This window comes from Xenopus laevis, chromosome 2L, assembly GCF_017654675.1.
Source record: "Xenopus laevis strain J_2021 chromosome 2L, Xenopus_laevis_v10.1, whole genome shotgun sequence".
NCBI lineage: Eukaryota > Metazoa > Chordata > Amphibia > Anura > Pipidae > Xenopus > Xenopus laevis.
The window spans coordinates 153,077,948-153,222,126 of NC_054373.1; the positions used below are offsets into that span (position 1 = coordinate 153,077,948).

At 40.3% G+C, this 144,179-nt stretch overlaps 1 protein-coding gene, 1 long non-coding RNA gene and 1 pseudogene across 2 annotated transcripts; 1 reads left to right on the forward strand and 2 right to left on the reverse strand.

The window, feature by feature from the left end:
- Positions 1-16,216: 16,216 nt before the first annotated feature.
- LOC121400134 lies at positions 16,217-16,318 on the reverse strand (annotated as a pseudogene).
- A 28,473-nt stretch (positions 16,319-44,791) lies between these two features.
- On the reverse strand, positions 44,792-48,910 carry LOC121400053. Its single transcript, XR_005965511.1, has 2 exons — positions 45,637-48,910; positions 44,792-45,369 (listed from the first exon to the last, which is right to left on the reverse strand). It is a non-coding gene; the product is annotated as an uncharacterized LOC121400053 (long non-coding RNA).
- On the forward strand, positions 45,052-107,149 carry itga5.L (integrin subunit alpha 5 L homeolog). The gene is given in 30 exon segments (NM_001087603.1): positions 45,052-45,286; positions 72,552-72,682; positions 80,996-81,102; positions 81,366-81,489; positions 81,583-81,644; positions 82,364-82,409; positions 82,591-82,716; positions 82,884-82,928; positions 84,161-84,204; positions 84,793-84,849; positions 85,656-85,708; positions 87,782-87,987; positions 88,230-88,421; positions 89,049-89,094; positions 89,201-89,308; positions 90,335-90,390; positions 91,718-91,872; positions 93,289-93,426; positions 93,984-94,051; positions 97,408-97,555; positions 98,421-98,513; positions 98,869-98,948; positions 99,201-99,281; positions 99,551-99,656; positions 99,874-100,032; positions 100,203-100,304; positions 101,247-101,366; positions 102,976-103,077; positions 103,604-103,726; positions 105,106-107,149. Coding segments are annotated over 30 exon segments (3,153 nt in total). The 5' UTR covers positions 45,052-45,095; the 3' UTR covers positions 105,190-107,149.
- The last annotated feature ends 37,030 nt before the right edge of the window (positions 107,150-144,179 follow it).

Genomic DNA, 144,179 nt, shown 5'->3' on the forward strand with positions numbered 1-144,179 from the left:
TTCTATGTATTTTATTTACTGGTTTTTAGTAGTTAGAACAGAAATAACTTGGAACATTATGTTTTCTGTATTATATATTTTTTGATCAGAACCTATACAACCCATTTAATGAACATGGTCTTCAGCATGACAATTATCTAGTCTCTGAATAAGTTTTCAGTGTCTCTCTGGAAAACGAATTCTTCTGATTTCACCCTGTCAATTGTTGACAGAGTGAAAGGTAAAACAGCAGTTATTGACACCATCCTCCTAGAGGCATAATAATGAGCCTAGCCAAAATAATTGCACTAATCATGACAGGTGTCCTTAAATATACACAGCCACATTTGTTCCCTATACAAACTCGAAACACTTTAATCCTACTCTTTGGAACAGAGAGGTTCTGTTTCGTTTTTTCCCTACATATATAACGTTTCAATGAGCAAAAAAATCATTGTAAGTATGTTTCTTCTAAGGAGAATCACTGAAAAACATTTTTCTTTGAATTATTAGATTCAGTGAACTCATACTCAAGGGTACTACAGGGAATAAATGAAGGTATTTGTTGTATTATAAATTCCAGGATATTAACAGTCACAAAGAGTTCAATGACTATAATTTTTGGTTGCAGGCCAAGTGCTTTTCTAAAGGTCTTGCAACTCCATTGTGTCCTAGTGTACTGGATAAAAATCAAGGTAACCCTTCCTGTACATGTCCATTCCTGGCTGTCACTTTTGAATAAACACAACAGTGCCAGGGTGAACTAAACCATTTCCATACAATGTATGAATACTGAATAACAATTGCACTGTACTCACTGTACTTGCAAACATAAATTAGCCCTAAGGCTAGCAGATAAACGCAGTGCAAGATTTCACACCCGGGACCGAGAGCTAGAACTAGGGGTAGACAGAAGAGGCACGTGCCTAGGGTGCAACTGTGGGGGGTTGCAAGGTGTTAACCTCTTCTGTTACCTATCTCTAGTCTGGGCCCTTGTCCCCTACTGGGTACTGGTTGTTAAACACTCCCCATACTCAGCACGCGAGCACACACAGGGTTGTGGTGGCTGGGTTGCCTAGGCATTGCCTTTCATTGGCCTGGGTGAAGGCACACGGAGCAGATTTCTGCGCAAAAATGCATATTCAAGCATTTCTATACCAAAATCTGCTCTGTGCCCTTCACTCGGATCATGTATTGGACAGACTACCCACAGTTAGTATGTAACCTGAAAAGGTATTTAGTTGTAAGTTCAAGATTCTCTGTTTAAAGGGATACTGTTGCGGGAAAACATGTTTTTTTCAAAATGCACCAGTTAATAGTGTTGCTCCAGCAGAATTCTGCACTCAAATTCATTTTTTAAAAGATCAAACAGATTTTTTTAAATTTAATTTTGAATGGGGCTAGACATGATGTCCATTTCCCAGGTGCCACCAACCATGTGGCTAATCAACTTCAGTCATTCTTTACTGCTCCACTGCAAGTTGGAGTGATATCACCCCTCCCTTCCCTCTCCTTTCCTCCCCAGCAGCCTATCAAAAGAACAATGGCCAGCTAACCAGATAGCAGCTATCTGAAAACCTCTGTTGAAGATTTTGTTTGCATTGCTAAAAATTGAGATTATATTATAAACCCCCTGCTTTTTCCTGCTTGGGTGCTATTCTCATGTCTAACAGTAGGTGGTATGATGGAGCATGGTGCATGTCATGGTATAATACAATGGAAAGTGGAGAAACAATAGCTGTCTCAAAGCAGTTTCATTCTGAAGTGCTGGCTCCTTCTCAAAGCTCAGAATCAGGCACAATGCACTGAGTTGGCTCCCTCCACACCAATATTACAGCTAAAAAAAATACATTTGTTGGTTCAAAAATAAAATTTTAAATTGTAGAGTGGATTATTTGCAATGTAAACAGTGTAATGTAGAAATAAAAAGTAAACCATAAAAATCATGACAGAATCCCTATAAGAAGGACACAGAGCAGGACATCAGTTGTCTGTAGAAGGAATCCCACCCCAGTGTGTCTGGGTTATCACTACAATATACCACCCAATTTTTGAAAATCAGAAAGAGATTTTTTGGCCATGCCCATTTTGTGGCCACAACCCCTAAATACAATGGTAAGTTATTATTCTGAGCAAACCACTTAGACTGTAAGCTCTATGGGGCAAGGACATAGCACTTAAGCTCTTTGTCCTGATATGAATTCTGTGTATATTTATTGTGCGATTTGTCTTCCTCGTTTATACTTATATATATATATATATATATATATATATATATATATATATATATATATATATATATATATATATATATATATATTGTATTTTTATGCATTGTACATTGATGTGGCTCCTTAACAGCACTTTACAAATAAAGTTATACATAGATACATACAAGTTATGGAAACTTTGAACACGTTTCTGGGGGTTTTAGGGTCAAGTTTTATGTGTAAGAGTAAAATTCCCCTTTAAGTTGTAAGTCTCAGTTCTCCCAAGAGACTTGCTTATCTTAAATAGTTACAATTATATCTTTGTTCATCATAAATTGTTACAAATGTATCTAAAGGCAGGTGCTGAGTATTCTGGGCTCTCTGCCAAAAAGTCTCTTATTTAATTAAGTTTTAGAAACTTTGTATCTTTTTCTGGCATCAGTGCAGGAGATCACAGAGAAACTTGAGGCATTTCAGTAACTCTCCGGGACTGCGGTTTGAACTTTCAAAATCGGGACCGTCCCGCAAAAAACAGTTGGGAGGTATGCTACAAGATGCAGAGGGAGCAATTGACAGTGAAGCCTGGAGGCTGAGTCATTTTAAGAACCAGTAACTGGAATAAGTAAAGAAGTGACCCAAACATTTTTTATCTGTTTTTCTGGTAATTCACAAGGGGCCCATGTGTAGTGAGGGAACACACCAAGAGTGCGAATATCTCTTAGTGGCCAACAGTAATTTCTATAATTTATGTTTTGTTTGTGTACTGAGGCTGGCACCCAGTGTTTCAATAAACTGCATTAAAACTGAATAAAGTAACTGTTTTGTAAAAAATGTGTAATAGAGAGCTGCCAGGCTATTTTACAGTTGGAATCATGCAATATACCAGCTCATTTATAATATGTAAAGTGGGCAAATCAACTCCCAAACCTACTGATTTTTCAAACATGGCCATACACGGGCCGATAAAAGCTGGCGAGAGACCGAGTCAACAGCTTATTGGCCCGTGTATGGGATCCTCCGACGAGCTTCCCGATCGATATCTGGCCGAAAGTTGGCCAGATGATGATGGGGCAGGTTAAAAGCCGACCATCTGTTTGTTGATGCAGTCCCGTGATCCGACCGCCTATAGTCCTGCATTATGATCCAATCATTGGGCCCATGATCGGATCAGTCCAATGTCATCCACCTCAAGGTGGGCATATCGTGGAGAGATCTGCACATTTGGCGACATTGCCAAAGAGCGAATCTCTCTGTGTATGGACACCTTTACACAGAGGACTAATAAATGGCCTTCCAAAGAAAAAAGTCCTTGCGATTCAGGTACTTCCAAAGCAGATTCATGGCTGACAAAAGTGTTATGTATATAAAATAATCGCAGTGCGCACAGAGAGAGTTGCCTGCTGACTCAAGGACTAATGGTCTCCAGTCCCTGTTATACCCTGTAGCAGGACAGCCCAGCAGCCACAACAGAAAAGATCAGTAATCGTATTCTGGTGCAGATCTGTCAACCAGCAACTAGGGATGGTCAAACAAAACCCTAATCCACAGATCTAAATTAGCCCTGACTTTAATTGAAAAATGGACTATCCAAAGCAGAGTTAAAGCAAAAACATTCCTTTACCATTTTAGGGAGTTTCCTTAACCCCCTGACTCAATAGAAATCTGGCACAAAGTTGACTTGGCAAACCTGCCAGAAGAACGGCTTATCTGAAAAAAACAGGAGATGAGGAAATAGCCTTATAGCTGGCTGGGTTCTACTTGTGCGCCAGCATCAAACATTCCTGTCAGATATATGGAAGCAACATTGCTGTGTCTTGAAATTTCTAATCTACTTAAAGGAGTCATCTGGGGGAATGTGTCAGTGCAAATCAACTGCTGATAAAAGAGAAAAAGACGAGGGACTATATTGTGCAATTTTTCATACATTTTGAGTTTGCCAGCAGGATATACTGTACTTAATCTCATAGTGACCTGCCCCCCATGGCATCCAAAGGTGTTTCCCTTGGCCAATAAATAAATCATCATAGAACACTTTCAAAATGTCTCCTATAATAGCCCAGCAATTCACTATCCATTCACTTTCCTCCTTTCTTATATTTACTAAGTGTTGGATACTTATACTCTCGATGGTACTATGTTAGATAAGCCAAATAAACTAGCAATACATGACTGTAGGATAAGGAAATTGGAATTTAAAACAAGGTTGCAAAGTCTCTCTTGGGGTGACTAAATTGGAGCTTTATTACACAACATGTTTTGAGCTACAAGCTCTTGCTCTTGACTCATGTCCTCCCTTCCCAGAACATGTTGGTTTCTGCTTGCACCATCACGCCTGTCTCTGGGGGTTTTCCTGAGAAGATCCATGTGTATTTAATTTCCCTAATGTTCAGTCATTGTGGGTTTTGTTTTTCAGTATAGTAAAACCCCCATTTTACGTTTTTCAGGGGACCAGAAAATATGGTGTAAAATGTAAAATCAGGGAAATGTATTATGTATAATATATAGGTGAGACCACAAAACAACAATGTAAAATTAGGGGAAACTTAAAATCAGGGGATGTAAAATGGAGGTTCTTCTGTATTTTACTCCACCGAGCACCAATGCAAACAGAAATAGTAAATTCATTTTCTAATGCATTATTACCACTGTAATATCCAACCCCACTCAGTTCAATATAAATTTTGTAAATACTAGGGATGCACTAAATACCTATTTTTGGGATTCGCTAAACCCTGAATATTTCAGGAAGGATTTGGCCAAATCCAGAACTGAATCAAATTCCAAAATTAGCACAGGGGACAGGGCTGGATCTTAAAATGATGTGCCCATAGCCAGTAAAGAAAGGCACCCCCCGACCCCAAATCATGACCCTTTCCACTTGCAGACATCACTCAGCTCGCTTCTCCAGAAACCCATCCCCACTGTTCTGCCCATAGCAAAAGGAAAATGGAGTTGCGCTGTGGACAGGAATGGGTTGAAGTTTCCAATACCCGTGGTTCCATTCTCCATTATTTCACAATTAATGGGTAGAGGAGGGTCATGCCATCCCTACAACTTTGCCATCCTAGGCCCGGGCCTTTGTGGCTATCCCAAAAATATGAGCCTGGTAGTGGGGAAAGAAAGTCTGTGCACTAATATGTGCAGAAGAAAAATTGACCCCCCATTTTATTTGGAATTGGCCAATCTCTCAGATTCAGCTGAATCCTGCAGAAAAATTTTCGGATTCAGCTGAATCTTAAGGAAAAAGGCTCAGATTCAGCTGAATCCTTATGAAAAAGTCTCGAATTCAATTGAATCCTAAAGAAAAAGGCTCGGATTCAGTCAAATTGTGAACCGAATCTAGGATTTGGTGCATACCTAATAAATACAATGATATTATTATGCACAATACTGTGAATGAGTTTGGGATTTTTTTTGGTCCGTGTTTTGTGCAATAATTGCTAAATATGATGCATAGAAAATACACTTAAAACTGCTGTGCCCACAGTATTTTACAGCATTCTAGTGATGAGGGAATCATAGTTCAGGGCTTTATGGGATTTTTTGGGGGTATTTCTTTTGGCCTGTGTTTTGTGCAATAATTACTAAATATTATGTATAGAAAATACACATAAAACTGCTGTGCCCACAGTATTTTACAGAATTCTGGTGACAAGGGAATCATAGTTCAGGTCTTTATTTGTTCCTTAAACTAGAGTGGAGGCCTGAAGTGTCACTAGCAACATTATTGACATCTGGAAGACAGTGGTCAGGGAGTGCTGCAAAATAAAGATATGAAATACATTTTTAGTTTTTGGTCAAACTCAGTGTTGAACTGGGCTTCCTTGGACCCACCAGAGAACATGAGGGCCCGTTCTCTTTCGATGTTGACAGTGCTAAATGTAATAGTTGTCAAATAGGCCTGTGGTGGGAAATAGAAAGGGTTGATGGAAATTGTCCTTGGCTGGGGCCCAACAGTTTTGTAGAAGGTTTAGTGTATACAATATATCATAACAAACAGCACTGCAGTGAGTGAAAGCAGCAGAGTAACTGACTAGCTAGTTATGCTTGATAAATGTTACCTTTAAAAGGTTATAGTGAAAAATAAGTGACACCGGATCAAGTTACAAATTGCGTTGGAGTATAAGATCTCTTGTTGACCAGACTTGTGGTCTCAGACAGATCATATGTAAGAACAGGGCAAGGGTCATTATGCCCCTTTTAGCACCAGGTGCTAATTATTTAAAGACTTCTATTTTCTTGTCGTTTAAAGGGTAAGCTTACAATATACCCTTGGTAATGACATTGTTTCTTTCTTGCACTGCCTGAAACAGTCTGTATGGTCTCTCCATGCCTGTGTGGATTTATAATAGTTTCCTCCCACACAGGCAAGTTACTTGACTCCATCACACCCAAAAACAACCAACACCCAACAAGGCTAAAGCTGGCCATAGACGCAAAGATCCGATCGTACAAATCCTCGACTCGTACGATTTTTGGATCGTTTGTGAAGTGTCCCGACATCTGTTGTGTCAGGCCGATCGGTCGTTTAGTTGATTGGACAGGTTAGAAAGTTTCTGTCGGCTGCCGATAAAATCTCTGCATGTATTACCGATCTGACGATCTTCAGTGGGAGACTGTCACTAGCTTTGTCAGACACAACTTTCGTACGATTGCTGTCAGGGGCAGAACATCAGCTAATCTGTTCTTTAACTACTTTATTTGATCTGAAAGGTTAGTGGCAGGTCGGGAGATGGGGAAGTCCGATATCCTTGAACAATCGGATCTTTGCATCTATGGCCAGCTTAAGAGATAAGAAAAGCATATATGGTGAATTTAATAGCTCCTGAGCTCCTGAGGAAGTGACGGGCTGTCACGAAACGCGTTGAGCACATGACCCAGGGGATTACAAGGGCATGCTGTTTGTTGATTGTTTTAACATGACGAAATAAAAATCAAAGTTTTTAAATCGATTTTCGGCCGTCTTGGTGCTCCATCTATGCATGAAGTGAATTTAATAGGATCCTTATAGGCTTGGGCCAGACAGGACCAGAGACAGACTGAAGATCTGTGTTTGATTTAAAATTAAAGAATGTTAAAGATGTTGCAGTGGGCTTTATAGAACAAAATCATATTTCTTTGCTTGTAAACAAATGTTATGTTTACTGCCTGAGGAAATGTTGCAACCAGATCTCATTTTAAACAGCATATTGTAATAATCATGTTTAAGAGAAAACTATGTATTTAATGCCTTGCCAAACTTGCAGGCTTTAGCCAATGGGGAGGGTGGATACTCTGGACAGGGGAGACAAGTAGTGGAAAGAATATTATATATATCTTTGGTTTTATCACATCAATGTCAATTCTGCCTGCAGCCAGGGGTAGATGACTAGCTCTGATGAATGGAGGCCATTGGTAATAAGTTACAAGTGACTCTTCCTTCTAAGTGCATCCTATCATTAGTGTGCGAATGGCTAAATGTACTGAACAACAACAGAAGGGACATGATATGACCACAGTATGGAAAATACCTTTATTGTGGAACAATTCGAAGATTATGGAACCTATATTTGACCTTACTTATATATCAATGTTACATCCCCAAATCCCAAACTTTACTCATCCTTTTAGGACAAAATCATATACAGTATGAGACAAATGCTACATGGATTGATGAATCAGATGAGAAGTATGGTATGAAATTAATATGTTATCCTCCTCCGCCCTTCAGGGTTGGTATAACTAAGTATAAAGCAAAGAGGCAAGAGAGGGATATGATCAAAATCATGGGTTGTATGGTTTTGAGGTCGATCATCTTTTTCAATACACAAAGCAAGTTCATTAATAAAAAGGCTGGTGCTAATGTTGCCAGTGAAGGATCCTCAGCTGCTCTGGAGTGACGTTTGTGTAGTCACAGTTAGATGGTATATATCAGACATAATCAGGCTTGCAGTTAGGTGTTCTATATCATAGTTGTTGCAACTCATCTAGATCTTTATTCAATTTCTTTTGTGTATATTGACATATGCTCTCTTTTGATTTTGTGTATAATACTATCAACTCCAAGGTTACAAGTACAAGTACTGATGCACTTTACCTTTGACAGGTGTACAGGGGTAGAGTGCATCGCACACAAACATAACAGAGCATAAGTAATCATTCATTATAGGGATTCTTAGCACCTTGCACCCCATAATGCTCCCCAGCTTCTGCATATTGAACAATGTGCAAGCAAGGTGTGTTCCAAGTGTAAGTGCAGCTATTTATTCAATTGAAACACAAATTGGATCAGGCCAAGGTACAAAGTGAAAAAATGGGCCTTTCTCTATGCCAATACCAGGGGGGCTCGTTGTCTGTCTAACACCAGCCTTCAACACATTTCACTTAAAAACTTGCTCAGACATTGTTTGTCACAGTTTCTCTTAACACCCTTAAAACAGACTTTTAAATACAACTTTTTTATTATACTCTTCTAAAAATGAGCACCCAAACTTCAGTCATCTGCCTGCTTGAATGCTACGCTGGGATGAATTTAGCACTTTCAGGCCTTTCAGTGCAGATACTTGAACCATATGGCTCCATTTTCAGGTGCATGTTATTGTTTTGCTGGACACTGTGGACATGAACTACTTAATATTGGCAATAGCTAAGTAAAAAATAGTAAAAGTGAGGATATTTAGGTAAGAGGAAGGGGAAGTGTGGTTTTAATCAGGCAGAGTAAAGCGGATCCACTGTAGTCATTACATACCTGTAGCAGCACTTACAATTCATGGAGCAGAGTGAAGCATAGACAAATACAAGAGGTCATCTGCACTCAACCCATTATCAATATATTAAACATTTTAAGCTACTAAAAATACCTACCTACTAAAAATGCCTTACCCTTTAAACAAAACAGGGATTGTTTTTCCATATATTGCAATATATTTAACCTGGCCAACTACGTCAAAGTCATCCCTGGTATGGCCAGTCTTACACTCTAAACTTAGTCACTTTGTAAAATGTATAATGAAGCAATAGAATTAATGAATCAGATAAAAGTGTGCATAGGACTGGCCAGACCAGGGATGACTTTGACGTAGTTGGCCAGCTTAAATATATTGCAATATATGGAAAAACAATCCCTGTTTTGTTTAAAGGGTAAGGCATTTTTAGTTGCTTTAGGCAAAAGATGATTCAATGTCCTTAATATATTGATAATGAGTGCGGAGGATGTCTTGTATTTGTCTATGTGAATTTTGTGGTCACAACCTTGTTGCACCTTCATGTTTTTAAAAATTAATGGTGTGCACAACTTTCCCTTGGAGTGAAGATTGACCAGAAAATGCCTGCATTTCCATTCTCGGGCTGAGCTCCACTTCCGCTTCACTCTTTTTAGCTGCATGCAGGTGGAATCTGTGATTGTCAGTGCATCTACAGGGAGATCCTGATTAAAAACTGCAGACAAAGAAGTCTAACCCACTTGAGTGAATGTGAATACCTTTACAGGCTCCTCATCTCACATCTGGCATTACTAGACTGACCTCATTGGTACTGTTCTGCTCCAAAGGCTCCTCTTGGGCGGGTCCCTCCATATATGGGTCCTTCAAGGCATACTCTGAGCTCTGGCTCTCACTAGCAGACAGTCTTCATCCACAGGGATGCCCCAGGCCTGGGCGAATTTGCGCCGTTTCGCTTCGCCGAAAAATTCATGAATTTCCCGTGAAATTCGCGAAATGGCAAAAAATTCGCAAAACGGCACTGGCATCCCGTTTTTGATGCCAGTGTCCGTTTTTTTGATGTGGCGACATTTTTTTTTCGCGAATTTATTCGCCGGCGGCGAATCACGCAAATTCGACACAAATTTGCGATTGGCGAATACATTCGCCCATCACAACCCAGGCCATTACACTGACCTATACTGCAAAACCCTGCTGCCACTTTCCTTCTGCCCAGTGGTGAGGGGGGGGTGCTCGGACTTTTCTGTGTCAGCACCCATTGACCAAACCTCTAAGCCATTTCTTCTATATATATATATATATATATATATATATATGGAACTGCTACTGATTTGCTTTAATATTAATCCAAATGCCTTTTGGTTTGAAATGCCCTCTTTGTCTTAATTACAGGCCCTGGTTGCTGAGTCTTTAATCGCTGACTGCTCTAATTCATTGCTGAGAGCAGAGACTGTAATCCTGCCTGATTCTGTCTCATACACTGTACCTAAAATACACAGCGTTTCAATAACCATGTATCAACAAACACTTCGCTAGCAGCCATCAAAATATCTTGAATAAGATGTAGGGAATAAGATCTGTGTAAGAACAAGACATTTGTGTATTGAAAGTTCTGCAGCTGTTTCTCTCATGGTAGGTGCCCTTGCACAGCCATCCCTAGAATAATATCTTATTGCTTCAGCTGGTCTGGGAGGAGGGGAGGCATCCCCTTTCTCTCCACACAGGAATGCCTACTATAGCATTTTGGCTTCTAGAACTGTATTCAATACATCAAAGCTCCCACTAACCTCTAGAAGGATTATAAAAATAAAGTTTCCAGTTAAGCGCTTTCTAACTAAATGTTTAAAATAAAAATGACTGAGGTCTCGATTTGGAACCATTGAAAGAAGCACTTCAGATATCTCACCAAAAATCTCTTTAGCAATGTTATTTTGTTTGGTCTTGCACGGGTGAATCCCGCTGGGGTCCCCTGTCTGAAGTGCACTCTCACCGCTTCCAGGCCTCTCTCAAGATCTGTGGTCATAATTTATTCATCTCATGGAGGCCCCAAAACTAAGCAGCAGAAACACACAGGCTACCACTGACTGAGTTTACTAGTTTCTCTACAAATGAGGATGGACATATTTACTTAGACTTAGGACACATGGAGCGTTGGCTCAGCTGTTCTCAGCCTGCGCATTTTATGCAGACTTTGAGATCGCTCCTTTTCCTAGCTCTGTTGATCTACACTGAAGAGTGCAGCATTCGCTTGCATGCAGGTACACACATCCAGTTTAATCATCGGATGACGAGAATGAACTGCCTTTAAAAAACGCAATAATGTTTCCAGTATCATCAATATAACTCACCCAAGCTACACAATGGGGCTCATTTAGAAACTTTGCGCAGGGTAGATTGGTTCACACAGTGAATATATATTCGCCCTGCGCATGGTTACATTTATAAAGCTGAATAAGAGTGTGCAGACAGAATTGCATTTTTTTTTTCACAATGCGAATGTCTATAAGAGCTCTTTAAATATATAAAAAATCACAAATTGTGAATATTTATGAGCACACTATTTATAGTGTATATAGCGTCTCATTTGTGAAAATGTATTCACAATGCGAATTCGCAAAAACTAGAAAGACGGGCACAACAGTGCACTATATTAGCGTTCAGGAAAAAACATGGGCAATACAACCTTTGCGAATAAATATGCACAGAACAAACTTTATAAATGACCCCCTGAATTGTATATGACTCCGACCAGGGGTGATATTGGAGCTCATTTCCGTTCCTTTCACCGTAGATAATTTTGTTGGCCAAAATGTATTTGTAATTAGCAGTTCTAGAGCATTCACAATGAGTTCAATTTGAGTTCCAGTAAAGTAAGCACTTTCAGTTAGTAATGTTCTGCTGACAGCTATGCTAATATGTCAATGTGTGGCACCTGTTAAAGTCCCCCAAATAGGCCACTGCTTGGCAGACCTCCTGGGGACCTGTGAGGTTCTTTCTGGGACACATCATTGTGATGCAGCCGAACCCCCAAATCCTTCTCGAAAGATTCGGCTGAATATTGAACCGAATCTGAATCCTAATTTGCATATGCAAATTAGGGGTGGGAATGGGAAAACATTTTACTTCCTTGTTTTGTGACAAAAAGTCACACGATTTCCCTCCTGCCCCTAATTTGCATATTCAAATTAGTATCTGGATTCAGTTTGGCCTGGTAGAAGGATTCGGCCGAATCCCGAACCGAATCCTGGATAATTCTCATGCAAAGTAATCATTCTTCCTTCAGGTCCAAAAAATCAGATAAGGTACAACCTCTGCCAGGACCTGGGGGCCTCATGGGCACTAAGACTAATGCCAACTTTGGTATTTTCTCTTCCAGTGGAAAAACATTAACATTAATTTTTTCTGCTGAATAGCAGCAATAGTCAAAATGCATTTTGTGCTATTAGTCTTAACATAAGAATTAGATTTAATGCAGAAGACATACATGCATGGGTTAAATGGGTAGTTTACCTATCAATTAATTTTTAATATGATCTAGACCAGGGACCCCCACCTTTTGAACCTGTGAGCAAGATTCAGAAGTAAAAGCAGTTGGGGAGCAACAATAACATGAAAAATGTTCTTGGGGTGCCAAATAAGGGCTGTGATTGGTCATTTTGAAGCCCCTATGTGGATTTTCAGCCTACATTGAGGCTCTGTTTGGCATTACACCTGGAATTTATGCAACCATAACTTGCCTCCAAGCCAGGAATTTAAAAATAAGCATCTGCTTTGAGGCCACTGGGAGTAACATCAAAGGACAGGCCCAGGCCAAGCCAGCTGGGCACCCAAGGCAACCCAGGCGGCCACTTCACACCCTCGCTGGCACGTCCGGTAGTGCACCCGTGCGCCTGATTTTTCAGTTTGTGGAGAGGAGACAGATCATGCACAGAGCTGCGCTGGAGAGTGCCGGTGTGAGAGAAAGTGTCCGGACCAGGGGTAGGGGTAGGAGACTATGTTGCACCCTAGGTATGTGCATCTTCTGCATACCACTAGTTCCAGCCCTGTCCAAGGGGTTGGAGAGCAACATGTTGCACACGGGCTAATGGTTGGGGATCACTGATCTAGACAGTGATGTTCTCAGACGCTTCAGTTTTTATTTTTTGTGGTTATTATTTAACTTTTTGTTCAGGTGCTCTTCAGGGTCCAATTTACCCTAGCAACCAGGCAATGGTTTATATGAGAAACTGGAAGATGAACAGGAGAGGGCCAGAATGGAAAGATATGTGTCAAAAGGTATCATTAAAATTGTAGCATCACAAAACAACAGTTATTTTGGATACCAGGGTCAGTGACCCTCATTTGAATGTTGCAAAGAGACAGAAGAGATAGGAAAAACATTTAAAAAAAATAAAAAGTAAAAAAAAAACTAGTAAAAGTTAACTTAAAGGGATTCTGTCATGATTTTTATGGTGTAGTTTTTATTTCTAAATTACACTGTTTACACTGCAAATAAATCACTCTACAATATAAAATTTCAGTCCTGAACCAGCAAGTGTATTTTTTTAGTTGTAATATTGGTGTGTAGGCGCCATCTCAAGTAATTTTGCCTGGTCATGTGCTTTCAGAAAGAGCCAGCACTTTAGGATGGAACTGCTTTCTGGCAGGCTGTTGTTTCTCCTACTCAATGTAACTGAATGTGTTGCAGTGGGACTTGGATTTTACTGTTAAGTGATGCTCTTAGATCTACCAGGCAGCTGTTATCTTGTGCTAGGGATCTGCTATCTGGTTACCTTCCCATTGTTCTGTTAGGCTGCTGGGGGGAGGTAGGATATCACTCCAACTTGCAGTACAGCAGTAAAGAGTGACTGAAGTTTATCAGAGCACAAGTCACATGACTGGGGCAGCAGGGAAACTGACACTATATCTAGCCCCATGTCAGATTTCAAAATTAAATATAAAAAAATCTGTGTGCTCTTTTGAGAAATGGATTTCAGTGCAGAATTCTGCTGAAGCAGCACTATTAACCAGGGGCTTAACTACAGAAGAAGCAGACCCTTCAGCTGCAGGGGGGGCAGGTTGACCAGTTTTACCAATATTTCTGGAAAATGCTCATGAGGCCCTAATTAATGAGCATTTTCAACAAATATTGGTAAAACTGGTCAACCTCTGGATATGTTGGGGGGCCTAAAATTAATTTGCTGGGGGCCCAATAACATCCACTGCTATTAACTGATGTGTTTTGGAAAAATAAATCCCACGACAGTATCCCTTTAAAGGTGAATTTACAGTTTACAATATATGAGCACTAAAAGAGATTTAGAAACTGCTGGACACAGGTGTATGAAAATGGGTCATGTCAAAATGGCCTCCAGCTATGCCCCAGAATCCACTGCAGGTATACTCCTTATTAGAATGAAGGCCACACTTGCTGCCTGACCCTACATGCCTCATCACTGAGAGCTCCTACTTTGTCCTAAACTCTATTTGTTATGAACTACAGTTCCCAGCATCCTCAGCTGGCTGCTGCAGTTTTAATATATTTATGTATAATATTACCTCCAGGTGACTTCCCTTGAATAAAATGGGCACTTAGCTTTAACCCCTTTACATTAAGACAATGCATGCCTTGGTTTGATTTCCCCATGTTTCATACAGATGACTGGTGTTATCCATAATTTCTTCTCTTTGTTGCAGTCATGTAAGGTATCACACGACTGTATACAATCCAAGAACTATTGGCATCGCTTCCAGTCGATGTTTATCAAAGCTTTACTTGTGCTGTACAGATCCCTGGCATTGAAACAGTGAGCAGACGCCAGATGCTCACTGTAAGAGTTTGGCCCATTTCCCGAGAATGGAAATCCCTCCCCTGATATTCAAGGGAGAGCCCATTCCCCTCCTGTCAGTTGTGTCACTATACTGGAATTCTATGATGTCACTGCATTACTTTACAATCTAATAATGCAGGGGTCTGTTTTTAGTTGACCCTCAAGGGATTCCATTTACCCTTTGTATTTTTTTTTTTTTTTTTTTCGGAATTTTCCAATTTAGGGCTTCAGAGTTCTTAGAGATTTCATTTTTAGCTAATGTATGTATTTTATTTTCAGGGCAAGCAATACAATTTGCAGATCATGAATTTATGAATGTACTAGTTATGTATCAAAATTATTTCTTTGTGCCCACCTTCATATGAGATTGGCATGAATTATTGGACAGGGGTAGGGGGCATTAAAATCAGTTTCAAACTGGTTCCTAGTGCTGTATGGTTACTCACATTGAGTGACATGATGAACGAATCCTATTATCATTGAACTATTGTCTCTCTTGCTGCAACATAAAGAGCAAATTATAGCTGCCAGACCTCAACCGACTCAACCGATTTTATATGGGCCTCTGCAGAATCTTTAATGGCGAAAATGGTTAGAAATTGGAAAGACTTATTAGATACTGAATGGGGAGGCAATTATTTTGGACCCGTATATGATATCCATATACTACTTTGTCAGGAGACACTAGACAGCCAATGTTTGCCGATATAAGGACACTTCTACCTTGATACAATTTTGATGTGGGGGGCCTATTTCATAGCGTTTATTATTTTTATCATTATTATCATCCAGGATTAATAGAACTCAGTAAATGTGAAATATTAAAATAGATGTTTAGGAATATTATTATCCTTCCTTCCTGTCATAACTGTTTGCTTTTTTTAGGTCTCACTCCCATGTGTTACTGAGGAGGCACTTTACATCACTAATTCGCCAAGGCTAGGGGAGCCCCTTTATCCCTGACCCCCCCCAGCACAAAAGGCACAGACAGGGGCTTTGAACCCCTTTTGCTGCAAGGCTTGGGTTGTCCCTTTACTCCTCCACCCTCAAACCAAAAGGCCTATAAGGGTTTCCGGAAATACTATGGTCTTCTGAGGAGGAACCAATGACTTTGCGCCTTCTTCCGGGACAGGGAGTTCAAGGGGGAGAAGGAGCCTAATGGCCACACATCCCTCCATTAAATCAGTGCTTTGACCCTGAGGTCTAAAGCAAAGATCCAAAAAAACAAAAGAAAAAAGTGTCATAGTGCCAATAAATAAGTTAAAAATCCTAGGGTGACCACAAGCGGCTTCAGCCTAATGGCCAGATTATAAAATTTTTTGTCTATTCGGTTCCAAAAGGCAGCTGGTATTAAGAGCAAGGTGTTGCATTGAACGTGGCAAAGTAAAGTGCACTAGTGCCATGCTCACAGATAGTAGTGCAGGACCTGTAAGGTAAGGCCCCCCACAAGGGTGCAAAGCCTGGGGCACAATAAAGCTCAGGCATCAAAGCAAAGCCTCCCAGGTCTGTGGCCACGACCAAGTGGTTCTCTGTTCCATGAGTAGGTGGTGTTCCGTACTTGATGTCAAACTGATAAGAACAGATCATTTACTTGATCTTAGCCAAAAGGCTGAGAAGCGAGACAAGATGTAAAAAGGGTCCAGCTCAAATGAGAATTAGTAAAGGTGGAAGCTAATCTGGTTGTGGCTTCCGTTGTGTATGCTCTTGTGAGCGATGACTGCTAGGGACATGACCTGGCCAAAGGTGGCAGCCACCAGCCCTGGTGATCTACTCTGCAGTTATAGAGCCGGCACGGGGGGGGGGGAATGGGGTGTAGGAATTTACTTGCAGGCACCCATGTGGTTGGAGAGGTGGCAGGGGGTCTCTGCAGGGTGGCTATTAGCTAATCAAAAAAGCAAATACAAGCACAAATGTGTCTATTTAATGTAGAAACCAAAGTAAAGCAGTGGCCCAGGTGCTCCTGCCCCAGGCCCTCAGCTCAGGGGGCGGTCAATCCATATAGAAGCAATAAAAGGTATAGGGCACTCTGACAATCACATGCAGATCAGACCGAAGGTACCAGTTAAAAAGTAGAAAAAAATCTTTATTTAGACAATTATGTTAAGCTTTACATGTTTCTTGTCCATCTGACTCTTAGTCATAAGCTTGGATATTAGCTAATAACTGGGATGGGGGTCTAGTTCTCCTTTAAGGGTTTACATTTCATTTGATGTGGCCCTCAGGATTCAGACACATCTGCAAACATTTGTGGGATTCCACTAAATCCTGAGACCAAATCCTGAGACCAAATCCTGAATTTGGTGCATGAGGACTGTCAGTCATACTACAAACTGATTCGATAGTGATGTGTGAGGGCACTTCTGTACAAAAAGTTGATGAAAATCCTGTGCGGTCCAGTTCAGTATGGTGGCTCATGACAGCAATCTACATGTTCCATCTCCCTTCAGAAACACAAATTTAGGCTCCCTAGGGCGAGTGAGACATTGTGGGGGAGTGGGAAAGCCTTCAGTGCTTGTACGGTTAGTCAGCATCTGTCCAGACACATCTGGCTGAATGAAAAGTCTTAGTCACTCTGGGAATACCGTACTGTTCATGGTAAAGAATAGCGAGCTCATTTGTGTCATGAAACAGTCAGAGAATATTTTTAGGTCAATACTCAGCAATTCAGTCATTGGATACATTTTGTACATTTGCCATAAGTGGAGTGAAATGCTGGAAATAGAAAACCACGTACACAGTTTATTTTCTGGAAACTGCTGCAGCAATTATTTGCTTTCCTAAGTAAGATTCAGAAGGATAACATCAAAGTGAAGGTCTAGTAGCGGTCACGTATACAACTGTGCTACAATGTATATATACAGTATTGCCATGCTAAATGTATATCCATACCCCTCTGATACCCTCTAATTAGGAGAAGGATGCTTTTAAGCTCTCTTGTATAACTGTTGCCTCATGGCTCTGATACCCTCCCAGTGCTAAAAAGACATGACTGAACACACAACTAATACAGCCTAGCAGGAGATAGTTTAAGCAGCAGTTCACTTTAAGGGTCTGGCCACACGGGCATATTTGGGGAGATTAGTCGCCCGACAACAGATCTTCTCTTCTTCACACGACTAATCTTCCAATCTGCCTTCTGCTGGCTAAAATGAAAATCCTGCCTGGGGGCAGGCACATCGGAGCGCTTCATTTTCCGAAGACGCCCGTAAATGCCATATGAGGAAACTTCGGGCGACTTCGGAAAACGAAGTGCTCCAAGTGCCTGCCCCCAGGCGATCTTCATTTTAGCCGGCGGAAGGCAGGGGAAGGCAGATCGGGGAGATTAGTCACAGCAAAGAAGAGGAAATTTGTTGCCTGGCGACTAATCTCCCTAAATCTGCCGTATGGCCAGACCCTTAAGGACAGAGACACACGTGGAGATTCGGGGAAATTTAATCGCGACAAATCGCCTCTTCTTAGGGTGACTAATCTCCCCAAACTGCCTTCTTGCCGGCTAGAATTTAAATCGCCGGCGGGATGGCACTCAGAGCCCTCTGTTTCTGAATTCGCCCGAAGCTGCCTCAGGGCAGAGACACATGCTGCTATTTCGGGAGATTAGTCGCTCATCGACAAATGGCTTCTTCTTTAGGTGACTAATCTCACTGAACTGCCTTCCCGCCGGCTAGAATGTAAATCGCCAGCGGGATGCCTCACAAGGAAACTTTGGACGACTTTCGGAAAGGCGAAGTGATCAGAGTGCCATTCCGCCGACAATTTACATTCTAGCTGGTGGGAAGGCAGTTCGGGAAGGCAGGCCCTACTGTGACACATTCAGTTACATTGAGTAGGAGAAACAACAGCCTGCCAGAAAGCAGTTCCATCCTAAAGAGCTGGCTCTTACTGAAAGCACATACCCAGGCAAAATGACCTGAGATGGCTGCCTACACACCAATATTATGAATAAAAAAAATACACGGCTGATGATATTCATCTAGTATCAAATCAGAGCATAGCTGTGACTAAAGCTTTGTACAGGAAGAATGCATCGCCCCCAGGCTTTATCAAATCATAAATCACACAGTAAATCTAGAGAAGATCCTACTTCAGTCTGTGTTACTAAATATGTAACATTGAGATAAAACAGAAGAAAATACGTTTAGCAAGCATCATTTACTTTATACATGCAATGTTCTCATTCACAGTGTTTGTCAGACAATGGTGGCTTGGTGTAGTGCTGTCACAACTTAATTCTAGTACCCGTCAGCCTGATTGTGACCATGATGTGGGTGGCCAAACGTGACCTAGATCCACTTGTTTGGGGACCTCAACAAACAAGCAGATCTGCTAGTGTATGCCCAGCTTATGTCTATCAAAGAGAGGATAAAAATTTACAAATCTCACTCCCATTTATGTATAACTAGAATTGATCAATACTGGACAATACTGTCTGTATGTATATATGTTACCATGACAAAGAGGGAATAGAACGAGACCAAGTTCAACCTCTACTAAACTCAACCTCCACTAAACTCAGTTAATCCAGAGGAAGACAAACAAAAACCCACCAAGACAACAGCTGACAATTTAACCTCAGGGGGGCTGGGGGGTTGGACTGTGTTAATTATAACTACAAATGCCTTTCCTTACAAGACAGGCATCCAACCTCAACCAATCAATCACATGTCTAAGCTGGGAATTCCATGACTACCCTTACGGTAACAAAACTTCCTCTGCTGATGGTAAAACCAACTTTCCTCCAATTCTGCCTGTTGGACAAACATATCATTCTCCCACTCACAAAGTAAACCATTCTGTAGATATACAAAAGATCTGCTCATTTGGTAATGTCTGGAAGAGCCCCATTGGCAACTGTACAACAAGCTTCAAGGGGAAATTCACCTTTATACGGTACTCACTTTTAGCATGTTATAGGTAATTATTGTAAACACGTTTAAACACGTTTTCAATTAATCTTCATTACTGATATTGTATTATATTCAGTTATCAGCTTTCCCTTTCTGCCTATGTCAAGAATGCAACAGAAACACAAACCATTCCGATTGTTGTTCTTATTTTTAATTGCTTATCTTTCTTTTCTGAACTTCTCCTTTTAATGTTCCATTCTGAGTTCAAACATGCTGCCAGGAGGCTGCCAGAGTAATTAAGCCCTAGCAGCAAGAAAAAGTTGAAATTTCAGGCTTAAGAGATACAGAATAAAACTGTAAATAAAAGACACACACAAAAATACAAAATGAAGACCAAATGGCAATTGCTGTGGAATACTACTATCTACATGCTACAAGTTAAAGCAAACTTGCCCTTTATCATGGTTCTGCTTTTGTTTAGCTTTTTGCTATCTCTCAAAGTATGTTGCTTCTGTTTGCTATAGTGGAGTCATGCGCTCAATAAAAACCCTTTGTATGACCAATAGCGGATATCTGATTCATGCCCTGTAATAAAAATATTTGTGGGCTATAAACATTTAGGTATGTAACCCATAGCAACCAATCGTACTTAGTTAGTAGTGAGTACTTCATAGCCTAGTACAGCTAAGAATAATAAAACCCTAATTGCCCAACCATCTATGTAGGCAATTTGAACCAACTATTCTGCGATCCTATCAGATCAGATAATCTATTGCTTTTTCTCAAGGCAACTGTGTGACTGCAGAATTGGAGGTGGGAGTAGATGATGCTCCCTTGCACATGAGTATGGAGGAGTTTGCAGTACTTATGTACACTTTGCCAGTGTTTGTAACCACACACAAAGTAACATGGTTGTGTTAATATATTTATATATTTTTTTATATATATACTACTGGATTGTGATTGGTCTGTCTTAGTATAAAAATAAGATATCCAGTGGATCTAACTAAACATATGAGGGACACCTGAAGGCCTTGAAGGCCTTGAAGTAGCCTTGCACCTCACTCACCAGCTTGCTATGATCCACTTATCTAGACAATTGCTGTCCAACTGGCTGCCTATGACCCCCCCCCCTTGTGTGGCTTCCAACACAAAAGTTTGGCTGCTTTGACTTCTTACCATGACCCCTGCTTTGTTTACACCTCAAATTCAAATGGTAATTTTCTGCATTGTTCACACCGGTAATCCCCCTCTGCATTGCTTAAGATGGCCATAGACGCAAAGATCCGATCATACGAATCGACGTACGATCGGACTTTCCCATCTCCCGACCCTCCACTAACCATTCAGATCAAAGTCTTACCATTCCGATCAAATAAAGTAGTAAAAGAACAGATCAGCCAATGTTCTGCCCCTGACAGCAATCGTACAATAGTTATGTCTGACAAAGCTGGTGACAGTCTCCCAATGAAAATCGTACGATCGGCAATACATGTAGAGATATTATCGGCAGACGACAGAAATTTTCTATCTTGTCCAAACGACCGATCTCTGCCGGACGAAAAATGTCGGGACTCTCCACACACGGTCCAAAAATCGTACGTATCTTGGATTCGTACGATTTTTGGACCGTGTGTGGAGAGTCCCGACATTGTTCGTCTGGCAGAGATCGGTCGTTGCATCTATGGCCAGCTTTGCACCTGTGAGACCTCTATTATTTACACCCTTAAAGCCCTGTACTGTTCACACCTCAAACTTCACAGTTCACAGACTGAAACTGCCCACATTGTTCACATCTCATACAAACTGCTGGAGGGGCACCAGCATTGTGTCACTGTATGTAGAACAGTGAACTGTTTATCTTGGTCCCTGTCTCCTGCTCTATTATGCCTTCCCAATGCTCTGTGTATGCCATACTCTGCCAGCCCTATGCTCCTTATGTGTGCCAACATCTGCCTATGTGCCATAATATGCCTGCCCTTTGCTCCCTGTGTGTGCCATACTCTGCCTGCCCTATGCTCCCTGTGTGTGCCATACTCTACCTGTGGGACGTGACCCCCTCTGGGGGTTTGTTAGCATTTGGAAAATGTTGCTAGGGGGCCCTAAGGTGTTTAATCATGTGCTGGGGGTGCTGTGTTTTCCACAGGGGAGGATGAGGCATATAGATTTAAGGGTATGCTTTAATATTTGCTTACATGCTTACATTTTTCACTGCATTCATGCAGTGAGCACCAATTATTTGTTTTTTTTGGTGTGCTCCCAGAAAAGTTCTTGTGGGAATGTAGGTGTGGTTTAAAGTGGGTGTGGTTTAAAAACAGGGAGTGGTCAACACTGGCTTCCATTATCGGCCAGAAAAATTCCGTCCCTCGGTGCCACAGAAGTTGAATGGCACTGATCTAGACCATTGACCAAAAGAAGATCAACCCAATTATCCCATCCATGTTTCTGCCTATACATTCTAGCTGTCCTGACTGTGGGCTGATGGTTCAGATGATAAGAACATTGACCCAAGTGTGGTCATCTTTATCCTGCAAAACTCTTTCTGTGTGGAAGAAAATAGATAGGACCACATATAATCCAGAAAATACACTGATCCATGCAGACAGAAAAACAAAGGTGATTTTCATGATTTCATGATCATTAGAGCAGCCATGGGCAATGTGTGGCACTCCAGAGGTTATTCCATTCCCATCAAACAAATACAAATTTTATACTGATAGCGCCTCTTTAAAATGCCAGTGCACCAAAGGGACGCTATGAGCTATGGCCACACAAATGTTGATTTTACTTTGATAAATACAGTGAATTAAAGTGGGTTTACCGAATGAATAATCTTTCATGCTCTCTTAACTTTGATGATTAGACACTGTTAGTGAAGCGTTACTGTACTGAGATAGCAGCCAAATTAAATAATAAATATTATTTTAAATTAACTACCACTAACTTACTGAAGGATAAACTTTGCCTTTAATTACCGAATGTAATGATGCTGATTTTGTGTCGTGATACCAGCTGACATTAGAAGAAATGCTGTCCTTGTGTGACCGGCTCTTAAGTACGCAGAAATGTTACAGCTGCTAGAACACACAGAGAAAGCCTACGTATTAACTGGCATATCGCTTTGTAAAGATGGATGTTCCTGTTTCATTGTCATAACTGCCATTAGACTAAATAATGAAATAAAGTTGTTTCAGAAGTCTCTCTGTCTCCCAAAATCCCCTAGCCCAACAACTAAAATCTGTCATAGGGGATGTGGTACTACAGGAAGAGGGAAGTGAGGGGTTAAAGATCCTTACTTTAATCAGATATTGTTTTTATAAGAAAAAAAATGATTACTGGAAAAAAAATGGACCATTACTTGTTGTGATTGTTTGAAACTGTGAAATTTTCTTGGTACTCATGACTTTCCTGGCTTAATTTTTGGCTGCAAAATAGCAAATCCACTAGAAAAAATGTCTCACAAGATTTAAGGCAGGATCAATTACCCTTTATCTAAAAGATTTGTTTCACTGCACTGCTGCCTGGAAGGGTCTTACTGGTTCAGCTACAGGCCCAGCTGTCTGTTGCCACTCAAAAAAAAAAACACTCCCTACTTCTGTCAGCTCATACCAGTGGGATCAGGGCCCAAACCTAGGATACTTCTACTGAAAAGCCTCCAAATGTCTTTGTCTTTCGTCTGATAGGGAGATTTCTGTTTATGGCTCTACTGTACCTGGGATATTATGAGATATGGTGGAAGTGAAATGCTTGGACATTATGGTCTGCAGGAGCACTCTGTTTAGGGTTGAACTGTATAGGAACTCTGTTGGAGGCTTTATAAGCTGTCAGATATGTTCTGGAACTATTAAAGGATGTTGTGGCGCTCTTTTTGGAAATTACGATCTGTAGAATATTTTAATGCATAGATAGAGCATATTAATGGGGCCATTATGAGCTGTGGAACTCTGTAGTGCCACTGTGGGTTGTCGGGGGGAAGTTTATCAGGAAATGATGGTAGGATGAAATACTGTATCTTACTTTATTAAATGGATTTTGGGCTACGGCCTATAATCCTCTAGTTATGCCAGTTGGTAGGAGAAACAAGAAAGTTTATTGGAGGCAAAACAAACAGACAATCCAAACTTTTATAAAGCCTGAAAGGTCAGTTAGTGTGACATTTGTAGAGAATGCCATAGGTCATTATGGAAGGCAATTTAGGCTAAGATTTGGGGCAATCACATATTGGTCGTGCTAGGTATTCTTTGTTCTATGCATAATTGGCACATAATGTAAAGTTTTTATAGATCTGCAACTTTCATATGATAGAAGAAGCCCTTACCCAATGTTCAACTTCAAAGGGATCTTAAATAGTTCCAAGAACCTCTACTCTCAAGCGACAAAAATTGAGTACTACCAAAGTGTCTTTAAAAATTATAAATGACATCTGACATATTGTTTGTCTTGGCTAAATAATTCTTCCTAGTTATGCTATGGCTTCTGTAGTGCTCATAAACAGTGCTGTTGCCTGTGCAAATGTGCTCTGGTGCCAAATCCATAGAATGCATTCATGAAGTTCCTTATGCCTTAGCTAAAGGGAAACAATATACTATCTCCCTGTCTGAGATATTGGTAAATATATAATAATATATGCAAAGAAATCTGCTTTACTATCAGGGTATTTGAAAGTTAAAAGCAAGATACACTGCAAGAAATCCTTTGTGGGATGGCATATGTTTTCATTCATGAACTAGTTTTCATTAAATTTGGTCCCCCTTGACCATCTATTTTTAAACTTCATAATGAAAATCAGAGGACAGGAAGGATGAAGGGAGGCATGGCTATGGGAAATCCAAAAATATGACTAAATTGGTAAGTTTCCTGTGTGCAAAGGGTTAATTCATCAGAGCACGTTATCTCTGCATGGTATTAGCATTTGTGTCCTTAAAGCAAATCATACATAGCCAAAATTATATCTTTGTGTTCATAACATATGTTATGGGTAATTGGGTATTAATGACTTAGGAATTAGTACTGAAAGCAATGTATCAGTGTCTCCCAGTAACACAGAACTATGTTGAATAATTGAATCCACGTGGATCTATCTGGGCAACTGAGACTCAATGTAGCCTATTAGGTTTCATCTTGAGGTGCAGAATTTTTCTTTAGAGCGAGACTGGTGAAGTTGTTCAATTTTTTGCCAGGTATGGATTCACCACAACACTTCGCATTTTGCCATTGGTGAATCATTTTGTGAAACCGCTGCAAAATTAGCGATAAAAATGCCCATAGACCCAATTTATTTTTCATGGAAAAAGTTTTTTGCGAAAAAAAACGTCCATTTCCTTCACTGCATTTCACGAATTTTCCCAATATGTGAATGTTTCTTGGAAGCGAAATGGGACAGATTAGTTTAAACTCATCATCATCATCATTTATTTATATAGCGCTGTCAAGATACGCAGTGCTCATTAAACTATCAGTGATCAGTTGTACAGGCATATGCTGTAGACCAGGGGTGCCCAAAAGGTATATCGGGATCTATCAGTCCAGTAGACCTTTAGTTGGTGATGTCACGGTCGGCACCCTACACCAGAACAGATGCCAAGCACCCTGGTCTCGGCTCGACTTCACCAGTTAAGTGACCGCCTTTGGCCTCGGGAGGAGCCCTCGGCGTACTCAGATGCCACCTGGACTTAACGAGAGGTGCAAAGCATAAGTTCTGGCAGGCAATGGGGCACGACTGTCTTACAAGGATGTTAGAAGATAGGAAGCCACAGGAACAGGCAGGCCAAAATCAGGATGGAGAAAACGTAGAATGGTCAATGGACAGGCAGAGGTCAGGATTGGAGATGTCAGAATAGTCACAGGCTAGCAGGGTCAGGATTAGAGAGATCAGCGTAGTAATTCAGGCAGGCAAGGGTCAAACACGGCAGAGATATCAGGAATAAAGTAATAGCACCCAGGAACAAGCTAATTTGAACCTACAACGGGCCATTTGCTAAAAACCAAATTCCCCTCTTATACTTTTGAATTTCGCGCCTCTCGCGCTGACGTCATTACGTCAGCGCGCCTGCGCCTTTAAATCAGAGTGCGCATGCACTCGCGCGCGCTAGGGAGCCGGCACAGGAAGAAAGCAGCACAGCGGGTGTCCACGCCGAGGACGCGGCGTGGACCCCGCTGCCGCTAGACCACCAGGGTAAGTTCCTTACAGGTGATCAGTAGATCTCAAGACACTGTCAACAAAACACCCATAAGCTCCAATTTGTTCTGCACGGAAAAAGTCACAGCAAAAGATTCCCATAGCCTCCAATGTATTTTGCAAGGAAAAAGTTTTTTTGCGAAAAAAACGTCCATTTCCTTCACTGCATTTCACGAATTTTCCCAATATGTGAATGTTTCTGGGAAGCGAAATGGGACAGATTTGTTTAAACTATCAGTGATCAGTTGTACAGGCAAATGCTGTAGACCAGGGGTGCCCAAAAGGCAGATCGGGATCTATCAGTAGACCTTTAGTTGGTGATCAGTAGATCTCAAGACACTGTCAACAAACAACTTGACTAAATCACCCTTCTCTTTTATTCTTTTCAATCAGATATTTATTTTGTTAAAGCTACACAAAAAAATAGCTGTTTTGTTTAAAATATAGTAATAGAAATTCTCTTATAAGTCAATATAATATTTTAGTAATATTTTCCATGGAACAGAATGCTAACATTGATATTATGGATGTAGATCATAATGGGACAACATCATTAAAAGTAGTAAAATATGGGCACTCCTGCTGTAGACAGTTTCATAAAAAGTACTTTAATTTTCCAGTTAAACCGTAACAGAACAGGCAAATCTACATAGGGAGACAAGTTTATTTTAGAGAAGTGGAAGCAGCTACAATATCGTGATCCTAAACAACTGGTGAAAGAGGCATCATTCGACGGTGAAATGTCCTCCTTAGAACTTCAGACAACTCATGCATGGGCCTGGCTGGAGACTCACCCTGTGGGTTACATTGGTTATCGCCCCTGTAAGGACCAAAAAGCACAACCAAAAGCCAGAATAGAGTGATATGCTAAGGGGTATATTTATCAAAGAGTGAAGTTAAAGATCGCCATAGTCCTCTAGAGTGAAATTCCTCTACTCTCCATTCATTTCTATGGGATTTTGAAAGGAGTATTTATCAAAGGATGAACTTTCAACCATTGACAAATACTCTTTTAAAATCCCATAGAAATGAATGGAGAGTGGCAGAATTTCACTATAGAGTGTCAATTTTCGAGTTTCGCAAATTTTTCGCCGGTTTGAAAATTTAAATGGGAGAAATTCGTCCATCACTTATACATCTTTATTTTATGGACAGGGGTTTATTTATCAAACAGTAGTGATAGGCGAATAAATTCGCCTGGCGTGAATTCACAATGAATTTCCATTTCAAAAAAATTTGGACGTGTGTCCGAAAAGTCACTTAATTCAAAACTGCTGCACGTCATTGGGCAACTAATCTCCCTGAAATCTTAGGGGCACATTTACTTAGATAGAAAAAAGAAGAAGAATTGATCAATGCACATTCCCTGGTCCCCTGTCATATCAGTAATCTATGCAAGTACATGTATTTACAAAGACAGGGGTTTTTAAGTTACAAAATTATGATCATAAGTTTGATAAGCCACCATAACACGTCAAGGTAAAACCCATATGGCAGTCCCTAACTATTTACCTCTGGTCGGGAGACCTTTTATTTCAGGTAATGCTCTTATGCCGGGAGGCTTTAGCATTTGAAATTATGACCAGAGGTAAATAGTTAGGGACCGCCATATGGGTTTTACCTTGACGTGGTATGGTGGCTTATCAAACTTATGATAATTTTGTAACTAAAAAACCCCTGTCTTTGTAAATACATGCATCTGCATAGATTACTGATATGACAGGGGACCAGGGAATGTGCATTGATCAATGTTTCTTTTTTTTCTATGTCTGTAGTTAATTTGGCCAGATCAGTAGCACTTCCATTGTATTTTAGTACATTTTTATTAAGCCATGGAGTACTCCCACAACCTTTCCTTTTTTTTGCACATTTACTTAGCTCGAGTGAAGGAATAGAACGAATTTCGAAGTATTTTTTTGGCTACTTCAACCATCGAATTGGCTACTTCGACTACGACTTTGAATCGAACGATTCGAACTAAAAATCGTTTGACTATTCGACCATTCGATAGTCGAAGTACTGTCTCTTTAAAAAAAACTTTGCCTCCTACTTCACCACCTAAAACCTACCGAGCATCAAAGTTAGCCTATGAAGAAGGTCCCCATAGGCTTTCTAGCCAATATCTAATCGAAGGAATTTCGTTCGATCGCTGGATTAAAATCCTTCGAATCGTTTCGATTCAAAGGATTTAATCAGTAGATCGAAGGATTATTCCTTCGATTGTTCGATCTAACGAATATCGCTAAATCCTTCGAAGTTGAAGGATTTAAATTCGAAGGTCGAATATCGAGGGTTGATTAACCCTCGATATTCGACCAATAGTAAATGTGCCCCCAAGCGTGTGTAACCACCCTTATACACCTAGATTTCTCAAGCTTCTTGTGACGTTTAGTTTCATCAGCTCTTACATTGGTGATAGTTTTTTTTTGCTTCCCTTACTAGAGATAACTTAAGAGTTATCTTTCTCTGGTACAGTTGTGAGCAAGAGAATGGCTTTTTAACGGCTGGTTTGTTACTTACTAAATTATTTTTCTTACTGGTCAGTTTAAAGCTATTAAGGCTTGGATTGTTGTGGGCCCTTAATATCTGTAATTTGAGTCATATTAATTGTGTCAGGTCATGATTCTTTAAAATAGTAATGTAAATCAGTCATTACTATCTGAATGCTGAGTAAAATAAAAAGAATAACAGTGCAGAAAATCTCTTCTCATTAGCTGTAACAACTAACGAGCACCTATACCTCAGACTTGCAAGGAATCTCGTGGCTCTCAAGTGTAAATTACTGTTGTTTTTTCATCAACGTCATGTAAGTGCCAAGAAAAAGAATATGTCAGCCATTAGTTTAAGTGGAACCTCACATCCCATGTGGAATTTTGCTTATATATTTAGAGCTGCAGATTAAAGGCAGAGTGTGGAGTTCCTTTGGGAGTTCAGTGTAAAGGTATGCTCAGTATGTTTAGCAGGGCCACCGTTAGAAATCACAGGGTCCCGTACAACAAAATTTTCGAGCCCCCTGGGCCCTGCCAGTCCTGGCCCCCAAGCCCCACCCCAGATCCTGTCCACTCCACATCATAGTTAAAAGACCACACAGACATCAGTGTTAAAAAAGGTTTTTGCGTGACTCAGTGTCTTTTCACCACTTCAGGACTTCAACTTGGCTGTTTTCGTGAATTCGAGTCTTTTCGCCGATTCGGGACTTCGGCTATTTTCGAGGCTTCGGGTCTTTTCGCCGCTTTAGAACTTTTAGAACCTGATGGTGGCCCTGATGTTTATCTCCTGTAGTGTATTTTCTTTGGTCTAGATTCCATGCTTGGTTATGAAATGGTCTCTGAATACTGACCAAAATTTATTTAGGGGAAGCCATTTTTATGATAAAGAAATTAATCATTACAGTAGTTCATTCATTTTATAAGCCAGCCATACACATCAGCCAGCATAGAGTCCCCTTAGGAGCAGGTTATGCCTCCGATTGTTTCTAATTGCAATTCATTCTGCAGTTTCTAATCTATGTCAGTGGGGTATCGTAAATGACATGCTCCCATTGGGTGGTCCCTTATTTTTATAAATGTCCTTACTACAGTATGGGAACACCAACCTCAATTCAGAGTTGCCTTTAAACAAACATTACCACACAACACCAATGCACAAGCAGCATTCTGTAATCTGCAGAACTATCACAATTCAGGGTGTATTTCATGGCAAGCAGGGCATTTCTTAAATTCCCTATTTGCTGTACATGAAAGCAAGAGAGTACACACCGCAAACAGAGTCAGCAACACTTTATAGAAAAGCCCCGCCAACTCTTCATTTAATTCTTTTTTTAAGGTAAGTCCAAAAGAAAATAAAAGTTTATGCAAAGTCTGCATAAAACAAAAAAATCATTTGTTTTGTAACATTTTCATTTTTACCACTGACCATCCAAACATTTAACCCACATATTCATATCTGTACTCAGGCTATTTAGTCAGCGAAACCATTAAATAAGTCTTTGTGCTGATGCTTAGTCAGATATCCCATGACTTATTTATCAGCAGGTATGTCACTATTTCTTGGAGTTGGTTGGAAAATCTTTGGAAAAAAAAAACATTTTCCTTGCACTTTGCTGGAACAGATAAAATGGCTTTCCAATGTGCAAAAATCATAACTTTTCTGACAGCCAGTTGATGAGACACAAGCCCTGCGTTCAGATAAAAACTAAGAGGGTGACTTCATCTCTTTGCTCCCGTACCAACATATAACACACCTGTTTATTTCTTTATTATTCAAGAACAATGTTCAGTGATTGTTTACACTTTCTTGAGCCAATGAGGTGATACATAGTCAGTTAGTTCCCTCAGTCACATCAGAGGAATGGCAGGTTCTTTGTGTGCTAAGTTGCACTTTCCTGTACAAAATAGGGGGGTTGTGGAAGCACTCATAAGGCTAAATCAAAGTATATTTAAGTATAATGGAAGTGCTACTTACAATGCACTTCCCTGGGCCCCTGTCTCATAAGCAATTCAGTATAAATGCAAGTGCATGTGTTTACAGAAACAGGGGTTTTTTAGTTACAAAGTTATGATCATAAAGTTGAAAAGCCACCATACCACGTCAAGGTAAACCCCATATGGCGGTCCCTAACTTATTTATTCTCAGGTCATAATATAAAAAGACAATTCTCTGCATAATAGCATTACCTGTATTCAGTGTTTGTGGAACATTGGTTTCAATCTGGAGCCTAGATCCTCCCCCGCCAGTTAAGGCTTTTAAGAGAGAGAGATTGCCCAAACCAACGCCCATATTTAAAAGCATAGGACCACCATTAGTATATAGGGGTGGGTATGGGGTGCTATTAAAAACCACATGAAGCTAAGCCACAGCTTCAGGCTAATACAATGTACAAAATAGGGGGGTTGTGGAAGCACTCATTTTGGGTACAATTTTGTACAATTTTGTACAATTTTGTACTTTTTAAGTTGCACTTTCCTACCACCTTTGTAAACACTGGATGCTTTGAAGTTACATTTCCCCATAATACTTCCCTCACAGAGAGCTCATGAAAGAGTGATAACCTTATGGATTAGGATAAATGATTGTAGAAATAATTGCATATCAATGATAACCAAAGCTCTCTGAGATAAAATGGGTCATTTACTATTGGCAGCCACAAGCACAAAGTACAAATGCGTGTAAACTTGCCCTCATTAAATATGTATATACATTTAGCTCTTGCATCTACCATGCATGAGCTTTCAGTGCCCTTTTGCTGATCATCCTGGGGCAGCTCCAGGGCAGTGGAGACCAATACCCTTGGGTAAACATTAAGTACAGGGCAACTTCTGCATGTTATGCCCATAGATGCCACCTCATTGTGCCTAATAAATACACTTCACATGTTCTTACCTCATGCTGCCCCTCCGTGAGAGCATCAGATGCTCAGTATTCACATGGAATCACAAATCTTCGATATTGGAGTGCAAACATTCCACCGGTTATGGGGAGCGCATTCATGCTGGGATTCAATCAATAGGCACTGAAATTAAAAACAATTTGCTCCAATTTGATCCCTAAATAATGTAATCATTTCCAGTGATTTGCATTATAATACTGTAAAGACACACTTTAAGGGGCAGATTTATCAAGGGTCAAAGTGAATTCGAGGGAATTTTCGAAGTTAAAAAAAAAATCAAATTTCGAAGTATTTTTTTGGATACTTCGACCATCGAATAGGATACTACGACTTCGACTTCGATTCGAAGTAAAACAGTTTGAATATTCGACCATTCCATAATCGAAGTACTGTCTCTTTAAAAAACCGTTGACTTCAATACTTCGCCAAATTAAACCTGCCGAAGTGCTATGTTAGCCTATGGGGACCTTCTAGAGAAGTTTTCTAAGTTTTTTTGAAGTCGAAGAAAAATCGCTTGATTGATCGCTGAAATCCTTCGAGTCGTTCGATTCGAAGGATTTAATCGTTCGATCGAACGATTTTACTTCGACCGCAAATGGCCAAATTAGATGAAAATAAACTTCGACTTCGATATTCAAAGTCGAAGTAATTCAATTCGATGGTTGAATTTCGAAGTATTTTCAACTTCGAAATTCGACCCTTGATAAATCTGCCCCTAAGTGTGATTGACTGTAGAATCGTCAGTGTGCGGATAAAGGGATTTACATCTCTGCTAAATGTACCGTCACCAAAGCGGAAGATGTTTTTTTCCATGCAGATGAATAGAGCTGGGTAAGGGAACAGATCCGCTTTTCTCAGTCTGCAAAAAAATCCTGCCATATTTATCTGTGCAACATTGCCCAAATACTTTACCTCAACTTCGATACAACTAAAACACTTATTTCATCTTTTATTTTTTCCCTCTTGACTACGGAGACTTTGGGTGCCCATACATGGGCAGATCCACTCATTTGGAGAGCTCACCCATATTGATTGGGCGATATCGGGCTGATCAATTGTGGGCCCTAGGACCCAACAATCAGATCACAACACTGGTAATGCAGGCAGTCAATACAAGGATCCCATCAACAAACCAATGCCCTCAATACGTCAGGATTTTTACAAATGCCCAATCGGTCGGGAAAGCCTGTCGAGTGGCCCTATACACTGACCAATAGGCTGCTGACTTGGTCTGTTGGCAGCTTTTATTGGCCTGTGCATGGCCACCAACATATCACCTTTCACAACTTCACTCTCTTCTCCTCTTCTCACTTCATCCCATTCCCGAATGCAAGACTTCTTCCAGGCTTTTGCTAGCCTATGGAGCTCTCTGTCTTGAGCTTTCCCCCTTCCTTCCAAATGCTCCTTAACTATTTACCTGTTTAGGGAAGCATATTCTGTGCATCTCAATTAATTAAGACATCAGTTTATCAGAAATTACCAATTGTTTCCTGTTATTTTTGTTTTAAATCCACTAATTCTTTAGCTCTTGCAAGTAGGGTCCTCTGATCCTATTTTTTACTCTGTAACCCTTGTTTGTTTAATTATTGTAAGACCCCTGTTCATTATAAATTAATGTAAAAAGCTGAGTAACTTGCTGGCATTATATAAATAAATGAAGATGATTATAACGAAGAAGTATTAACAGATTCCTGCCTTTTAAGGAACAGAAGAGGGTGGATGGAAACATTTCATTAGGAGGGATGACGGGGAGAAGTTTAGTCAAGAACAGCCAGAAGCTCCAGCATTTATCATCATGAATAATAGTTTCCATGTTTGAAAATCTCATGCAAAAATGAAAATCAGTTGAACAATACTGAATCTCAGTAAAGAAGCCCAAGTTTAGAGCCAAAAGCACAATAAGTTTATTGTGTGCAAAATGTACAACGGTTTTGTATATAAGTTAGGGTTTCCACCTGGCCAGTATTTTACCGGCCTGGCCGGTAAAAATGATGGTTGATCCCAATGTTATTAATACTCAAAAAAGACAAATGTATAGGAAGGCCGGTATTTTTTTTCAGAAAAGGTGGCAACCCTAATATAAGTACAAGCCATTGCAAAGTAAAGGATATCCAGAAGGAGTCTACAAACTGGCCTTATGTTAAACATAAAAGTGCTTATTTACGAGCACAATATGGACACAGTTCACTATGTAATATACTAATAATGCTAAATTCCTACACAGCATTTTGTCTAATGTTTCAGTTCTGTCAAGAATGTCAAGCTGTGTCTGTTTCATAAATAATGTGCAAGTTGCATTGGTGTCCATGTAAGCATTGCAACGCCTGCAGCATGAATGCTATGCTGTATGATCACCATATAAATATTTTGAGGATTTTGGTGGCCTGGAAAGGGGTGATGGTTTCTGGAAAATAGGTGTAGAGTTATTGTTTTGGGCAAAGCTAAGGAGGATGGGGACAATGGTCTAAAATGTCTTGATTTCAAGCAGGAAAATATGCATTTTCCTTTGCATCGTAAACTTCCCCGTTGGAACACACAGAAGGAGGTTTTATGACGAGCTAAAATAGCTTACCTTGTGCCTAGTTTCCCTTTATAGCTGGGATCTTGAACTTGCAGCTTTGCATCTGTTGTTACATGACATCTTCAGACTGGGTGTTAGAAGTTGTGCTAAAAAAACAGCTGTAGTAGCACAGGTTGTAGATTCCTTTTCTGAAGGTATTGACGTTTCAGTCGCCAGAGCATCATGAATTGGCTGCATATTGCTGTCTGCTGGGTCAGTTCCTCTGTCTTATATTTGGCATGCTCACACAAAGAACAAGCAAATGATCATATACAGCAATATTTATTTTATAATATATTGAAACATATGTACTTTTTTTCTTGAGCCTGGTTTTCATGGAATATTTCCAAGAGTTTTTCAGGCAGCGTGGAAGAGCTGACGCTGGGTCAGCAGGAGTTAATCTGGTTTCAGCTCTGCTCCTTAACATTAGCCTTGTAATGGGCCCTGGGGAGCATGCTGCTGTTATTTGGATAAACACATCACTGTTGGGTGGGTGTGTGGTTAGTGATATTCCGTTCCACAGTTCAATGCCATTATTACAGAGCAGCAAAGTATAAGAAGAAATCTTTGTACTGCATTTTCCTCAGAGGAGCAACTGAAACAAGAGAAAACCGCTGAAGCAATTACTTATCTCTCCAGTAACAGTAACTTTTTAAAATTTTGTTGCTCTTAAAATTGGTTCATTGAAACATTCAGGCCTGCTGAGAATAAAGACTGCTTTTTTGTTTAGTCCTAAACTGGGATAAGTAAAGAAAAACTGCCCTCCTGACAACATTAAAGGGATCCTGTCATCTGAAAACATGTTTTTTTCAAAACGCATCAGTTAATAGTGCTACCCCAGCAGAATTCTGCACTGAAATCCATTTCTCAAAAGAGCAAACAGATTTTTTTATATTCAATTTTGAAATCTGACATGGGGCTAGACATTTTGTCAATTTCCCAACTGCCCCCAGTCATGTGACTTGTGCCTGCACTTTAGGAGAGAAATGCGTTCTGGCAGGCTGACGTTTTTCCTTCTCAATGTAACTGAATGTGTCTCAGTGAGACATGGATTTTTACTATTGAGTGCTGTTCTTAGATCTACCAGGCAGCTGTTATCTTGTGTTAGGAAGCTGCTATCTGGTTACCTTCCCATTGTTTTTTTGTTTGGCTGCTGGGGGGGGAAAGGGAGGGGGGTGATATCACTCCAACTTGCAGTACAGCAGTAAAGAGTGATTGAAGTTTATCAGAGCACAAGTCACATGACTTGGGGCAGCTGGGAAATTGACAATATGTCTAGCCCCATGTCAGATTTCAAAATTGACTATAAAAAAATGTGTTTGCTCTTTTGAGAAATGGATTTCAGTGCAGAATTCTGCTGGAGTAGCACTATTAACTGATTCATTTTGAAAAAAAATTTTTTTCCCATGACAGTATCACTTTAATGACTGTAATCTGCAATAAAATCAGTCCCATAAACTATCGAGCAGGTTAGAGAATTCCATTGGGTGAGAACTCCATCAGCACATGGATGACATTATAATCTGATCATTGGCCCAGGGGTCAACAATGGAGTCATTCAATTTGACCCAGTTTTTTTACCAAACATTTAGTGTCTGTCCTCCTTTAGGGCTACTCCACATTCTTTACTGGTTAACCATTTTTTTTTGTACTGGCACATGGCATATGTGACATCTTAAAAGCTAAGTAACTAATAGGCTCTTTCAGGTTTATTCAATATTACAGAAATATGTTGACTTGCGGAGATGTGACTTCTGCTTGGTTTTCGTAATAATCCTGGGGTTGCTAAAAATCAACTTAATCTAGTTCAAATAGCAGCTATCCTATAGAGCAGAAATTATTTCACATTTTTTGGGTTATATCAATTATATAGTGAATTAAGTACCCTCTATTGTAAAATATAAGTATATTATAAGTTAGTGAGGAGTTCCATGACCAAATAAAAGCACAGTGCTTTTAAGTCATGGAACTCCGAGGTGACTTCTAATATCCTCATATTTTACAATAGGGGGTACTTTATTTATTATAATACACAAGTTTCAGTGAGTCGTGTGACAGAAATGACATTGCTAAACGCCGATTATAACGGATGACATCACTAAACCGTTTCTAAGCATATCATTTACTAGATATTCATGGCTCTTGTGTATTATAATACTATAATACACAAAGTCATGAATATCTTGTAAATTATATAGTGAATAAAGTACCCCCTTTTGTAAAATATAGGGATATTATAAGTTACAGAGGAGTTTCATGACCATATAAAAACACGAGGCCGAAGGCCGAGTGTTTTTATACAGGTCATGAAACTCCGAGGTAACTTCTAATATCCTCATATTTTACAACTGGGGGTACTTTATTTATTATAATACACAAATTTCAATGAGTCATGTGACAGAAATGACATCAGAACTCACCGTTTATAACTGATGACATCAGAACTCACCGTTTATAAGGATATAATTTACAGGATATTCATGGCTTTTGTGTATTATATCCTTATAAACGGGGAGTTCTGATGTCATTAGTTATAAAAGGTGAGTTCTGATGTAATTTCTGTCACATGACTCACTAAAACTTGTGTATTATAATAAATAAAGTACCCCCAGTTGCAAAATATGAGGATATTAGAAGTTACCGAGGAGTTCCATGACCTGTATAAAAGCACTTGGCCTTCACTATATATTATAGCCCAGCTGCATAACTTCTCCCATGACCCTTGATTAGATAATGTTGGAAGTGCTGTGGTCAGTATCAATACTATTTCTTGGACAATGCATGGAACTAGCAGTGTTAACGAGTGTTTCTTACACACATTTGCATTGATAAGCAGCTTTCTACAATTTATGTATGCTTCATCTGACTGATTCGTGTCATGGTATCCTTTGGATATGACTGCTATCTGAGGTTTGATAATATCAAACGTTTATCAAATCAGCTTGAGAAGATTAGAAGTTCTTTTTAGCCAGGAATTACAGTGGCACCCAAATTACTACCTAATTCATTATGATACTTAGCTAATTCATTTTTCCTTCTGCTGGAGTCCAAACGTGTGTTCTTTTTAAGTACAGCCCCCGTTTCTAAAACTGACTTCTTTCATTAACCCTAAGCAATGTGCTAAAGTAAGCCTATGAAGTCAACAGTTAATACGTTTTTTTTAAAATATGTTTTTGTATACTTCTAATTATCAAGTAATCATATTTATATCACTTCAGACATTGTGTGTCTGATGATTAGTAGTGACTCACACAAGTGAAAAATCCATTGTCTTATGATTCAGCATTGTAGATTATGATGCTGAAATTGTCATTACTTTATAATGACACCAAAGCTGACCAACAGAAATGTAAAGCTGAATTTAGCAATGGCTTTGGGTGGTGTATGAGGTCTATCCCTTTTTCTGTAACAAAACAGGGATTGTTTGTCCATATATTGCAATATATTTATAATGGGTTGAGTGCAGAGTACTCTTGTATTTGTCTATATGTATTTTGTGGTCACAGCCTCATTGCACCCCCGCCTAATGGTTTTAAAAAATTAGTGGTGATCACAACTTTCCCTTGTTTGTTATAGTTTATACAGGAGCAGTGACCAGCTCCATGTTGTAGCTCCCACCCTTCCCAGCTATAGTCAGGTGATCCCACTGGTGTCTAATAAAAGGGCAGCCAAGTTTGGGAGTTTTACTTTGAAAGCAGCTAGTAAGTTGCAGGTAAAACTTGGTCCCTTTGTAAAATGTATAAAGAAGCAATAGAATTCTTAATGAATCAGATGAAAATTGAGCGTAGGACTGGCCAGATATGGGATGACTTTGACATAGTTGGCCAGCTTAAATATATTGCAATATATGGACAAACAATCCCTGTTTTGTTTAAAGGGTAAGGCATTTTTCAGTAGCAGTATGCACAACATGTCTTTGTCTTAAATATAGACAAAAAGGAACACCAAGAGCCCCAATAGTGTAATATGTTTTTACAAGGAGTTATGGTAGAGTAAACAAATTAATACTCACAAACCAGGGTTACCGATAGGCAACCACTGTATAGGCAGGTGGGGAGATTATCCTGACCCCACTCAGAAATAAGACGTCGCTCTCTGTAGAAGAAGAAAAAGGGGATGATACCCCTCCACTCGGGGTGGACTCGATATAGTGGTAAGACAAAACAGGCGCCTCTGTCGAGGCGCCTGACGTGTATATACAAAGACACTGTTGTTTTTGCTCCCGTTCCACATTGCCTGATGAAGCAGGAAATGCCTGCGAAACGCGTTGCAATACTGTTTTGTGAATAAACTATTACTGAAAATTACCACTTTCGTTGGTGTCTGCTTGGAGGAGGTAAGTCCACTACTACCTCCTCTGAATTACCCATTGGGTTTTTAAGTGTTTTTAGCTAATTTTATCCTTTTGGCGCCTCTGTTTTGTCTTAAATATATTGATAATGGGTTGAGTCAGTGCAGAGGACTCTTGTATTTGTCTGCAAGTATAATACATACAGCTGAAAGTCTGAGCTACATAGTGTCTAAAATATGCATATACACATTTATTTAGTGTATATATGGCAACAGGTGGAAGAATTACTGTACAGAATGTGCAAGAACTGTTGTAGAAAAGGAGAGAGGTTCCTGTATTAAGATGGTTAATATTAGGCCTACAGAGATAACTGAGTGGGTATACTGTAAGTATGGAGCATGATGAGCTGAAAAGTTCTGCAAGTGCAGTTACGAGGGAAGAGGTTGCACCAGGGCTAATTCCACAATTTAAGCAGTAAGGAGCTGTCAGCGAATAAGCTGGTGGAGCAGAAGGAGTGGATGTGCTGAAAGGAAAGTTTGGAGATGGTTGAAGATGATGTCCAGGAACATAAGGAGAGATAAGAGTTGAAATGAACTGAAGGGGCAGCAGTGGAGTGAAATGCTCTGAAGATAAAAGGAAGGTTACAGAACTGCTTTCAGAGGTGAAAAACGAGAAGCAAGAAGACAGTTAGTAGAATGCTTCAGAAGTCCCTAATTGACAGGATAAGACTATAGATAATATTGCATAACGCATAGATATCAATCTATACAATTTGGCCATAATATTAGCCACAAGAACAAATGATTTTAATTACAGAGGCTATTGGCAATGCAGGAAGTCTGTGGCCTCTTCTAAGGGGTAAAATACACACAATAGGGATATCTAACCTGCCACCCTTCAGCTGTTGTTAAATGAGTATTTCCTCTGGCTACTGGTAGTGTACAGGTAGTCACAGTTTTAATTAAATTGCTTTCAATAAAGGCAAACTTTTGAAGCAGGTGGCCCAGGTCAAATGCCCAATTTGTCTCAAACCAGCCCCTTCTTAATTTAGCTTGTTACAAGCTGCAGCTACATATCTTTATGAAAGATATTGGCCTTAGGTATAACATGGAGCAGGGCCTCATTTGGCTGCCCCACCAGCAAGTGTCACCATGTCACCCTTGAAAGCTAAAGGCCTCTTTTTCAGTCACACTGACTTTTGGTTAGCCTACTAATGCTGTAAATGAAGCTAATGATGTTAATTTCCAGCGCAAACGCAATTTCACTAAAATGCCAAGTTGAGTCTAGGCAGAAGAACGCTGGCGTAGTTTCGCTAGCGTAAATTCGAGCATTTCATAGCAAATTATGAAATTTCTGCCTAGCGAAACTTCGTTGCTTAGGTTGATTTGAATAGGGCGGGTACATATACTGTAGGTCATATATTTATCTTTATTAGAGATGTTGGTGCAAATGGTTGAAGTGGCCACTTTTTATTAAAAATGTCCAAGGAAGCAAAATAAAGACTAAAGAGATCATTTAGTGGCCTAGACATGAGCCCACCCTAAAACCAATGTGGCAAATGTTAACAGTTACAACTTTTAAAGAAAATCCAACTTAAAAATATGAAAAAAAGGCCAGCGTTTTTTATAATCTTTATGACTCTTTGGCATACAGGGTATGATGTCACTGACATAAGCTTGAGGAGGATGTAGCTTCATCTTATCAGTTAGCCAGGCTTAAGCTGGCCAAGAAAACGCTGGCGAAAGGGGTAACATAAGTCAAAATTCGCCTGGCGATAGGGAGTGAAACTTTGTTAGTAATTAACTCTTTTCACTATGTCTATTACTAAATTGGCAATGTCTCTGCAAATGGGATTTCTGGTGACTGTTAGTAAATTGGTGTAGTTCCGAAATGACGTCACGTTGGCGAATTTTTGCCAGCGTAAATTTGCCCCTAAGTCTCTCTCTAAGGCAGGGGTGTCCAAACTTCTTCAAATTAATCTAACTGCTACCAGCCCCACCATTTACTTATAACTTCTTTCCTGCTATTCTACACCATCACGGCATACAGTTGCCATTTTAGAAAACACTCGACTTATTGACAGTACTTGCTTTCCGGTGCACCAGCGTCAGTTTATCTACAATTTGTGGGATGACCCCGCCCATCATCATTTAATTCTCTGCAACGAGGATGAACCAAAATCCATCATTTTTGGATAGGGCACGCTTTAAAGCAAGCAGAATGTAGTTTAGCTAGGCACTCGAGGTTTGTCAGAATCTACATTCTACAAAAAGTGTTGAGATTTTCCAAATCTTGAGGAGATTCTCTGCTTTTCATCGGTGGCGGAATGGGGCTAAATAGTGTTTGTAAGTAAAGTTTTAAAGGAGCTATTAGTCTGGGTTTCTTTTCAAATGACCAGGCATGTTCAGATATTGATTAGGCTAGGAAGAAAATATGGTCAGGATTATAAAATATTAGGCAATGTGAGTGATCAGCTTCTTTGTCCCATGGAGAACTATTCCTTGGTAGTCAGTTCTGCAACAGCTGCACCAGGCTTTATTACTACAAGTTGCAATATACTCAATCCGTATAGAGCTCCACAACCTGAGGCATTCATAGGATTATGTGACAGTATGGCTGCCGATAGAGCGAAATGCTGCCAGGCATTTCTATCTTGCTGTGCTGAAACTCCAAAAGAAAGACTCCAGTCTAGCCGCTGTGGTGCCCATAGAATGATTTACTTTCAGTGTGATTAACAATGACAGAGGAAACCCTCATAGGCCAGTTTTAAACTATGTACTTTTATAAAGACTGCATATCCTTAAGAAGGACAAATCAGCGCAGTACTAATTAAACATACATACAGAAATAAATGGCAGTATTAAAAGAATATTATTGGATGATAATATCTCTCTAAAGTTTTGCCAGAACAATATACAGTAGGTTGAGTAAGCGGGCTTAGCAAAGGGGTATTAGTTAAATGTTTATCTTGTGTGTTTGCAACAGAGATTAGCAACTGTGCTATGGAAGTTCCCGCCAGACAAGGTCGCTATCTGACACATCGGCTTCTTTTTATCTTTTTGCAAGAGGAAAGGCTGAATTCTCAACAATCTTGGTCACACATCATTCTGACGTCAGAGTGGTAAATGGTGATTTATTATTTTCCACATGGAGAAAGTGGCAGAGCAAGGAGCGATTCATGCTTCCATCCCAAGAACAATGGCTTATTATGTGCAGAACACTAGAGGATGAAACCCAGTTGTTTTTATTCGGGATACAGTAACATTCTTTGTGAGCTGGAGGGAAGGGAGCTCCTTGTGAAAGCATCCAATATGTGCGTATTTTATAGTGAGAGAGAATCAGGTCAAGAGTAAATGAGAGGGTCATGCCACAGTGATTGGATTCATACACTGTGGCGCTGCCAAGCAAATCTTTTGGTATGATTTAAAGAGGTAGTTTTCCTGAAAATTAACTTTTGATAAATCAACAGCGTTATTTTGAACTTCGTATGGCTTTATAGTTGCTAGAGCTTATTTTCCCTAGCAACATGGCAGTGGCTTGGAAAAAGATGAACAGAAGGAAGCGAAGTGTTAAAAATAAGAATAACAGATATGTAAAGGCTTATTTACATAGTGCTAGGTTAAAAAACGGGAGCAGAATTCAGTCCTTCAAAATGCTATTCAAAAAATGCTTGTGCCTTTGATGCTTTCCTCTAGCACCGTGCTATAATTTGCCCTTTGTACCTTGCATAAGGTGCAGGGAAACTTGTACTTCATATATGCCAAGATGAGCCAAGGCCCTTCCCAGCCTCAATGTTCCTAGAAAAGAAATTACCAGCAGTCAAGTGGATTTATTCTTTTGGGGTGATCCAGTGTTTATTTAGATACCAAAAGGTGGGAACAGGGGGTTGTGATATTCCCAAACTACAGATTGTAAAACGGGTGGTGCTGCTGAACCCCTCAATTATCATCCCACAAATCAGCAGCACCAGAGCCTCACATGAATCAAAGATAGGGTTGCCACCTTTTCTGGAAAAAAAATATTTGCCTTTTTCTCCTATTAATAACATTGGCATCAAGAATCATTTTTACCGGCCAGGTTGGCAAAATGCCGGCCAAGTGGCAACCCTGATCAAAGATAGCAGACCATGTTTTGTATTTACACCATGACATTGAGTTGCTGGGTCAGTGACCTGGTAATAGATGGTATTTTATATTTCAAGGAAGTCAAATCATTAAAAAATCTAAGAAATAAACAATAAAGATTACATGAAAATGGTACAGTCATGTAAAAGAATGTGTTTAGTGGATATATTTGACCTAGTGATCCAGAGAGTTAGCTCAAATACAGCCAGAGTAAGTGAATTCAGGTAAGATTTTTAAAAACGCTGTTGTGTCTAAGCTTACTGGCAAATAATGAGCAACAGGACCCACAAAGTGTGTGATACAGAGCAAAGCAATTTCTTCCTCTGTCACTCTCTTTACATACTGTAAACACTTTATATACTCTGCAAACTACTCTTATTTGTGAGGTTATCCTAAAATCTATGGAAATATCACCCCAATCAATATATTGCCAAAAAGCTATTTGAAAAATGTATTTTTATGTAGACACTGTATTAAATAGGGAAAGGTTATCAAAATGGAGGTCCATTGGCCAGATATAGCCAGATATAGCCCAATAAATGTTATAGTTACCAGGGTGCCCAAGAACCCCACAGAGTTAAGGTGGCCATACACGGACCGATAAAAGCTGCCGACAGACCGTGTCGGCAGCTTATTGGCCCGTGTATGGGGACCCCCGACGGGCTTCACCGATCGAGATCTGGCCGAAAGTTGGCCAGATCTCGATCGGATGGGACAAAAAATCCCGTTGGATCGCGGCCGCATCTATCGTTGATGCGGTCCCGCGATCCAACCGCCCGTTAGGCATCGTTAGGATCCGATCAAGGTGGGCATATCGGAGGGAGATCCGCTCGTTTGGCAACATCGCCAAACGAGTGGATCTCTCCATGTATGGCCACCTTTACTTCATAGCTTTATTATAACATGGCTCCTCGAACACATAATATAGTAAATAAATGCTTCAATCTAAGGAAATAGTTGGACAGCAGTGATGAAATAAAGCATTTTCTCAAACCCCTACCAGTGTTGCCAGGTTGGCAGGTTTACTGCCAAATTGGGCTGTTTTTAAAATGCAGTGGTGGGTTTTAAAGTCCAAACCCGCCAACTTACAGATTTGGGATACTTTTGGAAGTTGCCAATGGGTTTGGACTTTCAAAACCTGCCCAATTTTGTGCGGCTGGAATTGGACTCTGGAGTGAATCAAAGATATTAGGGAGAGTGGCTGAGAATGAGGTGCTGTGGATATGTCCCTGGTTAGTGTTTTTTCTATGTATATAGAAATATGTCCAAACTTACAGGGAAACTGTTATAATGTCCTCTTTAATGTAGAAGAGTTATTGGAACATTCCAGACACTTCTTTCATTTGACACACTTACTGTTTTACTTTATTTTACTAAGATTTTTCAGTGTACAAATTGGGCGATTTTTGGGCTACTTTTAAGGGCAGAGACAGACGCTAAAGGTGCCCATACACGGATAGATCCGCTCGTTTGGCGATGTCGCCAAACGAGCGGATCTCCCTCCGATATGCCCACCTTGAGGTGGGCAATATCGGGCTGATCCGATCGTGGGCCCTAGGGCCCAACGATCGGAACCTTCACGTTCGCAAACGGGCGGTCGGATCGCGGGACCGCATCAACGAACAGATGCGGCCGCGATCCGACGGGATTTTTAACCCCATCCGATCGAGATCTGGCCGACTTTCGACCAGATCTCGATCGGGGAAGCCCGTCGGGGGCCCCCATACACGGGCCAATAAGCTGCTGACTCGAAGTGGAAAATACTTCGAAATTCGACCATCGCATTGAATACTACGAAATTCGAAGTCGAGTTCGTAGGATTTTTTGCATCGTACGATCATATTCCGATCATAGTACGATCCTATGATTGTACTCCGATCTTACTTCGAATCGTACAATTCGAACTATTGTACGATTTTCCTTCAAATACAAAAATATGCTCTGGAAGGTCCCCATAGGCTAACATAGCACTTCGGCAGGTTTAAGTTGGCGAAGTATTGAAATCGAAGTTTTTTTTTAAAGAGACAGTACTTAGATTATCGAATGGTCGAACGATTTTACTTCTAATCGAAGTCGTAGCGGCCTATTCGATGGTTGAAGTATCCAAAAATTACTTGGAATTTGGAATTTTTTAAATTCGAAAATTTCCTCTATTTCACTTCGACCCTTGATAAATCTGCCCCTTAGATTCGGGGAGATTTAGTCGCCTGGAGACTAATTGCCTCTTCTTCGGGCAAATAATCTCCCCGAAAAGCCTTCCCGCCGGCTAGAATCTAAATCTTCGGGGGCATGGCACTTGGAGCACTTCGTTTTCTGAAGTTGCCTCAGGAAGAAACCTCGGGTGACTTAGTAAAACGAAGCGTTCCGAGTGTCATCCCGCTGGTGATTTACATTGTAGCCAGCGTGAGGCAGTTGGGAGAGATTAGTCGCCCCCAGAAAAAGAGACGCTTTGTCGCCGGGCGACTAATCTCCACGTGTGTCTCTGTCCAAAAATAGCTTTTGGCTACTTTTTGTCTAGTCTTTGGCTGGTTTTGAAAGGCTAACCTGGCAACCCTGCCCCCTACTGACCAGGTTACTCTTTCCCACCACCAGCTTGAGTCCCTGAAGTGGAAATGAGTTTACCTCACGGCAGGCGCGCACACAACACATCTCATTAGCATCTCCCCACCACCAAAACGGTTTGGAATAATCCTATTAGGGATCCTAAGTGAGTTAGAAGGGCGGAGAGTGGAGTTTATTAAAAGCCAAAACGAGAGAGGGGAGCAGGCAAACACAAGTAGGCCCTAATTAAATCCATACAGCAGAAAAAGGGATCAATCCATTGAACAAAAAGAGGAGGTGGGTGCCCGGGCTGTATGCGAGCCCTCCTCTTTCTGTAGGGAACTCCCTGCCGTTACTTTTAGGAGGGGCTTTTTGCTCAATTGGAATAGTTCTCAGCTTGTGAAAGTCCGCTTAGCATCCTACTAGATCCCCGGCCGTCTCTCCCACACGCACCCACAGTCGCCCCAAGTCATGCAGCTCCCACGAGGCTCCCGTGTCCCTGGGCTAGTGGCCACGTTCTTGTTCCCTGTGCTGTGCGCGCTGCTCACCTTCAGCTCGGTCCGTGGATTTAACTTGGCAGTGGAGCAGCCGGCAGTTTACACGGGGGCAAGTGGCAGCTTCTTTGGTTTCTCTGTGGACTTCTACCTCCCAGACGCGCAGAGGTGAGTGGCCGGACAATGGGGGGATCCATGGCTTCTTTGCTTTCTTTGCCGGGAGCCCCGGGCTCTTCACTGCTGCTTGGCACCTACATGTGAATGGACATTGGGTGACATAGGGTATAATGATAATAATAGCATTTCATTAGCAGCCTGTAAATCTATAGGTGTATTTCTCGACTTGTATGTATTTCATTATTGAGCAGTGTTACTTTGCTGAACCTTCTCCCGCCCCCAAAATCAGTTCCGTTACATTCCCTCCCTCCCCACTTCCCTTCCAGACGCTCCTCACGACTTTCCCTTCCAGCTCCCGTGTAACTACACAACTGGGACTGGCAACCCATCCACACTTTCACCTTCCAGTCTTGCTGCTGTGGGGATGCTGGGAGATGTAGTTCTGTCACAGCTGGGCCCCAGATCCTGCCTGTTCCTCCTACCCCAGATCCTGCCTGTTCCTACCCCAGATCCTGCCTGTTCCTACCCCAGAACCTGCCTGTCTCTACCCAGAGCATGTGTTGCTGGACCCCTCTCTCTCTCTCAGTGCAGCTTTTGGCAGTCAGACGTTCATATCTTTTGTGTGTGTGGATGCAGCTCCCTCCATCTGGATGATATTACCTGGGCCCAACTCCTGCTTCCCTTGTGCATTTAGTACAACACCAGAACAACCTGTGGCCCTTCAGTATTTGGACTACAATTCCCACTATACCCCAAACAGATGGGCAATTCTTTCTTTACTTTTCCTCTGTTTTATTTTGTTTCATGGTGGGGAGGAGTATTCATCAGCTTCCCAATTTCCCATTCTTTCCCATTATTTGTAAAGCTTTTAGACCGCTACCTTTATCTTTAGATATTAAACTCCAGCCTCACCACTGAAGGGACTGCCCATCTTTGCCATATTCTAGAAAACTCACAGCCATGTTGATGGTCATTATGGCATCTCCCACCCTAGTACAACTTTCTTATACAGTATAACCCTTCCTATTTAGTGCTGAGAAGCGACTGTGTCCATAGCCTTTCCCTGATGCCTTCCACATGCAGCTATTGCCTTGGTTAGAGTAGGACCTGTGAGGATATGAGTACATCTCTCCCTAACTGCTCTGCGCTCACATGAGGAAAGTGAGTAATAATGTTTAACAGCACAGAGTTTCCTGAAACCAGACACTGCAGCGCACAGGACTGTGCCTACAAGGAATCCCAGGGTCACAGACTCATTAAATCCTCGACTCCCTCGCCCCGTCCCCTGTTCTACAAATGCATGCAAACAATATAGATACAACTCCAAGCCTATTCACGAGGAAACTTTGGGCGACTTCGGAAAACGAATCGCCGCGTGTGATTAGCGCCGGCGTTTTTCATTTTAGCCGGCGCAGAGTGAGGGAAGGCGTTTGGGGAGATTGGTCGCCACAAAAAAATGCCCTGTGCGGCCTGACCCTTAGGGTCAGTCCACGTCCCCGAACTGCCTTCGTGTGTCTTCCCGTCCGCTATAATGGAAAGACGCCTATGATAAAGCACACTAAATCTCCCCGAATCGCCCGGTGTGATCCTACCCTTAGTATCATTAATAACTGAAGCAAAAGCAATCTTGGCACACTAGATCCCGTTGATAGACACAATTCAGTAGTTGCTATGTACCCTATGAATTAGTACTACTCACAAATCATTCTATCTAGAAATAATTTGTGTGATTGCAAAGTATGATTTCTTTTCCTTCTTGCTGTGTGACCGGCATGTTGGGTTGTGGGGCTGCCACTGGCAGGCATGAGTGGTTCTGTACATTATATCAGTTGTATATGTAGGTTGTTTATTCTGTTGGAGCCAAGATAAGGGCCAGTAGTGCATTTTTCCTACTGGGGGAGGTTTAAATGATAAATGATTTACTGGTTCACTATCTGGTGTCCAGCAGAGCTTCCCTTGCCCCACACATTCAGAAGTGGCTACTTATCCTTTTCATCATATGGGTAAAGTATCCCAGTAGCTGCAGAACCTCTTGCAGACAGAGCTGCTGTTTAGAGTGACACTGCCTCTTTTATAGGAGCCTGCTATTGCTCTGGTCTCTGTGATTTACAAGTACCTTTATGTGGTGGCTCCAATCATTACAATCTCCAAAACCCTGAGGGTATCTCTTTTTCCTTGACACATTTGGCTCCACAGGCTACTCAGTCCTGATTTTGTATGGGCTGCAAAAAAGCTTCATAGGAGCCACAGGGTAACTTTTTTTTTTTTCTTTTTACTTAAATTCTTCTAAACGAGGAATTCTGCTTTTGTTAGAGGTGGGCCTTTGTTAAAACACATCATTACCTGGCCGCTGGTCCAAAGCTTTAGCCCTGTGGAAGTTTTTGGTGCACCGCCTTAGTTAACCCTTTGTCTACCAGCAGTTTCAATGTGGAGAGATACTTAAGATGTTCCATATTTGTCATCCTCTCGGTAAAGAGGCATACATTTATTAATGGCTTACTAACTTTTATTTTAAACAGCATTTAGCAGGATCTCCAGAATCCTTTTAGTATCATAAAGTTTTGGCACAAGGGCCAAACATACCTAGCTCACTAGTGCCAACTCCGACCTTCCCTCCTAACCTTAAATTGGTTCCTAATGACCACCCTGTACAATAGAAGCCTCTCTGACGCAATTTGGCAATGTACTAATAAAGAACCATTACCAATTCTTTTCAACACCCTTATGTGTCTGATCTTTCTCACGCTCTTGTAAACATGGTCCTCCAATCCTACTGTTTTATATAATATTTTCAAGTGTTGCATCAATAAATGATGAAACCGAAGCTAAAACTCTTGACCTCCGGACTTTCTTAAACAACATGTGTAACTGGAGCAGCCATTATTGAAGCCTCAGTGTATGAACCCATAGACCTCATAAATCAGGCTCCTGCTCCGTCTCATCCCTGTTACTGCAATTACTGACTTGTGATTTGTGATAGGCGAGTCCCATCTTTACCCTTGGTGATTGTGTTGCTGTCATTTTCAACAAAGACATCTGTAATTTTTTATTTGCATGAATAAAATTTGCAGCTGTGCCTGAAATCTAGGGAATTAAATGCTTTGTTAGAATGAAAAATAGATGTAGGAGGCCGGTGTCAAGATATAGATGTTCTGGACAGAGTTTTGGGCAGTGGCTGGAGGTGGGAATGGGGTTGGCTATGATGTCAATGCTGACATCATGTTGGCTAAATACTAGTATGGCATTCTGCATGAATTAAAAAAAAGAAATGTCTTCTACAGTAATCGGCAGAATAATTTGATTTTACAAATTTGTGCAGCCAGAATTAAAGGTGGCTCCTATAGTAATGAAAGGAGAACGGTAGAATGGTTATAGTCTGATGCCTGTCAATACAATGCAAATAGCTGCAATTCAATATATGGAAGGCCACTATCCCTGATATATATAGTCTTGCCATCTCTGCTGAGGGTTCATAAAGGCTGACAACATGGTTTGTACTAAAAATAAAGGGTAAGTTGCCCTTCCCACACCTCCAGGGTTAGTAATAGAGTTCTAATTAGGAGGAATGCCATAGAAACCTTATGGGAATTGGAGAACTGATACATCTGCTTCTGTTACAGTTATACAATTCATGTTAACTTTACTGGTAATGGTAAAAACTATCAACCCTACTTTTTTTTTTTTTATAGAGCCATAAACTAGAAACCTGATCTGTCTGGTAGACTAAAGTAATTGCATCAAGCGATAGGGAGTCACAGCCTTTTAAACCTTTTACCTTCAGTGTGTGTGTGTGTGTGTGTGTGTGTACCATTTGGCTTTAAATTGCCTTCCGGACAGCAAAACCCAAATGTTTCATTTGCAACTGTTACATTTGCTGCTCTAAAGATTAAGGTGTCTAGATTAGATTTGACTAGCAGAGAACTTTCACTAAAGTTAAAGGAGATGAGAACCCAAAAAAAAAATTATGTTGTCTAAAATGTAAGGAATTTCCCTTTTTATAGACTTGTCAAAAATGTGTAATTAGTAAAAGCAATTGCCATCAAAAGCAGTATTTGCTTATTCTTTTCTCCTGTCCTGGTTCTGACATTTTAAACAATGTTGCAAGTCAGCTCTCCTCCAAGAAACAGATTTGCATCTGTCACATTGTTTCTAAAGTTGGAGCCATCAGGGCAGAGGATAGAAGGGGACAGACTGCTTTCAGAAGCAATGATATTTACATATACCTTTTAAATCCAATGAAAATTTGTATGTTTATTGGTAAGTTCCTTAGAATTATATTTTCTTTCGCTGGGCAAGATTTTGGTTTTGGCATGACCACCGTTTAGTTGTACAGGTTAAATGTAGGGATGCACCGAATCGAGGATTCAGTTTGGGATTCGGCCTTTGTCAGCAGGATTCGGCCGAATCCTAATCTGCATATGCAAATTAGGGGCGAGAAGGGAAATCACATGACTTTGTCACAAAACAAGGAAGTAAAAAAATGTTTTCCCTTTCCCACCCCTTATTTGCATGTGCAAATTAGGATTCGGTTTCGGTATTCAGCCAAATCTTTCGTGAAGGATTCGGGGGTTCAGTCGAATGCAAAATAGTGGATTCAAGCATCCCTAGTTAAATGTATATAATCGCAAAGACGAAGTGCAAGAAAAACTGAAGGTAGTTTAGTCAGCTGTAATAGTCATTACCCATGATCCATCTTTGTACCATATTGCAATGTGTTCTTTTTCTCAAATACCTGAGCCATTTTGTTTTGTTGAAGATGATATTTTCTGACACATTGCTATTAGTTACACTTTTTTTTTTTCATGACATTCCTATTACAGCCGAGTCGTGTCAGGAATGAAGGCGTGGGAACCGTGCCTTGTGGGTGCTACTGTGGGTTTAAATAAAGAGGGAGGTTGCATGGAAATCGCAGGAATTCTGATATCTTACATATAAAACTGCCCTCATAGGAGTGCCGATAACTCCAATCCATTGATCTTTGGTGAAGCTGAGGTGCGATTGGTCAATTTTTCTACGTTGTTGCTTTAGTACAATCGCATTGATTGGATACATACAACAACTTCAGTGGAAGTCGGTGAATGCGTGGTCTCTGCCCTTTAAAGGGGTTGTTCACCTTTGACTTAACTTTTAGTATCATTTTTTATTTGTGGGTTTTGACTTGTTTAGCTTTATATTCAGCAGCTCTCCAGTTTTCAATTTGAGCAATCTGATTGCTAGGGTCCAAACTACCCTAGCAACCATGCACTGATTTGAATAAGAGACTGAAATATGAATATTACCAAAAAAAGCTTATTGTCCAGGTATCTAGCATTGTACCTTACCCCTCAGGAGATAAGCTGTGTCTTAAGCTGGCCATACACGTAACAATTGGGATCTTTCCCAGAAAGATTGTTTGTTTCAATACACACGTATAGAGCTGAATCATCGGATATACAGGTAGAAACAATAGAATTCTACCTGTATCTGACGATTCAGCACTAACAATGGCCGATGTTTGGATGCCTCCAAAGGCACCCGATCTAAATTTTCCGTCCAGCCCGATCGACAAGCCGAATAATATCCAAGTCTTCTGCCGATATCGGTCGGCTATTTTCCCACCATACACGCACTGAATATCACATTAAAATTAGTTTTGTACAATATCTTTGGCCATCTTAAGGTATGAAAAGTCGGTCCTTGCATCTGGAACACTATTACCCTTGTTCATTTATTGGGTGCATGTGCTTTTGGGCTAGTTATGAGCAGCACAATTTATTTATAAGGAAACTTATGATTCAGAGGCTGAAAAAGGACATGTTGTTCTGGACACTGAAAAGTTCATTTGTGAATATGAAATATATGTATGAGTCTGGCATGCAGGGATGGTCTGCAGCACATCAGCTGTAACCAAGCACATTTTGTAGATTTTAGCCTGGATACTAGGCGTCTGCTCACAAGCTGTTCTCTCTTCCTGTCCCTGATGCTGCACAAAAGCATGTAATGATGTGATGCAATTTCCCTTTTCCTGAAGCTGCTTGTGAACCTAAGCGCTCGCCTGGCTCACCAAAGTGAAAATAATGATGCACATTGTAGTTGTGTAATTTTGGGAGACTTTGTAGTTCAGCAGACACGGCCAATTGCATATTATCCATAAAAATAAGGAGGGAAGATTGGAATGGAGAGTATATATTTCGTCTGTAGAAGGAACTGGTGTGCTACGTTTAATGCTCATGAGAAAAAAGTGGGTAAAAACTTAATCAACAAAGTGCCAGCATTTACAGCAGCAAATAGTTTATTAGGCAAAGGATCAGCAGAGGAAAATGAAAATGTTGATGTAGTGGTTATCGTGGGTTTCCTCCATCTGCTATATCCTTCCACACCCCCCAACCTCATACAAGATGGTTAATTGGTTCAAGCTCTTCTTTATGCAGCTGAAAGTTACTGGGACCCACTGTTGTTCATCTTCACTATGATTTATAATCCGCTTCAATATATGTTTGAGAAATATTTTATTCCCAGTATGCAGTTTGGACCCTCTTTTAGTAATAAGTGGATTAGCCTGAGAACCACAGGTAGAATCAAGCACACATGCCTTCACTAGTTCTTGATCACGGACGCGTTGTGGGAAAAACTTTGTGCATGGGCCTAACCTGCTTGTGATATTATTGCACCTTTCTTACTGGTTGACTCCTCTTCTATAAAGTATTAACCCCCATATGTAGTAAAAGGCACTAAGATTGCCAGTTGCAGTAGAAACCAATAAGATGTTGGCTTTTAAATGATTAGTTAGGTGATTGTGTACCCAATGCAATTGTTTCCCATAAGTGGGGATGAAAAAGAAGCGCACAGGACTACCATTGCCTGGGAAAAACTGAGCACCTTTCAAAAAAAAAAATGCTGGGTGGAGCACCCATTATAATCGCCTGGGGAGAACACTAGGTGATTAGATCAGTAGCAAACTTTGCATATTTTATTGCTTGTGTCGAGTGCAAGTAGGACATTCCTTATCACTATCCCTCCCAGGCCCCCAGCAGTTGCAGAGTCTGCTTCCTCTTTAGTTCTAACAAGGTCCCAATACATTGTTGTGTTAAAGGGGTTGTTCACCTTCCAAACAGTTTTTTTCAGTTGTTTTCATATTGTTCCCCATTCATTTTATATTTTTATTTTTTACCATATTTTCAAAATCTAAGTTTAAAATTCAATGTTCCTGTCTGGTGCTTGAGTCTGGCAGCTCAGTAATTCAGGTGCAGACTCTAAACTGTTAAAATTTTGCAACATTTAGTTGATAAATTTTTCAGCAGCATCTCTTGAGTATTGGCAATTATTGGATCAATTCTAACAGCTCCACAAAAAACATAACTTTAGGTTAAAGGGATACTGTCATGGGAAACAAACATTTTTTTCAAAATGTATCCGTTAATATTGCTGCTCCAGCAGAATTTTGTGCTGAAATCCATTTCTAAAAAAGAGCAAACAGATTTATTTTATATTCTTTTATATTCAATTTTGAAATCTGACATGGGGCTAGACATATTGTCAATTTCCCAGCTGCCCCAAGTCATGTGACTTGTGCTCTGATAAACTTTAATCACTCTTTACTGCTGTACTGCAAGTTGGAGTGATATCACCCCCCTCCCTTCCCCCCCCAGCAGCCAAACAAAAGAACAATGGGAAGGTAACCAGATAACAGCTGCCTGGTAGAACAACACTCAATAGTAAAAACCCATGTCTCACTGAGACACATTCCGTTACATTGAGAAGACAAAACAGCAGCCTGCCAAAAAGCATTTCTCTCCTACAGTGCAGGCACAAGTCACATGACCAGGGTCAGCTGGGAAATTGTCAAAATGTCCAGCCCCATGTCAGATTTCAAAATTGAATATAAAAAAAATCTGTTTGCTCTTTTGAGAAATGGATTTCAGTGCAGAATTCTGCTGGAGTAGCACTATTAACTGATGCGTTTTGAAAAAAAACATGTTTTCCGATGACAGGATCCCTTTAAGTAAGCATAAGCAAGGAACTTTGCAGTATGTATCAGTTTAAAAATATGCAGACTTTTCATGATTTTTAATGGTTTGGAACTGTTCCCTAAGCCTAGCCCCCTGCTCTTCTGCTGATCTCTCTGACTACTTTGCTGATCTGTCTGACTACTGTTACTTTGAATAAACAGCCAGCCGTCCTTAGCCTGTATCCTCCATACCCCACAATTCCCTGCACACGTGATTTCAATAATGAACGGATCATAGTGCAATGCATTGTGGGTTATGTAGTTCCAGCATGCTGCCTGTAAGCTGTGGAGAAGTTGTTACAATTTGTAACATCAGTGCTTAGTCCCTCCTTCCCTGCCAGGATTTCAAATGATGCAGAAAGAAAAAAAAAACTGCTAAAACAGCTGGATTGCAGCGTAGAAAATGGCATTTATTACAGGGTCGGCGCCCCCCCCCTTCCCAGAGCTGCTTTAGGAGGTTAAAATTGAAATGTTACACTTCAATATTTGAAAAACGGTCATACAAAGAAATGAGAAAGTAATTGGGTAAAGTCTTTATTTCTGGTGAACTATCTGAAACCAACTGAACTAAAAAAAAAAAAGTGTTGGAAGGTGAACAACCCCTTTAACCTTTAGGTAGTAGTTTAACTAATCTACAGATTGTATAATTATTTACAGCAACATCTCTGACTAATTTACCTTTAGGCTGAGTTTATAAAAGCGCAAATAGACATTCTCTTCCCATAACTGGTCATTGGACTGTAACCCCCCCCAGTATGTTCTGTTCCTGGGCATCATGTTTACAGGAAGTGCAAACAATTCTCACAAGGACATTCTCTAGTGTGGGCATTTGCCAGAGGAAGCTGTGCCTTAATATTACATTTTATTGTTAATTAACTTCAATTCCTCCAAGTTTAAAGATTATTTACATAAAGGTGTTGGCTTCCCCTTGCTCACAATTATCTGTGACCCAAACCCTGTTGGAGTAACCCCCATATACAACCCTGACATACTGTAATCTTGTTCTAAAGTCCCAATGGTAAAATCTTTGTTATGGCTTGTTAAAATCAAGCAAAACCGCTTTTATGTCTGTATCCAGCTTACAACAAAGGAAAGTTGAAATAAAGAATTGCTCAGTTACCTGCCAAGATTGGAACGCTGGTTTTTAGTTTCGCTTCCACGGATCTGTTGCTTGTGGTGCTGTCAATCAAGGCCATACAGCTTTTCCAACTTTTAACGGATTGCGATATCCACTGGGCAATTCCATCCTAAGCTAAAATTACAAATGCACGTGCATCAGGGGATTCAGAAGCCAGCAGCAGCACATTTCAAATCATGCAAGGCACATAATTGAGCAAAGAATTGCATTGATGCGATCCGACGATGGGCGACTACATGTATGCGTCAAGTCGGATACGACCAGAACAAGGTAAGTAAAGATAACGTTGGATAGTGTCGTAACGGTGATCCGACGCAACACGAATGTCGGATGCAGACACAGCTTTGCAGCGTTTGCATCTGACAGTCGCGTCGGATCACGTTGTGACACAATCCGACTTTACATTACTTACTTTATTCCTGTCGCATCCGACTTGACGCTTGCGTTTAGTCGCCCACCGTTGGATCGCATCAATGTCGGCCGTGTAGTCCTAGCCTAAATGCAATGTGCAAAGCACTTGCTCCTACTTGCACTCATCTCTGCTAGTGCCACACACTTATTGTCTGTTGCATGGATGCACCGAATCCGCTATTTTAGATTCGGCCGAACCCCTGAATCCTTCTCGACCGATTCGGCCGAATACTGAATCTGAATCCTAATTTGCAAATGCAAATTAGGGGTGGGAAGGGGAAAAAAAATTTTTACTTCCTTGGTTTGTGACAAAACATCACGCAATTATCCTCTCTGACTCTAATTTGCATATGCAAATTAGGCTTCGGGTTCAGCCAGGGAGAAGGATTCTGTGCATCCCTAATCTGTTGTGGCTACTTTGGTGATTTCTGTACCGAACTCATTAAAGGGGTTGTTTGCTTTTGAGTTAACTTTTAGGATGATGTAGAGCAGTGATCCCCAACCAGTAGCTCGTGAGCAACATGTTGCTCTCCAAACCTTTGGATGTTGCTTTGTGTCCTCAAACCAGGTGCTTATTTTTGGATTCCAGGCTTGGAGGCAAGTTTTGTTTGCATAAAAACAAAGTATTGTGCCAAGCAGAGCCTTTAGTAGGCTGCCAGTCAACATAGGGGCTACCAAACAGCCATTCTCAGCCCTTATTTGGCTCCCCAACTCTTTTTACATTTGAATGTGGCTCACGGGTAAAAAAGGTTTGGGACCCCTGATGTAGAGAGTGATATTCTGAGACAATTTGCAATTATTTTTTATTTATTTATTTTGTTATTTAGATTTTATTAAGCAGCTCTCCAGTTTGCAGTTTCAACTATCCGGTTGCTAGGCTCATAATTCCCCTAGCATCCATGCACTGGTTCGAATAAGACTGGAAAATGAATAGGAGAGACCCGCCTAGAAAGATGAGTAATAAAAAGTAGCAATAACAATACATTTGTAGCCTTACAGGGCATTTATTTTGTAGTGACCCCCATTTGAAAGCTGGAAAGAGTCAGAAAAAGAAGGCAAATCATTTAAAAAGTAAATAATACATAAACATTGAAAAGTTGCTTAGAACTGGCCATTCTATAACATATTAAAGGGATCCTGTCATCGGAAAACATGTTTTTTTTCAAAACGCATGAGAAATATAACATGGGATCAGATTTCAAACATTCTATAGGTGACCTCTGAAGAATTCCGCTATTCAATCCCCAGGGCTAATCAGCTGGACGCTTTCCCTGTTATCAATAAGGAATATGTTCGGTCTTTTCATGATACGTTCCGGCACGCTAGCTACTAAGCACACTGCTAGTCTTTGCTTTTTTTTTTTTTAACCAGAAAGGCACCTGTTTGTCATTTCTGTACCAGTGTAACACTACCCTAATTTTGTCTAATGCTGTTAGTGTTCCTCATTCATTGCATTCCTGTACCATAGAGCAAATAGTCTAATTTGGGATGGAAAATCAAGGCCAGGATTTCATATGTGGTAGAGCTGCAGAGCCACTAGAACCTATTGTAAATGTTTAATGTGGGTATTCTCTATTCCAGGGGTCCCCAACCTTTTTTACCCATGAGCCACATTCAAATGTAAAAAGAGTTGGGGAGCAACACAAGCATGAAAAAATCCCTTGGGGTGCCATATAAGGACCTTGATTGGCTATTGGCCCCTATGTGGACTGGCAGCCTACAGGAGGCCCTACTTGGAAGTATACTTAGTTTTTATGCAATTAAAACTTGCCTCCAAGCCTGGAATTCAAAAATAAGCATCAGCTTTGAGGACACTGAGAGCAACATCCAAGGGGTTGGAGAGCAACATGTTGCTCACGAGCTACTGGTTGGGGACCACTGCTCTATTCAAACACATCTGTGATAGAAAATATTGATTGGAAATGGTGGTTCTTTGGTTTCATGTATTGTTTAACATTTTGATCTAGATAGCCGAGTTGGCAGCCACTATCTATCTTTGTATGGACACTGTACTATGTGCAAGAATAACCACAGCCTGAATGAACAATTGTTAAATATGTTCTTTACCTTCTCTACTGTATGGTACAAAAATAGTCCAAGTCAACCCCTTAGAACTGTAAGCTAGGACATATTAAGCTTTTTACTTGCATAGGGGGAGAATAGGAAGAGCAAAGGAGTAGCGGGCAAAACAAACTTGTGTTGGGCTTATGGCACTAGGGTCATTTTATATCAGCAATTTTTTTTTTTTTTTGCAGCTTAATGTGTGTAAAATATAATGCCAACAATCACATCTGTGTTTTGGGTGATATAGATGGGACCACAAAACAATGAGGGAAAACTTAAAATCAGGGGCACTTAGTAAGCCTCTCTGTGGGAGATAGTTGAAAAATTCTTGCTATTGATGCTGAATGCAGTTTGTTGGGTATCAATGGTTAAAGTGTTTTCCCTTCACCCATTGTTGGAGCTCTCCTTTTTCAAGCTGCATTAAGGTGTGAAACTGAACAGTACAAACACTGCTGGAGTTAGCTGCCAATAGTCCCATTTCTGAGATCTGCTTTATATAGCAATCAATAGCTGAGCAAAAAATGTCATTCTCCCTGAAGAATTCTGGATCTCTTTGTCCCGTCCCGCAATCTGGACTTCAACATCAATTACCTAACAGCCCTCATAGACATAGGCATGCTAATTGAGTCTAAGGTATTTGATGCCAGGGGTCAGATGGCTGCTATACTAAGCTGCAGTGGAGCCAGTAAATGTAAAATACTTGTTTTTTTAACTGATTGTAGAAAGGCTGGGGATGGGTGGGAGGGAAGTTTTCCCTTGTTGTTAATGAGAATGTGCTATTTTTCCATATTCACTGGTTTCATAGACAACAAGCCCATCTGCCTCCTGCCTCACCTGCTGACCTCACTGTTATCCCTGTGTTTTTGTTTCTTTTTCCATCTCTGTTATCCCCATTTGAAAGCTGAAAAGAGTAAGCAGAAGGCAAATAATTTAAAAACTATAAAAAAGAAAAAAAAATGAAGACCAATAGAAAAGTTGCTTAGAACGAGCCATCCTATAATATATTAAAAGTTAACTTAACAGTGAACCACCCCTTTAATTCATCATATTACAGGCTATTAGCATGCAAGTCTTTGAGAGCGGAGGATGGCAGGGATGTGTAATTGCTCTGCAACCCAAAATATTGAGACAATACAATGCAGGGTGATTGCTCATACAGCAGCTAGAGAGTTAACCCAGGCTCCTGCTCTTCCTGTTCTTATTTGTCTCAGCCGTCCCATTCAGCACTTCCTGTGATTTTTAATGACAGGATGTTAACTAAGGGACAGAATTCCAGCCGAGGATATTCTACCTGCTTTACAATATGTCTGCCAGAAAACTTTCACTGACCATCGGATTCTGCTGCTTTGGCTCCAGGTTAAATGTAATACGGGACTGTGGCCTCTTTCTTTGGAACATTTGGCTTTATCGCATGGCTCTTATATCCTTGTAGTTTTGATACCAAACATATTTTAATTGCAGTAAGTTTGCTTCAGATTTTTGTTTTGGGGTTTTAGCTGTTTAATTGCTTTATACACGTAAATTACAGGGATGGTAAAAGCTATGGATAGGACTACAAACACACTCGTGTTAATGAGTCTATGACACTCATTATTTACCCCTTTTTTATTGGCCATTCATGGTTTTTGGATATTATAAATAAATCATAAGTATTTTAAATGTGTTTATAGAAGCTGAGACTATTGTATTATTGTGCCAATGAGTTTTGAAAGTAAGGACACCAGGCGTTTTGCCATGAATTCTTCTATTTAGAGGTCAGTATTTTTATTAACTTGTTTGAGTTGACTTTCTGCGTTTAGCTTGGCGCTTGTATGTATCCTGAGGTTATTATCTAATAGAATAGGCTGTTTATTAGCCAAGATCCTTCGCATACTCCGTTGTAGGTCCTTAGGAGGCAAAGCTCACTGGTAAAAAGAAACGTCCATGATTGTGGGAAGCCATTTGGGCCAGGCCTATCAGACATACCCATCTCTCAACTCCTTAATCTTTGCAGGAGGAAATCCTACAGCTAATAAAAAGGAAAAGTTGTACTTCTGGGCCTGTATTGACCGCACCTGTTGCTTTCCCTTTACAAGCAACGAGGATGTTTACCTCCCTTCCCACTTAATTTACATGAAGGTTTGGCCTGAGAACCTAAAATAGTTGACACTTATAGCCCATAACAGGTGTATGAGCCTGGGAATAGCTGCAATTCACAGTGTTCTGTAGTGATACAATTCCGGGGGTTTAACCTCTTCCTTTCCTGTAGCTTATGCATGCAGCCACGGGATTTATTCATTGCGGTGCACTTCCACCTTGCTTTAAACAGTTCTTTTTGCTTAAAGCCGCAATTGACCTGACAGGGACCTGTTTTATTAGCATTATCCCAGTGATTTGCTGTGTAACTTGCATTGCCCTGTAACACAGAAGAGGTTAATCTCCTTGGCTGCTGTTCTGCATTAAGCACATCTGTTGCTCCCTGTCTTGACATCTTTAGCCTAACCACAGAGATCAGATGGGTATCGCATACATTAGGTTACAAGGTCAGATGGTGACAGCTGATATTAGCAAGGAAGGGGTTAAGAGATGTATTCATGCAACTGCCCCAGCCTGTAATAACTTGTGTATGACTCCATAATTATCAGCCTCTGTCAACATATATTTATCCTTGAACAAGGGTGGCATTCTGGAATAACACGTTATTTTTGTTGTACTGTGCTGCAGAATACTCTGGGTTTTTATACATGCATGATATCTGCATTGTGCTGAGCAATACAACAGCAGAAGGTAAATGTGCCAGTGAGCATTATCATCCCTTGTTTGTGCTGATAGGACCTTTATCGCATATAGAGCATCATCGGGGGTCCATTGCAGATAAAGAACTGAGCTGGACATACATGTGCAGGTCCGCTCATTTGGGGAGGTCGCCAAATGAGCGTATCTTTCCTCAAAATACCACCTTGAGGTTGGCGATATCCGGCTGATTCGATCATGGGCCCTAGGGCTCATGATCGGATCATAATGAGGAGAAACTGGTGGTTCCATTGAGGGCTGCATCAACGAACTGATGGGATTTTTAAGCCCGACCGATCAACATCTGGTTGACTTTGGTCAGATATCGATTGGGGAAGCCTGTCGGAGGGCCCCATACACCGGGCAATAAGCTGCTGACTTAATCTGTGGGCAGCTTTTATCTGCCCATGTATGGGGGCCTTTGGTGTAGACCCGCACTAGCCATATGCAAACTTTTCATAACTATAGATGAGAGTTGTGGTTGAGCAAGAGCTTTAGAGCAGCAGGACTGATTCTAGGCAAGGGGGGGCGTGGTTAATTGCTTTTCTATAAGGGTAGGACTACACGGACGGTTTTGTCGCGATCCAACGCGCTATGAAAAAACACATGCGACAAATCACATGCAGCGTAAATAAGGTAAGAGATAGAAATGTCGGATGAAGTTGCAGCAATAACGTCTGTGTAGTCCTACCCTGTCTGTCGTACGGAGAAACATTTGGCAGTGAGGCTTATTTCTTTTCATAAGATCATTCATATTCCTTTGCGCAGTTAGGTGAGTTTTAAAAACTAGAAATAATGCATTGTGGGTAGCACTGGGTTAATAATCCCAGCAGTGCCTACCCATGGTATAGATTAGTCTCGCCATACCTTCACCTGACTGCTTGCTCTCATTGCTGAGCACTTCCCCCAGCCTGGCATTCTTCCTAATTACTTTCATATTTGCACACAACCCACAATTTACTCCCCCCCCCCCTTCACCTGTGTGCTCCCACTGGGGGGGCTCCAGTTACCAAATACATCATCCAATCACACTGCCGCCACCGCTGGGTTTGCAGAGTCTAATAGGCCACGTTTAGTCTGTTTCCGTCCCCCAAACTTTCAACATTACTCCTTAGAAAAAGCATTGGTCGGAGCCTACATGTAAAGGAGATCTACGCTGAAAAACACTTTTCTGCATAATGCAGTAATTTTAATGTCTTTTACCTTTGCAATATATATTCACAAAACTGTTTCAGAAGCTTTAAAGTTATACAGATATTTTTTTTATCCATTTCTGACTTGAAACAATGTACCAAATTGGTTTCTTACCATGTTATACTACATTGTTTCATGTGTCTTAAGTCAAATACTGGTCTGTCTTAATTTGGTGGCAGCATCAGGGCATTTAGATGCTTTGTCACTCGTTATTTAACACAAACTTCAAATTGCTGTCGTTACCCAGCAATTTTTTGGACTGTTGCTCTCTGGCATTTGTACTGGCACTCCTGTGTGGTAAAATGTATATCTTACTGTAGAGAAAAAACAAAACTTCACTGACCCTAGTCTCCTGTGTGGGGACTTGGGAACTAATAATGTATGATTTTACCTGCATTCAGCATTTTCATTAAAGGGATACTGTCATGGAAAAACATGTTTTTTTTCTAAATGCATAAGTTAATAGTCCTGCTCCAGCAGACTTCTTCACTGAAATCCAGTTCCCGAAAGAGCAAACAGATTTTTTTTTTTTATATTCAGTTTTGTATTCTGACATGGGGCTAGACATATTGTCAGTTTCCCAGCTGCCCCAGTCATGTGACTTGTGCCTGCACTTTAGGGTGGAACTACTTTCTGGCAGGCTGTTGTTTCTCCTACTTAATGTAACTGAATCAGTCTCAGTGGGACGTGGCTTTTACTATTGAGTGTTGTTCTTAGATCTACCAGGCAGCTGTTATTTTGTGTTAGGGAGCTGCTATCTGGTTACCTCCCCATTGTTCTTTTGTTGGGCTGCTGGGGGGGGGGGGAGGGGTGATATTACTCCAACTTTCAGTAAAGAGTGACTGAGGTTTAGAGCACAAGTCGCTGACTGGGGGCAGCTGGGAAACTGACAATATGTCTACCCCATGTCAGATTTCAAAATTGAATAAAAAAATCTGTTTGCTCTTTTGAAAAATACATTTCAGAATTCTGCTGGAGCAGCACTATTAACTGATGCGTTTTGGGAAAAACATGTTTTTCCATGACAGTATCCCTTTAACTTAGTTCCCATAGTAGAACTTGGTTAACCCCTGCTTTCCTGTATGGTGGAAAGAAAAATAAATCAGTGGCACAGTTTGTGGTTATATCTTTATGATCTTAGAATGCCCTGCTGTGTTTGGCCTTGCTATATGAACCCAGGTGCAGCTTGTTATTGGGCATAGTCAACAAACTGATCATCCTGGGTGCGTATTCAGCTGCTCAACGCTTATAACTTGGTTTCATTTTTTGCATGCATTTTTTGAAGTAAAAACTTACTCTAAACTTCTGAACAATAGCTCAAATGTTAAATGAGTTTTATCTGAAGTGTAAACATCATCACAAACAATGAACTCTTGCTGGTTTGTTTTTGTTGTGGTTACGACTCGGTACATATTTGTGTGTGCTGTGATTCCATGGCACAGTGGTACAACTGAGACATCACTAATTTCCCTTAGCAGTGCATTGGTGGTTTCCAAGCAAACATAAAAACTGCTAGAATTCTTGTTTTCTTCAAAACAGCACAGGGAGTTCTCTTGTGAGAAATTGGATTTTGTCAGTGTTTAACTTCAATTTCCAACATCAACAATCTAATTGCAAGATCAGGTCATTACTTCCATGTATGTTTTTCATGTGTGATGCTACATTGTTTCACAGACTAGCAGGGTGCTAGATAGATGTCATGTAATTAGGGTGACGGCTGCCTTTTTAGACCTGCCCCTCTGTGACATTGTCTTAAGGCTCGGACCACGTAGTGCATCTCTGCCTGCTCTGCTGTCACCCAAATACATTGCCTCATTCCTTTGTAGGCAGATGTGGTGACAAAAATTTGCCACGTCTGTCTGCACTCGAGCCACATCAGTGTATCTCAGGTTTAGGCACATCGAATAGGAGATCAGTGGAGGAGCAGAATGTCACCTTGTGTTCCTGGCAGGCCAAGATCCGCTACATGTGGCCCAAGCAGAGTCCTACTTATTGCCTCCTCCCCTGTACAGCTGCATCAGAGGTGTTTCATGAGCTCTTATCAGTGTCTGATTGGGATTCCAGGGGCCCACCAGAAAACCTTAGGCTGAGGGCCCACTTTCCAAACTCTCTTGACGCAACCTCTTTATTCTCCTAGTCTCTTTTCTCTACATACTATACTCTATTCTTCTATTATTAAGCCTCTTTGTTACCATGAAATAGGCCAAATGGTCAGAAGCAAGAAGCCCACTGATGCCTGGGCCCACCGAGACTTTTCCTGGTTTCCCGGTGGGCCAGTCCGACACTGGCTCTCATACTAAAAAAATGGGTGGGGTGATGATGTCACACATTTTGTAATGACACCATGGACCACTCTGATGCTGATGGAAGCACTGGCCAGAATCCTGCTGCTCTGCTTATGATACTTGGGTATATAGTTCTTACCATCCCTTCTCAGAGACTACTACTCAGACAACTGCTACTATAGGCACCACCTCTCCCTACTATACCTGCTATCCCACAGCCCCTTCCCAGAGACTTTTATCCCAATGGTACTATAGGCACAAGCTCTCCCTACTATACCTGCTATCCCACAGTCACACTCCCTTCCCAGAGACTATTATCCCACTGCTACTTTAGGCACCATCTCTCCCTACTATACCTGCTATCCCACAGTCTGTTCCCAGAGACTATAATCCCACTGATACTATAGGCATCATCTCTCCCTACTATACCTGCTATCCCACAGTCACACTCCCTTCCCAGAGACTATTATCCCACAGTTACTATAGGCACCATCTCTCCCTACTATACCTGCTATCCCACAGCCTTTTACCAGAGGCTATAATTTTAACTGCTTACAGGTGCCACCCTTAAAATGGGGCCACTCTTACCATGGTAGAGTGTATTGTCCTGCAATACTTACTATAATATAGATTTTATGGGACCAAGTGATTAAACTGGTGATCACATGCATCATATCTAAATGGCAGGCATTGTTGCATAAAACCTACAATACCATAATGACAGTAAATCTGATGACGATGAGAGGGCTTAAAGGGAAAATGCACCCTTGTAAATAATGCATCCAGCTCTTTTAATGGAGGATTTTTATGATCAAGATGAATGGTAAAATCGGATATAAGGAGAAATTGAAAACATGAATATTTAATTCCAGATTTTCATGTTGGAGAAGCCAACTTTGAGTTAATCCCTGTTGTTTTTACATGTGTGTTCAGTTGCTTTGTGTCAAATTTGCTGTATCGCAGGGCTGTGTAAGATGATAAATCTGAAATACTGGCGCATCTCCCAAAGCATGCTTCCATATGGCAATTGCAATGGTGTGACTGTGTGATGACATCGGCACCTCCTGCCCACGCGTCACACCCAGACATCCAGCTGTGCACATGTGATCCCCACGCCTGTTTGGCTTGGAATCTGCATAGGGAACCAGTTAAAGGGGAACTATGTTTTTCAGGGGTTGCCACGGCAACAGGAAACAGCTGGACGAAAGACGAGCATTGTTTTTGCTGCAAAGGGCGTGGAAAGTGTGGGGGAGGAAAAGGTCTCATGACTTTGCAGGGCAAAAAAATAAGGGCTAGGACATCAATGCTTACTCATGAGGTACGTCCATATGGGATGCATCCGATCCAGGACGGAGCTGGATGTTATGTTAAAGGGCAGGAAAAGGTTGAAACAACCAATTTATTGCGTTTTTACTTCTTAAGGTCAGGATGACACAACAAGCTTCCTCTAAGGTTATCTGGTGATTAAGGACAAGGCCACCTAGTTGCTTAGTCACATCTACGTGTAAATCAGTCCTTTAAAGTGTATGCAACAAACATGTCTGGTAGATAACTGCACTCTTTTCAAGGTACAAAGGCACCTTATATTGTCTGAATCCCTTTTTTGGAAATGGGGCCGTTGTTAAATAATGTCCTGTACTGGCATCGCCCATGGGCCAAATGGGTGGATCAACACCAATAATACTTGGTCCACAGGTTTGCAAGATTATAGATCTAAATGGTCCCCAGATGGTCAGACAAGCCTAAATGGTTGAATTTTGACCCTATTAAGTCTCTTTATGTATGGCCAGATTTAAAGAAGAGACAATCCTTGACAGTCTTGTCTTTGAGGGTTTGACTCCCATCTAGGGAATAGGGAATTGAGATTAAGCTGGGATGTCAAGTTACCCCCCCTCGGATTGCTGGGGTTTCATTTGAGTAACAGATGGAGGGCTGGTGCTTGTTCTAAAAGTTTCTAACCATTGCTACACTGTCGTTTGTACTTTTTCCTCCCCCTGGAAACCAGTGAAATGCCGGGGTAAGTGCCCTTCCAGAATAACAATAGCCCTGAATGTAAATCTGAGCACAGGGTCATATGTGACGTAACCTGATGGTGAATATAGGGCCACGTGTGCAAATTACACATAGTTTCTTACTGTGATGGCAATACCAGAGAAACTCCTTTTGTGCTATTTGGCAGCTATGAGGCTGAATGTTCTAAAGCACGAGTTCTTTTCCTGTTGCATCTTTACAGCTCCCGTTCCGGCATCTCTCTGCTCATCCAACACATGTAGGAACCCCTGGCAGCAGCTCCACGGCTTGGCTTGCTCTCTGTTTTTCATGGCTACCAACCCCGTGGGGGCGATACATGATTTTTCTGGCTACAATGTCGTTTTGTAGGGATTGCTGTCTAACAGTGACAATAAGAAAGCGCCAAAGAGACTCCCTACTTCCTCTTGCTCTCTCCCCCCAATTGTTCTTACTGCATCCAAATTCCATTCTTCTGCATCTCCATGGTTACGCGTCCTCAGGTGACTTACGGATAGGAACTTGGCAAATTCTTTTCTGCAAATGGGCCAGCGAGAGCTAAAGCATATCTGTAATCAATGAACTAATTAAAGCTTCTTCAATAATACTATAGCATTTTTTTTTTTTTAAATGATGCATTGAGAGCCAAGAGCAAACCTGTTATTAGTTTGTTGCAGACCCTGGGCCATTCATATTACAAAATTATTATATTACAAAATAGTGGAGTGACATTCTTGTAAGCCAGTGCTATTGGCCAAAATCTGATTGGCTGCTAGATTATTATCCCCAGTAGTGGGGCCCTGAAAGTAGCAGGTTTGGGGTTAGCAGGTGTGGTACTGTAGGGTGGCATCAGCAATGCTGTTCACTTGCAGTATATAGTTTTGCATGCTCATATTTGATTAAATGAACTAATAGTTTATTGATGGGATATTGTGATGTGACAAGACTTGGGCACCTCCACACTGTGTATAAGCCGGTGGAAGTGCAAAGTCCTATAGGAACACAGTACAGTGTAGCATTGCTGGTTTCTTCACATAGCTGCGTGTGGTCCCAGAGAGGGTGAATACTAACACATGGTACAAATGGTTTGAGTGGGTGGGTGGGTTATGGCTGTTACATAGGAACACTGGCCCTTTGTGAAACATCGAAATGCCCGACAGATTTGCTCTGTGTATTTTGCCAGTGTGGTGTGGTCTGGGCCGCTCCTCTGCCCAATATACTGTACTTTATAATAAGGCTTTTAAATGAGCCATTGCTAATGCATAATACCATGGATTTTCTGTCTCAATCCAATGCATTCCCACACAGGTTAATTCATTTGGGACGTAGCCACTTGTCTAGACAACAACAGTTTTCTTGTTTGTGTGTATTTGCTGCCATCTGTGAAGGTTTCTATACGCACCGCATTATTTTGGGTTGCTAGCACCATGCCAGTTTGGCTACTTTCAGCAGGCTCTTGCTCCAACAGCAGCATGTGATGTTCCAGATTTCAGTTATATTCCTATGACACACGTAGTTTACAGCATTCCCTATATTCTGTGCTCCTGGCATCCCTTTACTCTCAAATATTTGGCTTTCGTTTCATGGCTGACTTGAATGAGTTCAGCTGTGCGCAGAATTACTGTATAAGAAAGAATAACGTTCATGCATTTTCTCTTAATAAGCAGTAAAACATTTGGGTGCAGATCAGCGCAGCAAGTTTTTCTTTTAGTGGGCTGATTATCCTGCATACCAAATCTTGGAGGGATTGATTATATTAAGATGATGTAACAGAAAAAAATAAATCTTTTGAGCCCCCTTAAGGGGTAGTTCTCATTAAAGTTACATTTTAATGTGGATTTTAAACATCCTATTCATAACGCATATCTTGTTCTCTTTATTTTTTATTCTTTAATGTTTTTATAGATGATCTAACTTTATAACAGACTGGGGGTCATGAAATACTTTGGAAGGCCACGTCTCTTTTTAGGTCATCTAGTTATAAATCCTGGTCCTATATTTGTGCATTTACCATGCTCCCTCTACACACAATAAGCCTCATACATAGTTTTTGAAGGAAATTTATTTTAAATCACTGATTATATTATTCCTAAGAAATGCATTTGGTCATCCTACCACCCACATGCTTTGCAAAACACTTAAATTATTGGCTACCTTCAGAGTTACTCTGCCTCAGCTATCTAACTCTACCACATTTCCTCCAGAATTTATCCTTAGTTACTATATAACCCGCACTATGGCTGCTTCTTTAACTAAGAATAAAGCAAACAGACTAGATGCATGGATAGGCAGGGTTTCTCCAATATGTCAGCTACACTCTGTATTAGTTTCTATGGCTCCATCCATTATTTTTGCCCTGCTTATCTAGTGTTAAGTCATGAAATACTCCCTCATACCTTACCCACTTCAACTTTTTTTTTTAAATACAAGGGGAGAGCTTGGGAAAGTGGGCAAAGCATCAACACAGATGCTAGCAAATTTACTAACCTCCGAAAATGTGCCAGCGACGGCTTCGCTCACATCACAACACTTCGCCAGGCTTAAATTCACCACGACCACGTTAATTCACTAAAATCCAAAGTTGCATCCAGGGTGCCGAACGCTGGCGAAGTTGCGCTAGCATTACTGTGGCAAGCAAAGCGAAGTTGCGTTAACGTTACCTAATTTGCATATGGCGGGAAGTTAAAGTACAATAGACGTATGTTGCAGCAAATTCATTACATTACAGAAGCCCGGGAAACCTTAATAAAATAGAGTTGTTATATTGCCCTACACATGAGCCCAGTGTATAGTTTATGTGCCATATGTTAGGAAATGTAGGGGGGGGGAAAGAGGGTACCCAAAAAAAATGTACAATCTTTTTCAGCCTATCACCCTGTAAAAAGGAAAAGATTCAAGCGTTTTTTGGGACTTAAAATAAAAAAAAACGACAGTATTTTTTGAAGAGCTCCTATCTACTCTATTGCACTTCGCATGGTCTGAGGTGGTGAAGGCAAGTCTGGCGCAAGAGATAACGTTCAGTAAAATCAGCATCTTACTGAATTTGCGCAGTTACGTCCCTTCGCCAAAGCGCAAATTCGCCTAGCTTTGGGGAGTGAAGTACCGCTAGAGTCGGTTGTAGTTGCAACCAGAATTCAAGCTCTACAAATTCACAAATGACAAGTGCTGCAGAAGAAACTTGTTTTGTATAAGCTAAGGTGAAGATCTCCAGACCATTGACCATTTACTAAAAGTAATAATCTAATAATATTATACAGAGCCAAGGCTAGAACTGGTTACCAGAATCAAAGTTTTGCTTGCGGTGCTATTAGATCATGCCCTTTTATCCCATGTTCCAAGTATTGCAAAGAAATTAGCTGACTTTTAGTATGAGCATGCTAGCCCTGGGTTTGAATTGCAACTATTTGCCCGTATTGAGATACTGCCATGGTAGTGCCAACAGAACTCAGAATAGGGCTTTTGTGAGGGCGCTAACTTGTCTAGCAAAGTGAAATACACTGATTTTCTCAGGGACCTCAGTTTAGTACAATGTGCAGAATGTGCCGTGGGAGGAGGATCCCGTCCCCCCATCACCTTTCCGGAGAGCAGGGTTGCTAGCCAGGCACTCGCCGTAGCATTAGGCTGCCATTTCCGGCTTTTCAACTGAAACGTCTGTTTTGGAGAACAGTAGAACAATGAATTTCTGAGAATTAACCCCTCTTTGCAGCAGTCCTAGCCTAATATGCATTGTTTTGCATTACATTCCGCACCATGGTAAAGCATATGAAAACTGAGCAAGGGAAGGATGTTCATGTTGGTGGGTGATTGTTGGTGTTGATGCAATGGCTTAAAAATGCCCTGAATTACTAAGGGAAATAGGAAGTCTGCCTGCTTCCCGCTGGGAGGAACAGTCTAGGCTTCTATTTTCCATTCTGAGCTATGGCCTGAGTTAGGACATGATGGATATAAGGGAAAGGCTTCAGTGTGCTGTTTTGTCATTCTTCCCTTAGCTCTTCCATAAAGAACATTATCCATTGCAATATGCATGCTGGGGCCTCCTTCTGTTCCCTATTTGGCCAGAACATCGTGGGAAGCTTCTGTCCTAACTTTATTCCCCGGGTAGATGGAAGCTGGAACAGGACTTGCTTAACAGAATGTGGTACACATACATTCTCTTCTTCTTTTTTTTTTTTACCCCTTTAATGGCGGTCAAGTTGGAAATAATACAGGCCAATATTTAATTTCCATCCAATTCCTGCCATGGACAGTTGGCATTGCCCCAAGTAGCGCACACCTGCACAATTCTCCATATAGATCAATGCATGTATTGTTTCAGAGAAAAGTTGCTGCTACATATACTGGCATACTCAGTGCTTCCTTAACCATAAGCTTTCCAAGGATCTTGGAAACTCCTGCTCATGTTTTGGGCAATTATTTTGACTGTAGATCAACATGTAGTTCAGCTGCTCTGCTGTAGTTCAGCATGTTTCAGTACATATGTGCCCTAGCCAGGTGATGTGTTTTCATGCCTACTGTATATGTGCGTGCATGTGTATATATATTTATAATAAAATATAGACTGGAGCTTGATTCTCTAACATCTCTTAATGGTTTCCACATGTTGAATATGGCATGCTAATGCAAGCTCCCCAGAATAAGAACATATGGTATTTAACATGCAGAAACCACTACAATGTTATTGAATCTTAATGCCATATCTTGCACAGCAGGAGCCAAATGAGCGGTTTGTTTAACTTTTTAACATTACCAGTCCTTTCTTTAGAAGGGTGGTCATAAGGATGAGCCATGTAGTAATGAGACTAGAAATTTAGAATGGGAAATGCAGGTAAGCTACAGTTTATGGAACAATAACTGGCCCCAGGAGCTTGCTGTCTAAAACAGGTAGAATTTAGCTATCGACGATTAATGTTTTACCCATAAAAAAAAATAATAATAATAATAATCGACAAGGTTTTTATTACCAGGCACATGGCAGAAGTGATTGGCGAAACAAAACTTGTAAAGCTGTGATGTCAATGTGAGTAGTGGCTGTTGTGACTTTCCTCAGATGTGGAAGTGGGAAAAGCATGCCTTATTAAATATAGCTGGGATCAAAGAAAGAATGCTAGTTGTTTGGGTAGTTGTAGGCTCACCCATAGGTATAGATTTTTAAAGGGGTTGTACACCTTTGAGAGAACCTTTAGTATGCTGTAGAGAGTGATCTTCTTCTGAGTTTTTTTTTTTTTTTTTTTTTTTTTTATTTGTGGTTTTTGAGAGTCATTTGGCTTTTTATTCAGCAGCTCTCCAGTTTATTTCAATCAATGCATGGTTGCTAGGGTAATTTAGACCCTAGCAACCAGACTGAAATATCAATAGAAGAGGGCCTGAATAGAAAGATGAGTAATAAAAAAAAAAATAGCAATAACAATAGAGTAGTAGCCGTACACAGCATTTCTTTTAGATGGGGCCAGTGACCCCTATTTGAAAGCTGGAAAGAGTCAGAAGAAGCGGGCAAATAATAAAAAAATAAAAAGTTGCTTACCATTGGCCATTTAATAACTCAAGAGAGGGTGTAACCTAATGGTTCAGGGGAAGGAATTGCTCACTATGGCTTCAAAACTGGAGAAGTCTTGTGTGAAGCAACTAGAAATGCTCAAGCAAGAGGAATAGTTACTGATTACATTATAAACAGAAGTGGAGCCTGATGCCAGTGAACTGGAGGCTTCCTAGTTGCCAACTCCTCTATTGAATGGGACTTTCCTCATCCTAGCTGAAATTATACATTCAAAATCACAATGGTTTAAAGTGTAACCGTTTGGTGTTTCAACTCTGTATCTGAATGTTACAAAATGTTCTTTCATTTTCGTCAGAGGGAACATAGCGCATCAGTTTCTGCTATGTAGCCGTGACTGGAGTCTATCAATGCAGCGAACTAATTTTCAGCCACAATGTAATATTCTTGGGGAGGTGTGATTTTGTTTTTCCTTCAGCATGAACACCTGTGTCCTTCTCAAAGAAACCTTGTTAAGTAATAAGGTACGCATGACAAGAGGTAATCACCAGGGATAAGCACTTTAATACCCTCCGAGTACCCATAGCCTTTCCTTCAGTATTGTTTATTTGTAGCACCTGGTCTGCAAGGTCTCTTACCCCCCCCCCCCCCCGTTCTATTGTGATGTCCTCCTAATATTTTATTAGAACAGATTAGCAAAGGAATGGAATTTTCTCAACCCTGGAAGTATCTTTGAACAGCCTAGCTGCTACCCCTGGTAAATGCCCCTAACTCTTTACTTACCCCTCAGTGCAGATTCAGGGCATCAGAGTTCACGGGCGCCATATTTCGGCACTTCAGTAGTCTTCGGAATGAGAGCGGGGAATCGGCGCATACGCAGTTGGAGCAATTTTCCATTTAGCGACAACTGCGCATGCAACGAAAGTCACGGAAATTGGCGAAGTGAAGGAAGAAGACCCGAAGATTACTGAAGTGCCGGAAGATGGCGCCCGGGAACTCGGATGCCCTGAATCTGCACCGAGGGGTAAGTAAAGAGGTAGGGGCATTTACCAGGGGTAGCAGCTAGGGAGGGGGGTCTATGTAGTGTGGGGGAGTGGGGTTTTTTTTTTTTTTTTTTAATTAAGGGTTGAATTCCCCTTTAAAGTATGATGATGCAAATTACAGAAAGATCTGTTATCCGGAAGACCCCAGGTACTGAGCATTCTGGATAACGGGTCCCATACCTGTACATGTACATACCTCCCAACTCCTCCCGTTCTTTTCAAAACCGCCGATGACTCGTCGCCCGCGAATCTTCTCGTCTGGCCTTACCCTTAGAGGGACAGTCCCTCTTTTGACAACTCAACCCGCAGTCCCTCGTTTGTACTGGAAAGTCAAGTTTTTCTCTGCACTAAACAGTCACAGCTGAAGATAAGATACTTTTGTAACAATTTCAAGATAAGCAAATACTAGTAATTGTAACAATATAAGATAACTCTCTTGGGAAAAGTTAGACTCACAGCTTTAAGGACAATTCATCAGCAAAACTGTAATAACTGAAAAAAAACACAGAAATATGTTCAAACTTTCATAACCTGCCAAATAATGTAACATGATAGTTAGGGGTGTGTGGCCACAAAAATGGGCGTGGTCAAAAAAACTTGTTAGTCTCTTTATTTCCACAATGTTGGTAGGTATGCATGTATGTCTTTTGAGAAGAGAGTAATAATAGCAGGAATGTTAGTCATGTTATATTATCACTAATAGGCCAGTGTCTCATGTGACATTACCCTTGTGTGTTAAATATCTAATGTTTACTTAAAATAATTGTGTTTGCCCTTTTCTTTACCAACACTGTCTGGCTGTCTAGATTTTATATAACATTTATATTTCAGTTCTCTCAATGTTCAGTAATGTTCTGGAGAACAGTGTGTTTATTTGTTCTTGGTTATTTAGTAATCAATTAACCTGTGTTTTCCTTTTCACAGCATCAGTATCCTGGTGGGGGCCCCCAAGGCAAATACCAGCCAGCCCGGAGTGTTTGAGGGGGGAGCTGTGTTTTATTGCCCCTGGCAAAGAAATGGCACCAACTGCACAGAAATCAGCTTTGACTCACATGGTAAGTCTGTACTGCAGTAATTTGAATAAGATGTCATTTTTAATGTTGCATTTCATCTCCATGTGTTTCATTGCAGTCCTGTTGGTACTGTCTGTTTAGAGTAGAATGCTTTATGTTATGTTCCCTAAAAAGGATCTATATTTCTGGATGTTGCAGAACACAATCTGTATACTCTAAAGGGAAATTAAAGCCCTTAAGCTAAAATGTACCAGGTAAGCAGCCCATCTGTAAAACAGTGTATTTCACTAAACAACTTGACCGCAAATTCTGTTGGTTTCTTACACGCACTCATTGGCCTTGTGTGGATAAGTTGGCATAAGATGCATAAACACGATCTAAACTTCCAAGAATAAATGTATTTATTCAAGAGTCCTCCAATTGAAAGGAAACCATGATAGTTTGTTTCTGACTCACAGAAACCATTTCCCCACCACCCAAAGTCTTCCACCTGCGTACTGATAGGGGGAAGACTGCAGACAATATTTTCTTGTTAGTGCACGGATTCTGTCCAAACTTGAGGGACTTCTAGTCCCTTAACCTATCACTTTTACATTGAGAAAAGTTAAGGCTTGAAAGAGTGATGGTTACCTAGTAGGGATGCACCGAATCCAGGATTCTGCTTTTTTCAGCGGGTTTCAATTTGGCCAAATCCTGCTGCCTGGCCGAACTGAATCCTTATTTGCATATGCAAATTATGGGCAGGGAGGGAAATCGCTTGTTTTTTTTTTTTCACTAAACAAGGAAATAAAAAATATTTTCCCCTTCCTACCCCTAACTTGCATATGCAAATTAGGATTCAGTTCGGTATTCGGCTGAATTTTTTGCGAAGGATTCAGCGGTTCGGCCGAATCCAAAATAGTGGATTCGGTGTATCCCTAGTACCGAGTAGTAATGGGCAAATCTGACCCATTTCACTTTTGTTGAAAATTCGTGAAATGGCAAAAATTGCCCGAATTGCATTGAAGTCTATGGGCGACCAATTTTTTTCACCCATTGGAGTCAAAGGGAGCCATTTTCACAGCAAAACTTGGCCAAAAATTTCGCTCATCACTAGTACCAAGTAACCTCATGGCAAAATTGAGGGGCATTTTCCCTTTATGTCATGATCCTCTGTGTTTTGGACCATCCCAGTCCAATAAAGTGCATGGTCAGACATTACATGAATGAAAATTAGCGTGGCACATTTCAGTAGGGCGCTGACTTGTCAGATATTGGGTGTTTCATATTCCCTTTAGAGCAGGAGTTGTTTAGAGTACCTTTCAAATTGCTTCAGCTAATGAAGGAGAAATATGAGAGGAGAAGTGTTTGTCAGCAGGTCCTGAGGGCCTCACATCTGGCCTGGATTCCCTGCACTGGAAACACTGCCTCTTTACTCTCTCTGTGGAGGACACAGCTTGACTTCATGACGAGCCACAATGGAGAGCAAAACTTCAGCTGGAAAAGAAGAGATCTGTGCAGGTGTTGCTGAAGGAATAAGCTATTCTCTCTAGATACATACAGCCACACAAGCTGGGCCCTTTCTTTAGCTTGGACCACAGTTGAATGAATGCAGTGAATAGTGCTTGTGCTAAACATGCTTCTTGCTTTGCTTATCTTATGAAAACTCTATAGGTTCCTTATAATCCGACACTAAAGCAACCACATAATTACTGACATTCTAAACTGGAGAGTTTCTGAACAAAAAATCATAATTAAAGAGAAACACAAAGTGAAAGCCAAATGCAGTTTGTCTTAGGACATCACGGTCTACAACATCATACTAATAGTTAACCGAAAGGCATCCACCCCTTTAATTAGGTTATGCAGGATAAACCTCCTGCAAAATGGACTTCTGCTTATCTGAACCATCACGGAAAAAAATTTGAACGGAGGGACTTTTATACAAATCTTATTATCTCTAGTTAAACTAACTATGCCAATTACATGGCAGAGTTACATAAGCGTGTAAACGGAAACAATCCTCATGTTATTGCTTTAGAATTGGAAAACAGAATTCATGCATTTTGCCTAATTACATAAATTAGGAAGAATGTACCTCCAGCATGAGTTCTGTCTATTATAAGGTAATGTGGCACTGCACATGCTCTTTAGCAGGGGCCCCCAAACTTTTTTTTACAGCAAAAGCATGAAAAAAGTCCCCGGGGGTCCCAAAATAAATTCTGCATTTAAATCTGTTTCTCAAAAGAGCAAACAGATTTTTTTTATATTTCATTTTGAAATCTGACATGTGACTAGACATATTGTCAGTTTCCCAGCTGCTCCAGTCATGGGACATGTGCTCTGATAAACTTCAGTCATTCTTTACTGCTGTACTGCAAGTTGGAATTATATATAATACTTTCTTTCTTGAGCTTTAGTTCTCTTTTAAGGGGGCTATGTATGAAGCGATCTGTTTGTATTGCAAGGTTAAAAAATAAGACAACCTTTGCCCCCATTTGGCCATCCTTGTGGCATGACTTGACTTTTTCGTGCCTAATAAAACATTTAATTTTATGTTCAAGAAGCTTCAAGAATGGTTAATTTGTGCAGCCCTTTATCCTGGTGCAGAAGAGGTTAAACTGTTATGCACTCGCAGCTTCATGTTGTTGCTACGCTTGACTCCTCTTGTTCTACCCCATATATTTTTATGCTCAGCTTTTTTACAGTGCCATGAAACGCTGCCAGTATAGCTCCATATATTTGTTACTTTTTTTGCTAGATCAATAGGTGTACAATCTGGTTTTCCTCTGCCTCATTGTCTGCACCTTCAGTTCAAGCTGATTTCCACTTGAAAAGTTTAATGGCTAACGAATGTGCACCCCGGGGCTGTTTGTGCACAAAGCAACACCAACTGCGGTGGTTACTTTTCTTTGTTAATGGGCTTAAGCTCTCCAGTGAATGTAAATGAGGCCAGTACTGAATGGTCTTTTCAGGAGCCGTCTCATGGACTATAATAAAGACATAAGCACCTCTTGGCTGGAGTGTGACTGCTGCTGTACATACTGCTGGCTAAAGACAAGCTTGTAAAAGTGTTGAAAATACATGTGTAGGGCAAGAATACAAATCAAGCAGATTTTCTGGGTGACTTGATTACTACACATGAATGGCTGAATTGCTCTCATTCACTCTTTCCAGTGGGATAAATAAGTGCGGTGGTTGAGGTTTGCAGTTCTGTGCCTTCTAGGATGACCAATGTCCTGCGCTGATTGGGTTTTTCATTGGGTCTAAATTGGGAGATATTTGATGAGAAGGCACAATATTATTTTAAATAGGTCGTTGTATTCTGAAAAGCTCACCATTGTACTGAACATCTAGGGGCAGATTTACCAAAGTGTGAAATTAGAGATCACCATAAAAAAAAACTCACCCACTTTCTCTTCATTCCTATGGGATTTATAGAAGTGTATTCAACGAATGGTGAATTTTCACCCGTTGCTATTTCCACTATTTATGTGAATGCCCGATGATCCATTGCAGTGTACTTTATAAGCAATAGTCGTTCACCTTTGCGTTAACTTTTAGTATGACTTAGGGAGTGATATTCTGAGGCAATTTGCAAATAGTTTTCATTTTTTATTATTTGTGGTTTTTACGTTATTTAGCTTTTTATTCAGCAGCTCTCCAGGTAGCAATTTCAGCAATGTGGTTGCTAGGGTCCAAATTACCCTAGCAACCATGCACTGATTTGAATAAGACTAGAATAGGAAAGGGACTGAATAACAATGTGAGTAAAAAAAAAAAAAGTGGCAAAAGCAATATATTTGTAGCCTTACAGAGCATTTGTTATGTAGATGGGGTCAGTGACCCCTATTTTAGAGCTGGAAAGAGTCATAAGAAGGCAAACAATTAAGAAACTTTATAATTAATAATGACCAATTAAAAGTTGCTTAGAATTGGCCATTCCATAATATACTAAAAGTTAATTTAAAGATGAACCACCCCTTTAAAAGTCGCACACAGAAACAAATTGGCTGTGTTTTACATACTGTAGGTATTTAAACCCGCCTTATGGGCCAGCCAAGAATTTGTTCTAGTTGCATGGGGAGATTGGCCGCAATAGACGTACCTTTTATAGGTATGAGCTAATGAATTGGAATCTTCATCATAGTTATAAACTACAGGGATTATGTAGTAACATAGGGGTACTGTTTGGCCTCATCCAGTAACCATTAGAAACCAAGAATTTGACTGCATTAGACCAGTGAAAACTACCTGCTACAGCAGGGGTCCCCAACCTTTTTACCTGTGAGTCACATTCAAATGTAAAAAGAGTTGGGGAGCAACGCAAGCATGAAAAAGTCGCTTAGGGTGTCAAATAAGGGCTGTGATTGGCTATTTGGTAGTCTCTATGTGGAGTGGCAGCCTACAAAAGGCTCTACTCTGCAATTAGAAATTAATCTATTAATTGGAATTCAAAAATAAGCACCTGGTTTGAGGACCATGAGTGCAGTATCCAAGGGGTTGGTGAGCAACGTTGGTGAGCAACATGTTGCTCACGAGCTACTGGTTGGGGATCACTGTTCTACAGGATGAATGGACTGGGGCAAACCCGTGCCTAGCTCCCTGCTGCTATAAACACCATTACACACATTTTGCCACATATGTGATTTCCGTCATTTTGCCTGGTCATGTGCTTTCAGAAAGAGCCAGCACTTTAGGATGGAACTGCTTTCTGGCAGGCTGTTGTTTCTCCTACTCAATATAACTGAATGTGCGCAGTGGGACCTGGATTTTACTATTGAGTGCTGTTCTTAGATCTACCAGGCAGCTGTTATCTTATGTTAGGGAGCAATTATCTGGTTACCTGCCTATTGTTCTGTTGTCAGGCTGCTGGGGGAAAGGGAGGAGGTGATATCACTCCAACTTGCAGTAAAGAGTGACTGAAGTTTATCAGAGCACAAGTCACATGACTGGGGGCAGCTAAGAAGCTGACAATGTCTAGCCTCATGTCAGATTTCAAAATCAAATATAAAAAAAAATATTTTGGCTCCTTTAAGAAACTGATCAATGCAGAATTCTGCTGGAGCAGCACTATTAACTGATGTGTTTTGAAAAACAATTTTTTTCCCCCATCCCTTTAAATCCTAATAGCCTGGACCCTGCTACTGCTGGAAGCTGCTCAATGCTACAATTCTAGGAATGCCCCCTTTGTGCCACTACCCTAAACACGAGCCAGACGGATCATTCCCTCTGAGCAGCCTCCCTTGCAGTTGTAAATGGAGACATTAATGCTGCAGGCAGTTCTAATCTCTTACACTACATTGACATAAACCAGGTCCATCGCTGCTAATTGACCACACTGCCAATTAAAATGTGCCTCACACAAAATGTGCTGCTGTCTGTTGCTCCGAGTCTAACCAGTGTGTTTAGTCATGGTACATATACTGGCCCTTTAAAAAATAAATGATGGTAGTGGTTTTCTTCTGCAATTATCTTTCTTTTCATGCTGCCATTCAATGTTCTTTCCTGTTCCCAGAGGGTTTTGGGGTTAAATGTGCAATTTATGCTTGTGTTCAACAAGAACAGAATAAAAATGTTTTCTGCCTATTTTTAATTGGGGGGAAAAAAACTTTCTTTTTTATAAAGTTGAACATTGTTTTGTTTTTTCTTTTCTACACACACCCTCTGTAAACTGAACACTTTGTTTATAGGAAATACAAGCTTAGTGTAAATGGAGCCCCCCTTTCCTCTGGTATTGCCTGTTTCTCAGGTGTACAGATGAGGAGGAGTTAATTATACAGGGAGGTAAACTGCATGTGTTAAGGTGGCCATAGAAGTTATAATTACAATCTTTCCTGGAAAAGATCTTTTCATTTCAATACACAAGTGTAGAACAGAATAGACAGACTTAAAGGTAGAAACAATATAATTCTGCCTGTATCTGACGATCCAGCCCTAACCATGGCTGATGTTCAAGTGCCTCCAAAGGCGCCCAATCAAAATTTTCTTGCCGATCGATGACCCGGCTGATATTCAAGTCTTCTGCCCAATATTGGTCGGTTCGTCTCCCACCATACACACACTGAATATCGTACGAAAATTAGTTTCATATGATAGTCTATGGCCACTTTTTTTTTTTTTAAATAAACTGTCTTTTCCTCCTCCCACAACTTCTTTAAAAACCAAGGTAGTTGGTGCATTAAAGTACTTTTAAATTTACTCTAATGTGCTAATCAGTGCAAGCCCCCCCCCCCCCCCCAAACAAAACCTATGGCATTCTTTCTAAGGTTTTAAAGGAGAACTAAAACCTAAAAAATGAAAATGGCTAAAATGCTGTATTTTATATAATGACCTTATTGCACCAGTCTAAAGTTTCTCAATAGCAGCAATGATCCAGGACTTCAAACTTGTCACAGGGGGTCACCATCAGGCAGCAGTATAGACCAATTGGCAGATCATTTCACTAATGTGCCTTAATATTACTGCTATGGGATTCCTGATCGCACTTTGCTGGGGGGCCTCATTATTATTAATTTCATGATGGAGGCTGAGGGCCAGTGTAAATTTGAAAAAGGGCCGTAATTGGCCCCCGGGCCGCACTTTGGACATGTCTGGTTTATAACATCACAGGTCTTCAGTTGCCTAACTATTGTATATAACATTGTCTTTGAATGATATTTATAATTTTGCCTTAAAAGTGTTTGCCTGGTCCTTTCTTACCCCTATGTTCCTCTATGATGCGGCTGCCATATTTGTACAGCACTACCAGGTCTGTTACCATTAGAAACTCTTGACAGGCTGAGATGGGACAGTCAGGTTTGGGAACTTCAAGCAACAATTACTTACAAAAGCAGAACTATCCGCAAAAAGATTATCTAGAAACTGTTTGTTTAGAATAGCAGCTGCCTTATTATCTTGGTGTGACTTCACTTCCTGCCTGAGTCTCTCCCTGCTCACTTATAGCTCTGGATGCGGATTACAGCAGGAAGGAGAGGAGGGAGAGAGGGGGGGAAAAGGGAGGGATAGAAGAGCAAACTGAGCATGCTCAAGCAATGCCCTGGAGGTTTAAAGGACCAGTAACATAAAAAAAATTTTTTTAAAAATTCGTTAGTACACATCAAAACAAAAACACCAACACAAATTATACTTTAAAATCACAAAGCTTTTATTAAGAAATAACTTACAGAAGCTGCACTTCCTGTCCTGTACAGAAACGGCGAAAAGGCGACCATCCATCCTGCTGGGTTCGATTTCTCCTCCTGGCTACTCTGCTGACAGCGTGTGAACGAGCAACTATTCACGGACAGGCATCATCTCTCCTCGGCTCTCCTCTCCTTCACTGTGCATGGCTTCCCTCCTCCTCGCTGCTCCCCCCAGCCAGATCCCCTGAACTGAATGATGAATGATCGGCCCGCTTGTCACTTCACAGCCGCACAGTATCTTTATTGCGCGTATTAACGGTGCGCAGGGGGAAGAGGAGGCCAAAGGGATTACAGAGAAAGCTGCTCAGTCCATTGCCCTCACATTTTTATCCTGACCCCTTGTGCCTCTGGCTTGTGGTGAGCTGAAGTTTAGGAAATACTCTCTCTCAGGCTCTGTGCATTGCAGCAGGGACGGAAAGTGTGGTTGAAGCACAATTAGGAAAAGAAAGGGATGTGGCGCCTCAGGACTTTCCCCCTGCGCACCGTTAATACGCAGCAATAAAGGTACTGTGCGGCTGTGAAGTGACAAGCGGGCCGATCATTCATCATTCAGTTCAGGGGATCTGGCTGGGGAGAGCAGCGAGGAGGAGGGAAGCCATGCACAGTGAAGGAGAGGAGAGCCGAGGAGAGATGATGCCTGTCCGTGAATAGTTGCTCGTTCACACGCTGTCAGCAGAGTAGCCAGGAGGAGAAATCGAGCCCAGCAGGATGGATGGTCGCCTTTTCGCCGTTTCTGTAAAGGACAGGAAGTGCAGCTTCTGTAAGTTATTTCTTAATAAAAGCTTTGTGATTTTAAAGTATAATTTGTGTTGGTGTTTTTGTTTTGATGTGTACTAATGAATTTTTTAAAAAAAATTTTTTATGTTACTGGTCCTTTAAGCTGAAAACAGGAAGTCTGATACAGAAGCCCATGTGTACACAATAGAAGGAAAGAAATGAGGTGTTTCTGACAGAGGACTCAGAGCAGCATTGCTTTGAGGGTTTACTGGTGTATTTATATAGACCTTTCTGATAAAGCTTACTTAGTTTTTAACCTTTCCTTCTCCACTGTGCACTGTGATGCTATGGTACACTGTTACATAATGGAGCTGGTATGAGTTCATGTTGAGATCCAGGTGTAATAGTTTACATGTAGAATCTTGCTCATAGTTCCACAAGTTGTTTCTTAATGCAACGGCTTTTATTCACATAGGTGACCGGCAGCGAGAACTTTTCGATACTCCCCAACCCAAACACATGGAATCCAAGTCCGAGCAATGGTTTGGTGCTACTGTCCGGGCACATGGGAAAACGATACTGGTAAGGAAATCCTAGACTCCTAAGCCCAAGCGCACTAGAGAGAAGGCATACTGCCGTGTTTGTGACATTTGAGGCAATTTACATATGTTTACACACAGCCTTTACTGAGGCAATGGCACAAGCTTGTTTTCACCACCATGTTCTCTCGCTGTGGAATTTGCTTGTTGTACTATTTTGGAGATGTGGTACTTACAACTAAATGGAGTCTAAAATGGCTGCAGTTGCACTTCTCCAAGTATTCACCTCTTAAATTTTTCTTTTAGGCCTGTGCTCCACGATACAGCTGGAGAACCGAAAAGGAAGAAAAGCGCAGTGACCCTGTGGGTACCTGTTACTTATCTGTCAACAACTTCACCACATTTGTAGAGTATTCACCCTGCCGCACAGGTATGCCGGGGTCAGCATTCAATGACCCTAAACCTACAAAGGGTACATGTCCTTAAATGGAGCTTAGCAGTTCATTAAATCTTTTATTTCCAGATTTCAGTGATGCTGCTGGTCAAGGGTACTGCCAAGGAGGCTTCAGTGCTGAGTTTACAAAGGTAAGAATACAAAAGTACTGGGGCTGCCCTGCTATATACTTATTCATGATTTGTAAATGCTTTCACCTCAGTCAGTGCAGAATTACACCTGTGTTTGGAACCTCACATATTCATTATATTTGGACAGCTCATTATAGGGATACTGTCACAATTTTCATGGTGTAGTTTTTATTTCTAAATTCCACTGTTTACTCTGCAAATAATCCACTCTTCAATTTAAAATGTCATTACTGAACCAGCAAGTGTTGTAATTTTTTTTTTTTTTTTTTTTGTAATAGGCAGCTGTTATCTTGTGTTAGGGAGCTGCTATCTGGTTACCTTCCCATTGTTCTGTTGTTGGGCTACTGGGGGGAAAGGGAAGGGGCAAATATCACTACAACTTGCAGTGCAGCAGTAGTAATTGAAGTTTATCAGAGCACAAATCACATGACTGGGGGCAGCTGGGAAACTGACAATATGTCTAGCCCCATGTCAGATTTCTAAATTAAATATAAAAAAAATCTTTTTGCTCTTTTGAGAAACAGATTTCAGTGCAGAAGTCTGCCGGGCAGCACTATTAACTGATTCATTTTGAAAAAAACATGTTTTCCCATGATGGTTCCCCTTTAAAGGGGACATATGCCCTACCAAAGTTTTGAAATCTTAATTTTTGCTGAAGGATGAGAGTTCTGTGGAAATTACCCGTTTGGATCTTTAATTGTGAATTTAATTTACTGCAGAGTGGAAGAGTTTTACTGGGTGGACCGGGCAGCTACTTCTGGCAAGGTAAGAAATATACACAGACCTGGCAATTTTGCTGCTGAGCAAACTTCTATAAATGCATTTGCATTTCTGCATCTTCCCATGCGTTGCATTCTGATTTCTTTGGTGATGTTAATTGTGTCCCTGCTGTATGCAATTTGTTCTGTAGTGTGTTACAGGAAATATTAAAGATTATTATTTGCAGGTCAGGTGATCACTGCAACACAGGATGAGATCCAGGAGGCTTATTATCCAGAATATTTTGTGCTGGAGTACAAGAAACAAATGCAGACACGACAGGCGGCTTCATCATATGATGACAGTTACTTTGGTAAGGCAATATAATGTAATGGCAGTATACTTTATGTTGGTGGGGAGGAAGATGTATTTCTCCTGACCCCCTTGTGGTTTATTCAATTAAAGAAGTCACCCATGTCCCCTTCCTTTATGTTTCACTTTTGGATTAAGGAGTGAAAAACTGTCTTTGTTGTTCTGCAGGTTATTCAGTTGCAGTTGGTGAATTCAGTGAAGATGCTACTGAAGGTGAGTGTTTTATTTTGGAATTGTGCTGAGTATGCAGTCTAATAAACCAAGTCTCTATCTCAGGTTACCTCTGTACCTTCAGCACGCTTAGTTCCACCACAATTAACATATCTTATGCACATATTCATGTGCATATAGTTGGCTTAGTTAAATATTTATAGTACACTTACAGGGTTCTTTAGCCATTTCAGTTATTTTGAACCATTTTGGCCTAAATTCATTCTAAATTAACAAAATTAAATTTGGTTAGTCATGGCATGCATACAGTTCAATTGATTAGCCTAAGTGACGTGATCTGCTCAGTTCTAACTGCTGAACAATTGAATTTGTGTAAATTCTACCTCCAGTTTCTCCAGATACAGATCTAATCCTTCAGCAGTCACTTTAATGTGTTAAAACTTAGCAGGTACAAGTAAAGACATTGTGTATGTGTTATGGGAATTTATAACCTTAGTATTGATATGTTTTCATATTTTGGCCCCAAATCAAGCTGTTGGGAAAGGATTGTTGTGACATGGGCATCGTTACTGACCGTTGTCCAGCCATAATTCCTTCTCAGTTCAAAAACTATGGTACATTTTGTTTGCTGGAACCTTGTGTTCCTCCAAAAATATTTTGGAGGATGTGTCATTTTCTTTGACTGTTACTACAAAAACTATGTTCAGTCTGTTGCTTTCTTTCCAAAAAAGGGCTCCAGGGAATCTACAGATAGGGCTTTACAGATGTCCTTTTTATACTGTGATGGCTGTTTAGTCATTAAACCTCCTCTCTGCCATAGTCGGCCATTAAAGCTATGAATACCTTGGCTTATTGTCCATGAGAAATGCCTTGAAAACTAGGTAATATCAGGCCCTAGGGCCCAACGATCCTAACGAATGGGAACGGGTGGTCGGATCGCGGGACCGCATCAACGAACAGATTCGGCTGCGATCCGACGGGATTTTTTGTCCCATCCGATCGAGATCTGGCCAATCTCGATCGGGGAAGCCCGTTGGGGGGGCCCATACACGGGCCAATAAGCTGCCGACTCGGTAGCTTTTATCTGCCCGTGTATGGCCACCTTTACTCCTGTACCTTGTTTTCCATCTGTAGCTATTCGGAAATCCATTCTGCAAAATCCAGAATCTGCCATAATACCTAGAGGTTGTCTAGACTGTTCTTTCATGCATACTGTATTGTATATGTGTGTGGAGATCTCTTCATAACCTTGTGGCTTTTTTTTTCCTTTCTAGATTTCGTTGTGGGTGTTCCCAAAGGAAACATAACTTATGGCTATGTAAGAACATGTACTATTAAATATGAGGCAATTAGACACTCTCTCATAGATATGTGTTCACTCCTATGACAAACTATTTATCCTGTACCTTTTCATTGATGGGTAGAGCAACCTGTTCACTTTCCATGTTTCATATATCCTCTACAGCTGTCCTGGGAAGCTGTACCACTTAAATTCCTTATGCTCTTCATGGCTGAACTTCGTCTTCTCAATTATTGTCACAACTTGAGGCCTACTAACATTTGTTACAAAAACATGGTCTAGTCCCCACGTCTCTACAGACAACCAGCTGCCCTTGACTTTCCAATTTTTGTTTTCTACTCATGGTCTACCTATATCTAAATCACTCCCACACCTGGATCTCTTAATCCCACCCCTGTTATATAGCTATATTTCTTACTCCATGATTGATCTCATTTGTGCCCATTGCAGTCCAGGGAAGTATGGTCCATTTATAGAAATTCCTCTTTTTAGTACTTTTGCATGTGTATTTGCTCCTATATGATATCGAGTAGACACGAGAAAGTAGCTATGTATATTACTGCTGTTATCCGTTCCTCTGACAGCCTCTCTCTCTCTGCTCCCTAGGTGACTATACTGAATGGGACAGATTTGAGATCCTTGTATAACTTTTCAGGTGAACAGGTGGGTTGGATGTTTTATATCTCATTTAATGAAGAGTGTGATTATTTTCTGACAGCTGGTTTACATCTCTCCACAAACACTGCACAAATCATTGCTCAGCATAATGTGAGTGCTACATAATCATATACTACATGCACTTTAGTATATATGCTCGTTTGTAGTAGGTGTAGTAATGGCTTCCATAAACTGGACACCTGCACATATTCATTTTGTTTACATTTGGGACTGTTGGCATGAAATCTGACAGTGCGAGTAATTTTTACATTTCTCAATCTATATCCTAAAACCCTAAAATAGTTGATTGAACCATAGGATAAAAAGGGGGGATGGTGCCATTTTTGCTACCTTTTACTTTATATATTTAAATGAGGGTGTGTAATACAAGGGGCAAAATTTGCTATAGTTTCAATAACTTATCATCCAATCCGTATTAAAGCCAAATTTATATGTTATCCCCAATAGTGCTAATTGCTAACCTAAATCTTCTGGCCAGCACTACTTTGGGCCAGCTCATGAACATTATGGTAAATTCTTCCAACTACCATTCTGCATGTGCTGGTGGGCAATACAGGGGGTCACTGGTAAAAAGGAAGGGAATGCTGGTGCAGATTAGTATAACTGGGGTGACAACAAGAGGCAGCCTATGATACTTCTAATAATATATTTGGCTCAAATGGGTGGCTTCTCTTTGACCAAAATGTTGCTCCTGTGCCTACACTGCCCCCCCCCCTTCATTTCCAGCAAATGTGAAAAGGTGGTGTGTGTACAGCAGATGTGCATTCTGACTCAGTATGTTCTGTTTGCAGATGGCCTCCTATTTTGGGTATTCTGTGTCGGCTACCGACCTCAATAGTGATGGGTAAGTTTGACCGGCTAATAAGGAAAGGATATGTGTTTATTGCCTTTGTACGTCTACAAATCTTCCCTTTCTCTGCTCTCATTAGAAGTAGCATTGCGTGTGCTGCTTGTTTACTTGTAGAGCTTCATTCCTTCCATGGATTTTATGTTTAATATGTCAATAGGGGCAAGCAGCAAAAGGTCTTATTTTTATTTATTATAAACATGTTGTACTGAGTGATCTGCATTCAGAAAGCTCCCCTAGATGTTCAAAATAATTCATAGTTTATGGCTTTGTTCTCTTGTGTAGTTAAAACCATCACCAGCCCAAGTTTTCTTTCTTGCCATTCACAGTAGATCAGGCATAATTATTGTTTGTACCTTTTTGCATTCACTGCCTAGGAGATCTGCTATACATCATTTACAGAAATAAACAATTTGAGTGCTGCAGCTAGTGACAGTGATACAAAGGCAAATCGGTTTTGGTTACCAAAAGGCATCCTGAATATGCCACGCCAGTTTTCTGTTTAATGGTCCTTAAGGCAAAGTATATTTAGGCATAGCGTATCTGTTCTTATTCATTCCCTTAAATCAAGAATGAAAAATAAGTGGATATATTTCCTTCCCTGTGATAAAATAACCTATTTAAAAAAAAAAAAGTATACTATGCCTTGGTTCTTCCTTTTCCATTTTAAGGGAACGTCAATCCAAAATTTTTTTTTTGCTTAATAAAAGAGAACATAATTCTAAGCAAAGCGGCAATATACATTCATTAAAAGTGTTTTATGTTACTTGTATATGTATTGCTATTTTGGGGTTGACTTGCCCTTTAAAGGGGCAGTTCACATTCAAGATAACTGTGTCTCAGTGGCTTTTTACTATTAAAGGACCAGTAACATCAAAAAATGAAATTTTTTAAAGTAATAAAAATATAATGCAGAGTTGCCCTGCACTAGTAAAACTGATGTGTTTGCTTCAGAAAAACTACTATTGTTTATATAAATTAGCTGCTGTGTAGCAATGTGGGCAGCTATTCAAAGTAGAAAAGGTTCAAGTTACACAGCAGATAAGCTCTGTAGAACATAATGTTATCTGTTATCCATTATTTATCCTGTGCCATATAACCTTTTTTCAATTTCCACCATTGCTACACAGCAGCTTGTTTATATGAACTATAGTAGTGTTTCTGAAGCAAACACATCAGTTTTACCAGTGCAGGGCAACACTGCATTATAATTTCATTACTTTAAAACACTTTAATTTTTTGGTGTTACTGTTCCTTTAAGTGCTGTTCCTAGTTCTGCTAGGCAGCTGTTATCTTGTGTTAGGAAGCTGCTATCTGGTTACCTTCCCATTGTTATTTTGTTAGGCTGCTGGGGAGGGGGTGATATCACTCCAACTTCCAGTACAGCAATAAAGTGTGACTGATATAAGAGCACAAGTCACATGACTGGGGGCAGCTGGGAAACTGACAATATGTCTAGCCCCATGTCAGATTTCAAAATTAAATATAAAAAAAATCCTGTTTGCTCTTTTGAAAAAACAGATTTCAGTGCAGAAATCTGCTGGAGCAGCACTATTAACTGATGCATTTAAAATGTTTTGCCATGACCGTATCCCTTTAAGGATGCATCAAGTGCACCAAACTTGCTCTGTTATTTACCATAATGTTTGGATTATTTTTTGAACCCACTGGTTCCCAAACTATGTACTAGCCGGAACAGAGGCAGTAGGGCTCAGCCTTAATGGCAGTTTGTACGATTTAGGAGAAATGGCAGTTTGCTCTTTTTGTACCTGGAATCCCAGGTTGCTCTGTGAGGATACATTTTTATTGCTATTGTTACTTTTTAAAACTTATTTTTCTATTCAGGCCCTCTCCTAGTCATATTCCAGCCTGCCAGTTGCACCCTAATAAGCAAAAATAACCACAAACATTTCAGACCAGTTGCAAATTATCTCCGAATATAACTTTATTCATTTATACTAAAAGTTAATTTAATTCAATCTACCTCTTTAATGATCTGAATCTGTATTAATTCCTTCATAAATACCCAGGGCAGTTTTCTTCATTTATGCAATCGCTTCTCCTTTGCAGACTAGATGACCTGTTAATCGGCGCACCACTCTTTATGGATAGGACCCATGATGGCAGGGTGCAGGAAGTTGGACGTGTTTATGTTTACCTGCAGGGAGACCATATGGAAAGCACACCCCATCTGATCCTTACTGGCATGGAAGAATATGGCCGATTCGGTAGTTCCATTGCATCCCTAGGAGATTTGGACCAGGATGGGTTTAATGGTAAGCTGAGGGAGATCAGACTCTTATATAATCCATATCAACTGACTAGAAGTCATTTAAATTCCACCTGCCCAGAGTCCAACCAAGGGATACTTTCTGTTAATCACTTTCTGTTAATTTCTTAATTTTAATTGGGGTTGTCTTCAGTTCTTTTTTTCCCTTTCCTGTTGCAGTTCCCTTTGCTTTAGGTAAACCATGTTTGGTAGGCATTGCTTCCTTATTTTCTTTTGTCTTTTCAACAGATATTGCCATTGGTGCTCCTTTTGGAGGAGAGGCCCAAAGAGGAGCAGTTTTCATTTTTAATGGCCAGCCAGGAGGTGTTGATTCCAAGCCATCACAGGTGCTGCAAGGACAGTGGGGCTCCTCTCAACAGCCTTCATTCTTTGGTTTGTCCACCAGGGGAGGGCACGATCTTGATGGAAATGGCTATCCAGGTAAAGCATCCGGATCAGTTCAGATATTCTTTTATAGAGATCCTGTTATAGCGATATTTACTAAGTAATGCTGTGTAAAGTGGCAGAGGTTTTGATAATGTGATTTATGCTTGCAAAGTTGCCATCACTTATATGAAAATGTGATATTTCTAATCAATAAGTCACTTGGGGCAATACTATGTCCTGATGTACAGCATCAGCCCTTGACCAGTTTTTTTTTTTTTTTTACTTCAGTTTAGTTGAGCATTGGCATTGCCACTGTACTTTCCAATGATATTGTTTGGTCTTGCCTGCCACAGGCAAAGCAAGTCTTGATTGATGTAACCAGCTCATAACCAGCGTTAGCTACTGGATGTCAAACACTGGGTTACTATGTGGACCTAGCTCAAGTGGGAGAAGTCTGACTCCTTTATGGCTACATTCCAGTCCTAGAAATCTCTTTGGAGGGATTTCTGTGGAGGATATTTATGAATCTCCACAAACTGAAATGGCAATTGTTATGTTTTTCATTAGAGATTGTATCCCCAAATGAAGAGCAAACCTCTCGCACCAACTTATACATCAGTCTTATGTACAGTCTTTATACTTGTATGTGGGAAATTAAATGTATTTTTTTCTCTTCCTCAGATCTCATTGTAGGTGCGTTTGGTGTGGATACGACTTTGGTTTACAGGTACGTTCCTTTTTATCCTAGTTATTGCCTGTTTAACTTGCTTCCTCAAATGTGTTCTGCCATTTGTCTGATTCACTATTAATCTTATTGTTTTTGTTCTATGCAGGGGACGTCCCATTATTCATGCTAGTGCCTCCCTCTCCATCTCCCCCAATATGTTTAACCCAGAGGAGAAGACCTGTACACTTGAAGGAAATGCCAGTGCAGTATCCTGGTGAGTCTGTAGATCTGTTTAATGTCTCATTGTGGGATTCTTTTATTATTATTTACAGAACCACAAAAAAAGAAATACAACTCATTGGCTCACTGGAGCTTAATACAGATTCTAGTTCAGCTCTGGCTTTTTTTGCACATAGATCATCTGATAAGTCACAGGGTCACTGATATGCAGCCAGAATGCGAGGGCCTCTTAGTGAAGTCATTTGATTATGTTCTTACAGTCTGTATTTTTAGAATACAGATGTTTTGTTGTTGCTAGACAACCATGTAATGGCTGGCCCAGTGCCCTAGGGCCTAGTGAATGAGCAATTGTAAAGTCTAGAAACAGCTGTTTAACCTTTTACTGCTTTAGTCTGCTTATACTTGTATTTGGTTGAGGCTCTTTCTGTAGAACAGGGCATGGTGACATAACCCACAACTCTAACACTCAAAGTAAATACATTTGCTTTTCAGTTATTGAAGGGCAATTTGTCTGAAGTACTTCATATAGGATAACCTCAAGTAGAATACTTGGTCATGGTCAATTCATGATGCAAGTACAATTTGTCCTAAACGCTGTACCAATTTATCAGTGTTGGTCACATAGCTAAAACCACTCTGTATGACTAAAGGTGGCCATACACTATAAAATCCACTCGTTTGGCGGCCCACGAACAGCTGGGCGTTATGGGCCCAGCTGGGGCCGAACGATCGGATTAAAATACGACGAATGGGCTCCGACCGGTCGCAGGACCGCATCAACTAGCCGATACGGTCCTGGATTGTACAAAAAAAATCAAACTTGACGAACGATATCTGCCCGATTTTTGGCCTGATATCAATTGGGAGGACCCGTCGGGAGCTCCCACACATGGGCAGATAAGATGCCAAATTGGTCTAAAGGAGCGATATCTGCAGCTTTAATCTGCCCGTGTATGGACATATCCATATCTTGGGTATTTAGCAAGAGATGTCTCTTATTACTACATTTATGCCTGTGTCCTCTACTGTCTTCTCATAGCAGATATTTTTATCTTTTCAGCATAAACCTTAGTTTCTGCTTGAATGCTTCAGGAAAGCACGTGCCTAACTCTATAGGTAAGTTTTTAATTCTTTTTGTGTTACAGACTTTTACTAATAGGAAGAATAGCTTTAGCTTGGTTGTGAACTATTCATATTATGTGAACTAATAGTTATGTGAAAGATTAGGGGTCTGCTTAAACAAACAGTAACACCAAAAAATAAATGTGCATTAAAGTAATGAAAATATAATGTATTGTCGTGCTACACTGGTAAAACTGGTGGGATGCTTCAGAAACTCCAAAATAGTTTATATTTTCAAGCTGCTGTGTAGCAATGGGGGCAGCCATTCAAAGTTGAAAAAGGAGAAAAGGTACATGATAGACAACTGATAACCGATAAGCTCTGTAGTATACAATGGAATCCTTTGGACCCTATCTGTTACATAATGTGTATCCTGTGCTTGAATGGCTGCCCCCATGGCTACATGGCTGTTTGTTTATATAAACTATAGTTGTGTTTCTGAAGCAAGCACACCCATTTTACCAGTGCAGGGCAACTGTACATTATATTGTCTTTCCATTAAAACACATTCATTTTTTTGGCTGTCAACTGTTCCTTTAAGAGCTTGCAATATGGTTGGTGGCAGGGGAATACCGAGAATAGGTTGGAATGTCCCTAATATATAGATGAGAGACTGGACTTAATATGGTCCCCTCTAGGTCATTACAAGGTTATGACAACTTGCTCATAACAGTAACTCTCCTAGAGTCTCAGGCACGATAATGATTGTAAATAAGCTTTACCCTTAAATTTCACTGTAACTTGTCTTCTGGATGGATTCCTTTTTCTACTTCTTTGGGTCCCCTGTATTGGGCAGGCCCACTGGTTTAGAGAACAAAGCAACAACTACTTTTTTATTTATTTTTAATCATGTACAAGATATATTATGTGTAATGATGTAGGAGTCTTGTTAATTAATTTTGCTAGGGATGGGAAAATGTGGTTGTGTGCCTTGAACTGATTCGCTCATTGATGTATATGGGGTGCAAGTGAGTATTTAGTGTAGAGCTGTAAATAGTAATAATCACCCGTAGTAATATAAATGCTACATTGATATGGTATTATCAGATCAGTATAATGTAGGAAGAGGCCATTAACCTGCAACATGATAGTTCAGATGTCAGAACATCACAGTATCAATGCAGAAACCAAAACGAGAGTGAAACATTACCTGAACGAGGAATCTGGGTGAGAAGGGCAAATCCAGATGTTTGGCACAAGAATAAGTTTTGTATGAAAGCAAGACAATTTTTTGGTTGAGGACTATATATTTGGCTTGGGATGGAGGGGGCCAATTGCTCAGTGTGCCATGCAGCTGCCTGATGCCATGTTTGTGTCTCAGGAATTAAAGTCGAGCTACAGCTGGACCAGACGAAGCAGAAGGGAGCGGTGAAGCGAGCATTGTTCCTGAAAACCCGCCAGCCCCAGCTGACCCAGACTATTCATTTACTGAATGGAGGCAAAGAGGAATGTCGTGCCATGAAGATCTACCTCAGGGTAATTACTGGAGCTCCATGTGCCGTTGAGACTTGTTTTTAGCGAGACCTCTTTTATCACACAGGAAATGATGTATTTGCCTCTGAGCCTGCATGATGTATGTGCTGATGGACTGCTGCTGCTGCTTATTTACATTTTGCTCTAAAACCAAAGACCACCTGGAACATTTTAATATGAGTCGCAAATTAATTTTATTGTTGTGTCTGGAGCAAAGTGGAATGAGCCAGCGTCACTTCGGCTAGCCGGTATTGGCTTATGCCATTACAGTCAATCTGAAAATCCTTGGCACTTTGCAGCATAGTTCTAAGCATTCATATTTCCATATACTGTACATGTAGACACCATATGTATTGCTCCATCCCCACCAGCTGTTCATTTCATTTCCAGTTATTGTTCACTCATTTGCCTGTTTCTGTCCACTCTGCCCTTTATTACATGGCGTGTGACTTTAGTAGGCAGCTGACTTGTGTTAGCAGCCTATAAGTATGGGTGCCTGATTGTTTCCATGCAGGTTGCCACCCAGTGTGTTTGAACTCCCGTTAATATGATTATTTTTAAAAGCTTAATTGAATTCAGCCTAGAAGCTTAACCAGAGCAAACAGCCTGTTTAAAGGATCCCACTGCAGTGTAGGGAGCACATGGCCATACTTGGTGATACTGGGGCAATACAGTTTGTATAGGGCTCTGTTATATTTTAAAGCTAGGAACCCAGTGTGTGGGCTACCATGTTTCATCACTCTGGAGGCAGTGTCCCAGTTGCCTATATTCTATTGCCACATAACTTCCACTTCCACCTATTAAAGAAGAAAAAAAAGGGTTAAAAGTGAGCTTTATAGGAAAGGTCTATATCAATACACCAGTAAACCCTCAAAGTAATGCTGCTCTGAGTCCTCTGAGCATTTCTGTCCTTCTATTGTGTACACATGGGCTTCTGTATCAGACTTCCTGTTTTCAGCTTTAACCTTCGGGGCTAGGGCTTGAGCATGCTCAGTTTGCTCCTCTCTCCCACTCCCCTCACTGATGTAATCTGAGCCCAGAGCTATGAGTGAACAGGGAGAAACTCAGGCAGGAAGTGATGCCACACCAAACTAATATGGCAGCTGCTATCCTAAAAAAACAGAGAGTTTATAGAGCTGTTTACTCAGGTATGGTAAAGCATTCTACAGAATAAATATAGCATTCTAGCGTAAATATAGCATTCTAGCGTGAACTAGTCTGGGTAATCTATTGGCAATAATCTGCCTCAGTAACGTTCCTTCTCCTTTAATTGCCTTTTAATTATTTAAATAGCACAAACTTGTAAAATAAATGGTCTATTCTCTGCTTTGTTACTACTTACTATGAGGCAAACAAATGAATTCAGAAACCACATATACACCTCCTTACATTAAACACAATACCATTTCCCGTTCACAGGAGGAGTCAGAGTTTCGGGACAAGCTCTCTCCAATTTACGTTGGTCTGAATTTCTCCCTGGATCCACTGGCACCAGCCGATGCCCATGGTCTCATGCCCATCTTCAATTACAAGACCAAGAACTATATTGAGCAGAAGGTAAGTTGGCAGCTGTTGTCTCACTGAAATAACCTTGTGTTCTAAGCAAAGGAATGCGCTCACCTCCCGCCTGGAAATGATGTTTGATAAGTGCAGATTATGGTGTTTTTGGCACAGACGAGACTTGTTAATAGCAGTCTCTTTGTGTTCAAGTGCCAGGTCTGTTGATAACAGGATTTGTGCCGGGAAACGTGCCTTGATTAGCACAGCCTAGCATTTGTTTCCTTGTATCACAGGGTATCCAACCTGGCTATGAGCCATTGTAACATCAGGCACTCAGCTGTGAGATGTCACTTCTCCCAACATAAACATGTATTTCAGCTCATCAGATTCATTCATTGTCTGAATTTCCACTTACCAATATATTATTTCACATTTAGTCAAGGGGTTTTGGGAGGACAGTGCTCGGCTCTGTATATAATATAAATGTTACATATACACAGTGCTTTGTGTTAACGTTTAAAAACAAGTTTAGTCACTAGAGCTCCAACAGTGACCTCTCAGCATGGACTGCGGTGGATGTAGTTGTTACATTTTCCTTGTTCTCCCTGTGTCAGGCTCAGATCCAGTTGGACTGTGGGGAAGATAACATCTGTGTGCCAGATCTGAAGCTCAATGTCTCAGGGTAAGGGAAGCCTTTTCATTATTATTAGTGTATTCAGTCTTCTAATATCCTGCTAATGGTATGCTTTACAAACCCACGCATTGGCCAGAAATGTGCTGCTGATCTTCTGACTTGGTGAGTTTGTGTTGAATTAATTGTCCCATATAGGGGCCCATAGAGTGCTGCTCAGTTCTGTTTGTAGGTGCCTATACATTCTCCATAATAATGCGGGCACAGCATTGGACAATGTGCATCTGGTCCAGCTTGCATCTCTAGAATTGTTTTTATGGAGCAGCTCTGGTTCAAGACTACACATCTGAATGTATGTAAGTGTGTGGGAGGTGCCATTTTGTTAGCATTTAGCTGTGTCCAGTTTCCCATTCTCCATGGAACTTTTCCTGCAGTACGTTTCATTTTTGTTGCCATTTCCCTCTTGTTAGATTTGGTCTTCCCTATAATTATGCCACTAATACAGCAATGAATTACGTTGTACATGCAGAATTATTGGCTGACAGGATCAGGTCAGAGACCACACTAGCAGGTCACCTCTCCCAGTCGCACACATGTTATAAATCAGTGGTTTACATTTACAATATTAAACTTTAAAAGAAGATTTTGTTGCCAGTATTTTAGTGCTTCGAGGGGCACTGCCATTAACATAATTCAGCCGAGTCCCTGGGGACAATATGTAATGTTTAGTAATGCTAACCCTAAGGGCCAGCTGTGAACAGTCATCGGTTTTGTTCTCTTCAATTTTCCCAAAAAAGGAGTCGTCCTGTCAAGCTTTATGGCTGATATTGTAGCTATTTTAATAATTGAACAGTAAACCCATTCATTTTAATATTTAGAGCTTTGGTTTTTACACTAAAAACTCTAAACGTCTTGCATTCAATCAGGGCCCTCTTAGCCCAATAGAGTCTTTAAAATTTAGCCCCTCATTTCAAGAATATACAGGGCCTTCAATTGAGCTTTTAGGGGTATCATTAGAATTGCCATCAAATTTTAACTCAAAATGGTCTTCAGACTGGAACTCATGTCTGGACTGACATTTATAATAGGCCCTGCTATTTCAAGCACAATAAAGCTGGCCATAGGCACAAAGATCCGATCGTATGAATCATCAAACGATCGGACTTCCCCATCTCCCGACCTGCCACGAACCTTTCAGATCAAATAAAGTAGAAAATAACAGATCAGCCGATGTTCTGCCCCTACAGCAATCGTACGATAGTTATGTCCGACAAAGGCGGTGACAGTCTCCCACTGAAAATCGTACGATCGGCAATACATGCAGAGATATTATCGGCAGCCGACAAATCTTTTAACCTGTCCGATCGACCAAATGACCGATTTCCGCCGGATGAAAAATGTTGGGACTCTCTACAAACAGTCCAAAATCATACAAATCCTTGATTCGTAGGATCATATCTTTGCATCTATGGCCAGCTTTAGGCCCAAATATCCCCATTGAGGCCCAGTGTAGAGTGCTGGTCCATGGCAGTTTACAGCACGCCGCTGACCTCATTAGCCACCTTTCACAGCTCCAGCCCTTACTCTGGTTTGAATTCTTTTGGGAAGTTAAAATAAGAAAGATTTGCAAATCACAGCTACTTCCCATTCAGTAGAATGAGGTGGGAAGCAAAGTAGTGGTTTCTGCTGCAAGAAGTGCTTGGAACGCTGCATGTACCATGACCCTTCAATGTGTTTTATTTTGGCAACAATGTAAAAATAACAAAAACTTAAAGGGACTGTAAAGGCAAAAAAAAATAAAATCCCATTTTTACTTTCTTTAATGTCTACTGTTTTTATAAGAAACATGACTGTATGCAGTGAAATTCCCCCTTCATTTTACTTGGTCTGACTGCTGTGGATAGGAAACTACAGACGGTCCCTAACTGCTCTGCAGGGAAACAATCATACTTATGAACAGCAGGGGGAGCCCCCCGCCTTACTTCCTAGCCGTGCAGAACTCAAGCAGCTTTGTTTGTTTCCCTGTAGAGCAGTCGGCAACTGTGTAGAAATTCGTATTGGATTTTATTTTTGCCTTTATATCCCCTTTAATGTTTCCAACTCAAAGTGGCAGGGACAAAGATCATGGAGCCAGATTTAAAGAGAGATACTGGGATTCTAATTGAAGGATTATTTTGCTGCAGTAACTGGGTCTGTAGAGTTGTAGAAAGTGTGTATTAAACAATACAACAACTATAAAATCCACATTAGATTACTTGACAACACTGGCCCAGAACAGTCTGCATATTCTGATTATTAATCAGTCATGTTGTACCGGCTTCTGGCAGATATTTGACTTGTGCTGTTTTAAAAAAATGTTGACAATCCATAAGCAGTAGCCCAAACCACACTGAGCATGTGCATGGTCTTGGTCTTGCAAAGATGTTTAAAGGGATACTGTCATGGGAAAAATTTTTTTTTTCAAAATGAATCAGTTAATAGTGCTGCTCCAGTAGAATTCTGCACTGAAATCCATTTCTCAAAAGAGCAAACAGATTTTTTTATATTCAATTTTGAATTCTGACATGGGGCTAGACATATTGTCAATTTCCCAGCTGCCCCAAGTCATGTGACTTGTGCTCTGATAAACTTCAATCACTCTTTACTGCTGTACTGCAAGTTAGAGTGATATCACCCCCCTCCCTTTTTCCCCCCCAGCAGCCAAACAAAAGAACAATGGGAAGGTAACCAGATAGCAGCTCCTGAACACAAGATAACAGCTGCCTGGTAGATCTAAGAACAACACTCAATAGTAAAAACCCATGTCCCACTGAGACACATTCAGTTACACTGAGAAGGAAAAACAGCAGCCTGCCAGAAAGCATTTCTCTCCTAAAGTGCAGGCACAAGTCACATGACCAGGGGCAGCTGGGAAATTGACAAAATGTCTAGCCCCATGTCAGATTTCAAAATTGAATATAAAAAAATCTGTTTGCTCTTTTGAGAAATGGATTTCAGTGCAGAATTCTGTTGGAGCAGCACTATTAACTGATGCGTTTTGAAAAAAACATTTTTTCCGATGACAGGATCCCTTTAACAAAGTTACAAGATGGTGACCCCCTGTGGCCAACTTTGAAAGCATAAATCATTTGTTTAACTAGGCTTCTGGTGCAGTAAGTTAAGGTTAAGGTTTATATACAAAATACAGCATTTCTAGTATTATTATATTTTAGACTTTAGTTCCCCTTTAAGTGGCAACTTTGAATTGGCTTCCTATTTACCTCCATCAAGTGATATTGCTGTTGAGAACTCTATATAATATTTGGTTGGTAGAACACATGGGAGCCCACTATTGTCATTATGGCAGTCTATCCATTCCATTGTAACCTGTGCAGTTAGTAATCCATACTCCATGCTTTATGTTGCAGTGACCGGAAATCTGTATATCTTGGAGACGAGAACTTCTTGACATTGTTCTTCAATGCTCAGAACCTTGGGGGAGGAGCCTACGAGGCGGAACTGTATGTCACATTGCCCCCAGAGGCAGAGTACAGTGGCATAGTGAGGAACAATGAGGTAAGAAGAGACCTGGAACGTCCAAGGTTAGAATAATGCCAAGGATGAGGAAGATTACATTTTTAGGTACTATGTTGAAACTCTGTTGCCATTGCTTGTACGATTGCAGCTGTTTTTTGCACTGTATTTGCATAGGGCTAGAGGAAGGGCAGAATTAAGATGGGGCATTAATAAAAGAAGAGGGGTTATTATTACATAAGGATATTCAGGTGTTCATATTAAAGGAATTGTTCAGCATAAAAATAAAAACTGGGTAAATAGATAGCCCATGCAAAATAAAAAATGTTTCTAATATAGTTAGTTAGCCAAAAATGTAATGTATAAAGATTGGAATGACTGGATGTCTAACATAACAGAACACTACTTCCTGCTTTGTAGTTCTTGGTTTCCACTGATTGTTTACCAGGAAGTAACCAATTTAGAGACTTGAGGGGGGGGGGCGATGGGTCATATCTGTTGCTTATGAATGTGAGCTGAATGCTGAGGATAAATTACAAACTCACTGAACAGTTATGTCCCATGTACCCCCCCTTAAAGTCACTGACTGACTCACAGAGAGCTGAAAAGCAGGAAGTAGTGTTCGGACTATTATGTTAGACATCCATTCACTCCAGATTTTATACATTACATTTTTGGCTAATTAACTATATTAGAAACATATTTTATTTTTCGCATACTATCTATTTATCCAATTTTTATTTTTACACTGAACTGTTCCTTTAAAATTGCTTTGTATTTTATTTGAAGCTGTCGGGGCATGGGTTGGACGGGTGAGACGGTACTTCATGCCATATACACTAGTATAAACAGAATTGTCTTGCTTGCTCCCAGTCTCTCTAAATCCTTGTGTGATTTCTCATTGCAGCATCTCTTGATTTTACCTTGTGCTTACGAGATGGAGAATCAGACCCGACTGGTCATCTGTGACCTAGGAAACCCAATGAAGGCAGGGGCCAGTGTAAGTTTTTGGAAGTTGATCAAACTACCTTCCTGCTGATACTCTTTATATTAAACACTTCCTTAACTGTACAACGGAGATATACAGACTTCAGTTTGGGGAAGAGAAGAGCCCATCATATACCAAGTTATTTAAACTGACTCCCCTGGTGAGAGGGGGAAAATGTAAATTCAATACAATGATCCGTTAGTATCATTATTTTACAAAAAATATGGCTTTTTTTATTACATTTTATATTAGTCCTTTTTGTTCGGGTCAAGTCTAACAGGTGTATCTCTTTTGGTTATTTCAGAGTTTTTAACTTGTATTGCTATTTTGTTTGGTCACATTTTTTCAATAAATTTGTTTTCTATAGCTTGCAGGGGGTCTGAGATTCACAGTGCCACATCTGCGTGACTCCAGCCATAAAGTTCAGTTTGACTTCCAGATCCGCAGGTACATTTCCATGTTTTATTTTCCTTTACCCCTGCATACAGGCATCCGAGCATTGGAAAAGAACCAGACTGCATGCGTTGGAGATCCTACAGATTAATATTTTGTTACCGTTGAATTGGCCTCTTTAGGTTTTTCTATTATGAAAGCCAATTCATCCCCTAAATGCCTCCTTTTTACTGTGTTCAGTTTGTGTGTGTGTGTTTAACTGTGGCTGTGCTTTGCTCTAAGCATCTCCTTCTTTTCTCTTGGCAGCAAAAATCAAAATAACTCCCAAAGTGAGACGGTGCACTTGGCGTTGAATGTTGAAGCCCACAGTACAGTGTCATTTTTCGGGTAAGTGAAGCAGAGATCCTTTCAGTGCTGTAATATGCTGGGCCCACCCTCATCCCCCAATTAAAAAATGCAGTTATGACAATAGTAATAGTCACAGGAGCTGAAACCGAAAAGGGCAACCCATGCGCTTACTGGTTTTGCAGCTGTAGTATTTGGGTGCTAGAACGGGAGGAGCAGGGAAAACTGCTCTTCCTTTTTTCCGCTCTCTGATTAAATCCCTTCCTAATCACTTTTCTATTTTATAAAGCAACCTTTTTCTTTTTGTTCAGTGCCTCAAAGCCAGATAGTGTTATCTTCCCTGTTGCAAACTGGAAACCTGGCAGGAATCCCGTGACCGGACAAGAGGCAGGTCCAGAGGTCAAACATGTGTATGAGGTAAGGGGGAAAAAAAACAGAACACCCCACACAAAACATTACTCCAGCAGGATACTGTCATCACATAATTACCTGCACTTTTCTACTGCCATTGAAGGCTAGTTTCTTACACGAACTTTATTAATGCTGTTATTATCGGTCACATTATATTTGGGGTCGGGGGTTGCAATAAAAGGAACATTACAGGGTCTCACATGAATTCCCATTCTTCCTTTAGCTGGTCAACTTTGGGCCAAGTTCCATCAGTCAAGGAATCCTGGAACTGAGATGTCCAATGAGAGTCAACAAGGAATATGCTATGTATGTGATGTCTTATGCTGTGCAAGGTTTGACTAACTGCACCTCCAATCACCCAGCTAATGCCCTTCATCTACAGGTGAGTTCATGTGGTTTTTGTTTAAGTGTTTGTGCGTGATGCTGTAGTAGTGTAAATACTGGATAAACCTGGCTTTGATTTTACTCAGACTTAAGAGTTGAAAAAATGTTACTTGTATTAGATCCATGCCGTGTATATAATGAAACGTTAACAACATCCCCATCTGTTAGCATTCACCCACAGACCACCCACCAACGCTGAATCCCAAAACTGTCCACCACGTGGAAAGGCGAGATACTGCCCGACTCATCTCAGGATCTTCTAATGTTTTGGTAAGTCAGGAAAGAAGCATTGAGCTATAAAGTTGTCCACTAACAAGGAGCTACAGAAACCAACAGATTACTCTGTTGTGTATATTGTATGAAAGTGCTTGTCTTTTAACCTTTTTTGTCAGTTTCTGTAGAAGGTCCAAAAGTGTAGACTAGTGATGGGCTAATCTGTGTCAATGGGCGTCAAAATAATTTTGACGCGATCGACAATTTTTATACGCACGACTATTTGGTCAATGGGCATCTGAATAATTTTGACGCACAACAATTTTTATGCACGCACCAATTTTGAAGCTGACCAATTTTTTATTTTACCTGCCAGATTTTCACTGGTGAATTGTATCCTCAGTTTCGTGAATTAATTTGCTTACGGAAATTCATATAATTGAAGAAGCTGAAATGTTGGTTACTTTGAATAAGGCCAATGAAGCAGAACCATCCATGTTCGAGATGATGCTGTTCTTTTGCTTGCTGATTAAGATCAACCCCATGGAAGCGAGACATAACTTTTCACCCAAAGAAAAGTGTAATTTTGCTACTGAGGAGTTGGCGGTATGAGGAGTTCATCCCCCCCATCTGGGTTCTTTGCCTTATGGTTATCAGGTCATTTGGAAAGTCAGGGACATATTATTACAAGCTGCCTCTTTAAACACATCCCATAGGTTGTTCACCTATCCACAACTGCTGAATCAGCTGGAGAAGAAAGCGGCCCTGGCCCCTCAAGTTCTGCTGCTGGATTATGCAGGCCGGCGATGCCGTTAGTTAGGGGCATGGTTTAAAAATAATAGTTTTACAGCATGTCACGAACTATTGTGTAAAAACTGTTCTGTTTGGTTACTGTGCTTTTATGGAATGGAAAATGCATACATTATTTAATTTTCTGATTATTTCAGTCTTTGCTCTGACTCTGTATATAGATTTTAACAAGGTTCTGTTTTTAAATAGAAATGCAACGAACCCCATGTGGACTGCTTCCATCTACACTGTGATGTTGGGCCGCTAGAGAAACAAAAGCGAGCCATCCTGAGGGTGAATTTCCTCATATGGGCCAACACCTTCATGCAGGTAAATGGATTAAACCATCCTCTTTTTGTCTGTGTGCCCTGATATTAACATTTTCACTAAATGGTGGGGAGGAGGCACTTTGAGTGAAGGTTTGTCTGTCCCTGATTCACGTGTTTTACTCACTGATAGGGATGTGATACTTGTGAACAGGGGATTGGGGGGGGGGGTCCACAACAACTGTCAGCTGGAGGATGCTGCTGTTCAGAGTCAGCCATCACTGGGACAGAAGGCTTCCTATGCTGGAGGCTTTTGATGTTTGTAGAGGGTTCTTGCTCAGAGAACCCGAATTGCCACCATTGAAGCAACCTGTAATGATGCCTCTGTGGCAGATATAAAAGAGGCTTCTGAGCCTTTGACCTGCTGAGGTTGATCTTGTGGTGCAGTTTGTTCCCGACAACATGTGTCCAGGGATAGATCAAAGAGCAACACGAAAAGGTAAAATCTGCAATGACATCAGTCAGGTTCATTTAACAGGGTTGTTCACCTTTGAGTTAACTTTAAGTATGATGTAGACAGGGATATTCGGAGACCATTTTCAATTGGTTTTCTTTATTTTTTTTCAGTATTATTCAGTAGCTCTGCAGTTGTTAATTTTGCAGTCTGGTTGCTAGAGTAATTTAGGCCCTAGCAACCAGATTGCAAACTTAAAAACTGGAGTTTTTTTTTGATTTAAAAAGACACTGGAATATGAATAAGGGTCAGGGCACAGGCTCAGATTCAGGGAGATTAGTCGCCCGGCTTCGGGGCTACTAATCTCCCCGAACTGCCTTCCGCCAGCTATAATGGAAATTGGCGGCAGGATGGCACTCGGAACGCTTCGTTTTCCTCGTGGCGACTTTGGAAAACGAAGTGTTCCGGGTGGCATCCCACCGGCGATTTACATTCTAGCCGACGGGAGGCAGTGCGGGGAGATTAGCCGCCCCGATGAAGAGGAGATTTGTCGCCAGGCGACTAATCTCCCCAAATCTGAGCATGTGCCCTTACCCTAAGGGAGGGCTGAATACAAATATAAGTATCAATAACCATAAATGTGTTGCCTTATAGAGTTTTTTTTTTTTTTTTTATATTGGGTCAGTGACCCCCATTTGAAAGCTGGAGACAGTCTGTAGAAGATGGCAAGTTAAAAACTATGAAAAATAAAGAGGAATAATTGAAAATTTGCTTAGAATTAGCCATTCTGTAACATACTAAAAGTGAATTTAAAGGTGAACCACCCCTTAAAAAAAGGTTTCCAACAGTGTCCAATTTTCTAACTTGGTATTCATGTTCCATCTAGTGGCCAGCAAGATGAACTGCAACAAGTCCATGAAACCTGTAAGGAAGGGTTAAATTGCAGGTTCCTCTTGCTGCTGGTACATAGCTGTGCATGAAATTACTCAAGCTAATATGGCTTGCTACATGCTTCTGCAAAGAGCAGATACAAAATTAGATTTTTCTTCCATTCACTGAAACCTCATTGCTTAAACACTGAGTTAGATGGTGTTGCAGAGAGTAATCTTATTGGTATGGGATCAGGATCTGTACTCTATGGTTCAGTTCCCAGCATCCCTTCTGTTATTTTTATTGTGGCCAAACCAATTCTCATTTGCTGTTGCTTATATTCTTTCAGAAGGAAAACCAGGGATTCACTCTTCAGTGTGACGCACTCTATCATATACAGAAGCTGCCGTACAAAATTCTCCCCCACGTGTATCCTAAAGGGACACATCAGGTAAACTATCCTGTGTTCATTCCTTCTGTTGCTCTTCAGACTGATGCTTTTGTGTGTATAACTGGCACTACAGTTGCTTAAAGGGCACATAAAATTAATATCTGTCTAATGAAAGAAATTGTAATTCTAAGCAGCTTTCTACTACTATATATATATATATATATATATATAAATATTCATTACACCATTTCAATGGTAAATTTAAACTGCACAATCTGGTTTGCTGGTTCTGGTTTTTTAAAACAATATATCAGGTAGCAGCTGATTGACAGCGCTGTGAAGAAGTATGCAAGGTTGAGATCTGATGCAGTGATTCAAGAGACAGAACAAGCAGTGCAGGAAAAGACAGGCCCTTTTCAGCAATAACTATATTTACAAATAACTTTAAAACTGGAGAATTGCTTAGGATTACATTTTATTTGTGGGTTTACTTCCCCATTATTCAAGTTTAAATGCCAGTTTTTTATTTTCCAAAACCATTGAAAGTGTTCTTGCTCTAAAACTGGACATTTTGGGGTTCTCTTAGGTGGACACTGCAATTCACTGGGCCAAACCTGAAAGTAGCTATGGAGTCCCACTATGGATCATTATATTGGCTATTCTAATTGGACTTCTCCTGCTTGCATTGCTTATATATGTCCTGTATAAGGTGAGTGTATTTCATTTAACGTTGAATTGAGTGGCACAAAATGACTAGTTGGATCACCGAATGCATTGGTGGGTGTATATTATCCAGAATGCTCAGGTCCTATATGCGTCTGTTTGGATCACATGTCGGTGGTAGGTTAAACCTTTATGTATATAAGTTCTCAAAACTGAACCCAGATAAGAATATAAGGCTGCCTTGGTCATTGGAGGCTAGAGAGAGAAGCCTCTCTCAACTTTATTTCACAACCTAAATTATGCCTCAATAGGAACTCTTCCTCTAAATATGGACCGGGACAAAAATAATCAGGGGTGTTTATTGAAGGGGGCATAAACCCTAACATGACTTTACAATGTAATATAATCTAAATTGTAACATAATACTTACCTGCAAAGTTCTGTCACATATACCTCTCATACCACGGAGTGATAATCCTGAGCAGTAAAGTATCAAGAGACGCTTCCTTTTCTGATTTTGCTGTGCCCTCACCTTGACCAAGCAGCAGCTTACACCTCCATAATGTTAGCAGTATAAAACTTGCTTATATCATGACATTGTAAAATTGAAATTGCAGAAGAGCACTCTGTTCTTTTGTTATATGATGTGTGTCCCCTTTTAATATCTGTAGAAATAAGTCAAATCAACTTGTGTTTTTTTCCTTGAAGACGTTTCACCAGTCATCCAACTGGCTTTCTCAATTCAGAATAACTTGTGAGTTAGGAAAAAACACAGCAAGTCCAGTTGATTTGACTTATTTCTACAGATATACCATGACCTGGATGAATGAGAATCTTCGCAAACGTCCCCTTTAATATACCAATTCCCAGAGAGCACTTAAAATATATCATTGATATTCTCTGAGCTGCTGTTGGCGGGCAAGAACAGGCTGGAAGCCTTATTAGGGTAAGGGCACACGGGCAGATTCGGGGAGATTAGTTGATCCGGTGACAAATCGCCTCTTCTTAGGGGCAACAATTTTGCCAAACTACCTTCCCCTACTTTCCCGCCAGCTATAATGAAAAATCGTCACTGGGATGGCACTTGCGGCGCTTCGTTTTCCGAAGTTTCCTCGTGAGGCAACTTCGTGTGACTTTGGAAAACTAAGCGCCGCGAGTGCCATCCCGCTGGCGATATTTCATTCTAGCTGGCAGGAAGGCAGTTCGGGGAGATTGTCTCCCCGAAGAAGAGGTGATTTGTCGCCGATTTGTGTCAATACCCTAAGAAACAACTGATGTGAAGGACCTTTTCAGAAAAGGTTTTTACTGTGCACTCACATTGGTTTACTGGCAGTGTACATTTATTGTATATTTCTTGCATGTTCTGTCTAGTGATCCATTAACTAAATGTCATGTTTTCATTATTCTCCCCCCTCCCCCATACAGCTCGGCTTCTTTAAACGCTCTTACCAATATGGGACTGCCATGGAAAAAGCTGAGCTCAAGCCCCAGGCTGCATCAGAGGCTTAATCTGTTCTACATCCACATCCCTTGCACTGCCAAAGAATCCTCCGAAGGGAAGCGGAAAGAACAGCCAAGGGCCAGCCTTAAAGTTCAAACTACATTGACCCAACATTTGGGAGGGAGGGAAACAAGGACACACTGACATCCCCCAGGAGAACTAGCCCAAATGGACTAGCCGGCTGATAACTGACAATATAATGGCTGATTCTTTCTGGCTTCCACCACTGATGTGTTTATTGAGGGCAAAACAAGAGGTCAGTGAGTATATTTAAGAATTCAGGACTGTTCCTCAGGTTGTAGGGTGGCAGAAAACATTTCCCATACCAAAGGAGTAGAAAGCATTAACATGAGTGCCGTTTCATTGGCTACTCGCTTCCCTCATGTTGACTGAGGGCACAAATGGCAACGTTCAGAGTCTTGATCATTGCTGAACTGTAAGTCGGGGCCTGTGTCTGTTCTGGATTTTAATGGTCTGCTCAGTGGAAATGACTTTAAGGCAGTGACAACCTCAAAACTGGACCTTTCTTTTATTGGCCTACTCAAATTGACAAAGGGGGTTCAAACCAGTATTTCTGTACAGGAAAGGTGTTAAATTATTGTACATGCTGTGTATATGCAATCATGAGTATATATTGGACTGGAGATTCCCATAGCTCTTCTAATACGTCCAACTCTAAAGGTTTGGCTTTCACCCCCACTAAAGTGTAACCTTCTGTAGGAGAATTAGGAAATTCCTTCTACCCATAATAAGGATCAGCTCCTCTTCCGAGACCCAGGAGAATCTAGGGGGCAAGCTCACATTGGTCTCTAATACCTTTGCTTTACAAGGGCTGAGTGTTTTTTGTATAGCACTACAAGGCCCACACTGACTGTCACTTTTCCAAGGAATGTTATTGCACGTGATACAAACAGGGTTCTAAAGGCAAATGGATGTACCAAAGAAATTTTCACATGGACCCAAAGCCCATTTCCGTTTTGTTCTGAGGATCCAGAGCTTTCTGGGACAGATCAGAGAACCAGATGCAGCATCTCCTGATAGGACAATGGGCACCCGCTGAGCACTGACTCTTCCATGACCACTTCTCTGCTTGGGAACCTCTAATCCGCGATGGTGCTTTTTTGTTGCTTCCTTTTCCATGAAGTGTTGCAACGACACAGGCTTGAGGGCTTTGCTATCTGGCTGATATTTAAAATGGTTTGCAAGTGCAATAAATGTGTTTTTATCTGTTTTTATTAAATATTTTTTTACAGTGTATTTCCTATGTAGGACGGGGATTGGCTATTTAGATTTTTTGTGTTGCTATTAAAACCCTCTGAAGCCTTTTTAAGCGGCCGGATTTGCACATTATCTCTAATGGCAATTGTGGGTTTATTATGGAGGCACAGGAGTATAGAGGTGACTACACCTGCCAAGGATACACACTAAATAGGTTTGTTGTAACCCAAGTCCACCTGGAATCCATGTCTATGCAGCGTTCAGTAGTCTGGGCAGCAGTGCACCCTCTCCTGTGCCAGTTTGCTGGAGTGGATTCTCTGTGCCCGGATTAGACTTTCTGACTGATGATAAATGTGTCTGCCCCAATGAGAAATCTGCCACCAGTCATTGGAGGGGATTAAAACCAAACAATACCAAAGTATTTTCTATGCAAAGCCCTATATGTGTGTAGTAATAATAATGATGATGATGAGTGCCATGTCCAGCAGTGATCACCTGTGCTGTCACAATCAATATCTTTGTTCCCCTTCATTTTCATTCTCCCATATTGGGTGAATAATTTTACTTGTTCCTTCTGCACGGAGGTTGAATTGTATTAACCTCTCAACTGCTGAAAGGTTTTGAACACCCAAAAGATTAAGAATAGGAATATTCTTTTTTTTTTTTTTTTTTTTTTTTTTGTGGGGGGGGGGGGGACGGGAAGGGGAGGCAAAGACTGTCTTTCTCAGGGCTGTCAAAGTGTAATAAAATGTTTTAAACAAATTAACTGATGTGTAATTTCTTCTTCCCACTATGTACTAACCCTCTCTGTTTAAAAATAAGAATTACAAATGACAAATTAACTGACCCTCCAATTCTCCCACTCGCCTATGTACAGACACATTTCTCTGTCCATAGTCAATGGAACTACAACCTAAGCTGCCTATATTTGTGCCTAAATCTAAATCTCGCTGTATAGCTGGTTGAGTATTCGCGGGTCCCTGTCACATTTGCTACGGTCACTTTCATTAACCTGCCTGTGTGTTTTTTGAGTGTGGGGAGGAAACTAGAGAAGCCAAAGGAAACTGCTCTGTATTCCACAGGTACTGGGCCCAGAACAGGACTCTAATCCTTACACTAGGGCACTGCTGTCCAACTTCTGTGTTGTAGAGGGCCGAAAATTTTCCAGCCTACTTGGTGGAGGGTGGATATTTTTTAAACCACCACCATGTTATTACAAGATCATGTCCACATTAATGGTGGTAGCACTCAAAAAAACCAAATGGTTGGTGCTCACTGCAGGGATATCACTTATATGTGAAAAAAGTTGTATATTAAGACATACCCTTAAATCCATATGCTTCCTCTTACCCTTGGATAACACTGCACCCCCAGCACATGATTAAACACCTTGGAGGCCCTTAACAATAATTTATTTTCAAATGCTCAGAAACCCCCCCCAGAACAAATACCAGGCTTATGTTCCACAGGCAGAGCAGGGCACACACAGGGAGCATAGGGCAGGTAGAACAGAGCAAGAGACAGGGAAACCTATCAGGACCATTCTAAGATGTGCTACATACAGTGACACATTGCTGGTCCCCCATTAGCATTTTGTATAAAGTGTTTACAGGTGAACAATGTGCGCAGTTTCAGTCTGGGTCTCAGGTGTGAACAGTACAGGGTCTTTTGGATATAAACAATAGAGGTGTCACATGTGTGAACAATACAGGGGGATCATAGGTGTGAACAATACAGGGGATGAGAGTCTGAATTTGAGGTTTAAACAATGCAGGGGCCAGTTAATCTCTGTAGTGCTACCTTTTAATTCTTACATATGGTAAACAGACACAGCAGGTAGGTGAGGGGTTACACAAGGGGGTTGGGGTCACCAGATTTACAGCCCTGCACTAGGAGAACCATTAGTCTATCCCTGTCGGATTATCTGGCTCATTCTCCCACATGAAGCAGCAGAGTTAAATTGCCCCAATTGTCAGATGCCAGTCCACTGTCTTTTCCTGAACAAAGAAATGTCACAAGAATTTGAAATAAAAAGGACAGTATATACACACACACAAAAAACACCTTTGTTAAAAATGAGCACATTAAATAGTACTTGTGCTGAAACCATTTGTTTAGAGCTCTCTATCTACCTTTAAAGGATCAGTTCAGTGTAAAAATAAAAACTGTGTAAATAGATAGGCTGTGCAAAATAAAACATGTTTCTAATATAATTATTTAGGCACAAATGTAATGTATAAAGGCTGGTGTGATTGGATGTCTAACATAATAGCCAGAACACTACTTCCTGCTTTTCAGCTCTCTAACTCTGAGTTAGTCCACAAGGAACATAACTGTTCAGTGAGTTTGCAATTGATCCTCAGAATTCAGCTCAGATTCAAAAGCAACAGATATGACCCCCCCCCCTCAAGTCTGGTCACCAGTCAGTGGAACCCAAGAGAGCTGAAAAGCAGGAAGTAGTGTTGTGTAATGTTATGTTAGATATCCAATCATTCCAGCCTTTATACATTTCTGACTATATTGAAAACATGTTTTATTTTGCACAGCCTATTTGCCTAGCTTTTATTTTTATACTGAACCTTTAAGCAAACAAACAAAACATCTCCCTTATATAAGCAGCAGCTTTTGAACATTATTAGGGGCCTCTCAGTGGACTGGTAATTTGTTTTATCAGCTCCTGGGACCAGTAGCGATAGGAAGTACTGGCTTAATCTTTTTTTAGTGCCAGAAACAACAGAAACCATAGATATTTAAATATTTTTTAACAATACATAAAATATATCCATTCAGCTCATGTTGAAAAAGGGGGCGTACACTGTCCCTTTAATTTTCTATACAAGTCACTAGGGTTGAGGAGACTGCCTCATACAGATTTAAATAAACAAAAGGAATCCTGGGAATGAATTCCAAACAAGCTCCTGGCTTCTGCTTTAAAAACCCAGTGGGTGAGCTTTAGCCTATAGGATAAACCCATGTAAATGGGATTTTCTTAGAGCTTGTTTGGAATTCATTCCCAGGATTCCTTTTGTTTAATTTTCTAGTGCCTGTGTCCAGTTGCTCAAAATGACCAGGGGGTGGTGCTGTTATATCAGATTCATTATATTAGTGTCACAACTGCTAATATAAAAAAAAAACTAGGAAGAATTTTTACATTAACTTCAGGGATTTAACTTTTCTGTAATTATACATATTGTCTCATGGCTGCAGCACCTTCATCTGGCCCCATGTCTTACTTTACTCACTACTCCACGGTTAAAGGAAAACTATACCCCCCAAACAATGTAGGTCTCTATAAAAAGATATTGCATAAAACAGCTCATATGTAAAATCCTGCTTCATGTAAATAAACCATTTTCATAAAAATATACTTTTCTAGTAGTATGTGCCATTGGGTAATCATAAATAGAAAATTGCCATTTTAAAAAATAAGGGACGCCCCCTGGGATCGTAGGATTCACTGTACTCACAAACATAGCAACAAACTAGACATGTTAGGTCACATGAGCCAATTAACAGACAGAGTTGTGTCTTTTGCTTCCACACTTCTTCCTGTTACAGTTAGAGTTGAAGTATTTCTGGTCAGGTGATCTCTGAGGCAGCACAGAGACCATCACGAAATGGTGGCTCAAGGCAAGAGATGTAAAAGGGCACTATTTACTTAAATATATATTCCAGTTTGGTAAGATTCTTTAATATGCCACTTAATATGATATGAACGATCTGTTGCTCAAGTATTCATTTTGGGGGTATAGTTTTCCTTTAAAGCCCCTGCCCTGCAAAGAGCAACACCTGCAGTTTTTATTTCCACCCCCACTGTACAGAATTATTGCTTTGTTGGAGGGTTGGCCTATTTAATGTGCCCAGTCACTCCATGAAGGCTGAGACTCGTGATTCCTGCAATGAGGAAAACACGTAAAAATAAATTTAAAACTTTGAAGGGCATTTAAAATCTAATTTGCCATTTTTCTAATGAGTTGCCCTCACCTCGGCTAGAATGGGATTAAGTGGGTGCACCTGACCCTCCGCTGTCTCTGTCCATTACACCAGACTGGGAGACCAGCCAGACCTGAATCTGATGCTGCTAATAAAAGTGCTCACAAAAACAAACATATACTAATAACATTTATACGGCGGGTGATGGGTAGGACAAGTAAGGGGATACAAACCTTTAATTATCATTACACACTTTCATTTAGATTAGAGGACTAGTTTATTTAACCTCGGACTCCTAGCTGAGTCTATTCCATCTACACTGGCACAGTTTTTGGAGGAATTGTCAGACTACAGCAGCTTTATGGGGGGTTTGAGTGCCGGTCGTCCCTGCTTCCTCTTCATATCCTTTGCCGTACCGCTCCCTAAAGTTGGGGGTCTGGGGCTGGTGCACCCGGCCACATTCACTATTTGGTCAGTTGTTTACATTTTATTCTGGAGCACCGTTCTTTCATATTATTGCAGTTTATGGGGGGGGGGTTACCCTTTTTAATTCTTAGGCCACCTTCAGATAATTTCTGGTCGAATCCGGTAGAAGAACTGAGATACAGTATATGGGTTGGGGGTGGAGGGGGTAGCTGAATCTGATCAGTGAATGCACAATACAGCAGGTTCTTCTGCTCAAGCTGAGGACTATGGGGAAAGGTGGTAGTGATGTACAGGTCAGGAAAATCTCAACCCGCAAACCCTTAACCTGCACCTGACCCTAACCCGCACCCAACCCTAAGCCGCAAACCATTAACCCTCCCGATCCTAACCCGCAAACCCTTAACCCGCACCCGACCTTAAGCCGCAAACCATTAACCCGCACCAAACCCTAACCCGCAAACCCTTAACCCCATACCCGACCCAAACCCGCACCGACCCTAAGCCGCAAACCATTAACCCACACCAGACCCTACCCAGCAAAATGTTGCCATTGTAGGACCCATATCAGTATCTTTTCAAACCTGCTGTGGTTGGACAAACTTCAACCCGAACCCGCCCAAGTGGTGCTCAACCCGTGGGTCACTGCAAGTTTTGGGTGAACCCGCATATCACTAGTGGGTGGCGATGGACCAAAATACATCCCTGGAGGGAAACACATCCCTTCTTGAAACAATAAAAATCCTCTGAGTTTGAATCATTTTTTCACTATCTCAGTTACCAAAATGTTCCATATGGGTTTCCCAAAGGTGCTGTGACTTCCCTTTACAAACCATGTTAAGAGCCACTTTGATTTATCCGACACTTCATTTCTATTTCAGGCACATATGACCCATTCCAAACTCAACACCTTTTTTTTTTTAATCCTTTCAAATGTTACTGATATTTGACGGGAAAAGTTAAATGCAGTGGAGCCGAGCCAAGAATTCCCTAATCCTATTAAATAAAATGAGGGCAGGGAAATCTCTGCAGCCCAATTTCATAAAGCCTGGAGAATCATGTAATGAATGTTGTGGAGTCATCTAATAAAACTGTATAATTCCTTGGATTGGGAATTAGTTGTATGGGGAGACGTCGTTAGCCTTTCCAGTTCCTCAGGACCTGGGGGGATAATGTCCTATTAAACCAGTATATCCCTTACTGACCTGTATGAGAGAGACCTCAGAAGATGCCTGGCTGAGAAACACTTGCAGTTGCACCATTCCCCTTCATTTGTTTAAATCAAAAAGATTCACTAGACAACTGCAGGCCAAGGGGTAAGTCTATTCACTCTGGCTTTCCTTGGCTTCAGAGAGAGTGCAAATGGCTTGCAGAAATATGGAGACTGTCCAGGCTCTCGAAAACGTGATTTTTTTTCATGATTCAATCAAAATTCTAGTCTGTCCTTTTTTAAAGTACAAGTAAACCTTTAAAACAAATGAATGTAAAATGGATGAGGCTGCTATTCTAAGCACTTTTGTAATTTTAGAATCATTATTTATTTATTTTTGTATTCGAAGATATTAAAGGGGTGGTTCAGCTTTAAATTAACTTTTATTATGTTATAGAATGGCTAATTCTAAGCACCTTTTCCATTGGCCTTCATTGTTTATTTGTTATAGTTTTTTGATTATTTGCCTTCTTCTTCTGACCCTTTCCAGCTTTGAAATAGGAGTCACTGACCCCATTGAAGGGTTAACATGTACAGAGGCCTACAAGGGTCGGCACGTAGGCATGTTAACCCTTCACCCATCTAAAAACAAATGCTCAGTAAGGCTACTCTTTTATTAATATTGCTACTTTGTATTGCTCAATTTTCTAGGCAGGCCCTCTCCTATTAATATTCCAGTCTCTTATTCAAATCAGTGCATGGTTGCTAGGGTTATTGGGACCCTAGCAACCAGACTCCCGAAACTGCAAACTGGAGAGCTGCTGAATAAAAGTGCAAATTATCTCAGATTATCAATCTCTACATCATACTAAAAGTTAACTCAAATGAATGAATTTTGTTACAACAGCGCCACCTGCTGGTCAGTTTCCCACCAGTCTGACCACCAAGTAGTCAATGAAGTTGTCAGGAGAAAGAAAGAGGCTGCTCTGATGTTCTTCTGCTTAGGAAAATATTAGAAACCTCTCTCAAGTGCTTAGAATAGCTTTCTCATCAATTTTACATTCGCTTACTTCAAAGGTTTACTTATCCTTTAAGCTGGGTTGAGGCTTATATGGATGTGTGACTGTATCAGTAATGTATAGTTATTATTATTAGTATAAAACGGACTCTATGGGAGATGGCCTTCACTTAATTCTGAGCTTTCTGGTTAACATGCTTCCCGATAAGGGATCCTATGTCTCCATTCCTGGAAGATTTGGGGTTCGGTGAATGGGGATTTGGTGCATTCCTACTTGCTATGCATTTTGCCAGCAGCATAAACTTCTTTAGGCACATGTCCTTCTTAAAGGAACAGCAACACCAAAAAAATGAAAATGTTTTAAAGGAATGACAATATAATGTACGGTTGCTCTGCATTTGGAGCAACTATAGTTTATATAAAGGAGCCGCTGTGTTGCCATTCAAGTATTAAGGCACAATGCGTATGAAGTAAGAAACTAGGATGGGGGATTGGACAATTTTTGCACTGGAGAAAAAAATGTATTCTACATGAATTTCTTTTTTTTTGCACACTGATACTTTTTTATTGATCTTTAATACGCACCTTAATTGAAGGTGTTTCCCATGTGAGCTGTGCTCTTCACGGGTTGGACGATGATCTGTGGGTGGTTTAATTAGTTAATCAATGTTTTGTCTATTTATATGCACCACAAAGGGGTTTGCCCCGAAATGTTGCACCACACTCCGCAATAAACCGATTTATCAAAAGGTTGAGGTGAATTTTCGAATGAAAAAAATTAGAATTTCAAGCTTATTTTTGTGTACTTTCGAATAGAGAATTAGTCTCTTTAAAAATTCGACCTCGACCACTCGCCATTAACCTGTCAAATTGCTGTTTTAGCCTATGGGAGACCTCCTAGAACCTATTGGTGGACTTCGAAAAATCTAATTTTTTTTTATTTGGAAAAACTTTGAATCGAATGCGCTATTCCTTTGATTCGTATGATTGGAATTTGGCTAAATATGGAGCTATTCGATCGAAAACGGACCTTTTTGAATTTAAATTTCGAAGTTTTTTCAATTCGAAATTTGACCCTTGATAAATATGCCCCTTAAGGTGTTGCATTAGTCCTGTGTGCCATTGGATTTTTTCATTTGCTAATAACATTGGGAGGTGGCCGGACCTCCGCCTGTGAGCACCAGAGATCTTTAATTAGCCAGGAGGGCAGGGGGTGCCAGGACCAAAACCATTTGTATCCGGCAGCCATTCAAGCACAGGATACACAGTAGATAACAGATAAGTTCTGAAGAATCCCATTGTATACTACAGAGCATATCTGTTATCTGCTGTGTATTCTGAGCCTTTTCTCCTTTTACAGTATTGAATGGCTGCCCCCATGGCTACACATCAGCTTCTTTATAGAAACTATTGCAGAATTTATGAAGCAAACACACCCTTTTTACCAGTGCAGAGTAACATTACATTATATTGTCATTCCTTCCTAAACACTTTTATTCTTTGGTGTTACTGTTCCTTTAAGCTTTTTTTCCCATTTGCAAATATGTTTAAATCCTGCCACACATACATCTTCTTCTTTATTTAAAGGGGTGGTTCACCTTTAAGGTAACTTTTACGATGTTATAGAACGGCCAATTCTAAGCAGCTTTTCAATTGGTTTTCATTATTTATTTTTTATAATTTCATAGTTATTTGCCTTTTTCTGACTCTTTGTAACTTTCAAATGGGCGTTGCTGACCCCTTCTAAAAGAAAATGCTCTGTAAGGCTACACATTAATTGTTATTGCTACTTTTTATTACTCCTCTTTCTATTCAGGCCTCTCCTATTCACATTCCAGTCTCTTATTCAAATCAGTGCATGATTGCTAGGGGAATTGGGACCCTAGTTACCATATTGCTTAAAATGCAAATTGAAGAGCTGCTGAATAAAAAGCCAAATAACTCAAAAACCTTAAATAATAAAAAATGAAAACCAATTGCAAATTGTCTCAGAATATCCCTCTCTACACCATACTAAAAGTTTTCTGAAAGGTGAACAACCCCTTTAACTTTTTAATTTAAAGTGACCCTGGCACCTGAAATAAGTATGTGCTACTATACAACACTTGTGTATATGTTATGTCATTGCTTCTAAGTGCAGGGCCGTAGCCCAGGAGCAGCCGGCTGGGTCAGAAGCTGGAGCCAAATTCAGGAGGGGTCTGTAGGGTCACTGTTATACAGATACATTCTTCTTTAGTTATACTGGATATTCACATGGCAGCAGCATCTTGTTTTAAGGGACAGGCAAAGGGATAATTAAAGAAAGCAGTCCACTATTTTTAAAGAACAAGAGGCCCATTTATCATAAGTCGAATATCGAATTCAGTCTTTTAAAACTCCCATAAACTCGAAAATTCAATCAATCAAAATTGAAATGTATACTCACTCAGATGAATGAAAATGTATACAACTCAGATGAATGAAATTGACCCTCAGTCAAGTTTTTTCTCTAAAAAAAGACTGGAGTGTCAGGAAGGCTGCAAGTTTTAGATGGCGAAGAGTCGAATTCGAGAGTATGATAAATCTCGAAAATCTAATTTCACATTTTTTGAAAAACTCGAATTGAATTTGAATAACTCCCTAGTCGAATTTGCCAGTTTTGACCATAAAAAAATCGTGAAAATTCGAATTTCAAATTTGAATTTTAAATTAGACCCTTGATAAATCTGCCCGCAAATATTGCCTTTGCTTTAATGTTTTTTTGGAAGCCATTCACTGAGCCTTGGGTGTAATATTTGTAGCAGTGTTAGTTTACAGCAATAAGAGCAGAGACACACGCTCAGATTCGGGGAGATTTAGTCGCCTGGCGATAAATCGCCTATACTTTGGGGTGACTAATCTTCCCGAACTGCCTCCCACAAGGTTACATATCATTATTGTGTTTATCTCCTGCTTTGGTGGAAATAGGTGAGGGTTTATAATGTACAGTATTTACTTTCCTTCTGAAATACTCACATAACGCTTTCAAATGCAGGTGAAGAACAACATTTTCTCTCTGTCCGGATAAGGGATCTTTCTGCAATATGGATCTTCATGCTTTAAAGGGGGTTGTCCACTTTTTTTCCCACTCTTGTTAACTTTTAGTATGATGTAGTGATGTTCTGAGACAATTTGCTGTTGATTTTCATTTTTTATTATTTTTTGTTTTTGAGTTATTTAGCTTTTTATTCAGCTGCTCTCCAGTTTGCAATTTCAGCAATCTGGTTGCTGGGGTCCAAATCACCTTGGCAACCAGGCATTCATTTGAATAAGAGACTGGATGATAAATAGGAGAGGGCCTGAATAGAACAATGAGTAATATAAAGTAACTACATTTGTTGCCTCACAGAGCATTTATTTTTAGATGGGGTCAGTGACCCCCATTTGAAAGCTGAAGAAAAAGGTAAACCACCCCTTTAAGGTATGGAGGTCCAAATTATGGAAAGATCTCTTATCCCTTACTGAGGTCTACTTTTAGTGGCGTTGTCCCATTATAATCAACATTCATAAAAAGCAATGTTAGCATTCTGTTCCATGGAAAATATTACTTAAATGTTGATTTATGAGAAAATGTATATTGTTATATTTAACAACAACGATTTCTTATGTAACCTTAGCATAATATGAATGAAAAGAATGAAACTAGAGGGGGATTTAGTCACTTTGTTTTTTACAGTGTCATGAGATCTACTGATCACCAGCTAAAGGTCTACTGGTAGATCCCAATCTATCTTTTGGGCACCACTGGGCTAATCATTCCACATTATAGATCCTATAACTGTACTGTGTGTGTTTCTGTGGTTTCAAATTAACATTCATTTTAGGGAAATGACAAAGGATGAGATGTTTTAGTAGGGGCAGCAAATCTCCCCAAAATGCCTTGCCGTGTCGTTCACCTTGTACAAATCTCCCCGTGTGTCATTGCCATTAGCAGATATGAGGAATTTATTTCCATGGTTAGAACTTGCCCAGCCAGGGCTCCAGTGTGTGTCTCAGTGACAGGTGAGAAGTTAGCTAAGAACATGGAGTTCTCGTTCAAAAGTCCCGCTTGTCTGCACCCACTCGCTCCCCCCTATCCCCAGCGAGGCCTCTGTGCAGGCGCCCATGCTCCACGGCAGGGATAGTTTTACAAGTGTCAGCGAAAGTCTTGCTGGAATATGCTTAAGCAGCCAAAGGGGAGCCTTAGCCCTTGTGAGCAGAGAACTCATTCTCTGTGACATCTCTGCCCTCTCAACTGCCATGTCAGCTGGCACCCAAAATTCCCTGTGTAGCCTCTGACCCCGGCTCATATCAAGTGTTTCTCCACATGTGCTCAGAGGGGACGGCACAGAGACAGAGATCTTGGGAAAATTCACACACACAAAATTGGACTTGCTGAATTTAGAGTATATACAGATCCTCGGAAGCTCTGACATCTATTCTGGAACACAGAGCCTGAGCTTCCACTGCAGACGTCCCCTTGCCTGGATGTGAGCCGCTACCACACTCATTTGGAGCCACAGCCATCAGATCTCTCTAAGGATATCAGCTAGGGTTGCCACCTTTTCTGGAAAAAAATACCGGCCCTCTTAAATTCTTGCCATTTTTTCCTATTAATAACATTGGCATCAAACATCATTTTTACCGGCCAGGCCAGTAAAATACCGGCCTGGTTTCAACCCTGATATCAGCACATTGAACTGCGCAGGAAAAAGGGATTCCCACTATTCATGAGACTGCAGCTTCCCGCAGGTAACTTCATTTGTCTGTTCGACATTTTGCTTCTGTGTGAGGGTTTCCGTTTCCTTGTCTGTATATGAGTGTCTATACTATATATATGTATATATATATATATATATATATATATATATATATATATATATATATATAGGCCAATGAGATCCAGACTCTCCTGTTGTATATTTAAATTTTGATACTGCACCCAGGCAAACTTGAACCATGTGTCGAGAGTGCCGGCTACCTCCAGAGGCAAGCATAACTTGTAAAATATATCCTTATAAGCAATGCTTAGTGGTGTATCACATGCCTCATTGACACTTGTGCATTATAAAACACTAACCGTACTGCAAATTAAGATGAAGATATTCCAAGGATCTACCACTAGGGGTCACTAGCACTTTTGAAATATAAGAAGCACCAGAAACATGGCAAATTGGCAAAAACGCTCAGTAGTAGGGGGTGGGGGGTATAGTAAACATAATCAGACATGTTTAGTAAAGCTCATACAGGGTTTGCTTGTTTTTGGCCAATGTATGAAGTGAGATGTTTACAAGGGGGAATAATTCCTAATTAAAAATTCACCTGGTTTGATTAATAAAAAACAGGTAATTTTCATTCAATCTCATCCGATCATCAGTAATTAGACCTGACACCAGGCTTATGGGTGACTCTCATGACGGACATGTAAGGGCAATGGCACAAAGTTTTCTTTGCTACAACATAGTATCCATACAACGGCATTATTCCTTCCTTTATCCTGTATGAGAACTTTGCTCAGGGTCCTCCACATCATTAATCCTGGCAGTACATAGACCAGGTGACCCATTAAGTAGATAGCGTTTTACATTGAAACCATAGACCAGCAGCAAATTGTCTCATAATGGCACTCACTGTATCATAATAAAAGTGAATATTTGGTATTACTGCAAAAATGATGTTGCTCTATAAAATGTATTTTATATATGTATGTGTATAATGTGTACCTTGTACTTGTTAATTGTGCCCCCTGAGGCTATTTATAATTTTGCCATAAAAGTATTTGCCTGATGCTTTTACATTACCTTTCTTACCCCCATGTTCCTGTATAAGGGGGCTGCCATATTTATGCATCAGGAGTCCGTTAGCATTAGAAACTTTAACTGACAGGCTGAGATGGGACAATATTTTGATAAGAACATTTTTAGTGTCAGTATCACTTTAAGTGATGTGACTGGCCGACAATGTCATAGTAATGGGGTAATCTGTTACTGACACTGCTCCACACTGATTGGACAGGCGCTGGAGCATTCTACCAATCATAGCAAGATGTGGGAGCTGCCATTCTATGTCTATGTCTTCCATGGGATAAGCAACTATAATAATTGAACCTCAAGGTTGCAAGAAATTATTATTATTATTAACATGTATTTATATAGCACCAACATATTGCGTAGCACTGTAAAGTAAATGTGATTATAGAACTACATCACATGAATTACATACATAGAATATATGGAGTAACAAACATCACAATCAATACAGGTACAAAAAGGTGAGGAAGGCCCTATGCATAGGCATACAGTCTAAAGGGAAGGGAGTAATACACAAGGTGTGGGAGTGGGCAAGATCGAATTAAGTGGGTGAGAAATGTGGTGTTGTATGTGGTGTTGCGTTTGGTAGTTAAGCAGAGTGAGGGTAGGCTTCTCGAAAGAAGTGCGTTTTCAGAGATTTTTTGAAAGCAGAAAGGTTGGGAGAAAGTCGGACAGACCATGGAAAAGAGTTCCAGAGGAGGGGTGCAGCCCTTACAAAGTCTTGAAGAAAAGAACTCTAATATAGCTATATAGCTAATATAAATACAGCTACTATCCAGAATGGGGGGGGGGGATTCCGGATAACGGATCTTTCAGTAATTTGGATATTCATACCTTAAGTCTGCTTAAAAATCCTTTAAATATTAAATAAACCCAATAGGCTGTTTTGGTCTCCAGTAAGGATTAATTATATCTTAGTTGGGATCAAGTACAAGGTACTGTTTTATTATTACAGAGAAAAAGCTAATATTTTTTTCAAGCTTGAATTACTTGGTTAAAATAGAGTCTATGGGAGACTGCGTTTCCGTAATTCAGAGCTTTCTGGATAACAGGTTTCCGGATAATGGATCCTATACCGGTGTTGATTTTAAAGCTTACACACTGAATTTATTTACAGGCACAAATGAAACACAAGCATGCTTTTTATTCTTCTTTCCCTTATAGGCCACTTTTTCATAGAGAGTTATCTGATGTCAGATACAGAAGATTTTCTCATATATTATTCTATTGAACTTAACCGTCAAACAAACAACATATTAGATCCTGCTTGATCACTTGATTACTGTTACAGAATACGGCCACAAGACAATATAGACTGTGCAATATATCAGTCAGTTTTCCCGTGCAGTATTCTCTCAGGGTGAACAAAGGCATTTGAAGCAGCCTAAATTGCATGTTACCCAGTTAAAAGAATGAGAAGCACTCTCACTATGACAGACATGTGTTGATAGATGAGCTCTGGTAAAAAATGCCAGTGTGTAATAGGCCTGTCTAATAAGAAGAGTTGAAAGGTGATTAAGCACCTATTATGACCATTGTAGTTCTCCCTTAAAGCACAATGTGGTCTACGACTATAGGCCTAAACTATAGCCAGGCCCCCCTGCTTTCTGAGAGCTGCTGACTTCGGGAAGGCAGGGCGGGAGCACAGTGGAAGGTGTCTTCTGTCCATTACTTTCCCTTATTGGTAACAGAGTTTAAGTCCCGGGTGAGCTGCTCAGGGATTGGATAGCTGAGTTTTGAACTTCCCCTCCAGCTCATCCAATCACCATACAGCTTTACCGGGTGACCAATAAGGGAAGAAAATGCCGTCACCGGAAGAAGTGAAGCCCTCCTCCCTTCTGTAGTTGGCAGCTCACATACAGCAGGTGGGCCACACTAATGAAGTAGGTACAACATGGCAGGCCCCCCCCTAAAGGTAACCCTTTGTGGTCCCTGTTGTGTGGTGGGGCCCTGGGCATCAATTTTTTTTAATCTTCTGGGAGGGCAAGTTTTTTTAAAACGGACGTTTAAGGGGGGCCCTGGCGACCAATCTTCTTATAACGTGTGGGGGGGCCCTCACCACAAATGTTTTTTTATGGGGGGCCCTGGCCACAACTGGTTTTTTATGAGGGGCCATGACCACCAATATTTTTTTATTTTTTATTAACATGTGGGCACCCTAACCCTGTTTTTTTTTACTGTGTGCTGGACCTGTGGGTGGGGAGGGCGGACCTGTAGGTCGGGCTTGCGGCGGGCGTAGCCCAGCGGGCCCAGGAAATTTTGTCGTATGGGGCCCTGGGATTTCTGATGGCGGTCCTGGGCACCACTGTGTCTGTCCAACCCATATTGATGCAGGGTAACCTTGAAGCTGGTGGTACTGTAGCCCCACCATTCCCACAGTGATCAACAAATGCAACCAGCTTGTATGCTGAATTATGGGTAAAAAAATGTAATTTCCATCTGAAAGTGCACTTTGCACACTGTACTTGAGCTTGTTAATGTGCCCTATTGTGTCATCACTGTTCCCTGACTGTGCTCCCCCCCAACTGTGAGGTTGATGTATGAATAGTATTGCTTGCATTTAATGCACAGAAAAGCTAGGCAGGATTAACACCTTGTATGCCAGTCTAGCAGGGATGCATTGCCTATAATAAAGAGAAACCAGGAACATAAAATTGCCACTAACATAATGGTATGGTTGTGCCAACGCGGTCAATATGCCGCCATAAAGGGTTAAATACACAGAGTCCTGTTTTTGCTATGTTTAGCTATAGACATCCAGCAGGAGATGGAAGACAGACAGCTGGGAGATGCACATTTCAAATTCACAGTTTGACATGTGAAATAACATGGACTGTGAGAAGTTATGCAGAGTAATATATATGTCTGAGCATTAGTGACGGTAGGTCTTAATAAGGGTAGATATTAGCAAGGGTGGGTATTAATGAGGACAGGTATCAGTGAGGGTATATATATTCACACAACATATTGTGAGTCTGTCCCTAAGCTCAGGTAAGTGACAGCAGCACTGAGTTCTATAAATAAGCAGGAAAAAGATGGGGAGCTACTGGGGCATCTTTGGAGTCACAGAGTTTTATTGCTAAAGGGCTGTGGTAGGCTGATATAGGAGACCAAAACATAATGACAGTGTTTCCAGAGGGATGGTATGTTTCCTTGGGACAGATCCATGCAGCCACTAAGAAATGTTTCAGCCACATTTAGGAAGCTGCTTCCATGGGGTGGGAGGTGGCTGCATTTTAACTTTAACAGACTTTCTCCTGGCAATGAAACTCTAGGGGATGACCACCTGTCTGGAGCAGCTTATGCTTATTTTATTTGTACCACTTCTCTTGTGCAACTATTCCAGGCATCTCCTACACCTTCTGCAATGTTACTCTTCCAAGCACTGCTCCTTGTCCCTTCACTCTCTGGTCATGCCTTCCATTTACTAAAGTGCAATAGACATCGATAGTGACCTGCGGTGGAAATAACACAAGAGCAGGTTTACTACAGTGCCAGTGGATTTTCTGGCGCACGTATATATTATTGCCTATTCTTGCATTCATGCTACATAAGTTGTCTTGCATGGTTTGCTAAAGGTTATTGTCAGAATTGCAGCCAAATACTGCCAAAATTGTCACCAATTTTTATTGGCCATAAGTATATTTACAGTAATAAAACATTCAGAAATTGTTAATACAGGCATGTGACCTGTTAGCCAGAATGCTTTGGACCTGGGGCTTTCCAATGAGAGATCCTTCCGTAATCTGGATTTCCATACTTAGTCTACTAAAAAATCATTCAAAGGTTAAATAAACCCAATGAGATTGTTTTACCTGCAATAAGGATTAATTATATTGTAGTTGGGCTCAAGTACAAGGTAATCATTTTTAAAAATGTGAGTTATTTGATTCCTCTGCACTCAACCCATAATCAATATATTAAGGACATTGAAACATTCTGTGCCTCAAGCTACTAAAAATGCGTTACCCCTCAAACAAAACAGGGATTGTTTGTCCACATATTACATTTAATATTAATATTTAATACTTTAATTGAATATTTAATTATATATTGATATTATTATTATATTGATTATGGGTTGAATGCAGAGGACCTTTTGTATTTGTCTATGTGAATTTTGTGGTCACAGCCTCATTGCACCCCTGCTTAATGTTTTTAAAAATTAGTGCACAACTTTCCCTTGTTCTGTATAACAGATCCCATACCTATAGATTCTCTTTTAGGGTAGGACTACACGGAGTGCAGCGTCTGCATCCGTCAGTTGTGTCGCGTCGGATCAACGCTGCGACTTCATCCGACAATGTATTCACCTCATTTTCGTCGCATTCGATTTGTCACAGCGCGTCGGATCGTCCCGAAAACGTCCGTGAAGTCCTATCCTCATATAAACTATCCATTAGTGTGGCCACTGGCGGTAGCAATATAAAATTGGCATGATTTATTGCTAATTATGCAGTTAAATGACATCACTTATCACACAGATTTGTCTCATTGTTCTTTAGTAAACATGGGAGCAGAGTTAATTTTGTCGCAACAATACTCGCATCGCTAATGGCCGATGGTTTATAGACAATTTTTAGCACTTTAGTAAACGGATGCCCAGGAATATCTCATTCATTTACAAACAAGATTTTCCCTTGCTGAGAATATAGAAACGTGATATAAAGTTACATTTAATCCCATTTACATTGTGTATTTGCTTTGCGCAAGTGAGCACAGCATTAATATGACAGTTGAGCCCTGTGGTTCCACTAATGACATGACACTTGGGCCAGTGCACACGCTGTTCTTCCTCTCTCAGCTCGGCTGGGCGCTTCTGCCCCACTGATGATGATTTGATTCCACCAGCAGCTGTAGTATTGTAAACTCATTAGCAGCTTTCTAAATGGGACCTTTCACAGGCTTTAAATAGCGCAGATGTATTTGTGGTGTGAAGCACAGGGATGTGTCACGTGCCCCCAACTACATCTGTGATGCACAAATCTGCTGGCGATTCCCCACAAGACACTTGCACCCTTCTGATCATCTCAGCCGAGATTTCCCCTTCAGATCTCATTTTAACTGCTGTCACATTTCTGAGTGTTTGTAGTACCTACATTTCTGTCACTAGATGGCTCCTATCTCTTACATTACTGACCCATATGCTGCTTTGTACTTAAAGTGATACTGACACTAAAAAACAACTCTTCAAAATATTTATGTACATTAAGGAGGTAATTTATTAATTATTATACCCCAAGGAAGGGAAAAAGTCTGAATCTGAAAATCCAACATCTCAGACCTGCCGAGGTTGTCTATAAAGCTGGCCATAGATGTTGAGATTTTTAAAAGATCAGATCCTGATCGTGAGACCACGATTATCTCAGAACGATCGTACGATCATACGAATTTACCATCAACTAAAAAGACCAATTTGCCAGGAAAACAAAGGGGAGCTGCCTGCTTGGCCCTGCAAACATAGATAGATTTCACTGGGACCGATAAAGATTTTTTGACCTGGCCGATCAATTTCCTGACAGATGTCGGCCGAAAAATCGTAAGATGTACGATCGTTCGAATCCCACAAACCGCACAATAATTTCGAAGGATTGGTCGGGCTTCCCTAAAATCGGTCATTCCGCAAGAAGAATCGTTGCGTCTATGGGGAGCTCAAGACAATGGGAGAAGTCCCGAAGATTACCTGATCTGCGCTGAGTTTCGTACAAAAATCCAAAGATTTTGTGGTTTTCAGGCAAAAATCAAAAAAATTCGGACGATTCGAATTTTCTACGTTTTTTGCGATTTTTCCAGCACAGAATTTTATCGGGAAAATGTATTGATAATAACCCGTGCAGATTTGGTCGGAGTATATTTCAGAAAATAATGAGATAAATTCGGATTTTGATAAATAACCCCCCTAAAGTTACCTATAAGTCATGCTGATCGTTTCTGATTTTGTAAGTAATTGTTACTTAAAATCCTGACTGTTTTGCAAACCTGACTGTTAGAGTTTCTAATGCTAATGGACTACTGATGCACAAATATGGCAGCCTCCTCCTAGAGGAACATGGGTAATGGAAAGATAATGTGAAGCATCAAGCGAATACTTTTATGGCAAAATTATAAACAGCACGGTCTATGTAGGGGTTTTTTTAGTTACGGGTCGAATTCTCCCTTAACCTGGCGGCCTTCGATGGGCCCCAGACAACCCAGTCACCTTTATGTACAGACACATGTTAACGGGTTGGGTTACCTTTAAGTTAAATTTTAATATGCTGTAAAATGGTTAATTCTAAGCAACATTTCAGTTGGCCTTCATTTTTTGTAGTTTTGAAATTATTTGTTTTCTTCTGACTCTTTCCAGCTTTCAGTGATGTAAGGCTACAAATGTATTGTTATTGCTACTTTTTATTACTCATCTTTCTATTCAGACCTCTCCTATTCATATTCCAGTCTCTTTTTCAAATCAAGGCATGGTTGCTAGGGTAATTTGGACCCTAGCGACCCGATCGCTGAAACTGCACAAAGCTGCCGAATAAAAAGCTAAATAACAAAAAATTAAAATCAATAGCAAATTGTCTCAGAATATCACTCTCTACATCATACTTAAATGTAACGCTGAACAACCCTTTAAGGCCACATCATTAATTAGCACTCAGTTTAGACACATGCACCAGTCTCTGTGCAACCAATCACACAAGTAGGCTTGCCACCTTTTCTGGAAAAAAATACCGGCCTTCCTATATTCTTGCCATTTTTATCTATTAATAACATTGGCATCAAGCATCATTTTTACCGGCCAGGCCAGTAAAATACTGGCCAGGTGGCAACCCTACACACAAGATGCATCTGAATTAAGGTGGGTCTCCAGATAAAAACTGTCTGTGAATATAGAAAGAAAATCTAATTCTAAACAACTTATCAATGCATATTCATGAAAATAATCCCATGATTTATAAGAACAATGAATGCAAAAGTCACTGTAACTTGAAAGCAGAATTTTTTTATCACTTTTTGTTCTCCAGTTCTGACTCTTACAAACAATGTAGCAGAAGTCAGTTCTCCTCCAGGTCTGTTAAATAGATGGTATCTGCTACATTGTTTCAGGAGTCACAACCAGAAGACCAGACAGCGATAAGCAAAAACAGTTCTTTCAGTTTGCACTGAATATGGGGGCCCTGACTAGATACATGTATTGTTCCTGGGAAGAAGCAGGTGCGTTTCTGGAAATGAAGTAGTTCAAATGTAACATTTATTTGATTTAAAAGGATATAACACATGTCTATTCTCCAAAGATGAGAAATTCAAAAACAGTGTTACTCTGTGATACTATCTAACAATTTATTGTTACTGGGAGACATGTAAACCTCAATTATACATATAAATATATACAATGCAGAGCTGGTCAACCTGCAGCCAACTCACACTGTTACAATGGGAAACACTCTTTCCTTGAAAATGACATTACTCATTGATTTCAGCCTTAAATAAAATCATTTTCATTTGCTCAGAGCAGGGTCGGTTTCCATATGGAGCCATTCTACTGCTTGTCAGCGCTTGGGAAATACATGAACTTCTAAGAAAGGCAGGTCCTTGTTGGGACACGCACAGGGTCAGTGCATGGAACTGGGTTTCCTGTTTTCCTAGCGAAAATTTAAACAAATAGGAAGAACAAATTCCTTTTCATTAGCTCCATTAGTTGCCCTTCTGCACAATCACCCGGGGACAAGGACCAATCAAGGGATTAGATCTTATGTACCGACATTGTCTGAAACTATTCTTCAATCATTATGTTACATTGCGTTTCCCCCGAGAGTTTGCTCTCTAACAATTACGTCAATAGCTGTATTCCTGCTTTCTTGGCAAGTCAAGAGATTTTGTGTTTTTAATTAACTAGACTTTTAGTTATTATAATTTGTTATGTGACAGTGAACAATCAAGTTGTGGCTTTGTTTTGCCAACAGAACTTCTACTTACAGCTGTGAGTAGGAGCTGTCATATTGCTTGCCAAGGCTGATTCCTGCTTAATGCCAGATATATATATATATATATATATATATATATATATATATATATATATATATATATATATATATATATATATATATTGTACTGGCCACAAAACCAATTTGCTTTTGCTGTCCATGAAGAAGGGTTCAAGACAAGTGATAACTGAAATATTGCCATATTGTTTGTCTTGGAAAAGGTTTCCTCATGGGAAAAGGACAGCTAATGGTTATTGATGGATTATTCTTATACTATTGTAGAATGGTGAGTGCATCTTAAATCTTAAATAAGAAGCATGCAATATGCCTCATATTATAACATCTTGTCTATATAAGAGAATACAGCTAGAAGCAATGGGCAAGGCCCTAGGATAAAGCATAAAGAGTTTTTCAATTAATTAAGTGCTTCCAGCACTTGGATATAACCCTGAATTGTCCCTTAGACATTCCCAACATCCAGATGCAAAGTCTAGGTCAGGAAGTGCACAGTAGCAATAGCACTGAGCAGGAGAGCATCAAGAGACACTTCTTGCCAGTGGTTTAACTAGATGATCCTGTGCTACAAAACAAATTCATTTTAGGGCCCACAAGATATCCAGAGGTTTTCCTGTTTTACTAATATATGTTGAAATTGCTCATTAATTAGGGCCTCATGGGTCCCCCAATACCTCCTGGGTCCCCCGCAGCCCCAGGGTTTTGCTATAGTCAATTAAACGTATGCTGTTCCTCCCAGCCCTCACCCCAGGCCGAACAGCAGGTATAGGTGAACTATACAGGAAACAGCAAGCAGGAACAGGAGAAAAGATTAATCATTTTGGGCAAGAGAGAAAAAATGCCTTTAACAAAATATCTATCAAAGTTAAAGGAACAGTTACCCCAAGATGAAAGTGTTTTAAAGTAATGAAAATATCATGTACTATTGCCCTGCACTGGTAAAACTGATCTGTTTGCTTAAGAAACACTACTATAGTTCATATAAACAAGCTGCTGTGTAGCAATGGTGGAAATTGAAAAAAGGCTATATGGCACAGGCTAAATAGTGGATAACAGATAACACCATTATGTTCTACAGAGCTTATCTGCTGTGTAACCTGAGCCTTTTCTCCTTTGAATGGCTGCCCCCATTGCTACACAGCAGCTTATTTATATAAACAGTAGTAGTGTTTCTGAAGCAAACACATCGGTTTTACCAGTGCAGGGCAACACTGCATTATATTTCTATTAGTTTAAAACACATACAGTGAAATGTATGCCCAGGAGAGGGATTATTTCTGGCATGTATTCTACTGTGTATTACTTTCACACTTGATATTGATATTTACATGATATTATTATGTTTCTTTATGTTGCTGAATTAGACACATTCAGGTTCAGTTTTTGTGGCCTTCCCGTCCATTCGGTGAATGGGATTGTTCTTTATGATGAATGTCCTTCATTATTTTTAGTGTTTGTGTTTATTTGATTCATGTACCCACATATCCATTTGTGTGCTTGGCTATTTATTGGTTCTGTAAGTACCAGGCTGCTTTTTCCTTTGAGACGTCTCCCCCACCAAGCCTCCATTAGTCCTCCTGATAACTGGTGGGAAATACAAGCCTATGATTAAGCGCCCTGCTGAGTGAAACACCCTAGGCAATATCATAATTCTCTCTGTATGTCAATTTACTGCTTTTACTGAGACTCTACACATAATTGCATTGTTGTGTTTTGTCCCGAATGTGTCTAGAAGCAGGATATCGCCCTTACTGGCGTGCAGATATATTTTGCTGTTTTATTAAGAAATGACACAGATATACACCAGCCTATTTTGCCAGTAAGCCCTGATGTAGCATAAAGCTGCTGGGTGTTCAGTGTGACGGAATCTTCCCTCTCTCTCCATTTAAACAGGCTTTAGGGCAGGGCAGAAATGGCATGTAATCTGAGCTTCCAACCTCAAAGGAGGCCCCTTAGAACAAAAATAATGTACTTATAGTGCATTCTTGACATCTGATATTTCCAACACACAGCATTCCAGCTTTAGGAGAACTATAAAGTTGTGCATAAATGCATTTATGCAGTTTGGCAACTCAAAGGTGGCCTGTCTGTTCATTTGGACCACAGAGGTACAGAGTACTTATAGTCTGGCCCGTGTATGGCTACCTTAAAGCTGACAAACATCTGTAGGTTTGCAGGCTGGATATCCTCAAATTATATAATTCTTTCTGAAGTTGGGGTCTCAGCCTTTCTTCATCTTTATGAGTCTAATATTGTTCATGCCTTTAACATAACCTTAGACCAGGGGTCTCCAACCTTTTTTCCTGTGAGCCACATTAAAATGTAAAAAAATAATTGAGGAGCAGCAAAAGTATTAGAAAAGTTTGTGGGGTGCCTAATAAGGGCTGTGATTGGCTATTTGGTAGGCCATATGTGGACTGGCAGTATACAGGAAGGTCTGTTTGGCAGTACACCTGGTATTTATGCAGCCACATTTTTTATGCAGGAGTTCAAAAATAAGCACCTGTTTTGAAGCCACTGGGAGCATTATTCAAGAGGTTGGTGGGCAACATATTGCTCACGAGCCACTGGTTGGGATCACTGCCTTAAGGCCCCAATACACGGGCCGATAAAAGCTGCCGACAGACCAAGTCGGCAGCTTAATGGCCCGTGTGTGGGGACATCCAACGGGAGTCCGGATCGATATCTCGATCGGGCAGGGTAAAAAATCCCGTTGGATCGTGACCATCTGATCGTTGGGCCCTGGGGCCCACGATCGGATCAGTCTTATATCGCCGACTTCAATGTGGGCATATCAGGGAGAGATCCGCTCGTTTGGCCACCTTTAGATCCTTGGCCACGGCAGACAAACTGCCCATGCTTAGAGAAGTGGTAGCCAGATAAGAAGTAGTTAGGCAGAACTGCAGAAGACTATTACAGGACCACTGCAGAGATTTGAACGTAATATATTACATGTCCTTGAAGAATAACTATCCCTGTTCCCCACCACTCATGGCTTTATAGAAATGGGGTCTGTACTAGGAGGCTGTAGCAGTCAATATACAGCCAAATCCAAACTGGAGGCTGCATCTTGCTGACCACTCATGTTTATAAAACGACAATCAATCGTTTTCGGAGCCGCTCTTTGCAGCACCTTGTTTCATTTTCCAACTGACAATTTCTACTCCCCCAACAGTTCCAATCTCATTGGTCACATGGACATAAATGAATCAGATGGCATTTAATTGGTGGTGCAATGAGAATTATTGATGTGTCTTCGGGAAGCCAATAATAGTTGGGTTTGTTTTTTTTATCGTGAGCAAATTATATTAATGGTTCCATAAAACTGGCCGCCCCCCACCCCCGGGTTCCCTAACGTATTTGGAAGAGAAGCTGTCAAAGATGACGGTGTTAGAAACGACTACATGCCTGAAGGTCAGCGCAGAAGGGTTTGGTGATCTGGATCTTAGCAGAGAAAATCAATTGGATTTATTGACTGGAAATGAGAGGAGAGAGACTCAGGGTAATATGAGCAAAGGAGAGATTTAGGAAATAAAGCACTTTATTTGTGTAATTGCATTGCTAAGAAAGATCCTGCTATTCCCAGAAAAACAGTGGTATTTACATGCGACCTGTTCAAAATAAAGTCATTATTCCCAACCCATGTAATCTGCATAATTTATTAAAGCTGGTTTGTCAGTATCCCAATCAAATTGCCCTTTGCATCATTGGTTCTAGGAGTAAAATACAAATATTTTTTATTTTAACATTGAAAACTAGCTTTCTATTAATATAAATAACAAGCAGTAAAATAAAACTAAATAAATAGCAAGACAAGTTGCATTGTACTATATATCTGTTTTTTTATATGTCACAGCTTTATTTTGCCATTTGGATGCAGAAGAACCCTCTGATGTCCTAAGGGTGCAAAACCATTCAACATGCTATCATAATCTCCTTGGACTTTGCCTTTAATCTTGTCCTGGAGCTCCTTATTAACTCTGCTCTGCACACAGCTATTTGGTTTTGCATCGTTACTCTACCCTACAGCATTTTATGAGCAAAATTATTCCCTTTGCTCCAACATATCTGATAAAACTCTGACAGTTTATGCCGACTGATGGCTTTACATCTCCATTTTTATGTTAATCTGGGTAAACTAAGGAATTCTAGGCAGTTCCCATGTGCTGCTCACCTTCCCCTGAACACATGAAGCTCTGTCTTTTGGTGCAACCCTGCAGGGCCTGGTCCACTTTTTTTAAACATATATCTGATATCTGATATCTGATGAGGGGCAGAACCGATGCCAGCCCCCTCTTCCTTTATTTGCCTTTCCTGGTCTATAGTTATATACAGTTTTCCCATTAAAAAAGACAGAGATTCTGCACTGAATGTCACAGAGGGTCAGCTTTTCCTTTCTCACCTTGCCTCATGGCAAAAGCACACATGGGCTGAACGATATTAAAATGATTAAATGATAAAACAGATTTATGTTTCCCTAGGATAGACTGCAGTCCATAGGTATGGGATCTGTTATCAGGAAACCCGTTATCCAGTAAGCTCCAAATTATAGCAAGGCCATCTCCCATGGACTCCATTTTATCCAAATAATTCAAATGTTTAAAAATGATTTTCTTTTTCTCTGTAAAAATATAACAATACCCTATACTTTATCCAAACAGAGATATATTTAATCATTATTGAAGGCAAAATAATCCTATTGGGCTTATTTAAGGTTTAAATAATTTTTTAGTAGACCTAAAGTATGAGCATTCTGGATAAAAGATCCCATACCTGTACAGCCTAGAAGTCTGCATCCATCCACAGGTTTGGAGTTGGGCAATATTGCTGAACTGTGAGCAGCCAATAACTGTTTATACTTTGTGCAAAAAAAACCAAAAATGCTTCGGTGCCCTTAAAATATAATTTTGTGAGTAAATGCATTTTTTTTTAAAGAGCAAATACATTTTTAATATTTAACTTTCAAACTGTGACATTGGGCAAGCCATTCTAGTTTTTTCCCCAACATTCTGTCAGTGTCCTAAATTGTGCTTTGAAAAGCTGCATCTTTTTTTATTTCTGATCCCCAACAGCTGATTGAGATACAGTATATGTAGCGCTATAATAAATTGAGTGGCACCGTCTCTATTATGAGCTTACTTTCAAATATATTTGTACCACGGATGAGACCATTTTCTCAGGTGCAAGCCCTCGCAACGGTGTGTAGGCACAAGAATTGGGCGCCAGTGGTTCTTTTATGCTTAACCAGGAACTTAGTTTATTTACACAATAATCCACAATGGAGTTACACAGTTACATAGTTAAATTGGGTTGAAAAAAGACAAAGTCCATCAAGTTCAAGCCCTCCAAATGAAAACCCAGCATCCATACACACACCCCTCCCTACTTTTAATTAAATTCTATAGGGAGGCTTTATTGAAACTGGTGGAAATGGGTTATCAGAGAGGGGTGTTTAGTTATCGTGTGAAAAACTACCTTGCACCTGAAAATGTTAATATTCCCATTTTCCACCATTTTCCTAAAATTCACAAGAACAAGTTTCCCCCTGAGGGAAGGCCTATAGTTTCATGTGTAGGCTCTTTAAATGAAAATTTATCCGAACTGATAGATATGTTATTACAACCTCTTGTTAAGCGTTTGGATTCTTATTTGCGGGATACGAAGCATGTCTTACAAACACTTGAAAAGCTAGACTGGGATGAAACAAGGTTTAGTTGGGCCACAGTTGATGTAGTGAGCTTGTACACATGCATCCCACATAAGAAAGGTCTTGAGGCTGTGGAATATCACCTTGTCACCTACAGTAATTATGATGACACAGTGATTGATTTCATTTTGGAGGCATTGGAATACTTGCTAACACATAATTTCTTTAAATTTGATTCTGACTATTACCTCCAAAAATGCGGGACATCAATGGGAGCAAAATTTGCCCCAACATATGCCAACCTGTACATGGGTTGGTGGGAAGAAACCCGCATTTTTGGAGGTATCATGAACAACTTAAATCATATAAAATTCTACAAGAGATATGTGGATGACCTGCTCTTTATTTGGGGAGATACACAGGTTGAGTTTAATAATTTTGTTGATAAAATAAATCAGAATGATTGTAATTTACGGTTTACAAGCGAATTTAGTCAAAACAAAATTAGTTTTCTCGACCTGGAGCTCACCCATAAGAGTAGGCATATAGTAAGTACAGTGTAATAGACTACTCAGAGCTGATTCATGCCATCCAAAACATGTTTTCAAAGCCATACCATTCGGACAATTTCAACGACTCAGACGAAATTGTAGTACGGATGAAGAGTTCGTTAAAAAATCGGTTGATCTAAAAAACCGTCTCCTTCAGAGAAACTATTCTTTTAATCTTCTGGAATCATCTTTTCTAAAAGCGTTTAGGACTGACCGAATGACCCTTTTGAATGATCATAAAAAAGTAAGAAATAAGGATAGTGATAACGACAAAATAAATGATAAACCCATGTTTATTACTTCCTTTAGCAGGCAATACCAGAAGATTAAAACAATCGTTAAGAAAAATTTACCCATCTTGTTCAATGATGTAAGTCTGCACAACATTCTCAAGGATGGCTGTAAATTCGTCACACGACGAGCACCTACATTAGGTAACCTATTGGCACCTAGTGCTGTACCAGGCAAAGTAAAAGGAGGAACCTGGTTACAAACGAAAGGCACCTATAAATGTGGTGCAAATAGGTGCGATACATGTGAAAGGATTTTAGTATCTAAGGAGTTTAAAAGTAACAGCACAGGCAAATCCTTTAAAATGAATCATTTCATAAATTGTAACACTAAGTTTGTTATCTATTTACTTAGTTGTTCAAAATGTGGCATACAATATGTCGGGTGCACTTCCAGAAATTTAAAGAATAGAATGAGGGAGCATATTAATCATATAACATCTCAGAGAAATTCTTCTGTAGTTTCGAGACATTTTCTTGAATGCGGCAATGGAGACATTAAATATCTGGATATTCAGGGTATAGAAAAAATTGAGCCTGCATATAGAGGAGGAAACTTAATGGAGAAACTTCTCCATAGAGAAGCTTTTTGGATCTTCACACTAGGGACCCGACAACCTACAGGTCTCAATTTTAGATTTGATATAGCCTGTCATGTTTAGGCTCCTGAGTACCCTGGTGTGAGTCCTTTTTTCTGAATACTTTATCACTATTTTCTGAACTTCTTATTTTTATTTTTATATGTCTATTTGCTTAAAAATTCCTAATTATTCCTTAAGTATGTCTCATTTCTTGAAACTACAAGCCTTTAAGAAAAGTTATGTTTAATTGTAGGTACATATCACGCTAGCAACCAAGATCGCTGCGCTTCTTAGTCTCAATTTTTTAGCTACAACTTCAGCTTTGATCTACATTGTTTCCTTAGTTTTTTCTTAGTTATCCTCGTTAAGTCGTTTCCACCTGAGTAAAATTCAATAACTATATAGAACCGTACAGAGCTTTGGCTCAAAATGTTTGCCGAAAATAAATAAGAGTTAATATAAAGAATTTTAATTGATCAAATATGCTCTGAAATCCTATGGATTTACTATATATATTTAAAAAGAGAAAAAGAAAAAAAGAAAAAAAGATTTAAGCGTGAAGCAATCTAATTCTCTGTTTTTCAACAGAACTGATTATTATATTACACTATTATTATATCATTATATATGTATTTCTCTTAGGTTCTATTTCATTTTTTTGATGAGCTTTTTTTCAATAACATTTTTTCCTTATAATATAAAGGTTTTAAGATTATTTGTTTAAAAACGGCATTTTAAGGTGCACTACAGCTTTGAAATAGTTAACATCAGGAGTTTCCAATGAATGTCAAATACCGGCTTTGATCGGATTACTAGCGTAGGATGATGTAATTTCCTTAAAACTCCTTTAAAAAGCCGTTAGAAGTCTCTGTGAAATTATGCCTATGACTACGTATCGCTTGGATACGAAACGCGTCAGGATGCAATGGTTTTAATGTATTTTGAAATAAAGCAATAACTTTTACTACTACAAGAGGTTTCCGGAGTGCTTGCTGACCTTTTCCTAAACTCCACAAGTGCATATACCCGCAGCTACGGGTTCGGGGCGATGCACCCGGACCACTTGAAACGTCGGGTGAGTGCTTTTCCCTCATTTACTGGAGACTCTATACCACAATCTTCATTTATGTGATTGACCTGGGGTTTGTACACCCAGGTCACTGCTGTTACCGGGTGAGATATTTCCCATTACTCATCCAGCGAACATATCCAGTAGCAATTTGCAATTTGTATTAGGACTGTGCAGCTGTTATCTTTTTCACTTGTTTTTTAGTATCACAATAGCCTTTGATATTATGTCTGTCCAAGAAATCATCCAAGCCATTCTTAAAGGCATTAACTGAATCAGCCATCACAACATCACCCGGCAGTGCATTCCACAACCTCACTGTCCTGACTGTGAAGAACCCCCTACGTTGCTTCAAATGAAAGTTATTTTCTTCTAGTCTAAAGGGGAGGCCTCTGGTACGGTGATCCACTTTATGAGTTCATAGGACATATAGCATAAAGGATAGCAATATACTCACAGCACCAAATACTTGCAGGCAAAGGAACAGTTAAAGCAGTAGTTAAGCAGCAATTGAGAAGGTACCCCAGCTTTCAGCCTGTGCCCTAAGTGGAACCTAAGGGAAATTCATCATCCCTAAGTCTATGCACTTAGTCCCTACTTCTGGGTTATTAGTACCCGGGATCTTAATCCCTCTGACTCTCCTCGTCGTAACTTGAGCTGCTCAACTATATAACCTATCTATCACTCCTAGAGTGATCTATAAAAGAGTATAGCTATCCACTTTACTAGGGCCGAAGCGCCTAGGTTCCACTGCCCATTCCCTTCCTGCCTGCTTGGTAAGGGCTAAAGCAAAATGGACCCAGACTCATGGTCCTTTATACTATAGCACAGTGCCATCTACAGTACACTTTGAGAACAACAGGGGCTTACATAAGCAGAGCAAGGACACAAGTTCCCATTAGGACCCATGTAGGTGTCTAAAACCTTTAGGATGTGTCTGCCAATATCAAAGTCAAAGTAAACTTTATTGTCATCTCAGCAGTATACAAATACACAGTGAGATGAGACGATGTGGCTCCAGCTAGTACATATCACAAAAAGGCACTTAGAATACACATTAAATATGTAAACATTTGAAATGTGCAATATATTGGCAGAAATTGGATATATACATTTTTAAACCTTTAGAATTGTGCAAATAAATTAACAGTTCCCAAAGTTAAGTTCACAGTTCAGGTGTGTCTGGAATGTAGTGGGAGGGCAGGCAGTGAGTTGAGGAGTCTGATCACTTGTGGAAAAAAGCTTTTGCGCAGCCTGGTTGTTCGGGATTTAATGCTGCGAAAGTGTCTGCCGGATGGAACAGTCCATGTGAGGGGTGTGCGGAGTCCAGTGCAATGCAGGAGGCCTTTCTTACACAGCGCTTGTGAAAGATGTCCTGCAGTGATGGAAGAGCCACTCCAATGATGTTGCCAGCAGCTCTGACAGTCCGCTGTAGACTTTTCCGGTCAGCAGCGCTGGCACTACTATACCAGACAAAGATGCAGCTCGTCAGGACGCTCTCAATGGTGCCCCTGTAGAACACTGTGAGGGTGGGAGGCAGAAGGCTGGCCCGTTTCAGTCGTCTTAGAAAGTGAAGACGCTGCTGAGCCTTTTTGGTGATGGAGGCGGTGTTAGTGGTCCAGGTGAGGTCATCAGAGATGTGGACTTCCAGGAATTTGGTGTTCTTACTGTCTCTACTGTGGAGTCGTTGATGTTAAGTGGTGTATGAGCAGGGCGAGTTCTACTGAAGTCAACGATCATCTCTTTCGTTTTATCCACATTCAGTGACAGGTTGTTCTCACTGCACCAGACCGCCAGCTGCTGAACATCATCTCTGTACACCGACTCAACGTTGTTTTATGTGTTATGTTAATATTATGTGAGGGTGTCTAAATTATCACATCCCTACATTTATATATGTATATATATATATATATATATACTGTTAACAGGAGAATGATGGAATGACATATGCAATGCAAAGAACAGATATACTCTTTTCTTTAAATGATTCACCTTTAAATTAACTTTTAGCAGCAGAATCATTGATAGTTTGAGGCCATTTGCATTGCATTTTTCTATTTTGTGCTTCCTTTTTAACTATTTTCCTTTCGGTTCTGCTTCTCTCAAGCTTAAAAAATGCCATCCAGTTGTTGGGGGTCACTGAGTTTAATCCCAATGCTAGATTTGCATCTTTGGCAATGATGGTAACAATTTGGGGTAATTTTGACGGTTTACAGCTTGGACCTAACAACAGGAACACTTTACATGCCAATAAGGGTCATTTTTATTGTGATTGTGTTAGAAAGAAGAACTTGATTTTCCTAGTTGTAATGCTGCCTGTATTGTCTGACAATATTTCCCGTGCCAGCTTGTTTGCCTTCAGAAGCTCAGGGAAATACAAACAGAACATTGCAAGTACTATTAGCTCTTTTATAAAACACCAACACCCAACTCCTGCTTCAAATGGTTTAGGGATGCTGATTTGTAAAGGATTTCAGCTTATCCCTGGCTGCCCCCGGTGCACAGAGAAATATAATCACTTTTAAAGCCTTGCCATTCCTCACCTTCTAAGGGTGCCAAGTAGCTGTCCATTCTTCCCTGGCCTCTGTGTTCTAAAGCCATGCTGCCCAGCTGCCTGCCGCTGACTGATGCGGTACACGTGGTGCCTTTGGGCATCAAGCCTGAGGGCAATCATAATAACTGGCATTTGTAACGTTTTAAATAGAAGTTTCAATTCAGAATCCATGAAAAAGTTGGACAGTTAACATTCTCTTTCATGCTTAAAATGCCCATCATATCTATGACCAGCCATGTGTGCAGCAATGCTTACAATAGAAGAGAATAGACACGAGGCTTCCCTTGGCAGCATATGGAGCTGTAGCTATTGCTAGAGACTGAGAAACTGGCAGTATAGTAGATGATATGTGTGTGTGGGCCTTTATTATATAATAGCAATATGCAAAGGCCGTACTCATTTTCTAAATCTCAGTAATCTGCCCGGGTAACTGCTGTAGTTGCCCTACTAAACACTGTAAGGATGATGACACCTGTATTAGGTATATAAAGACTGTACACGTTTCAAAGTTCTAAATACTGGACACTGTGATGGAGTAACAAGGATATAAACCTTAAACTAACATTTAATACACATTTAAAATGTTTCAACAAGTGTATTTGACTAAAGTTGGCTATAAATTTTAAAGGGATACTGTCATATGAAAAAAAATGTTTTTCAAAATGAATCAGTTAATAGTGCTGCTCCAGCAGAATTCTGCACTGAAATCCATTTCTCAAAAGAGCAAACAGATTTTTTTATATTCAATTTTGAAATCTGACATGTTGTCAATTTCCCAGCTGCCCCAAGTCATGTGACTTGTGCTCTGATAAACTTCAATCACTCTTTACTGCTGTACTGCAAGTTGGAGTGATATCACCCCCTCCCTTTTCCCCCCCAGCAGCCAAACAAAAGAACAATGGGAAGGTAACCAGATAGCAGCTCCCTAACACAAGATAACAGCTGCCTGGTAGATCTAAGAACAACACTCAATAGTAAAAACCCATGTCTCACTGAGACACATTCAGTTACATTGAGAAAGAAAAACAGCAGCCTGCCAGAAAGCATTTCTCTCCTAAAGTGCAGGCACAAGTCACATGACTGGGGGCAGCTGGGAAATTGACAAAATATCTAGCCCCATGTCAGATTTCAAAATTGAATATAAAAAAATCTGTTTGCTCTTTTGAGAAATGGATTTCAGTGCAGAATTCTGCCGGAGCAGCACTATTAACTGATTCAATTTGAAAAAAATGTTTTTCCCCATGACAGTATCCCTTTAAATAGAACCCCCGAAGATAAACAAAAACAAGAGGCTTATTTCATTTCTTGGGGGAATGCGCAGTTGTTGTGAAATTATGGAGCAGGTACAGGTTCAGCTCAGATGCTAATCCAGAGAGGTCTATGTTTAGTAGATTCTCCAAGAAAAATATATGGCCAGAATGAAAACTGTATATCAGGTTTCTCTTAAAGGGCAGAGCTAGAAAAATACTCCTACAAACATGTTGCATGAATCCTGGTTACCTTAAAGACACGCTGCACGCTGCTTTATCAACATGGCTTTGCCGTTGTCTGGAATGCAGGATGTTATGGATATGTGGTTACAGTGCAATAATAGCTAGGGCACGACTGGCTAAAAATAATTAGCAACACAAGGTTTGATTGCAGAGATATAACCAAACCCAAAGAGATGACTGCTTTTAATTTTCACCAACTAAATCCCGGTAGGTTTCCCCTATGGTTTACTTAAGCTATATATACACAGACTAGCTTTTAGGATTCCCAACCTGCAAGGTGACCTGCTAGATATACTGTATTTATTACATCTGGCCAGGCTTTTAAATTATTAAAACACACTCGTCAGCTTAACTGGGCCAATATGCAGTCAATTGCAGTTCTCCCAAGTCCAATACATGAATCATGCCATAAGTCATTTCAGTTTTCCATTTTGGCTAGCTCAGCTGGCTCAATTGTTGAGCAGGGGGCCCACAGTTCTGCTTAATTTTAAATATACAATATAGAAATGAAAGCTTAAGTTGTGTTCTACTGCAGATATGCACAACCCTGAGCAGCAGTGAGAATCAGAGGTATCAGAAGCAAGATGGTGATACATTGCTCCCTACAATAATGCACTGGGTGAAGAGGAGAATGTTGGAATAATAGAGAGGATAGCGGCTGCCTTGAGGGTCTAACATTCTAATACAGGTATGGTACCTATTACCCAGAATCCTCTGGACCAATTTGGATCTTCACACCTTAAGACTACTCGGAAATCACTTAAACATTAAATAAACCCAATAGGCTGGTTTTGCTTCCAATAAGGATTAATTAAATCTTGGTTGGGATGAAGTACAAGCTGCTGTTTTATTACTACAGAGAAAAAGGAAATCAGTTTTAAAAATTTGGATTATTTGATTATAATGGAGTCAATGGAAGACGGCCTTTCCATAATTCGAAACTTTCTGGATAATGGGTTTCCAGATAACGGATCCCATACCTGTATATGAGTAAGAAACAGAAAATCTTATGCACATTTTGAGAAAGGGGTTCCATATCTATATATTTTGCTAATGGGCTTAATTATTTCTTGTTATACCACCTTTGTGTCTCATCTTACCTCCTCCTCCTGCCACATCCCTCTCGCATGTTCTCACTGCCAACTTCTAAAAGGGGGAGCTAGAATGCGACCAATGTCTTTTTTTGTAGAAACGCCTATAGCAGGAGATTTGAGGTGGTTGCCACATGTAATTTCCCTTTTTAAAGGGGTGGTTTAACTTTATGTTAACTTTTAATATGTTATAGAATGCCCATATCTAAGCAACTTTTCAATTGGTCTTCATTTTTTGTAATGTTTGCATTACTTGTTTTGGTCTTCTGACTCTTTCCTGCTTTCAATGGGGGTCATGGCCTCATGTAAAAAACAAATGCTCTCTAAGGCTACAAATTTACTGTTATTGCTACTTTTTATTTTTCATCTTTTTATTCAGGCCTCTCCTATTCATATTCAAATGTCTTATTCAAATCAATGCATGGTTGCTAGAGTAATTTGGACCCTAGCAACTAGATTGCTAAAACTGCAAACGGGAGAGCTGCTGAATAATAAGCTAAATAACTACAAATAATAAGAAAACAACCCCTTTAATATAGCCTGGAAAAAGGGTCTCTTGCTGCGGGGGACTTGCATTGATACAAGAACAATACTGGAAAGTAACTTCTGGACCAATTGGATGGATTGAGAACGATTGTTAACTGTTCTGGGTGCAATGAACTGACTCTATATATCTATATTAATGTATCTATGCATCGTGGAGGTTTTTTATTTTATTTATTCTTGATGGATTTTATATGAATTGTGTGCTCCTCTATATTTATGAAATGTTTTCAGATCTGGCCGGGCATTTTTAATCTAAATTTTTTTTAATATAAAGTAAGTAAAGTATTACTTATTACTTATTTCCATTTACTTTGGGATTACTTTGGCTTCTTAAAGAAGTCTCTTCACACAATGATTGAATAGCCACATATTTTGCATTGTTTAGGTTCTGTGTAACGTGTACATTGTGTTCCATAAAACCAACACCAGAGGGCAGTGTTTCCCACTCGCATAGTCGCTGCACATTGGAAAAACCTTTAAAAGATTACAATTCAACCCATAATGTTTATTATTTCTGTTTTTTTTTAATCAGTTAATGCAAGGCATCCAATCAAACCCAATCAAGATTCATTCACAAACAGAACCCTCCATTCCTAATATTAATATTTTATCTCTTGAGTTTTTTTCCTCTTTGTTGGTTATGGGTTTGATTGTTTTATTATTATGTTCTTGTTTAGTCACTGTACTGTTATAGTTCATTACTGTTTATACCTTCTGTGCTAGGATTCACATTATGTATTGCTTTCATGTCCCCTGAGCTGTACAGTTTTGAAATCATAGTCCTGGTGGGGACAACAATTCCCTGGAGTTGTATCATTAGTGATCATTGCACTATAGTCACACAGAGCCAACAAGGTAGCCCAAAATGACTGTTACTTCCTTGTGCCAGTCAGTTTAATTGGCACATCAGGCCTGTGGTTGCAAAAGTCTTGGTCCATTGACAATCACTGTGTTGGGGATCATGTTGTTAAATAGATGTTGTTGGTCCAGTCTTCAGTTGCCTCCAGTGTGGAGTTCCATTAGCTGTTGTGTCTGGCTGATGGAGAGAGAATATCTTAGACTTTCCTGTATGGGACTGTGTTGGCAGGACTGGGGTCTCAGTGGAAGGGAGAGTGTTATTACCTATTCTCAGCCGGCAAGCTGTAGCTGTGTGACGCACAAGTACAATGTACAAATATCCACACGAAAGCAAGAAAATGCTGTGATAATCTCATTGCACTTACAGTGGCAGGAGCAATTAATAATCAGAAGTAGTGCAGGTCTGATTAATGGCTCTCCGATACGCTGTTCTCTACCAAGCCGACTAAAGGGTATTTGTATGTCATACAGAACCAGTTCCAAATCTCCATTATTATCATTATTATTATTATTTACAGGTCTTTCTAAAACACCCACATATTCTGTAGTGCTGTACAAGAGAGGGTTGTATACATCAAACACACAAATACTGATGCATGCAGGAATGCAGAGTTTACAATGTAGACATATATTTTTGTTTCTGTATAAATAACTGGTTCCAAGTGTTGCTTTTTACGTGTCTTCTGCCCTGCCTTTGTCCATAAAAGGCAAATATATTAGTATAAGTGAAGTAGATAAAGGGCTTTGCCCGAAACATGTCGTGAAATAAAAGTTTTTGCAGTAAATCTGCAAGTGCCTGGTGCCTTTGGTTCGGTATTCGGCCGAATCTTTCGCGAAGGATCCGGGGGTTCGGCCGAATCTAAAATAGTAGATCTGGTGAATCCCTAATTATTGGTTCAAAAATGGACTAAAATTTGGATAGGTAAGGTCTCAAATATAAAACATATATTATGATATAAAAGAACAACCATAAGAATGAATGCATTGGTTCTATGGTCTGGATTTCTAATCCCAAAAATTCCCAAAATGTTATGGTCATAAGAGGCTAATCAGGCAGGCATATAATTATACATTTATACATAAAAGAAAGACCAACTGCAAGCTGATTGTAAGGTGAGCTCCCCTATTAATAATATGTCAGATATATATATACAAGCTTAGTATCGAGTCCATTTTTAGTGCTGGTTGCTGAAACTGTGAAGTTGCTTATAGATACTAGACAAGTACCTGCACATGTTTCTGTCCTTTAATATGCCGTTGCTGTATAATTCTCTTTGAAGCAGCAGTTTGGCTTATTACTGAAAATCTGGAACGTCTGGCTTCAAGCAATAATAAAGGGAATTTTGCTAATGATAACGGCTTCTCACCATTCCTCCTCTATGTAACTTTGCTTACAGAGCCCCCAATCAAAACAAATGGTGTCAAATCAGGACATGCAATGCTATATCTGTTGTTCCAGAATATAAAAGATTCCTGGAGGAAGCAGCCATAACAGTCTAAATAACATATTGTCCTAGACACACTCCTCTCAGGGCAGTGGCACATGGCAAGATTTGTCACCCAAAATTTCCTCCATTTAAGCAGATTTAGCGATCAGTTGGACATACTGCCAGCAATTTCTATTACCGGCAATGGAGAGGCAAATCGTGGGTGACAAATCTTGCCGTGTGCCACTGCCCTAAACCTGTAGCCTCACCACAGTCCAGGCAGCAAAAGGGTTGCATCTGAACACTGGACTAGACACAAGTGTTGTATACCACCCGATATTTCAAAAGTGGAAAGAGGGACAAAAAGATTTCTATGGTCACACCCCCTTAAAATGTTCATTTTATAAAATTTGGCAGGTTATGGAAAGTTCAAACACATTTCTGGGAGTTTAGGGCAATGTTTTATGTGTGTATCAAAGTGAATTGCCCTTTAAAGGAGAACTCAAGCTTAACTAAAGAAGTAGCTAGAAATATTGTACTTTATGTTTTTGGTTTCTGTACCAGCCCAAGAAACCACAGCCCTTTAGCAGTAAAGATCTGTGTCTCCAAAGATGCCCCAGTAGCTCACTGAGCTTAGGGACCCATTCACAATATATAGTTCACATAGAATAGAAATGTCACAATATTAGGCTCATTAATAATTAATACAGATAATTACTACATGGCAGCACAAAAAACTAGGGGAAAATTAGGGTTGCCACCTGGCCGGTATTTTACTGGCCTGGCCGGTAAAAATTATGTTTGATGCCAATGTTATTAATAGAAAAAAATGACAAGAATACAGGAAGGCCGGTATTTCTTTCCAGAAAAGGTGGCAACCCTACTAATAATCAGCCTTGTAGCATCAGCTTATATTACAAGCCAAACTCATTTTCTGCTTGATAATTTGCTACGACCCCTAAGTTTAGCTTCTCAACAGCTCAGAGCCCACTGAGCATGTGAGTGTCACAGACACTTTCAAAGATGGAGACCCCCATGTGATAAAGACCCCAAAGAGGGTCGAAACGTTGGAGACACTGTGAGTTTTGAATAAACCATTTTGACTTTCTTGGAACACGGAGTGCTGGTCCTTTTTTGCCATTTTTCTATATATATATATATATATATATATAATATATATATATATATATATATATAATATCAAAACAGGGGGGTTGTGGGTGCACTCTAAAGGCATTAAAGTATATATATATATATATTATAATTATAATAAATGCTATTGCACTGAGGGCTAAATCCTCCCCAGCCAGCAATCAGGCTTTTAAAGGAGAGATATTCCCAAAACAAACGCCCAATT